Here is a 137,832-nt window from a genome sequence, read left to right on the forward strand (position 1 = left end):
TTGAAGCTCCTCCCTCTGTGCTGGGAGCAGCAACTCATTTGCATTTAAAGGGACACACACGAAACAACACTTTTTTTATTTATATTTTGTATTTTGAGCTAAAACTTCACATACATGTACACACTCTGGGGACAACAGAGACTTATTTTACATTTTGTAAAAGGGGCATTATACCACCCCTTTAAAATGGATTTATTGGTGACCTGCTAAAAAGTGTGTGGACATAATACAAAGTGGACACTACTTATTTTGGACTATACTACTCAACACACATACAACACAGTCACAATATATTAAAGTGAAATGTAAACCTACAACCAACTAAAAGAAATGCCCATCTAAAACAGTTTCACCCATACATTTCTAGTCTCTGATTTGACCCCAACGGCAAAGCATGCTGGGTCACCAGCAGTGCCACAATACTTTCTATCTCTGTCTTTAAGACACCATCATACAGACTGGTGAATAGGACGAAAAGTTGAGTCAAAGCTTGAATTTAAAAGAAAGCCCCTGAAGTAAGCATGAGACAGTCACATGGCCAAACAAAACAAAAATTATCTAAACTAAACAGACATGAGCCTTTTCTTCAGTTTTTGACACTAAATCGCGATTCAGATTTTATTTCCCTTTAATCAAAGAAGATCATTCAATCACTATTAGGCTATATAAAACTTTGGACACAAGTTATCCAAAAGTCTCCCTTCACCTAATATACAACCTTTTATAATAACCCTGAATAAATAGTCTATCGAAAACCATAAAAAGGTCGATTGCTAATGCAGTTGACCACATTATTCCACAAAATTTCCTAACATGGCTGCTGCGGACTGCACAGAAAGGGTATCATTGCCAAGAAAAGGAAACGCATCACTACGTCCAGAAAAATATTGCTGCCCACCCTTATATTATCTTCTGCCCTCTCCATTCCAAAGCCTGACCTCTGCACCTTTCGAGCGGCATGTTGTTTTTACACGCCGCTGCCATAAAAACACATGCCAACGATGCTCCCGCTCCTCTGTAATGTTGAGAACAATCAGAAATGGCCAGCGAATAGAAAAACAAGGCTTTTAGAGTCTGAAATAACCCAGGGAGTGAAAAACAAACAGGGTGCTATTCATCAGCCTCGTGCTTCATGACCTTTTGCTAAGAGGTTTTGGTTTTGTTTTGGTTTTAGCTTTCATCGATGAGATGATGAAAACATTAGGGTTATTATGAGCAACACTTCCACAAAAAGTACCGTGCTGGTATATGATACAGTATCAGAAATCAACACCATGCTACTTTGAAACATACAAATTCATGAACCACAGGGTTTGATAATAAACTGTTAAAAAGACCATTTCTCTAACTAAAATCATAATAAAAACAGCTTAACGTATTGATAAATGATTGCCCTATTAAACTACTTAATAAATGTTTACATAAATAATACAATATAGGATACACACACGCCAAAGAAATCAACTGAAACTGTCTGCACCACAATATAAACAAAAGCTAAATAGAATTATAGAGACAATTACTTTTATATTTTCAATCAACGCTGTATGATTTCTGACAATCTGTGCGTTGTCAAAATGAACTGGGGCGTCTCAACAACATAAATCAACAGTTTGTGTTCTGTATGTGTATAGGAAAAGGTCAATCTAAAAATCACCAAGATAATTAATAAGAGAAAAACTAAAACTACACTGAAACTAAATAAAAACTCAAGAGTAACATAAAATAACTAAAGATTAAACATTTGAATTTATCGCACCATTTACATGGCACTCCCACTGTACAAAAAAAATATCCCACTGTATTTACATGTCCAAAAAAGACATTGTTAATGGACAAAATTGCTCATTTGTCTTTTCCTCAGTTAGCAGAATGATTTAACCTCCTCCCTCCCCCCTTTTCCAATCCATTCACCTTGGTAACTTTCCTCCCAGCAGAGCGATCCTCATCCGCCCTCAGCGGGCACCATGGCATGAGCTCCTCAAAGACACACACAAGCCACAACTAACTCCCAGCATGCACTCAATGATGCAGATGCAAATCCTCGTCTTGGCTGACGTCAGCTCGCCTGATAACAGACTCCCTTGTCTGGAAACTGAAGGCACGGTAGTAAAATATGAATTTGGATGGGTTTGTTTGAGATTTATGGACCCATGCGAGTTTGCATCTCATTGCTGGTTTGACTGATGTTCCCTTGTTGCGTGTCTTGTAGCTGGTGGGTGAAGTTTAAACCAATCAGCATCTCAGAACATTCACAAGATTCCCAAAATACATTAAGAACTAGTTTTGCCTTCAATCTGGCATTTTCAAACAAGCAACCTTTAAAAACCCACATTTTAAAGGCTCGAATACTGTCAGTCGTTACATTACCTAGAAATACACATCATCATTCTGCACATTACAGTTTATTCTCAATCTTCATCCCTTTATCTCATCTTAATCAGCCATCTGCTGTCATGTGATCGGTCCAAAGCTGTGAATTGGTGATCGTGTGATTGGTGATCATGAAAAAAAATAAAAATAAATCATGGAGTCATGGATTGGAATGACTAATATATCAGCTGATGTTGTTTGTTGAAATTTCATCCTTCGCCTAATGACTATCAAAATGTCTATATATAACTCTCAAAAACACCAGCAAGATCTTCTTTGGTCCTCTGGTGGTTTCCAGGAGTCCTATATTTTCCACTCTGACACTGCCGATGGACTTTCTGAATTGTCCTGGTAAATTTGCATCAGGAAGGAATCTACACTATTGCAGTACATTTATTGTATTTTGATCAAACAAATGTAGCCTTGGTGAGCATAAGAGACCGTCAAAAACATTTAAAAGACCCCATACTTCTGAAGTGTGATGTTCCGCATCTTCCTTCCACAAATTGACAATCACTCAGCCATGATTAAGGACACAAAAAACTCAATGAAAGATTTACTCATATTATCATGTGGGTTGATTATGACAACTTCTTGATTTAGCCTACTATTAATAACTATATTTTGACTTGAATCATGTAATTGTTCTGGGAAAAATCCTCAGCTCAGACCCATTTAGAATAATAATTACTGTAATAAGCACATTTATTCTCAAATCATAAACACCTCACATATCGGTAAGCTCATTTTCAATTTTCCTGCTTTTTCCTCACTTTTTCAGACACAATCACAGCTATCAATTTGAGGAGTGTGTGAAGGCGTCTGCCATGCAGACTGATGGGAGAATATGAGCATAGATGAGCATAGATGTCCCAAAACCCTGTGTGTACACAAGGGCTGTGCGAATCCTGTCGGCCACACCTCGAACGCCACAAACATCCTGTAATTTACTGCTGATGCCTCTGCCATGCTGTCCAAGCCTGCATTAACACAAGACTCAACAGGAGGACGGGAGAGGAGGGGTTTCCACACAGCTGATGCTGGCAGCAATTGTCGGCTACGCTCAGCCCCCACCCGAAAATTACCATCTGTAAGCCGGCACAGAGAGCTGGGATCATGCAGAGGATACTTTAAGTTTCCAATGCCCATTTTCTCATTTAAATGAGAAGTGTGTGGTAAATACCAAAACCGAAACTGTATCTTTCATATGCAAAAATCATCTCACCAGACATGAATGGGGCCACGCCTCTAATTTCGTATCATAATTCACATCCATTAGGATCGAAACACATCAAACACCAATAATCATACACACATCACACACACAGATCTGTTGCTTTAGAAACTAACTCCCAGTGTTTAGAGGTGCGATTCAACATCTTTACCAACTCCAAGTGCTATAAAACCATTATTTTACATAGTAGAAACTAAAATGGAAACTTACAGTGCATCTTTACAGGCTGTAAAATGCTGTTCTGTCTTTGGATTTTCTGTATCAGAAGCTTCCTTATTGTCTGACTCCAAAATGATGGCCGCTTCCTTACGCCCTACAACTGTGCATGTAGCACATTCATTTTCAAACAGAGCTTTCCACTCCTCTGTAACCACACCCTCAATGGCTATGGCAAGCCATTTTAACTTTTATTAATTAATTCCAGGATATGAATTCTTGATATCAACAATTCAATGTTCACTAGTTCAAATTATCGTTATTGATGTCAGGAATTAGATTTATACTAGTAACAATGCCAATTTTTGATATCAGAAATTACATTTTTTACTAATTAAAATGCTCATTCTAGTATCAAGAATTGAATTTCAACTAGTAAAAACTATAATTCTTGATATCTGTAATTGTATTTTCACTAGTGAAATGTCACCATAGGCTGCCATTCAAAATCAATTGTTGATATCAAGAATTGATTTCTTACTAGTCGAAATTCCGAATACACATATCAGCTTTGTATTTCTTACTAGTAGAAATATAATTTTTGATATCAATAATTACATTGTTACTAGTAAAAATGTGAATTCCTGATATCAAGAATTACGTGGTTACTAGTAAAAATGTCTATTCCAGTATCAACAATTGAATTGCTACTAGTAAAAATGTACATTTTTGACATCTGAAAATGTATTTCTGATATCAATATAATTTCAGATGTCTAAAATGGCTTTCTTACTAGTAGCAATCACATTCATGATATCAGAAATTAACATTGTTACTAGTAGCCATTCAATTGTTGATATCAAGAATAGACATTTCAACTAGTGACAATTGAATTCTTGATATCAAAAATAAAGGTTTCTACTAGTAAGAAATACAAAGCTGATATGTGTATTCGGAATTTCGACTAGTAAGAAATCAATTCTTGATATCAACAATTGATTTTGAATGGCAGCCTATCGTGACATTGTAAAAAATGATCGTAATTTGAACGGTAAAAGACTGTAAAAATGCTACAGTGAAAAACTGCTAATTGGTTAACAGAAAGTTTCCGTACTATATACGGTAAATAACTGTGATAGATCTAACGGTACATTTAATGTAATTTTACTGTAACATACGTTAAATTTACAGTTTTTGAAAGTGAATTAAAAAAAGTGAAAAAAAAAACATAAATTGACATTCCCACAATTCCATGTGACACTTCACATTTGATGTATTTTTGTTGAAATAACTATGTTTGTTTCTTCATAGTTTTCTTCGTTTTTTCTAATCAGTTATGTACATTAGGGGTTTATGTTACATTTAATGTTGTTAAATTAATGTTTATTGCATTTTTAAAATTTCATGTGTTACCATGATGGTGTTTAATGTTTGTGTGAATGAAACTGTGCAGCTTCTATATATATTAGTATTAACTTTCTTGTGGAAGAACTGCTTGTGTTGAGCTTTGATTGATCATGTGACTCTCATCACTGCTGTGATTGGTAGTTATCAGTGTACAAAACAGATATTAATACTTCAATAGGACGGTAAATTAACATTATATCATATTACTGAAATCCAATGTTAAATATACAGTTTTTTTCCGTAAAAACAACGGGAAGAAATGACCATTTTTGTACAGTATTTTTCCGTTTTTTAACAGAAATTTTCTGGCGCCCCTGCTGCCAGAAAATTGCCGTTTTTTTACGGGTTTTTTTTTTACAGTGTAGTGAAAATACAATTACAGATATCAAGAATTATAGTTTTTACTAGTTGAAATTCAATTCTTGATATCTAGAATGAGCATTTTAACTATAGTAAAAATGTAATTGTTGATATCAAGAATTAGCATTGTTACTAGTGGAAATGTAATTTCTAATATCAAAAATTGCCATTGTTACTAGTATAAATCTAATTCCTGATATCAATAACTATAATTTGAACTAGTGAAAATTGAATTGTTGATATCAAGAATTCATATCCTGGAAATAAATAAAAGTTAAAACGGCTTGCCATACTACGGCACCATTACCACTACGGTATCCTCAACCCCCCCTTCCTCAAAAAACACTCCTCGTACTCTGATTGGCTGAAATCTCTCACACCACAAGACTCATCCCTCATATATGGACATACCAGCCCACTGAAGGCAAGGGGGAGGGGCTATAACACACACGCCACTCTCACACATACAAACCAATGCAGAAGCTATGAGGTTACCACAGTGCAACTTTGAGTATGATACATCAGCTTACAAAAGCCAGAACAGCTGCACTGACATCATTTTACAAACACAAAGCCCACAAACACACATCTGTCCCATTAACATGCTGCCATAATAATGCCAATATTGTGCTGCTGAGCATCTGCATACGTGGATCTGCAAGAGTGCTTGAGCTTTCTGCTCCAATTTACCGTCTTTATCGCATGAGCACACACACAAGTGCAGCTGACCTGCTAAAGCTCATCTCATCTAACCAAAGAAACCAAAACCCAAATTATATGGAACGACTTGCAAGAAAAAGTCGGTTAAAATGAGCTGTTCTTGTAGCCTACGTGACAAAAATTAAAGCACTACACGAATGTGTATATGCTGTGTAAGTCTAGTAGGGGTTAAAAAAGGAACAGAATTATGTAAGAATAAACCTGAAGCTACCTTTGACAAATTTAGTTGCCAACAATCACAAATGACTTTGAATACCTCAAAAGGTATGCGACTGACAGCTTGTTCCTGTATTTCTGGTTTGTTTCTTTAAAGCTAATGAGTTGTAGGATGCCATTTCTGTGAAGGAAGTAAAAAAAGTGAGGTTCTGCCATTGACATATAAACTGGAATCTCTTTGTAGTAGGGAAACTTTGGTAATTTCAGAGATGATCTGCTTCAATTACATTTTTATTAATCAAGGATGCATTAAATGGATCAAAAGTGTTCATTACTGTATTCTTTATCAAATATATGCGCCCTTGGTGAGCATAAGAGACTTAGAGACGGTAGTATCACCTCACTGTGAAAAGATAATAAATACACGTGAAGATAAGCCTTCTGACCCCAAAGGTTAGTGCAAGTCTAGCACAGGCATGTCGAAACTACACAAATATCCCTAGTTCTACATCTTAACTTTAGAACTACTAACCAGGGAAGCAATGTTTTCTTTAGAAATGTCTCAGAGTTTTATGGTCATGAATGTAATTTGGCAGTAAAAAAGAAATAAATTACAGAACGATATGCACAAAACTACAGAGACGTTCTTGCGAGTTCTTGAGTTAGGTTCTTGTGAAAAAGAGCAATCTTTTGATAATGTCAAGGTAGGGTCCTTTTAAAGGAACACTCCACCGTTTTTTGAAATAGGGCTTATTCACCTTCTTTCCTACATTTAGATAGGTGGGCAAATGCATTTTTGTCTCGGTGCATGCATTGTTTTAGTTTGACAGGGTCGGCGCTAGCTTAGCTTAGCATAATGAATGGAATCCTTTGTTGCCAGCTAGCATGTCCTGAGTAAAAGTGATATAAAAAATAGAAAAAACTCACCTAATTACTTCTTGTGGCCTGCGTATTCACAACGAGTACAAATAGTGATGCAGATTAACACTAGGCGATTTCCTAGGCAGATATTGACTTATATATTAAGGACTATATTAGGGGGAAGCACAGGCGAAGCACTGCTACTTGGGCGTGATATCTCTGCGCCCAAGTAGCAGTGCTTCGCCTGTGCTTCCCCCTAATATAGTCCCAAGTCAATATCTGAATAGGAAATCGCCTAGTGTTAATCTGCATCACTATTTGTACCTGTTGTGAATACGCAGGCAACAAGAAGTAATTAGGTGGGTTTTTTTATTTTTTATATTACTTTTACTCAGGACATGCTAGCTGGCAACAAAGGATTACATTCATTATGCTAAGCTAAGCTAGCGCCGACCCTGTCAAACTAAAACAATGCATGCACAGAGACAAAAATGCATTTGCCCACCTATCTAAATGTAGGAAAGAAGGTGAATAAGCCCTATTTCAAAAAACGGTGGAGTGTTCCTTTAACACAGTGACTCAAAGTCAACTCAAAACAGGTCACTAATATAGACTAAGTTGCCAACAATCACAAATGACTTTGAATACCTCAAAAAGTATGCGACTGACAGCTTGTTCCTGTATTTCCGGTTTGTTTCTTTAAAGCTAATGAGTTGTAGGATGCCATTTCTATGAAGGAAGAAAAAAAAAGTGAGGTTCTGCCATTGACATATAAACTGGAATATATACTGCCCGGCCAAAAAAAAAAAGCCGCTGTTTGGATTTAAATAGATAAATGCTTAAGAGTTTATGATTGGATTATTATTGCAGTGATTATCATGTTTCTAGCATGTTATATGTTGGGCAACAGTTCCTCTAACCCTAATTGATGGAGCGTGTATAGCTTTTCATTTCTTAAACAATCATGTAGGAAGACGTATCATCGTCATATTCCAGGATGACAATGTCAAGATTCAGGCTCAAACTGTGAAAGAATGATTGGGAGGGAGCATGAAGAATCATTTTCACACATTAATTGGCACTTCTGAGTCCAGACCTTAAATTCATTGAAAGTCTATGGGATGTGCTGGAGTAGACTTTACAGAGTGCTTGACTCTTGCATTGTCAATACAAGATCTTGACCAACAATTGAAGCACCTCTTGATGGAAATAACATCACAAAATGTTATAACATGCTATAAACATAATCACTGCAATAATGATCCAATCATTGACTCTTAAAGGGTAACTCTCGCCAAATTGCAACCTAGGCTATTTTTGTTAATCTACCCGAGTCAAACATTCGTGTAAAAGCATTGAATCTCCGAATGCAATGTGACATGAGGAGAGTAAAGATGGAAAGATCTTTACTCTCCTCGTGTTACGTTGCATTTGAGATCGACTACTTTTGACTGACAAAATCCTGGCGGCCGGAAACACTAACTGATAAAGTGAGTCGTACAAAAACTTTCTTTTTAGTAAACTTTGTCAAGTCAAGTCAAGTATATTTGTATAGCGCTTTTCACAATACAGATTGTATCAAAGCAGCTTCACATAATAATACAACAAGGTTTGTTTCTAGTGGAATTTATTGATTGATAAAATTAAATATCCCCAAAATATCCCCAACTGAGCAAGCCAAAGGCAACAGTGGCAAGGAACCGAAAAACTCCATCAAGTGACCTAATGGTGACCTGAAACTCCATCAGGTGACCTAATGGAGAAAAAAAAACCTTGGGAGAACCCAGGCTCAGTCGGGGGCCAGTTCTCCTCTGGCGTTTATGAACTAGAGACAGGATTTAACTGTAAGATTAAAATATTATATGAATGCCTGGCTGAAGAGATGCGTCTTTAATCTAGTTTTAAACTGGGTGAGCGAGTCTGAGCAACGAATACTATCAGGAAGGCTATTCCAGAGTTTTGGAGCTAAATGTGAAAATGCTCTCCTTCCTTTGGTGGATCTGGATATCCTAGGTATGACCAAAAGCCTCGAATTTAGTGATCTTAAAGAGCGCAATGGATTATAGGGCGATAGAAGATCCGTTAAATAGACTGGAGCTAGGCCGTTTAGGGCTTTATAAGTCAGTAGCAATACCTTGTAATTAATACAGGACTTTATAGGTAACTTTGTGTACACAAACAATGTAGTCAATGCTCGAGTTCATGTGTAGAGCCCCTGGTGATTCATCAAGCACAGTTTCATGTTGTGTCGAGCCTCCTTAGTGTTTTAAAAATAGATGCTATCATTGTAGTGCCCCTAGCACTCTCATTCAAAAGGCATTTTGACTGAAAACAAAAATACGGTCAATCTTAAAAGTGGCGTTTCCATTCTAATTATGCTTTTACACGAATGTTTGACTTGGGTAGATTAACAAAAATAGCCTAGGTTGCAATTTGGCGAGAGTTACCCTTTAAGAATTTGACTATTTAAATCCAAACAGCAACTTTTTTTTTGGCCGGGCGTATATATCCTTGACATTGTTAAAAGCAGACAGACCTAAACAAACTTGAAGTGTTTCAAAAACGGCATCTGTGGCGAATACTACGGGCCTCTCTACACGACCGGCTTCGAAATGACACCATCAGACTGAGGTGCAAAAATCAACCAACACATATGCTGAATGAACGAACAACTTTTTTTTTCTTTCAAAATGACAGAATTCAACAGCAAGTTCTTAACACATTTCTTTTACACATTTCTACATTGTGCAAGTATAAAAAAAAATAAAAAAAAGGAACTTACAATTAAAGGGCATCACAAACATATGTTAAATTCATTTAGTAGAGACACAAAAAACCTTTACATTTACACTTTTAAAAACCTTTAAAATTCTAAATACATTTTAATGGCTGTTTTAAAATGTAAGTTCCAATAATGGCGCCCAAGAAAACCAGGGCAAACCCGATCAAGGCTGACCTCAAAAACCAAAGGCTTAGCCTTCCTGATGCCAAACGCAAAGCTATCAAACCGCCAAGCCTGGAAAACTATTGTACAAAACTTTCGTGATCCAGTGGCACCCACAGCATTGGACAAATCTCGTCCAAACGTTTGCTAAGGGACTGAGTGAGACGAGTCCTTTTTTGATCACATATGACCTAAAAGTTTTAAAAAGCTTAAAGGTAATGTGAAAACATCTAGCTAGAAAGTCTTAACTTTCAATTAAAGCTACACTGTGTAATATTTTAAGTTGATTTTTAGCAAAAAACACTTTGTTCTTTCAAAATTATACATTCTCATTAATGTGCAATCACTTCAACCAACTAATTAAGTATTCTCGTAAGTGTATAATCTGCAATTTAGAATACATACGAGCGAGTCGCTCGAATGGCGGCAGCCATGTTGCGCATCCATCTTGAAAATACATTAGACAAAGAGGGACATACCTGGAAATTCAAGCTTCGCCTTTCGCGTTTTTACACTCAGTGGCACCGTGACGAATGCGAGGGGGAGATTACTCGCGACAGCCGGCAGATTTGAAATAATACGGCCACCGTAGGAGTTAAAACGCCCTCGGAATGGGAGGGGCTAGAAAGTAATATTCAGTTGGTAGTCATATACAATTTCACTGCTAGATGGGAGAAAATCCTACACAGTGTAGCTTTAAGTACACATTTAATGTGAAGTCATGCCATATCGGTTGATGTAATACAACTTTTTCTTTAAGCCTGAATTTTGGGTCTATATTCCATGACACATTTCCCAGTTTCACTTAGAGGAACAGGACATTTTTCCTTCAGCACACACAAACAGGAAAAGCAGTTTCCTTTGAAACAGGAAAGCACTTTGACATCACTGTCCCTCCATCCAAATTAAGGCACAAGACATTGTCAAATATGTATATTAAAATGGACATTTCTTTCACTAAGGTTACTAAGCAATCCGCTTAATAAAGATCATTTTGTCAATAAATCTGAACCAGCTGTCACTGTTTGAATGTGTTATATACACACATTTCCAAACTGAGTGCTTTCAGACGCTGATAACACTACCGACCATATGGTTTATCATCCAGTGTTTACCAATCTAGAACACATGATGACTATTTCTGTTGACTCATTACAAACCTCCATTTTTGAAATTCTGAATTCTTATACAATATTTGGGCATTTAACTTACACTTGAATGTCTTCCTCAAAATACTGCAATTTCGGGGTATCCAAGTTCCTGAACATGATGAATTATGGGATATGCTTAGCCACAAATGTGGTATTAAGAGATTGTGTGGATTAAGTGTGCATTAAAGGCACTGAGCTTTGGCAATTTTTTGATCTGGGACAGTCTTGCACACTTACTTCCTGTCACATGCACGTGCTCAAGTGGCCAAGACCGCAAGGGTACTGGGACAGGCCCTTTGTCATTGGGAACAATCAAAATCCCCACCACTACTTTGCACTGAGCCATATGAGTCATTCCCTCAAACACCAAGGAAACTACCTGAAGTTCAGCTGGTGAGCTTACGTAAACCCGTCACTCTGAATGCAGTGGGTCTTTTCACTCATAACATTCTAATTCACGGTCTTATCATTTGACTTAAAATCCTGTTAGGTGAGAACTCTTCTCTGGAAGCTTTGCTTACGACGCAAGCATGTCTACCTAGTGTAAATAATTCAGATGTAATCTGAAATGACACATTGACATGATGATGATGCTGATGTTGCTCCACTCCACCATAGCCAGACCATCGACCAGCCAATAATGGCGCGGCTCTGGAATACCATGCGATCACGTGACCGTTGACCGAATATATCCGATCCTTATCGCAGCTTCCCATGCAGGAAAGCATCTGGCGCGAGGAAGGTTACTTACGGTCATCGACATTAATCATCAATGCAGAGTGTGTACAAATATATCGATGGTGCTGCTGGTAGGTTTACCAGGCAATAAAAAAAATAGCAGTAATTTTGACTCAGTCATCTTGTTTTTAAAAAGTCGCTGAAAGCTGGATGGTGAAATTTTTTCTTTCATATCTTTATATGGTGCAACAGCTTGCCTCGAAACAAACTGAACCAAGTGGTAATTATTTTTGCTGTTAATCTATACATATTTGGAAGATTTAATTTTGACTAAATTATATGACAAACAGACAAGCACACGTTTGCAGGTTTCACACTTGAGTAACGTTACCTGAGCAACCGGAATGTCTTGTTTGGTAGCTAATTAGCCGGCTATTGTAAACATATGGATCTCACAGATTTAATTGCGTCACTAAAATAACATTCACAGATATATTCTCATAGAGATATGTAATGTTGTACTCACCGTTTGTTTATTATATCAGTACGTCCAAGTGTTGAGGTTGTCACTGACAACGCTTTTGTACAAATTTGAGATTCAAAGATAGATTTGAAGTCAGTTGTAAATCGTGGTGAGAGAGGAAGATAAGGCACGGTGATGTGTCTGTTTCTGTTTCTGTGTGTGTGAGACTGTCATGGAAATCCCACGCCAGTTGACATTATGAAGCTCACGCCTGCTCATAAACTCAAGAGTAGTGAGCGCGCCAATTATCTATAATCACACTTGCGCGCGCCCGCGCTCCCCGTCACTTCCCTCAAAGCTCTCACGCGCCACCTGGCGTTCAGTTGTGCTGCTGCAGAGAATATTGGGATAATTCAAGCATGCTCTTTCCTGACACTGTTGTCTCCTTGGTTACCAGGTAGTGCAGGTACACTAACTAAAACGTTATTAGCGGCAAAATTGTGGTGAAAATGACGGCAAATCTATGAAATAAAATTCATACAATACCCATTAAAACAGTTTATTTCACTCTTTGTTTAGGTCATTATTGGACTTTTCCAATTCTGAATAAAGTATCTGAATAGCGTTAAAACTACATGTCATGGTGCAGCGTTTTTAAGACAATTTTAATTGAGCTTTTATATAACAAAACAGTTGAAATCTGTAAAAAAATTACTAAAATGCAAATAGGCTATTTTTTAGAAAGGCATACTAATTTGATAATTTCTGCCAAAAAATGTGCAGGAGTAGACTGCGAAGAGAGGCGTTTTAAACAAAACTCGTTTGTGCATTTTGTTTATTTCCATACACCATTCACTAAATTAAACATGTAGTGAGGTGATATGACGTCAATGCAGAATAATAGCCTACGGTTTAAAATTATTTCAACATTTATTGTCGAATGTTTAAACTACTTCACATATACAGTACCTGTCAAAAGTCTGGAAACATAATTAAAAAAAAAAAGTTTTTAAAACTCTCTTATGCTCACCAAGACTTCATTTATTTCATCAAAAATATCTGTGATATTGCGAAATATTATTACAAATTAAAATAACTGTTTTCTATTTAAATATATATTTTAAAATGTAATGAAAAGCTGAATTTCCAGCATCATTACTCCAGTCTTCAGTGTCACACGATTCTTCAGAAATCATTCTAATATGCTGATTTGGTGCTCAAGAAACATTATAATTATCACATCCTCATCAATGTTGAAAACAGTTGTGCTGCTTAACCTTTTTGTGTAAATGGTGATACTTTTTTCATTCTTTGATGAATAGAAAGTTCAATGAACAGCATTTATTTGCATTTATTAAATTCAATTACTAATAAAAAATCTTTTATAAATGTCTTCACTGGCACTTTTGATTAATTTAATGCGTCCTTAATGAAGGATAATTAATTTCTCTCTCTTAAATCTTACCACAAAGAGATTCAAGAACAGTTTTTCCCCAGAGCCATAACCATCATGAATTCTAATATGCACTGATCCCACTCTGCCACACACACACACACACTTATTTTTCTATTCTGTTTTAAGTGTTTGAATGTTAATAAATGCAGCCTTTCAAAAACATCTTTCAAAATGTTAATGTTTTCAAACTCTTGACAGGTACAGTGTAGTTTTAAAATAGTTGGCATTATACAGTGGCATGCAGTTCGCTTGTATCTCCTCCCGATGAGGATACGTGTATTTGTTTTACGGTGATATACTGCCACTAAGCGGTGATTGTGGGGAATTGGGCTTGAAATTGATCTGCTGACATCATAGACAGTTCTAATGAAATAACGTAGTAACCATTTAAGTTTTAACGTTTATATATTGTACTACAATTTACAGAGATGAACTGTTTAGATATCACATTGTAAATGTATTACTTGTTTTATAATAGGTAATGTATAGACTAGCCAATCCTTGCATTCGTTTTGTTTTTTCAGCTGTAATTTGGCAACCCACGCGGAAAGACATGAAACCAAAGAACCTGGCCATTTTATCATGTTTATATAGGCGTTAGCGCGGTAAAGTGACCGGTTTTTGGCGGAGAAAAGAAGAGCCGAGGCGCGTTAGTGCGCCGCTCGCCGCGGGAACCGAACATCAACCGCCCGAGACGAGAGAGACTCGAAGCCGAAGTAGAATGAGTTAGGAGGGGCTCGAGGTTGGCTCCTCCCCCTCGCGCTTTTTAGCCCTTGACGTATGAAGAGGACGGTAGCAACAGTTGCCTCGAGACCCCCGCTCGCCATAGTGACTGTAGTCGTGGAGACAGTTACTTACCAACGGGAGCAACACTCAGCAACAGCAGCAGCAGCAGCAACTGGAGGAGAGAGAGAGGGAAAAGAACAGTAAAGCCAGGGCAGATCTAAGCAAAAGTCTGAGGTGAATATCTTTTTACTGCCTAGAGAGATCGAAATGAATTGAATGTAAATTTAACGGATCCTGGAGGTTGAGTAATGTACATCTCGACGTGTTTTCACGCCCTGATCTCCTTCGCTGTCTATTAGAGTCACATTAGCACGCTAGTTGGTTAGCTCATCTGCTTTGCCAACTTCAGTCAGTTTGTTTGGGGATCGGTTAAACTAATAGCGGAGAAATCCAAGTGAGCTGTTTGTACTTTGAATGCCATACATGTGGGTTATTACGTCTGTAAGATTAATATGCTTTATATACGGGTAATTCACGAGCTAACCGGCTAACCAATTACCCAACTAGGTAAACTTTCTTTAAAAGCTGGAAGTGTTTTAATAACAGCTAACGTTAGGTCTGTTACTGGAGCAACTTAACCGCTTTGTTCCGCCGTTGCTTTTCTTCAAGAATCGCTTAAATTCTCGTAGAAGTGCGTGAGTTGATTCGAAGAGACTGACGTGGACCTGCCTGGTTCCGTGTGATGAACGAGTCCAGGTTAAATGTCTTTAGTTTGAACAGAAACCTCGCAAAAATATGATACATGCCGTTTTTAGACCTGTCATGTTTCTTTGGGGCTTGAAGCTTCAGGTTCGGACGCATCAACAGGTTGCTAAAGTCAGGATAGCGGTGCCCGATGAAAGTGATGCATTATAATACGAGCGTCATCGGCTATATTTACTATACAAAGTATTCAAGTGTTATGTTTGTTTAGATTATTGAATGCAAATATATTTACATCATTTTGAAGGGAAATGTCATCGCTCAAATCGTATTCTCTTACCTGAGCTAAAATGTTTTGCAGGCTGTTGAAAAAGGGTCAATGATGTTTTTTGTCATTAAAGTGAAGTGAAGTATTTTTATTTTTTATTTTTATTTTATTATTACTAAGATTTTAAAACTTTTATCCACTAAATCAACCCACTTTTGACCACAAAATTGGTGTGGTTAGGGTAGTCAGCGTGCAGGAAGTCATTGTATTGTGTTGTCATGACTCATCATGAGACAAGAAAATCATAAATCATAGAGGACTCCTTTAGACCCTTATGACCTTTGCAAAGATCATTACATAATTTTTTTTTTTAAATAAACATTTTGTCCAGGCAAAAGCAGAGGTTCGGTCAAATACAGTAACACTATGAAAACCTCTTGATGTTCATGAAAATTCATGATTTTTTTTTTTTTTTTTTTTTTACCATAAAAATATGTTTGAAAAATGAATCTTTATTTCATTCAGGGTGCAAAAAGGGGTTTTAATGGTTAGAAAACTTGACATGTTTGAAATCTTTCACACAAAACTTTTTAATTAATTAATTTATTTATTTATTTTGAAATCTATGAAAATAAAATTAATACAAAATTGAATTTGGCAAATGTTTTTCAACATTTCATTGTATTTTTTTTTTCCTTTTTGTATAATGTTGGAGAGTCTTTGCCATTGACCCAACAACCAATCTGCAGATCATATATTAAACAGCATAAATTTATATAAATAATAATATAATATAATAATAATAAAATAGGTTTTATTCTATATCTTTATTTCCCATGTTTTATATTCTCACATTGTTATATTAAAAAATCACAGTTTTAATTGCCATTTGCAAGTATATTCAAAATTAGTCGGAAACCTCAAATTCTAAACTTTTATTGCATTTAGGAATAATAGATATGCATATGTTCCCCACCTTTCTAAACTTTGTTGTAACTAAGTGGAGCTGTGTCAGTGATTTGGAATGCCATACTGTACTAATTGTGAGCAAATGAGATATGTATTTGCATTGTCGTCATAATGAGATCAGGTCTGCCTGACTCTAACATTTTGACAACAGCTTGACTGTGCTCATCCAAAGCTGCTGTCATTTTTCTGGAGTTGCATCGTGTCGCCGTGGCGATGTTACACCTGCTCAGCAGAGAGCCTGGTAATGAGCCCTCTTCATGACAATAGCGTGTGGTCCAGGTGTCGCCCCTCATTGGGCCGTGCTTCTCTATTGATCTCTCTTTAGCTGAGAGTGTCAGTGCCACTGAAAGCGCAGCTGATAATGAGGGTAATTGGCATAGAGAGAGAGAGGCAGATCCTGAAGCAACACACAAATCATGTTGGCCGACCCGTTCTTCACTATCTACAACACCATGCTTGGATAGTTTCGATTATTTCACCCTTTCTGCAGCACCGGTTCAAGGATGTTTGAGATGAGGCGTTACTGCCTGTCAGAGTGGGAGTGTGTTTGTCGCTGTGTGTGACGGGTCCCTCCTGAGCTCAGCCGAAGCTGCCGACGTGTCTGTCAGGTGCTTCACTGAGCTCTGAAATCCTCCTCAAACGCATCTTCACCACGCAACATCTCCAAAGCCCTAAGATCTGGTTTCTGTAATGAAATCTGTTGTTACAGGTGCATGTTCAGGCTGGAGGAGAAATGAATGATTCATGTAATTGAAGTTAATTATTGATGAGGCCAGTCGCTGTTTCCTGGGCTGTGTGATGTCCAGTTAGCTAGTTTTTGCGAGGTTTGGTTTGCACACTAAGCTCTCTTTAGCTCAGACCTCCCCCTGTCTGAGTCTAGGACGGTACACTACACTCTGTTCTCGACATGACTGACTCCACACCAATTATAATCAAAGAATTTCAGTGTTTAAATGTAAATTTACATAGGCTTCTTTTGCACATGCTTTAACCCAGTGGGCAAATTTGGATGCAGCCAAGGGTCCTGAGCACTAGGGGGCCCCGGTAACAGGAGGTGTTTAATTCCTGTGCCTCCAAATGGAATTTAAATAAAATAAAATGATGATTTCCATACAGGTTTCCCAAACACTCCTTTTGCCGTCCACCTGTTATTTTTCAGGTAAACAAGTTTCCCGACCCAAACTAATTCATTGGTTCAGCCATACACTACAATTTAAAAGTATGTGTCTATAAGATTTTTGAAAAATAAATGAATACTATTGTTCGACAAACATCTAAGACAATGTTACAAACTATTTCTGTGTCAGATGTGTTCTTTTGAACTTTCTCTTCATCAAAAAAATCCTGGGGGAAAAAAACGGTTTCCACAAAAATGTAAGCAACACAACTATTTTAAACATTGATAATAAGAAGAAATGTTTCTTGAGCTGCAAATCAGCATAATAGAATGATTTCTGAAGGATCATGTGGCGTCATGAGATCATGAAGACTGGAGTAATGGCCGATAAAAATGTATTTTTGCCATCACAGGAATACATTACGTAATAAAAAATATTAAAATAGAAAAGCCAAACCCCAAACTTTCGAATGCAGTGTAAGTTGACATTATTAAAGCTTCAGTTGATGGCTTCATTGCACATATTATTTGAGATCTGTGCTTTCTAGAAGAGCAGGAATAAGGCATCTTGATAGTGTGTGAGTGACACTGAAATTATTTTAGATCACTGCTTAACTGTTTCTATGGTAGTAATGTGAATGCATGATAAATTTAACCTCACTAAAGTGGGCTATTTTTTCATGCAATCTTTGTGTAGCCTATATTATGTGCTTTCATGGCTTCACATATTCATATATGGCATTTTTGTCACTTGTGATTCTCCTGTGTCTTTTGACAGCTCTTTCATCACAGCTAGTATGGTTTAACTGTTGAAAAAGACAAGTAGTTGAATTTGAAAAGATTAGCTCTTGAATATTAAGTAGTTCACGTTAATGCCGCTTAGTCTTCGTTGTGCTCTTCGTCACGTGATATAATTAATATAAAGTCAAACGTCAACTGCGGGGCGGTTTGACTGTGCAAAATCAAAATCTTATCATGCTGAAATCAATATTTGGCAAAGTTTCACCTCAAAACACCACAGATGTGTAGGTAATTATATATCCGTTAGATTTGTATTGCACACGTGAGGAACAGATTAGCTCTAAACCTGTGGGCAAATTCAAAACCATTCGTTCACTTGTTTTGACAAAGCCCCGTAATGCAGTGAAGTCCAAATCAAGCTTTTAATTTGGTTACACACCCACCACAAAGAAAAATAAAGGAATGGGAATGGAATTCCGTGCAACCCAGATCCAAGCAGCTGTTATGTTTACATGGCAACTTGATACACAAATACAGCCAGGGTTATGGAAAGAGAGGGGCTGGGCGGGGGGTGCTGTGTTATTCTTTCAAAAGTCAATGGTTTTTAATCAGCTCTCTTCAATCTCAGTTTGTGGTGATGGACGTGCACAGTCTCGGTTTGCAAAGCAGGTTATAGCGAAAGGAGAACAAAGAGGAAATGCTGGTACAGTATGGTACCGTATTTAGCCAGGTGAGGTGACTCACATAAACGACCATGATTTTACACATCCGCTTCCTTTTGAAGTGTCAGTACTGTTCTGGCTGGTGTTTGTGAACTAAAGTTTATCATCTATAGACGATCTCTAAAAAATGACCTGTATGACTGACCTTCTTCTGTGAATCATACAAATATATAATTTGAAAAATGTCTCATTTCATTGTATGGACAAAAATGGTTGAAACATTCTTCAAAATATCTTCTTTTATGCTCCACAGAAGAAAGTTGTAAGAAGTAAATGGTGAACTTTCCCTTTAAATCATTCAAGGAAAGCATAACAGGAAGTGATAGGAACATTTGCATAACAGGAAGTGATGGTGTGATATTAAATACCTAAATCTGTACATGCAAGTGCATTATTCACCTCATTAGGTCACGTTCATCAATCAGTGCCCATGTTTGGGTCCTGTTCCCAGGTCAGAGTTCAGCTGCAGTCATTCGCCATCATGGAGACTTTATGATTGTTGTAGCAGCGTCTACTGTAACCTTAAACCACGCTGAGCTTTTAATGGACTATAGTAGAGCGCAGCTCTCAAGGAGACAGCTGCAGCGGTCCGTTTTGAAAAGTATTTGTACGTGTGCACCGATGCACCATGGGGGGGAAGGGTGTCAGAGCGAGTGGCAGATGACAAGATACAGCTCTCCCGTGTGTGTATGCTGTATTTAGCCTGTGTGGAAGAAGCCCGGCCCGGAGCAGATCGCTGCTGTACCCACCTGGCAGCTGCGCTTGTGCTGTAAGGGGTCATAATACTTGGACTACAAGCATTAAAGGGATAGTTCACCCAAAAATGAAAATTAGCCCATGATTTACTCACCCTCAAGTCATCCTTGGTGTATATGGCATTCATCTTTTAGACGAATACGGAGTTATATTAAAAATTGTCCGGGCTCTTCCAAGCTTTATAATGGCAGTGAATGGCCGTTTCCGTTTATATTTTTCTTACACAAACGCTTCGCTTCAGAAGGCCTTTATTAACCCCCCAGAGCCGTGTGGAGTTCGTTTATGATGCAGGGTTTTTCCTGCATGGAGAATTACAAGGCGGCCGCCTCCGTCAAATTTCGTGCCACCTCCAGCTCTCGACAAAACTCGGACAGACAGTCACAAGCTCAGATACACTTTCTCCAACGTGACGGTTCTGTTATGGGTTCCCGGCATGTGTCCATTGACCGTATAGTTTGCCGATAGTGCTGCGCGGATCATAATCCTCGGGTCGGGCGGGCCACGTAACAAAAACATAACTTTCCAATTAACCGAGGGTGGATGACAGATAAATCATTATAATGTGTTGAGTTTAATAAAGACACGGAACTCTTATCATGGTAAAACGCCATGAACGTACGTCACTCTTTTACTTTCAACAATGTAATTCTCTTCAGGCAAAACCAATCAAGGAAAACATATCAGGGCTCGACATTAACGCTTGTCTAGGACATGTGTTTTTTTTTTTATAAGTGAGAGAGAACTTGTACTTGCCCAACCGGACAAATGCCCTGATTAAAACGCCAATTTCCAAAAAATAAAATAACAAATAACAAGGGAATCACCGAAACCGCGAGGATGATTCTGATTTTATTTAATTTTATGTAAGTGGTGATTGATAGCCTATAGTTGATAATAATATTAATGTCTTACCGTGTTTCCCAACGTTTTGATTGTTAACAGCCTATAGTGTCTGATTATTCTAATTGAATGTATTGATCAAATTGAAGAATTTGAAATGAAAGATGGAGCATACATTTAATAAAATAGGGGAAAAAATGCCCTTTTATAAAGGTAAAAAAAATTATTCTGATAAGAGTGTTTTCCAACAGTGGAAAACCGGACCCGGACCAGGAAAAACCCTGTGATGGATAGATGCAGTTTTATGGACTTCAAAACAGAAATGGCCATTCACTGCCATTATAAAGCTTGGAAGAGCCAGGACATTTTTTTTATATAACTCCCATTTTTTTTTAGTAAATCATGGGCTAATTTTCATTTTTGGATGACCTATCCCTTTAATAAATTACACAAAACAAACCCAATTAAGTGGTCTGAGTTGAAATACACATAAGCTGTTTTGGCACTGACAAAAGCACATTTAGAAATCAAGCATTAGGCCGTCCTGGCAGCGTGAGCAGCACTGCTGATGATTGAACTTTTTCATGTCTCCATAGATGTTATTATCATGTTTTGTTATTGTGTTCATGGCTGTAAGTATCTCTTTATCTTATCTCTCACTCTAACGTTGCTGAAATAGCTTCCTCCTGTAACTTTATACAGAATTGACAGGTTGAAATGCAGCCAAGAAGATTCAGCCTGATAATTGCGTACAAATAGTTATTTTAGCTCTGTTGTTATCGCTCATGATTAGGGATTTGAACAAGCTCCCAACCATTAGTATTACACTTGATGCACAACTCACCCCATATTATTTGTGCTACAAACATGAATGAAGACTCAAATTATGTGGCTTGTTGAGGAGATTTTATACTACTTTTTCAAGGAATCACACTTTTTAATAAAAGGAGGGACACAAGCTAGCCTATATCTATCTATTCTAGCCTGTCCTTCAACTCTGTTTTAGTATGTAGTCTTTGTAGCACTTTTCATCCCAAGGAGGCAGTAACATGAATCGTTTAAGTTGCTTTGGATAAAAGGCTCGTTTACACTTTATTTAGAGGGTTTTATTACATTTTACTACTGACTATAAGTAACTTTGCAACTACATGCCGACTTATTCTACTAACCTGAACCCTAACACTCAACCTAACATTATACTACAGTCTACTAATACTTAAATGAGAGTTAGTTGACATGTACGTTGCAAAGTTACTACAAAGTTAGTAGAGTGTCTAAATTGGACAAAAACAAAATAAAACGAAACCAAAGGCTCTGGAAAAATGAATAAATAGTATCTAGGGATCTCAATTAGTGCTTTAAAAATAGTATAGTGTTTGCCCTTCTATTATTAGACATTATGGAGAATGGGAGCTCCTGTCTGTTTGCACTGTCCATTTTCTTAGTGCTGTCAAAAATAAATGTCCCGTTTATGACACTTGTCAGTCAAACAGAAAAAGTTATCAGAACTCAGATGGACAGGGTAGAGATGGTCTTATTGAATTTCGTTCAGTTTTGTTCGAGTTCTGCGACAATCAAGTACTGTTTGTGGATACCATAGAAATGAATGAGAAGTGCCATAAACGGAATCATACCTGTCGCACAATTGTCCGTGACTTCTCTTATAAAACATGACGTGTAAAAAATAGATCAATCCAATATGAATGTTTAAGAGCAAACATGTTTAAGATTAGCAGATGGGCTGTCGTTTCATTAAAAGATAGGCTAATTTATGCAGCGAAATACTTTAATATACTGTTGATATTCATAAAATATGCATTTATACCGTATTATGTCTTTTAAGTCTTTGAATATCTAGCCTATTAAACCATAATTTCCACAAAACATAGCAAACTTCAGACTTTGCAATTGTGTCATTTACTATCTTTAAATGAAACAATGTGATGTGATATAGTGTGATATGATATATATCGGCCATTGGTGTCACTAACTATGTTATGCCCAGCCGGTCCATGATGAAATGATGAGTAAAGGCAATGGAAGTGCTCTGATCCTTGTTTTCTTTGTGGGAAAAAAAGGAAACGGGTGACTTGGTTGAGATGTCTGAGCTGCAGGCTGAGACTTGTCTGAGACTGAAATGTGTTGCTCGCAAGAACCTCTCCCTCAGCGTTCAAACCCCCCCGAATTCGTCTCAAGCCGCTCCTCGTCTGAGCGTTCTTTACATTCCACCTGCTTTGTATCGTAGCTCCACAACTGCTAATTAAATTTCCTGCACTGGCCTGTGACATTTGCATCACAATGGCCTCCTCTCTCTCGCCTTAGTCTGGAGAGATGGACATTCCCTCTAATGTCCCCTCTTTTTACTGTTGCATAATATACGACTAGTGTTTTCCTGTCCATTTTCCAGTTTTCTTAATGTTAACCTCAAGTCATTGACGTTCTTTTTACAGCGTCTGGTGATTTAGGACAACATCTTGAAACTAAATATTTACTTTCTTTAGTTTAAGTTGAAAAAGTCCAGATTTATAATGTACTCAATTTCTGTCTTCTGTTATGTTTAATATCCATCACTATGAGGTTTGGCACACTTTATAGCGTCAGACTCCATCCATCCTCTCATTCATCCTGGAGAAGTTCACTCCGGTACACTCGGACCCTCAGGAAAAAAAAAAAAGAGCATTTATTCAAGACTTTTCTTCCGCCAAGGCTGACATCTCTGTAGTTATGCATTGCTCCAGCCATGCCTGTGTGCAGATTTGCACTTCAGCTTCCCATTCATACCTCTTTATGCACCTGAATAGACACCAGACGAGAGCTTGTTGATTCTGTGAGGGCTGAACCTTGTGTGACTCCTTCATTGCCCTCTTTGCTATCAGTCTATTGTATGCAGAACTTTTCAAACAGTCGTTCTGCCCCCCCAGCAGCCCAGAGCGCTCCCTTGGGGGGGGATTGAATCAACTTCCAACAGATCCAGGTTGTTCCTTTTTGTGTATTAAAAAAATTACGCAGGTTACAACCAGTTAAAATTTCTCGTAAATTTCAAATCAGGGCAACAATCGTTTAAAGGACTATAATGAATATAGTTTACCACATACTCACAATAGATGTTATTCAATTCTCCTAATATTTATTATAACCGGTATTTCACCTGTAATGGCATGACTGAATCATTCAGATGACTCAGTCATGTGATATCTTGACTTGAAATGCCACTATATTTCTATATCACGATATCACTTTTATCAGTAATGCCCATAAACAGAACACACCTTTGTTCGGTATATCATTGTTTGGTAACCCAGTGTGAATCAGATAGATGCTTGTAAACACATAGATATCTATCTTGAAAATGGGTGTATGGAAATGTGGATAAGCAGCAATAGGACCTTTACATATTAGAATATTTTCATGACTGAAACTTGTATACTTGTTTAACAAATCTTAAGGTGGAGTTTTCTTTCTATTTTGTTGTTGTTGTTGTTGTTGCCACAGTGATAACTAAATGATTATACTGCAACAATAAACATTATGCATAAATTAATATTTTATTAATTGCAATTATTGTTAATGAGAAAATTAACTGAAAAAAAGTGTAATGTTTCTAAACATTTGAAATTTTGTGAGCCATTTAAATGGTAATCTGCACGATCGGGAGTTTCACGGGAGTTTAAGTTGGTCTTGTGAATTTGCCACACTGACCATCAGAAAGCTGCTTGGTTTGAAAGTGACATCTCTGCGAGTGATGCTTCATGCATCACTACACCATTGACGGTAGATTATGGACCTTTTTTGTCTGCAAAATTACACTGAAATTACAGTAATGTGACTGCACCTTAAGTAGAAAATCTGTGAATATCTGTAAAACAATATTGGTCAAACTGATTATTGCTCTATCTCTCTTATGTAATGTCCTTTATCTTGGAATATTTGGCACACACAATCCAGAGAAACACCCATTTGATTGACCATAGCTGCCGTTGACGTGACTGGATTGGATTACGTAATGTGATGCAAGATGCTTGATGAGCTGGACAGAATTTGTCATGTGTTGAACCGTGCTGACAGATCAAAATCACATTTCCCTGTTTGGTGGTAATGGGCGACTATTAGTCAGCAAGTTTAAATAAATACCAATGACACATATAGAAGCTTTTTACGTACAGTGGTAGAGATCACCACACTGTGTCATAACAACAACATCTTTTAGGGTGTGTGATAATCCAGTTGTTGTTGAGATGAAATCAAATCAGTCATAGAAGGTATGGAGTAAAGGCTATGGTGCTCTTGTGGATTATCAAAAGAATGATTACTCAGCCTACGTGACTCTGAAATCCGAGTGTCGAGGTGTAGACGTAATGCGGAGACGATGTGGCATGACAGAATCACTTTAGGAAGTTTCTGTCGTCCTTCCTTCTTGACTATATTGGCTACCGCTGGCGCTGACCTGATGCCATTTGGCATTTAAGCATTGATAGTCTGGGAATCTTCCACTCACTGTCTTCAGAAGAGGGTTTTCAAAGAGAAATGGCACTTATTTTATTACATATATAATATAAAAAATATATAAATGCATATTTTACTTGTGCACGTAATAGTGCTTTTGTTTTAATCTAGCTTCTTATTTGCCAGCCAGAACTTGTTGCACTGTTGCAATATAAAGCTTGCAGCAGTAACTTGTCTGACTGGAATCCATCACGTTTCTGAAAAACTCTTTCCTGCATGTGTCACTTGCTGTAGTTACCAGAACGTATATTTCCGCACCCCAAACAGACACCTGCTCTAAGAGACTCCTTTTCACAGCTCAGTCCTCTGTTTTTGTATCACTATGGGCAACAAGGTGGTGTGACGACAAAAACTGAAGTTCCACCGGTTTGTTATCACCATAAAAAAAAGAAACCTGAAGGAAAAGGCAGTTATCTCTGTGGAACCAGACACATTTAACAGTGTTGTCATTAACCTTCTTGCAAATGTTGCAAAGGTAAGCTTTCTCTTTTACAACACTTTATTTCCCAGTTTTTGGACTCATCCTCAGCTCAGGGTTGGGGGTGGTGCGGAAATCTGGAAAGGGTTACCGGAGGAGGAGGAGGAGGAGGAGGAGGAGGAGGAGGGTGAGGGGTTGTGGAGTTGTAAGTGTGAACAAACGGTCTCTATGGCAACGCTCAACCGATTCTCCCTGGCTGCAGAGCCCTTTGCTTTTGGTGTGCTGGCGACGGATGGGCTAGGGTTGTGACAGCAATTGAAGATTGAGGGTTTGGAGATGTGCCTATTTTGGGGGATTTGTTTTGAGGGGCTCACATGAGGACCCAGCTGACCACTTTAAACTGTCCTCTTCCTCAGCCCAACCTTGCCATCTGCAGACCTTAATCTCAGTGGATCAGTCATTACGCTATTGAAATAGATATGAAGAACTGCCTTTGTCAGAGAAATCTCTTACCTGGCCTCAGATCTTTAAATTTGTGTATGCAAATACAGTATATAAAAGTTATGAATCACACACACCACCATTACTGTTAGTTTGGATGGATGGTCTATCTATATCATAAGTGGTAGGAGCATTTTGTGTGTTTTGAAAGGCGCGTATCTGCGGAACATCAGCCCAGCTTGTTGGACACAGATGTCCAGTATAGACGGCCCTTTAATGGCAACAAGTGTCTCTGGTTTATTGCACGGCTGTTCGTAGCTTCCGGCGTGTCGTAAAAGCAATCAGAGTTTATTTCCAAACTGCAAATCTGTCATGAACGTCTGGATTATTTAGTTGGAAAAGTAATTTGAGGCTTCGTTTACAAAGTGATTGTTGTGTTTGGAGTGTTGCGGTGCAAGCATGACTTGTTGCGGCTTTTCTTTTCTTCTCTTTTCTTTACTTTTTTTGTGTCTTTCTGATGGCTTTAACAGTCCCTGTCAGCGTCTCATACCAGAGAAAGTTGTAAGTCCTGAAGTACGGCTTTCTGTAGATATTTCTCTATAACCGCATGCCTCCCCCCCCCCTCCCGAGTCCCTGCCTCCGCTCCAGAGGGTCAGAGTAATAGCTTATGTATTTATTGTTCTAAGTTTCTGGTTAATGTGAGATAGAAGGATCACTTGGGGGATGGCATTGTTTGGTTTGGGAAGTATTCTGTTGGTTGCATAGCAACAGGCTCCTGGAAACGGGAGTGGACGGTGTTGCCACTAGCAACCGTTGTTGCTCTGCAAACAATGTGGGCCAGTGCAAACAAGAGCCAAGACTGTGGGCTCCTGTTTTTAATTGAACATCTGCATGTGCTTTGCTCTGATCGAGTGTTGTTTAAGTTCAATCTGTCTATGACAGATGTGTCTAAACCCTCTTCTCAACAATAACCTCAATCACAGGTATTACTTTGTGTTTTTTTGGTCATTTAGGCCTGGTTTATTGCCAGCATACTTCCAGGAGAGGATTTCGCTTCCCATCTCTTCGCACTCAGGTTAATGAGAACAGAAGGAAATGGCCACAATGTTGTGGTGGTCTTTAATAGCTCATTTGTGTTGAGCAGAGGTGAGCGCTTGTATCGTGCGGCGGGGAGTCTCTGCTCTACTGTAATAAACCAGAAGCCTATTCGGGACGGGCCCCTCACGCTCTTCACACCAAAGTGCCGGGGGGCCTCCTGCTGTTTTCTGCCTTTGTGCGGCCCATAGCTGCTGGTGGGGAATTTGTGTGGATTCTAACCTTTTCTTGGAGCTCAGACAAGAGTGACGTGCACATCTAACGACTCCAATATACTTCAAGCGAAATCGAAGAACAACTGCTCGCGATCTTAATCCTGCATTTCTACGATTCTGCCAATGATATTCAACGAGATAACGCGCTAGGGGTGGAACGGATCGCACTAGATTCAGTTCGGCACGCATGTGATTCGCGGATTAACTGCTAAATTTAACCGAGAGAGAGACAGCGCTCGAACGGACACATAAACACAAAATTGTCAAAATACCGGTCTAAATGACCGTCTCGTCAAGTATTCTCTCGTTTATGTCAGCTGTGAACAGCTGAGAAAGAAACGGATATTTGTAAGTTCTTTCCGGTCCGTGCTGTCTTAAAGTGACAGCACACACTTAATATTATATACTGTTTTCTGTGTCATTGATATAAATAAAACATTAAAAACCAGCTTTAACAAAGATTAAACTATATCTTTATCAGTTAGGCTAGTAGTTTTTAATGTAGAAGCTATCGAAAAAAGTAATAAATGAAAAGCAAAGTTATTATAAACTTATCTCAGTTAAACACTTACCTTAAACTACAGTATGAGATGGTTAAAAACAAAACTGCTCAATCACAAAGTACCAGCGGCCAGACGAAACAAACGTCTATAAAAGCAACGCCATTCAACGCAACACCATACCCAAAAATGTATAATGTTTCTTGCTAAGAATCTTTAATAGGTCTAGCCTGGCGTAATACCTGTGAATGTTTTCAATGTTTAATTGTCATTTTTTTATTTATTTAAATATTACATTCTTTTTGTTTAAAGGAATTTATATTAATAAACATGATGCGACCTCAGAGGAATGGCAGATTGCAGAGCTTGTGCAAACATGTCAATGTGGCTATGATCAGATGCTTTCTTAACTGCTGTTTTCTCACCACTGTGCTTTTCGTTGTTTATTTTGTCATTGAGAGGAAAGTGCGCAGCACATTTTTATATCTTCATCTAATGCATCTCCCAGCAGTGCTAGTATTTTTTGGGAAAGGTATCACAAACTTAATCTATACGTATATCAGGGCCTTAACTAACCTACTTTACTCTTTCTCTATTTTATTGAAAGAAGCTCCTCTAGATGAGTGGTTATGGTAAGTTATGAAAAGTGCATGTAAATGGGAGTGAGGAGTTTTGCTTGTGTCATGTAAGCATCTTACTGCGATTAAGTCCTTGCTTGAAAAATCGCTCAATGCAAGTTAATGCAAATTTTGGACCTTGAAAAAGCTGGTTGAGAACCGCTGTTCAGTACTCAGACTGACAGGCTGAAGTTTGATTTCACACCGAAGCGAGCGATCTCTCCCATTCTCTGCGAATAATAGCAGTAGGCAGGAATCAGCTCTAAAGATAACTGGAGCAGGGACAGCCCAGGACATATTTATAACCAATGCAGCACCCCTCAGGCAAATTCCTTTCTTTTAAAAGATCTAAGCACACTCTACTACTCAACTATTTACCCTCTGAGTTTTGATGAAGCTTGTTGACGTTCTGACTTGTGTTTCCAGTCTGGTTCAGGTGAGCGTTAGACAAAGTCTCTGGGATTTGAACCAAATAACTCCGGTTGACTGATCCTGCAAGTCCACTTGGAAAGCATGACTGTGACCATGTACACGCTTCTAACTGGTGTAAACAAATTGGAAGACTTCCAGCCTGGTGATGACTGAGTGATTACACCCACACATATTCTGTGCCCGCAAATCCACAGATTTCCACAGAACTGGAACCCACGTCATTCATAAAATTCTACCAGCCACCACTCCTTGAGTTTTTGTTGATTTTAAATATACAGCTAATTTGATTATGCCTTTAGCTACTGATAAGAGTTCCCGCTTGACACGTGTTTGAATCTATTTGAATTCCTTTTAAAATCAACACATCTGGGCCTGCTGATGTCCAATTTCAACACTGAATCTTCACTGAATCGTCCTCACCGTCTTGGAAATTAGTGATGCATTGAAATTGAAAGTTTTCATTTGGCCAAAAACCGAAAGGGAAAGTTTTTGTAATCCGTTAATTAATCAAATTTATTTAACATTCAGCGCTCATATATAAATTAAGTTACCTCACGTAAAGGCAGTTTTACATAAACCTTTTCATTATTTAATTATCAATTGGTTGTTGAAATATGAATATTTAAACATTTGTTAACATGACAGATTTATTCAAAAATACATTAAATTATGAAGACAACAAATTATAAAATAAATAAAAATAAAAATGTAATGTGGTGCATATATTTATCAAAATGCTCTTCTCTAGAGTTATTTTTTTGTTGCTTATTAAGTTCATTGAATAGCTTAGCTGAGGTAAATGCAGCGTTACGTGATATGTTTACAAGCTGTTTTATTGACATCTTTCCGCAGTTGAAAAACAATGATTGATCGATAACATGAGACTTGATACATTTCAGTAAGTACTGTTACTTTCAACATTTCATGCTATAACTTGTAGTAAAGAGGAAGCGCTACTGCTTGAACTGAGGAGGCTACAGCGCAGGGATGGAAATTAGCACCCGCCACCAGCCAAATGCGGGTGATTTTGTGTTGTGGCGGGTAAACTCGCTTCACCTACCGGCCACCGCGGCGGGTAAATAAAAATATACTGTTTCACACAGACGGCGGACACTTTTAGAGGACATAAGTGTACGCTGAAATAAAGTCTTTCACCTCAGAAAAACGGACTTTCTTGTCCTGTCACGTCAGCCGTTATCCTGTTCTCGTAGCGAACACTCTTCAATTGCACGCGCAAATGTGGCGGCGCGCGCTGTGTATCGCCTCACTGTATATAAAGTGCAAAATAAACTACGAGCATGCAACGCCGTTACGTTGTAAATTACACAAAATAAAAGTAATGCAGGGATGATTTTCATACTATTCACCAGGAGCAGTTTCCATGGTTCATTAACAGTTATTGTTAATATTGTGTATTCACCATGGTAACTGTCGTTTCCATATTAACCCCAAAATGCCACTTTATTTTTCTTTGTGTTATTTTTTATATTTTTAAATGACTCTAGTGGCTCATACCAACATTGTATTAACAAAAACTAGTTTGGGACTGCTATTTAATAGCTTTCGCATAGGCCTAATGTTTATTTATTAGTACTAGTCTTTACTATTAGTCATATTCTTACAATTTATGTTACGTAAAGGGGGACAGTACTTGTGTGTGTGGAAATAGCCGGTTTCAATAAAACTACTTGTGACATGTCATATTTGGCTTTGACTTTGACTGAACATTTGCTCTCACTTTGCGGAAAAAATATTGGGATATATATCGTATATCGATATTCAGCCTAAATAATCGGGATATGACTTTTGGTCCATATCGCCCAGCCCTAGTTTCATTGTTGGGACTAAAAACCTAAAACTGGAAGCCATAAAATCATTCAAATGCCACATCCAGGTAAAAAAGTATATTATAATATTATATATATACTATAAGAGAGAAAGAGAAAATGTCAGTATTTCATTGAGACTTGAGATTAAATAAACTGCTTAAGTATTGTAGATCTTGTAGTATTAATTTTCACATGCAGTTACACATTGTCGATTAAAAACAAGAAAGTGGCTGGTAAAAACATTGAGTGGCTGGTAGATTTTGAAATCACAAAATTTTCATCCCTGCTACAGCGATCTGTCACGCCACATTAAAGAGCATAAAACATTTTTTGGACAGAATTTGAAAGCTGAGACTTTATCACATCAAAAGTAACAAAGCTAATAAGCGCTAATTAAACGTCACCTTTTCAGTCAAATGATTTTGGCCTTCCAAAACTCTTTCAGCCGAAACCGGAAATTAATTTCCGGTCTGAATATTTCGCATCACTAATGGAATTTTTTTTCTTGTAATACGCTGCTCTAAAACATTTGTTGACTACAAATTTCTGAACAATCTCTATAAAATAAAAAACATAAAAAGTCAGTCCTCAAGACGGACTCGAAAGGTATTGGAACACGCTGTGAAATGTTGGTTTAAAAACCATGGATTTGAATGGATTTACACAGGATTGCTGTTTTGGTTTTTAAAAGCACATTTGTAGTGTTCTTTCTGCAGTATATTATACATCCAGAGGGCATCTGAGTTCATGCATTTTTTACTGAACTGATTCATCCTTTGTCTTCATTACAATTAATTTATTTTCTGAAAACGAGGACAGTTAGGTTTTTCTCCAATTAATTTACCTTTGAATAGAGCTTCACACTTGAGAATTCATTATTTCTATTTTACTAATCTCAGAAAACACAATTAGCTTTTACTCTTTATTCTCTACTCCCAGTGGAAAACCTTAAGTGCCTGTAATTAGCATCCATTTTTCCTGCAGAAATCAAGCGTATTGCTTGCCTTTTGCTCTGTTTTAAACTTTAACAGCAAGCTGTCAGTCAAGGGGTCTCTTGAAGCTCTCAGATCAGTCTCCGGCAGGATCAGTGCAGGCACACGTCGTAAACGCAGTTCTGGGACCTGTTGAGCACACTGGTGGGAATGATAAATGCACCGTCGGACTGGTTAAGAGCTTATTTAGATGTACAGAGATCGGCTGCCCCCCTGTAACTCGTTCCCCGTCTTTGAGTCTGTCTGTCTCTCCAGCACTCCAAAGTTCCTGTGTGTGTGTGAGCTTAAAAAAGAATAGCACAAGGGGAAGGGGGGTGGTAGAGTTAGGGATGGTTGCCATGGATCCCTCACCATAGCAACCGACAAACGTTTACAAAGCATTGAGGAATTTCCTCATATCAGCTGTATTATTGGAGCCCCTAGAGACGGACTCTCATTCCAAACAACCACTGGAGATCATCAGTGTCCTGGTGGGGGGGACCAGCCTCATTGCCATTTTAGTTTTTTACCTCCTTTTTCTTTTCATGGTTGGTTGGGGGGGGGGGGGGGGGGGGGGGGGGGGTTTCTGCCCTTGCACTTTTTCCAAAATCCCCCTGCTCTCACCTCCTATTCTATCTTTTTTCCGTGGGAGGCTGTCTGGTCTGTATTTGTCACTCTCTTCTTCTCTTTCCCGTTGTTGTGTGCGCCCATAAGAGTTTGGAGAGTTGCGTCAGGATCTCGACGACAGCGACAAACTCAATTCCCTTTCGACTGAACCGCGCTGCGGTTGTGATGGGATTGTTAATGTCTCCTTTGTTCTTTCCTCCATAATAGAGTTCAGAGGTGAGCGGCCTGCTGCGGATGCGTGTGACTCAGCCTGACTTGGCTAGGTTGAGCTCCTCGTCCTTTCGGAAAAGACGGTGTGAAAAGCCGCTTTGTATCACACTTTTCCTGGCACATGCGCAGAGTTTTATTTCAGTGGGCCGCTCTTATCCTCTCTTGCAACCTGTTGGGGCTTAGTTTGATTGCATTGTTTCTTTAGATGTGGCGGAATCAGCAGGGACCTGATGACATTTTAGTCATGACATGATCCTGACATTCTTTATTCTTAGTGTTTAAGCATAAACAGTGATATATTGTCATCTTTTACTCGTTTCTCAGTCATCTGCATTGGTTTTTGGTGCTTTGCGCAATTATATTCTTAGCTTGTACTGATTTTGTTCAAATAAAAATTGACTGTGTGGTACTAATGATAATCTACTTTTTCAAATAAAAACTTTAAAATATTAATTGTTGGCATGAGTGAATTCTTACAGTATTAATATTAACACATACTAATACTACATGCTGTAACTATCTACTAGGAGGAACCATGCAGCGGTCAGAGGGCAGCTCAGAGTCGGCGTCCACTGTAGCGCTGAGAACGTCCACTTCAGCCCAGGCGCCGGTGGTTCAGCCCGTTCCTGCCTCGCAACAGGTAAGCAGGCTCAGAGGTGATGCACAAAATTAGCATAATTATTATTATTAAGGAAGCTCCTCCCACACAAGCGGTTTAATATGAAGATCTGAGCTGCTTTCGCTCTTCTGTCATCGTTCTGAATCTCTCTAAAGATGCTTTTCAATATGCACTGGATCCATCTGAAGCGATGAAAGATTTCTGCTCACCCACACCCTTCATCTGTCACTGAGACACTTTAAATGATTAGCAGCGACTTTGCGTGGTGCTGCTGTGGGAGATGTTGGGTTTGGATCAACCTCACATCCAAAGAAACCAGTATTTATGTAATTTCGGTTAATATTCTGAGTAGAGCATCACATTTCCCTGGACAGCTGTAGAGGATTAGACGAAAACCAGCGATGAAGGAAATATAGACTTTCTGTACGTAACATTTGTGGTGCTAGCAGTCTGGATCAAAGACGACACTTGTATATACGAAACTTTCCAGTGATCTTTCTCAGGATCCTGAGGTCCTTTTTTTTTTTAAATGTGTGTTTTTTGGTTTAACAAACCGCCCTTCCACCCACCTTCCATTTATTTAGACAAACAGGTAGTCCCAACCCAAGCTCACACCATTTGTTGAGCCAGAAGTTTTGGAAATGCCACAGTTGCATTGTCACGAAAATGGCTTACTTTAGTTGTCTCTACAAAATAAAAGTAACTTCCCGTCCTTCTTGCACCGACATCTTTTCTTTTCTCTGATGACGTGTTTAATGACAACCTGTCACTCACATGAGATCACAGCAATAGCAAATGACAAGGATCCCACGATCCAATCAATTCCCAGTGGACAAAATCAAGTCCCCCTTTTTTTGTTTCATTCAAGAAGTACGTCTCAATAGCGAAGAAAAGACTCGCAACATCCGTTTCATGACGACTTTAAACTTGGATCATTGCATTCTAACATCGGAACGATTCCGCACCTCACCTTTTAAAGAGAAAAGGGTCTAATTTTTTACATTTGTGTGTGTGTGTGTCCCTCACCTGCAGCGTGTGTTAGTTCAGGCCACCGGCTCTTCCCAGAAGGGAGCTCAGGTGCAGCAGTTGCCAGTGCCTAGAGTGCAACAGGTCCCTCAGCAGGTACACACACACACACACACACACACACACACAGTACAGTCAATCAAACCCTGCACGCTCACTGCACATCCTGAGGACCCACAACACCTCTGGCTTATCTTTTGCCTCTCTACATATCTTTTTCTCTCTCTTGTGACTATCTTTGTCTTTCCATCAAGCTCTTTATCTCCCAGTATACTGTCAGAACCCAGAAATGCAGGCATGCTTTACTTTTCACACGTCACGCTTGGGTTGTTGCGACTAATATGTTAATAAGTAGTTCCCCGGTTCGACAGGGCGTCTCTGATTGTTGAGGCGAAGCTTTGTGCTCACTGCCCCCTACTGCCTGCAGCCTGCATACAGCTGTGCATCCCATTTCCCTTACAGAATCTGCATTAACACATCTCAGAACTCCTGCGGTGGTTATTTAGCTCCAGTCTGATATCTCTCTCTCTCTCTCTCTCTCTCTCTCTCTCTCTCTCTCTCTCTCTCTCTCTCTCTCTCTCTCTCTCTCTCTCTCGGTGAAGGTTCAACAGGTTCAGCATGTGTACCAATCCCAGGTGCAGTACGTGGAGGGGGCAGAGGCCGTCTACCCCAATGGCACAATGTAAGCATCTATCAATCTGTCAATCAAAGCTGTGTTCAGTTCATCATTTTGTGTACAGAGGCTGATTTTTGTAACACTCAATAAAAAAATGTCAGACACAAATTTTTAATATATAACATAATTTATAATATTGGACCCTATTTCATGGCAGAAAGACAAATGAATGACTTTAATTGGCTGCTTGATCATAATAAAAAAGGAAATTAGTCAATTTTTCGGGAGCCTTTTAAGTGTTTCAGGCCCTATTCTTCAGGCTTTTTTATGGAAAGTGTTTCTTTTGGGGGAGATTAATAATGGCTGACTGTGTGTTTTAATATCTGGTCAGAAAACCCTAGCAGCTTTCGGTCTGTTTTTCTTCATGGTCACTGTGTAGTTAATTAGCTAATATAATTGCTCAAACATTTTAAAATATGTGCCCTTTAATTGGTCATTAAAGATGCTCATTCAGACATAGATGGAGTCCAGAATCAGATCAAAACTTCTTTTAAAGTCCCCCTGTAGTCAATAATTTTATCCCTTAAAAATAATCTTTGATCACCAAAATGACATATTAAACGTTTTTTTCCTTGAAAAAAAATTATTCATGCCTTAAAATTAGAGATGCACCGATTATAATTTTCTTTCCGATTTACAATTTTTCATTGAGTTTGACCTGCCGATACCAATTTTAACCGATTCCGATTTCATTTTTTCTAACCACTTTACAGCACACACAAATATTTATTTTCTATCTTTTCTTTAATAGAACATTTTGCATAGAACATAGACATTTGTTTTAACAGATAATCGCTATAAAATGGAACTACATAAATTACTTCTGGTGTGGGAAATTAAAAGTTAATTAAAATTAAACTAAAAGAAAGCTTATACTGTATATTCTGACTAGTTTACTCATTTTTTTACATTTTTTTATAAAACACCATATAGTACTTTTACCCAAACTGAATAATAAAAACAAGTTTAAATGGGTACATTTTCTATAAATATTATTTTCTGACATAGCCTACTCCAGTTCTTGTTAAAACACACTAGACATGCAAATTATGTGCATTTTGGGCACTTTTTGTGTGAAATAATACTTATTTTGTCCATCAAAAGTGTGCTTTCACTTTAAAGGCAGGGAAGGCAGGATTTTTCTAAAAAACTTTTTCCCAAATTTGTTTAAACTGTCTTTATATACCAATACATAATTAAAATGTAAGTACTCTGAAAAAGAGAGTATAAAAATCGAGTGTCTGTAGTCCTCTCAGGACTGCAATAAACACAGCTACTTATTTCCATTCGGAACGAATGATTGGCTGGGAGACTGTCACTCTCCCTCGCTACCATGGCTACCACCCCTGCCGCTACAGGAGCTGCCCACATGCGCGCACCCGTTTGACTCGAGGAGGGGAAGAGGCACGGAGAGAGGCACGGATGCTAGGAAGAATCACAATTATGGCAGAGAAAGAGCAGTCAAAATTCCCAGTATCTGCATATACAGTCAGCGAAGGCAAAAAAAGGAACTAGTAAGGTAGCAAGGTAGGTACTTGTCACCGGAGTGTAACGTTAGTCCTCATCAGAGCCAACAGTGCTTTCATCGTGGAAGCTCTTACATGCAAAACACTGTATATGTTATGAATCTTACACGAAATTCACCTTCATCACAGTGTAACTGATGGTAATGGGAAAACGTGTATCAGTGCAACCTGTTTTTAGCTTATGTTACTAGTTCGTTACCGAATCAAACTCAATATATTTTAAACTTTACCAGTATCGATATGCTAGCTTGATAGTGAGTACTGACAGCCATGTTAGTTGTTTATATTCTTAATGATAAAGTTAGGTATTTTATTACATGTGATTCTGACATGATGTCACTACATGCACTGAGCTCCTCTCCGCTCGGCGCTGGCAAACGCGTCCTCCTCCAAGCTGAGCGGTCGGCATCGCGCGTTCATGTGTTTTGGGGGCGTGGCTTTGGAAGGAGCCCAGAAGGGAGGGGGTGGGAGTGAATGGAAAAAGTAGCTGTGTTTTTTGCAGCCCTGAGAGGACTAGAGACACTCGATTTTTATACTCTCTTTTTCAGAGTACTTACATTTTAATTATGTATTGGTATATAAAGACAGTTTAAACAAATTTGGGAAAAAGTTTTTTAGAAAAATCCTGCCTACCCTGCCTTTAATTGAGTGTGAGCAGCAGCAAAAATAGACTCGGCACCGAAACCCGCGCTTCACTGCTGCTCACGCGACACTCCTGCTTGCTCACGCGCTGCTCCTGCTCGCGGTGTGAATGCACTCATTGATTAACATGCACGCCGGGAAAAATACGCGCTGCTCATGTGCCGCTCACGCTTGCGGTGTGAAACGGCCGTAATTCACGAGGTTTCCTATTGCGTTCCGTTTGCACGTGTGATGCTGATGTTGCGCGATGTCAATCATGCGGCACCCGGGTGCATTTGACCGGCATAAAATCGACATATGTCAGACTAACCGGCCGGTCACCGGTCATGGCCGATCACGTGAAAATCGGCCAATTCCGGTCACCAGCTGATCAATCGGTGCATCTCTACTTAAAATAGCTTGAATGTAACTCTACACCCTTGCCTCATTTAGTATACCCTGTTCTATGAATATGCAAATTACCCCGCCTCCACTCACTCACACCAGCTCAGAGATCCACTCCTTGATGATCACACTAACATGATTGGTTACATGGTAGTTTGTGACGTCAGAAACACCAGCGATTTCAAACCGCGTTTTTGAGACTGTTCACTGCAGTTTTAAGGAGAGACATGAATTTACACATAATTTTTCTTAAAGCATATTAAAAACACCACATAGACATATAAACAACATTCAACGTTAGATTTTCACCACAGGGGGATTTTAAAGACTGTTGAAAATTTGAAGTCAAAAGATGTGCTTTGAAAGTTGAGGTTACATTAAACCCTAATCATTACTGTCATTCTCCGTTCCTTCAGTCGTACTGCATACTCATACAACCCTGAGTCCCAGCTGTATGGACAGGGCAGCGGAAGCAACTACTTCGACTCTCAAGCGGGGGGAGCTCAGGTTACCACTGTTGTCTCGTCTGCTGGTGGAGTGCCTACCCACAGCATGGTGGGAATCGCCATGGACGTGGGCGGCAGTCAGATAATTTCCAGCGGCAGTGCTTACCTGATTCACGGCGGGATGGAGAGCGGCCGCCACCACACCTCTCACTCTTCACGCTCCTCATCTGCAATGGTACGGTCCGCTGTGCTGAAATCCCTCAAGACTGTTCCACTAGTGACATGGGAGGGGAGTTTTTAGTCTTAGTTACTTTGAGATCATAGAAAGTTATGGTTAGACTATTATATAGTCTAGATAAGATGTGACAGGAATGTTACGCTGGGTTACGCTTATGATCATGTATTTTAACAAATTTCAAGGTTATAAAATCCAACAAAAATTGGTTACAGTACAAGGAAAGTCTGTGGGGCACTGGACTGCAGTGGAATAAGCATATAAATACATATATTTTAAGTATAGCTTCAAAACCTAAACATTATTAATATGAGAATAGTTTTATAAAATCACTCACTAACTTGTTTTTGCAATGACCATATAGCCCATAAACTCAATATCTTTTGCATGAGATGTGCAAGGATACCAGAAAGAGGCTCTTTACCTTAAGAATCAAGTCAGTAAAGCATAACTAGTAGATTACCTACCTAGAAAAGTAGCTAAATTGAAATAAAATATCTAAATCTAAATCAGAAATGTAGGCAACTTTATAACTGGCTGCATTTCTGCTTACAGGGGTCATGACATGAATTTTTTATTTTTTTTATTTTAATGTTTCTTGAGGTTCACACTTATAATGTTAATAAAGTTTTTGCACAAAAAACAAATATATATGCAGAAAAATTATCATTTTCAGCCCTCATTTTGACCCTCTGTCTGAAATTATCCATTTTTTTAAAGGGCCATTTCTTTAAGGCTTGTCAGTAAATGGCCACTGTTATGATTGGCTAACGTCATTTGCATAGAAAAGAGTATCAAAACTTTCAGGATGTTTTATTGGTACAAAGACCTCGTATATGTCAAAAGATCAAGGGAAATTTGATTTCTCATGTCATGACCCCTTTAAATCTCCCACAGAGTTATTATTAAAAAAAATTTCAAACTGAAGGATGAGTCAAAATCACTTTCTGTGATAATCGGCAGCATGTCAAAAGACAAAATGACAAAAGTGTTTTGCAATTCTGTGCATTTCTCAAAAAGTAACATCGTAGATTTATCATGCAAACCCGTTTCTCCATTACCAATACACCATAGAGGAGAGATGACACACACTGTCATCAGAGTGTAGCTTTCTTTCCACAGTGTGCTAGTTTATGAGGTGGGCTGGAAACAGGGACAGGGCTTAAGGAGGCGACTGCCTTGTTTTAGCAGTTTTCACAGCCACTTGAGTGGCCTCCGAAACAAAGCAACCCCTGGGGCTCATTACCATTTGGCCAAGAGCCCTCGGGAGCCTTTTAAAGACTTGGAAGGATGCCTGTTTTTTTTGTTTTGTTTCACCCTGTGTCTCTCTTTCTCTTTATAAGTTTTGCCACTCTGCCAAAACTCACTCTCTCTCTCCACCTCTTTATATCTTTCTCTCCCTCTCTTTATATCTTTTCTTCCTAATCTCTTTTCAGGCCTTATTCTCTTTATTCCAACTTTTGAAATAGTATATATTTTTTTCTTCATACCCACTATGAAAGAAACAAGTCCGGTTCATAAATGCAATAACAGAAACTTATAGGAACCCCGGCTAATACCTGCAGAAAAACATGTTTATTCGAGTCAAATTAAATCTGCTTTTTCAGCATCACGCATCAAACGCGACCGTGTCTTCACAGAGGTCACGACCCCGCTAACTGTGTGATTTCAGACGTGGCTAGAGAGTTTGTCTCATGTGTTTGAGAGTAGCCTGACCTCACGCCCTGTGTGTGCAGCTCATTAGCATATATGAGGCAGAGACAGGAAGAGTGGCGTAACCCTCCGAGTTCCTCACATTTGCATGCTTTTTGTCCACCCATAATGAATGTGGCTGCAAACACTGACAGACTGTAATGGAAATGCTCAAAGTCCGGCTGCAGCTAACAGACTGATTTCCTTTTTCTTTTTTTGTGTGTCTTTTTTCCCTCTCTGTTGTCCCCCCCCCCCCCCCAACATTCCACCCCCTCCATTTTTTTTTTTCCCTTCTCTTCCCCCGTTTCATGTCTTGCATGCTCCTACTTTTCCTCAGCTTGAAATGGCGATTGAAAACCTCCAAAAGTCAGAAGGGATTGCCACTCACAAAAGCAGCCTGCTCAACAGCCATGTAAGTCAAACTGGGAAAAAAACTTTCTTGAAACTGGAACAAATCCTGAAAAAAAGGCTTAGTTCATCCTGCCTGCCTCTTCGCTTTGCTTTTCACTGCTGCTCTGAGCATGCATTTTCCAGAACAGCCCCTCGCTCTGTGTATTTTGGGTTTAAAGCGCCTCGGACCCCCTGCATTACACCACTGATTCATTCAACATCCCAGGGATCATTATATATATATATATATATGTGTGTGAGATTTACCCCTGAAGGACTTAATATTTTAAGAATTAATTTTATTTGTATTTTAGACTGACTCCTCAGCTCTAGGCAGTGAATATTTTATATTCTTTTCTTGGGTGAGCCCTGAGATGAGATTGATATAACAATGACATCAGTGTGTCAGTGGAGGGGCTTATTTGATCCTCACTGATTGGCAATTATTACTCCCTCAAAGTCTGTAGACTTGAGAGTGTTTAAAACTCCCTCTCCCATGCTGTGGAGGCCTTCACAGATTCTGCACCCACAGAGTTTGAATGCCGCTCATTCACAAAGTTCTACACACCCCTCACCCCTGACATGTTTATGAAATATTTGGCTAATTTGATCATTCTTTTAACTAACTTTTTTAAGAAAAGGTTCACCTAAGAGTGGAAATTTTGTCATTTACTCATCTTCATGATGTTGTTATTGTTAACTGAAACTATTAAAAATGGTTTAATGTAGCCTTGGCAAGCAACTAACTAATATAAAATAAGTTCTAAAATTACTACAGCTAAAACTGAAATAATAAATAATAATAAATGAAAGCTAAATAGAAATGTAAAACTGACAAAAGCACATAACAAAATTACTAAAACAAAAGAAAATGAAAAAGAAAATAAAAGCTAATTCAATATATTAATAAATATTATAAAAGTTTATAAATAAACTAAAATAACACTGTTTCAAACTTGTGTGACTTAGTTTCTTTTGTAGAAAACAAGGAAAAATGTGAAGAATGTACAATACAATAGCTTTGTGTGAGGAACAGAAAAAATAATGTATTTATGGAATTTCTTGATGTCTGCCCTAGCTCTCATTAGCTCTCCTAGCACATTCACAAATCATTGTTTGAGTCCCTTTGAACCTTTTCAGAGAATCCGATTTATCCCGCGCACAAAACCCGCCTAAATTAATTCACAAATAAAACTGATCGGATTCTGAAGTTCAAGTCACTGTCACTGGAAAATAAATGACCAGTACATTCTTCAAAATGTCTTTGTTTTTCCTCAGAAGAAAGTCAGATGCGTTTGAAATGACATGAGGGTGAATTAATGATGACAGATTTTTTTTTTTTTTTTTTGTGGGTGAACTATCCCTTTAAATCAACAGATTTCCACATATTTTCTTTACTCTCTGTGCAATAAAATGTGAAAGTGTGCAGATCCCATGACGGTCTTTTTATCAGTCAAATTAATTTGGTAATGAAAATGAACATGCAGAAGTGTTCTGTTATGTGTGGTTTTGTTTTCTGCTATAGTTTTGCATTTAAGCTTTCTTGAATATATACTGTTTTATTCATTGGTTGTTCGTGTGTGTGCAGTTGCAGTGGTTGCTGGATAATTATGAGACGGCTGAGGGAGTGAGTCTGCCGCGGAGCTCTCTGTATAACCACTACCTGAGACACTGTCAGGAGCAAAAACTGGATCCGGTTAATGCCGCCTCTTTTGGCAAACTCATCCGCTCTGTCTTCATGGGCCTTCGCACACGCCGACTTGGCACCAGGTCAGACTATATAGAATTACCTTTGTGTCTTTTTTTTATGCAATCAAACAAAATGGGTTTTGAGAGCCAAAATAATTATATTCTAACTAAAAAATAAAAGATTGCAAACAAAAATGCTTCTTAAGACTTCTAATTGCAAAAATAAAGTAACCGATAACAAAACTCTTTGCAGTGCGAGTAAATCTTTGTTTTTCTTCGTGCAGTTTTCATCACGCGCACGCACAAATTTACTCTCTGCTCTGCTGTCATATTTCAAAGGAAATAACGAGACATGCATATTCAATCGTGTCTGCTCCGTTTTCTTTGTGATTGCACTAAACAATGTCTATTAGGGCTTTTAGTCCAAAAGTGTGCACATTTGAAAAAAAAAAAATTTGATGGATTGGATTCCCATGTTTACTTCATATTTCTTTAGAAAGAACTAAATTATGAGATCTGATGCGCTCACTCACTGGCTCTGCCTCTGTTCTGGGTCAAATGACTCAGACAGATGATTCGCTACTGATCTGTCACTCATATTACGTGGTCATAACTCGCACCCTTCTATGACGAAAATCCTGTACATTTCCGCATTCTGTCTCTGTACATAACAGATAGAAATAGATGTTTATACAGATGAAACATGAAGATAATAAATAGACGATTACAACATTATATTGTTTTGAGGTGTTTTTCAATTAATTTGCAGTATTTTTATGAGAATAAAGAATTATGTGAGAAATGCTGAAGGTGTGGTGTATTTCTGCTTATTTTATTATAAATCCACTTTACATCACAATAATTTTGTACAAAGACTCTTAGGTGTTTTAAAGTGAGTTTTGAGGTTTGTCATGTAGATTGGTGCTAATGTTAACTATAATGCACCTGTTAGCAGGTGCGATAATATGACATGATGAATTTTGACAAAAATAATTTACATTAGGTCATAAATGTTTTGTTTTCTAGAAAGACATTTGATAATGTGGGCAAATGTATATTAGGATCAAAAGGACATGGCTGAGAAAGTCTGCGCCGACTGGGCAGAAATTGCAATAGAGCAGCTGATTAGAGTTCAAGAGTTCATAAAACAGGTTGGTAGAGTGAAATATAATAAAACTTTGGATTCCATTAGTCATCATCAGCCATTGTCATATTTAATGCTCTCTTGAAAGACTGCTCTGAAATGACTTGGCTTATTCAGCTGCATTATTTTAAGTTACATAAATGGTCCATAACATTTTTACTGTAAATAATGATCAAAATTGATATTTTGTTAGGGCATTACAATGTGTATCTCACGGTGGGACCAGGCAGTGGGTGTGGCCAAAATACTGTGCCAAACGCGAATGACCAATAGCAACAGGTCTTTCATTCTGGTGCTTAGATGCCGCCCACTGAGACGCAGGTTCACTTGAATTCAAAACTTTTCAACACGCAAGCAAACAGTGACGGCAGAACAGAGAGCAAATTTGTACATGCGTGATGAAAACTGCACAAAGAAAAACAAATAGGTACTTGCACTTTAAAGAGTTTTCTTATCAATGACTTTATTTTTATAATTAAAACAGCTTTTTATTTGCAAACTTTTGTTTTTTACTTGCAATATATTTTTGTTCTCAAACAAATAAAAATACACATAGGAAACTCTATAAGACTACACCCCACAAATACAGCTAATCTATAAACTATAAATCTATAAGCTGTAAACTACTTTTACAGCTTATCCACTCTCAAAAGAAAAGCACAATCCAGTCTCGAAACCACAGCAGCACAGAGAAGAACATTTGCTGAGTGGATTTGCTGCAGACACTCATCTAATACCTAAAGAATGATCATGAGATGATGGTCTGAAATAAATGACGTTCAGTCTCAAATTGTGGTGTGTTGTTGCTGGGGGAAAAAAAATGTGATCGCTCATTTTGTCTATGTGCATGTGTGTCTCAGGGGGAACTCAAAATACCATTATTATGGCATTCGTCTGAAGCCTGACTCGCCTCTCAACCGCTTGCAGGAGGACACGCAGTACATGGCAATGAGACAACAACCTGTCCATCAGAAACAGAGGTGAAATGAACATCCCCTCTCTCTCCTGTCCCAGACTTCTTTGCCATCAGGATCACACATATCCTGTGTTTGTGTGCATGTCTTACTCAATTGTTCAGATCCTGCTAGAGCTCTGGATTCTTCCCCCCTCTATGATTCATTAAATCCATGTCTAATTCTGTCCCACACTGGCTGAATAGATGGACACGCAGACCGAGTTTTATCTCAGACACAGAAAACACAGCGTGGGTTTTGCGAACTTATTTAAACATTACAAATTAATTAATTAATAAATAAATTATTAAAAAATCATGTATGCCACAGCTAGCTGCAATTAATGCAGTTGTGAGAAATTTATAGGGAATAAATTATATTGATATTATTTATAATAATAATTCTTATTGATCAAATCACGCATGATTTTTCTAAATAAAATACATTTTAATGTCCTTTTATTCAATTATTTTTTTCTTTTTAAAACATTATGCCGACATCCGGCTTATGACGCGATTCAGGTTCAAAACTATCCGAATTTTTTGCCATTGGAAATGCACAGAACACCTTCAGATTGGACACTGGCTCTGCAGCCTGATGGAAAATGATCTTCTCTTTCTTGCTTAGTCATATCATCTGTAATCCCCAGTAGTGAATTCAACATTTAGTCATTCTGTTGGTATTTCCTGTGTCCAGGTTTAAGCCCTTTCACAAGATGGATGGGATGGGTGACAGTCTGAACAGCGGCTCCCAGCACTCGTCCAGCACCCCTGAGCAAAGCGTGGCGGCCCAGAGCCAGCATCACCAGCAGTATATTGGTAAACCTCCATGACTTTTTATACATTAATATATGATTTAATACATTAGTACTAGGGCTGCTCGATTATGGTAAAAATCATAATCACGATTATTTTTGGTCAATGTAATCCTTTTATTTTAAATATTTGGCATGTTTGTGTGCTGCTGTACGTGCATCCTTGTGTGTACATTAGCAGAGTGTACGCGTGTTGTGGACCCGCCTATAGGCGCACAAGACTAACGCGTTCTTTAAATAACAAAAAAAAATATTGCGCCATTGACTTAAGACCAGGTTTCAGTTGGTCAATGGCGCAGTCTATTTCTGTTGCCTCAAAATAGCAACGTGCCAACAATGCGCCAGAGCACCAGACCAGCACGCCCATGGGCGCACAAATGGGTGCAAATGCATTTGCTATTTAAATAACGTGGCGCAGGACGTGAAAATTATTACTGCGTCGGACTGAAACTAGCAAAAAACACTTGCATCGCGCTTGCCGCTGCATTGCGCCGGGTGTAAGATAGGGCCCTAAAGCTACTTAAGTAATTTTTGTTTGATTATTGTTAATGACAGACTGCAGCAGATATACAGTATTAGGCTGCTGTCACTTTAAAAGCTAATGCACGGATCCAATATACCGTTACACATGCATTTTCTTCCTTACCTGTGTATGTTTACTGAAGACATAACCCACTGTGTTTATTTGAATACTCTCCAAAAAGGCATTTTGACATTTTTGTGTGTACACATTTAGGCGCATATCTGAAGCCCATTTGCTTATCGGCATTCAGATCCGACTCGGAGCGCGCTCACAGAAAGCGGGGGAACAGTGTCTCTTTTGCGGCTTAAAGGGATGGTTCGGAGTAAAATCAACCTAGGGTTCTTTGCACCATGACCTCGAGCTCGAGCCTTTTTTCCCTTGGTCGAACATTATTAAAGTTAGAGCTTATTTAGAGATATCAGCCGAATGGCTTAGTGCAGGCGCTAATGGAACCTAGATTGTATCTTGTAAATTACTCCACTAATAATGCCCGGAATGGTACCAAACTTCTACAGTAGTACAAATAGGTTCTGTACTCATAAAACGAGGCATTGGAAAGTTTACACTACATCCTTATGCATCGCTTTATGCCAAGATTTTTACGCGCTTTTCCCAAACCCCTAGAGTGACGTCGACGTCCGGGTTAGCGGTAGCATTAGCCATCAGGCAAGTGTTACTTAAATAAACTCCTGATGTACTTACAAACTTTCCAATGCCTCATTTTATGAGTACAGAACCTATTTGTACTACTGTACAAGTTTGGTACCATTCCGGGCATTATTAGTGGGATAATTTACGAGATACAATCTAGGTTCCATTAGCGCCTGCACTAAGCCATTCGGCTGATATCTCTAAATAAGCTCTAATTTGAATAATGTTCGACCAAGGGAAAAAAGGCTTCTGGGGGGGGGTGTGTGTTTGGCTCGAGGTCATGGTGAAAAGGACCCTAGGTTGATTTTACTCCGAACCATCCCTATAATGCGCTTTTAATAACACTGTTTAATATCAAACACGTCTCGCGGTTTAGCAACAGTAGACTGCATTTTACAACACTTACTTATTTGTCTGGTTTGGATGTTAAATTTGGGCTTTTAGAGAGGAACGAAAGTGTAGGAAGGAAAGGAAAGGGCGTTGGAAGGATTGCAATGAACATTTTACTTTGATTTTCTCATTTTACCTCCAATGTTTTCATAATCGTTGGAAGCCAAAATTGAAATAAAAAATCAGCTACGATTAATCGCAAAGCCCTAATTAGTGCAGGCTTTTTCTATGTTATACATTTTTCTACATTTAATAGAATTTAATAGAATTTACCTACTAGCACATCAAAAACATCTGAATGCATACACAACCAGCTTCAAGTCTTACTTCTCGCTCTTGGTAACACTGCGTGTTTTTGCAGATGTGTCTCACGTCCTTCCCCCCTTCCCTTCACCTGATCTGGGTTCGTGTCCTCTGCCCGAGCCAATCAGCATGAACGATGTTAAAAATCTACAGAGCAACTACAGGATTCACTGTGAGGTACTACACTTTTTTTTTTTTTGGTTTTTGTTGTTGTTTTTTTCCACATTTTTCCAAATTGAGCAAATTTGCAAATAGAGGTTGCACGATATATCGGCCACCATATCGGCATTGGCCGATATATGTTAATTTTTAATCCTATAGTTATTGACCGTCACCCAATAAAAAATGTGCCTGATATATTAAAGCCGATAAATAATGTCTTATTTCCTTCAGCTGAGACACTTCAGATGCGCACTGTTCATCATGATGGTTTTAAATTGCTTGAAATATGATTGGAATCACTTCAAAAAAGGAAAGTACAGTTAAGTGCAACATGTGCAGTGCAAGTCTGTCATATAGGCTACATAAAATTATAATGAGACCATTATTATAATTGTGTGCTTGGGACATGGATTTTAATGGTGAGACTTTTGTTTTTGTAATCAGGTTTTCAAAAATTACACACAAAACTTGGATCTAGATTTATCAGCCAGTATATCGGTTATCGGCTTTCAAATATATAGAATTTTTCTTGTATCCGTGCATTCCTACTTCCTTTTATAATGAGAGCACCCAGTGGAGGAAACAGTTTCACAGGGTCCGTGGAAAGGAAGCAACTTCTTAACAGCTATCTTTAGAAAATCTTTAGATATTTTATGCTTATTACAACAACTTTAAATCATTTAACAATTCAAAAATATAAAGTAAAATGTAAAATATGTAAATGAAGGAATCAGAATGTGAGTACATATCAAGTACATAAAAATGTATGATCATGGAATAATGAGAATGTTAAAGAAATACAATAATGAATGAAATGTACCACAGCAAATAGTTACACTAATCTACCCAAGGCTGTTTTCTTGCAACAATATATCAACATGTTTTCCATCATGAATGTGAGCCTTGTTATTACGGGCAGCTAGAATAAGGAAAACCAAGCACCTGCAACATCTCAGAGAATGACCTTGTGTGAACAATGTTCTTTCACAACCTGTGAATATTTGTCACACAGTCTCTGTTGAATTTAATGTGTTAACTGCATCAGATTTAATTACACATTTTATAATTGTTTAATTCTGTTCTGTGATTTCTGAGGATTTTGAAAACCGAACAGCCTGAGAGTTTCCTTGAACCCCAGTATGGCTGTCCATGCTTAATACACGCACACAGACACATCACTTACTTCTTTGATTATAATTTTCAATTACTCACACTACCATTCAAAAGTGACAGTCAAGACATTTACAATGTAAATATTTCTATTTCAAATCAATCTTGTGCTTTCGAACTTTCTATTCATCAAAGAATCCTGAATAAAAGTGTATTCTGGTTTCCACAAAAATATTAAGCGATAGCGTTTCCACTTAAGAAATGTATCTTGTGCACCAAATAAGCATTTCTGAAGGATCATGTGACCCTGAAGACTGGCGTAATGATGCTGAAAATTCAGCTTTGCCATCACAGGAATACACAACTGTTTTCTATCTTAATGTATTTTTAAATTGCAAAAATATTTCACATTGTTAGTTTTCACAAATAAATGCAGCCTTGGTGAGCATTAGAGACTTCTTTCAAAAACATTACAAAAAAACGGTAGTTGTATAATTATACAACTTTGAATGGTTTGAACGGTAGTTGTATAATTATAATAATAATTTGACTTAACATTTTCTAAATCAAATGTTGTAATAAGAATAGTGCATTGCAAAGAATGGTGCTTTAAAAAAAAAACATTTCTGTTCTGTGTCTGTTATCTCCAGAAGTTGGTTGAGAAGGAGTTGCTTCCAATACTAAATTCACTCTATTTCATGTGTGCTGGAAAAGCGAGTGTTTTGAGATTTGTTCTTTGGAGTAGATTAGATGTCTTCTCTTCCCATGTTTTGCTTCATCGAATTAGAAAATGTACTTTAAACAAAAGAAAGCAAATATTATAATCGATTTAAATTCGGAAACCTTGTATAGAACAATTTTAATTGCAACACCCTCTTTTTACTTTCAGGTTTTACTTTCAGTTTCAATGTGTTTTAATGGAAGAATAAACGGCACTTAATTTCTTTGCTAAGTATTCCTTCTCCCTACTTTCTGCTGACGGAGTTTGTAGTTTGAAGTATTCTTGAGTTTTACTTTCAGAATGTGGCTGGTCTCATTACAGTCGGAGTGAAGCACTGCTCTCAGTATTCTGACAGATTAACTCGACCCATATTCATTTCCTAGCACTCACTTTTAATGACATTTCTGCCATGTTCAAGCGCTCTTTCTCTCCATCTCTCTTTCTGTCCCTCCCCGTCCACTGCACACCTTTTTGTTCCAGGGCTTATTTCATCCCTCAGACTAGGAGTTTTCAGTCTTCCCAATCAACCTTTCATCCAGCAGGATCTTTGCCATCCGTCTGTGCCCATCTGTGGGTCTTTCCCTACTCCTCATTACTAAAATATAAGTTAATTTGTTGCTGGGAAAGCATAAAAGTCAAGTGTGTGATTTCTGCAACACCAAACTAGAGTCTTATTGCAACATGAACAGGTTCATTCAGTCCTCTCCCATTCAAATGGAAATGATTTTGCATTCTGAATATCTTTCATACTCACTCTCTTAATATTGTTATAAACGGGTCCAGTGACATGCTTTGTGCAACACTACACAATCACAAGCAGTCAAAACATATTTGATGTAGTGCTGTCAAATCAATTAATCATGATTAATCGCATCTAAAATAAAAAGTTTGTAAATGTATAATATATGTGTGTGACACACATATTATATACACTCACCTAAAGGATTATTAGGAACACCATACTAATACTGTGTTTGACCCCCTTTCGCCTTCAGAACTGCCTTAATTCTACGTGGCATTGATTCAACAAGGTGCTGAAAGCATTCTTTAGAAATGTTGGCCCATATTGATAGGATAGCATCTTGCAGTTGATGGAGATTTGTGGGATGCACATCCAGGGCACGAAGCTCCCGTTCCACCACATCCCAAAGATGCTCTATTGGGATGAGATCTGGTGACACTGGGGGCCATTTTAGTACAGTGAACTCATTGTCATGTTCAAGAAACCAATTTGAAATGATTAGAGCTTTATGACATGGTGCATTATCCTGCTGGAAGTAGCCATCAGAGGATGGGTACATGGTGGTCATAAAGGGATGGACATGGTCAGAAACAATGCTCAGGTAGGCCTTGGCATTTAAACGATGCCCAATTGGCACTAAGGGGCCTAAAGTGTGCCAAGAAAACATCCCCCACACCATTACACCACCACCACCAGCCTGCACAGTGGTAACAAGGAAATTGTACGTGCAAATTGTAGCCTCTTTTTCCTATTTGTAGTGGAGATGAGTTGTACCCGGTGGGGTCTTCTGCTGTTGTAGCCCGTCCGCCTCAAGGTTGTGCATGAACAGGTTCACTCAGACCTCTCCCATTCAAATGGAAATGCTCCGTTTTGCTCCCAGAAAAGAAATGCTTCGCTGCATACCTCGGTTGTAACGAGTGGTTATTTCAATCAAAGTTGCTCTTCTATCAGCTTGAATCAGTCGGCCCATTCTCCTCTGACCTCTAGCATCAACAAGGCATTTTCGCCCACAGGACTGCCGCATACTGGATGTTTTTTCCTTTTCACACCATTCTTTGTAAACCCTAGAAATGGTTGTGCGTGAAAATCCCAGTAACTGAGCAGATTGTGAAATACTCAGACCGGCCCGTCTGGCACCAACAACCATGCCACGCTCAAAATTGCTTAAATCACCTTCTTTCCCATTCTGACATTCAGTTTGGAGTTCAGGAGATTGTCTTGACCAGGACCACACCCCTAAATGCATTGAAGCAACTGCCATGTGATTGGTTGATTAGATAATTGCATTAATGAGAAATTCATAATAATAATAATCCTTTAGGTGAGTGTACTTACAAACTTTTATTTTCGATGCGAGTGTGTATCAGGGGCATTTCCTCCCATGAAGGGGCATGCATGTGTATAGTATCAGTATATTGGATCCGTGCATTGTATCTTAAAGTGACAGCAGCCTAATTTTCCTTATGCTGTCTGTTTTTGTTAATCAAACAACAAATCTTGTTCTTATTTTCTTGATTTTTATTTGACAGAACTACTTTTGTTCCCTTAACATCGCAAATACCGAAACGTGACCCTAAAACCGTGATAAAAACCGAACCGCAAGTAATTTGAATCGTTACACCTTTAATATATTTGTATATACACACACACACAAACACACACGTATATGTATGTGTGTACAATATATTTACAAAATTTTATGTTGCGATTAATTAAAGATGCGATTAATCGCGATTATTGATTTCACAGTGAACAGGGGTAAAAATAGAACCAAAGCGAACACCAAAATTTCCTGTCACTCTTCATTTTTTGCACTAGCGCTAAAGTTTCCAGTGCTTTTCAGGCAGTGGAAAAGAGAGAAAGATATGAAGTTGCCCAACACATCCATTTTCATTTGACCAAAATCACTTAAACGTGTTAAATTATGCTCTTCGAACTCGTAAGTAGGTGTAGAGTGCTGATACACTTCAGGAAGTCAGAGCTCTACACTTTTAGTGCTGCCTGAGATAGGATGTGAGTTTATAAAACAGAATTTTTCAGTTCACACAAGTGCAGTACCCTTAAAAAATCATCGACTTGTCCTCTAGATGCAAGACTATAGTGCTTTTCCTCTCTTTCGACTAAGGTACGAAAGCTTGTTTGTCCAGGAAAGAGAATTTTCTCTTTTTTTGTTTTGGAGTGCTGTGTTTAAACTGTTGCCGGGGCAACGGTAAACAAGGTTGCCATGGTGACCTGGCTGCCAAAACATAGCATGTGACCGGCAAGGGCTGGAGTGGGGGGGGGGGGGGCCCGTGTAACTGGATACAAGAGTGTGTCCTCATCGAGGAGAATCTGAGAGCTGAGTGTGAATCACTCTGAGACAAACACAGTGAACTCACCACACTTTCACTTCTGCTCTCCAGTAAAGCACCAACACCTACTTTTATTTCTTCACGTCACGGTTCGCTGAAATACCATCCCCACCACACCGACTAAAGTTCCTTTTTTTGGACATAAACCAGAATATAAGATGTAGTTGAAAGTTTCTGTATATGGATTGTGTTGTGTAACTATTAAACTGTTTATATAAGAAGGTGGATTGCTCTCAAGATGGGTGCTTCTGAATGAGCACTGGCTGTTTTCATAATTTAAATTGCGAGATGGACGGTGATGTCGTGAGTGGGCCGCACTTCAGATGATCTCGTCGTCTGATATGCCAACAGGAAAGACAGGCGCTCAGAATAAAGGAGCACACTCATCTCACAAATGAGATCACAACTCGCATAGGAGCTTCTCAAGATATTCTTACAGCCCCAAAATCGACATCACACATTAGTGTTTTTGCTCCAAAACATATAGTGGCATATAACATCAGACCTGTGTTTGAAATATCAGGAGGAACCGGTTTGCTGTTTTGAGTGTTTTAATTCATGGAAGCTTGTTTAAACATTGCTTATAACCCTGATTTATTTCTGTCAGGCGACTCTGGACGTAGTGATGAACTTGCAGTTCCATCTCATAGAGAAGCTATGGCAGACCTTTTGGTATTCAACAGCGCCATCTAGTGACGGAGCCACTACCATTAACAGGTGCTATATCCATACAAACCTTTATACAATGTTCTCACAGTCAAATCTGCATAGAAAGTGCATAGAAATCTTTAAATTGTGATTTTCATTTTGAGCAAAATTCATCAAAGAAAGTCAAGGACATTCCTGTAGTGTATTAGTATTGTGTGTGTGTGTGTGTGTGTGTGTGTGTGTGTATATATTTATATATATATATATATATATATATATATATATATATATATATATATATATATATATATATATATATATATATATATATATATTATTTTTCATCTGTTCAAAAGTTTAAGATTTTGTCTTTTTGAAAGAAGTCTCTTGTGCTCACCAAGGCTCCATTTATTAGATCAAAAATACAGTGAGAACAGTAATATTGTGCAATATTATTACAATTTAAATGAACTGTTTTGTATTTTAATATATTTTAAAATGTAATCTTGCAATGTTTCAGCATCATTACTCCAGTCTTCAGTGTCACATGATCCTTCAGAAATCAATCTAATGCTAGTTTGGTGCTCAAGAAACATTTCTTATTATTATCAATGTTAAAAAAAGTTGTGTTGCTTAATATTTTTGTGGAAACATGATATATTTTCTTAAGGATTCTTTGATTCTTTAAAAACAGAACCAACAAATATTTTGTAACATCAATATCTTTACTGTCACTTTTGATCAATTTAAGTGTCCTTGGCTGAGCAAAAGTATTATTTTCTTCATAAAAAAATAAAAATAAATCTTACTGACCCCAGATTTTTGAACTGTAGAGTAGGTATTGCGCTCTCTGAGTGAAACTTTGAGGCCTTTTTATACATTTTTGTACAATAAGTTAATCTATTATTTTAAAAGATGCAACCTGTTCATATATTTTTACTTGCAATAAAGTAAAGTAAGTTTTGCTGTTTATCTTAATACACTTGAAACGATGGGATTTCTGTCTGAACGAACATGTGTTGGTATATTGTGCAGTGAAGAGGATGTGGAGGACATCCCAGGATTCCCCAGAGAGAAGCTGATCGCTCTGTGTAAATATGAACCAATCAAACAGTGGATGAGGAGCTGTGATCACATCTTGTATCAGGCACTGGTGGAGATTCTCATCCCTGATGTACTGCGACCTGTTCCCAGTTAGTATTTCTTCTACTTCACACACTTACTGTGACCTGTTCCAGGGTCAGTGTTGCTGCTGTATTGTGGGCTGAATGTTTGAGTGCATGACTGATGGGAAATGTGATCCTTGCAGGCACTCTCACTCAAGCTATCAGAAACTTCGCTAAGAGTCTAGAGGGGTGGCTGACCTCAGCCATGACTGACTTCCCACAGGAGATTGTCCGCACTAAGGTATGTGTGTGTGTGTGTGTGTGTGTGTGTGTGTGTGTGTGTGTGTGTGTGTGTGTTTCTGACCTTAACTTAAAGGAGAAATTTGCTGAAAATGTTCTCAGAAGCTGACTAAAGCAGACACAATTCCAAGAAGAAGAAATTCTAAAAACCCTAATAAATAAATAAAAATTAAATGAATGTATTAAAAATGAAATTATAATGTATATTATTAATGTAAGAAATTCTAAAATGCCACAAAAAAATAAAATAAATGCTGTAATATTCTATAATAATGATACTCAAAAACTACTGTTTACTATTACTGTTTAAAAGTGTGGGGTCAGTAAGATTTTATGTTTTTGAAACAAGTACCTTATGATCACAAAAGCAGTAAAAATACAGTAAAAACACTAATATTGTGAAATAATTTATATTATCGATTTCAAATAACTGTTTCTATTTTAATACATTTTCAAATGTAATTTATTCCTGGGATGGCATTTTTTGGTAACACTTTACAGTAAGGTTTCATTAGCTAACATTAGTTGACTACTTTAGCTAACATTAACTAATAATTAACAATACATCTACAGCATTTATTAATCTTAGTTAATGTTCAATTCAACATTTACTAATACATTATTAAAATCAAAGGTTCTATTAGTTAATGATTTATGAACTGACATAAACAATGAACAGCTGGTAAAGATCAATAAATATGGCAACAAATGTATTTCTCATTGTTAGGTCATGTTAGTTATTACATTAACTAATGTTAACAAATTAAACATTGTAAAGTGTTACCCATGATCCTACAGAAATCATTCTAATTTCCTGATTTGGTGCTCAAGAAACATTTAGTATTATTATCAATGTTGAAATTGGGTCTTCTGCTTAATACTTTGATTCTTTTTATTTTATTTCAAAATAGCTTTTTTTGTTCAAAATCTTTGGTTATACTTTACGTTGTTACAGTGTAATAATACATTTAAGTACTGAGTAATAATAGTTAACAACAACATGTACTTACTATTGAGTTAGATGTTGCACTTTATTTTACAGTATGTACACTTACATGTACTTACAGTGTATTTACCTTAAAAAGTACTGTGTAATATAAGGTATCTACATGGGTTAAGGTTAGGTTTAGGTGTAGGTTCAGGGTTAGTACCTAGATATTATCTAGTTACTGCACTTTCTATAATAATTACACAGTATGTATAATGGGGAACAGGACTGTAAAATAAAGTTTTACCAGGTTTGGTTTAGGGCTAGTTGCATGTAACTATGCATCATTTGTTATTACTACAGTAAGTACATGTAACGTAAAGCATTTTTGCTGAATAAAAGTATTAATTCCAAAAGAAAATCTAGCTGACCCCAAACATTTGAAGGGTTGTGTTAAAAACATAGCTAGGTTAACGTGTATGCTAGTGGATTGTGCCTCGGTGACTGACCTTACAGGATGTGAGGATTAGGTATTTTTGTGTTGATGCTCACAAGGTTTTGTCATCTGCGCAGGCTGCAGTAGTGAGTGCGTTTGCGCAGACCCTGCGCCGTTACACCTCTCTGAATCATCTGGCCCAGGCGGCTCGAGCCGTCCTGCAGAACACCTCGCAGATCAACCAGATGCTCAGCGACCTCAACAGAGTGGACTTCGCTAACGTGCAGGTCTGTCTTCTGCCGGAACATCAGAAACACTTCAGGTTCATGGAGGTTATAAGGAGGTGTGAGTGTTCGTTCTCTGCTCACTCTGAGTGTGTGTGTTTGTCACAGGAGCAGGCGTCCTGGGTGTGCCAGTGTGATGAGAGTGTGGTCCAGCGTTTAGAGCAAGACTTTAAGGTGACCCTGCAGCAGCAGAGCTCTCTGGATCAGTGGGCCGCCTGGCTGGATAACGTGGTCAACCAGGTGCTGAAACCCTACGACGGCAGTCCCAGCTTCCCTCGCGCCGCGCGCCAGTTCCTGCTCAAGTGGTCCTTTTACAGGTACAAGGCTCCCTAGAAAAACCCTCGGTGGGCTCTTTCTTCTCAACTACGTTTATTTCACTTCCCATACCTGTAAGCTTATCGCTTTCCGGCGATATTCGCCGTTTTGAAACAAAATATGTCATTTATTTGAATCGTGTAGATCCGATGAGTGAAATTGCGTGTACAATAAAAATTGGAAATTGGCTAATTTCATATAGACTGGAGTGAGACCATAGACGTCTCTCGAGCTGTCACGATCTTTATCTGCGCTCTGTGGCGTGACAGATCGCTGTAGAAACATACTGAGGTAAAAAGTAAAAATGTTTAGTTTTTTTATCTATAATATATGATATAGTGAAGTAACATAACACAACTAAGGGAGCTGTTCTACTCAACATTATCACTTTTGCAAATGTTACATTGAATAATTGAATAAACAAGTAGCCTAGGTAATAAGTAGTCACTTAAAATTTAGATGCAATATTGATTGTTTTTGTTCTATTTCAACGACGAAAATAGTTACAAAAGAAAAGCAACACTCGCAGTGTTTTGTGATTGAATGATTCAGCATTTTGAACGAATCGGTTAATGAATAACTCGATTCATTTATTAAGACGGTCACTAGCCGTCTTAATAAATGGTTTAGTTTCATGTTTGAAAGTATCATTGATTTTTTTTTTTTTTTACACATTTGTTTAAACATCAATCTCATAAAATTATTTATTACAGTTGTCATTTTGCAGTGTAAATTATTTAATTGGATTGATAACAGCCCTTATTATTAAAACTGAATATGATCAAATGTAAGAATTTGACATATTTTTGCATATATTATATTGCATATATTTAGTAAGGTTTCGAAAATTGTGCTTTATAAAGGTAAATAACGCCCTGGGGTAAAAATCACAAATATGCAGATTTAAGTATGTAAAAGCTGATGAGAATATTGTTTCAGAATAAATTATATTTACTTGTGACAGCCACCGTTAAATGTTTTTATATATATAATATATATAAAGTGTAGAAACATAATTATGTCATTCAAAATGTATTATAACGTTATTATAAAACCTTCCTTATGTGTGATTTAAATGTAAGTAGCCTACAAATAAATAATTTTTAATCTTTAATATTAGAATGATGTACCAACTGGGGTTCCTTAAGGTTTATATCATTAGTTGAGAGAGAATTTTTTTCTTTTAAGAAATTTGCTATGTACTGTACCTGATAGGCCCCAACTTAATCAAAAATGCTTTTTGTTTTTTTTTACTTGAAGCAAATGTCTTGAAGCAAAATGTTTCTTGCCAGAATGCTTCATTTACATGTTAACATCAAAAAAATTGTCTCGTGGGGGACGATGCCCCAGACCCCCCCCCACAACAAATGACTTCGTAAACGTCACCTTTTTCACCGCTTGTGAGTCTGCAGGTCTGACTTCCATTTCATCAGGCCTCTTAACAGACACACAGCTTTACAACAACTGATCTTCTGAAGAGGGCAGATTGAAAGCAGCGCTTTAATCTGTGGCGGGTGTTGTGGTTTTGTTGTGGTAGTTTGTAATGAAACTCTCTGTTGCCCTGGTTACAGCTCCATGGTGATCAGAGATCTGACTCTGCGCTCGGCCGCAAGCTTTGGCTCCTTCCACCTCATCCGTCTGCTCTATGATGAATACATGTTCTATTTGGTGGAACACCGTGTCGCCCATGCAACCGGAGAGACGCCCATCGCTGTCATGGGGGAGGTGAGGAGATCTGGCTGCTCCATAGTTTCATATTTCAGACCTTCGTGCATTAATCCAACCGCTTGTATTAAGCGTTGAGCACATGCAGGCGTTTCTTTTGGCCCTGTCGACTAAGAAAATAAACTCCCTGAATACACACTTTTCACGCCTGCAGTAGTTTATTTAAATAACAATGTCCAAGAGCAATAGAGCATATATGCGCGCCATCAGAGTATTGCTATTTTTCTCCATTCCATCACAATTCAAACGATGTATTGTGTTTAATAATATTCCGTGGCGGAAGTGACATTTTAAATTTTTTTGAGGGATATGGTTGAATAGTAAATACACAGAATTACACATTTATAATATATCTATCTGTCTGTCTGTCTGTCTGCACATTCATATGAATGCTATTCATATTATAATTCTATCTACACATTCATATAAATAATTTTAATGATTGCATAATTCTGTCTGTACATTCACATTAATAATAATACTGATATAATTCTATATCTACACATAAATATAATTATTATTAATATTAATATTATATAATAAATATGTAGATAGAGATATAATGAATTATTATTTAAATTATTCATAAAAATATTCTGCTCATATTTATCTTATACTTTTGTCGCACTGGTTATTACACTAACATTTGGTAAATTGAACATTTGTTTGTGGTGGAAATGACTAAATATAAACAATTTGTTTAAGCAAATACTTTTCACATAATAAATATTTCTTTTTGTTTAGATCAATGTTATTTATAGGTTTTAAAATGTAATACAATATGCAAATCCATCATGAAAATGTATGTTTTTTTTAACATTTTCAGTTCAGTGACCTCAGTTCAATGATGCCATCACTCATGGAGAAAGGTAATGGATTTTGATGCCAACCCAAAAAAGAAAGTTTCGAAAGTTCCTCTGCTCTGTATTCCAACATCCTTCTCTTTTCCTCTCCCAGATGCCTCATTCTCAGACGACATGGCCAGTGATGGAGACATGTCGAGGATGAGCGAGAGGAGTATGGGCGAGCCGGCGGTGAAGAGAGAGAGAATCGAGAGCAGTCACTCCCTGCAGGAGATCTAAGAGCGGGGCGTCAGGCTCACCCCAGACCACATTCTTACGGCTGCCGGTGGCCAAGCTAACACTTTTCTTTATCTTGAGGGTACGGAGGTCTGTTTAGGGTCAGTGTGTGTGTCTCTCTCTCTCTCTCTCTCTCTCTCTCTCTCTCTCTCCCCCGCCTTTAGGTTTTCTCCGACTGTGAAACAAGAACGTGCTGGTTTTGTGATGTGTTTTTTTCATGTGCCATAGTCTTCTTTCAGTGCCTTAGATGAGAAAAGAAACACTAGAGCAGAACTGTCTCTCTCTCTTTCTCTTTGACCTTCTCTCGTTCTGTCGTTTCCTCGGCCGTGCCTCTAACCGCAGAATGAATGTATCGTCTCAGAACCTCAGATGTGTCTAAAGCACCTTTTAAAGATGGTCACATTTTTAGACTTTCTGCCTCGGCCGTTTCCTCGCGGTTCCTCAGGCGTAGATGCAACCTGCTGACCCCAAAGCTGCATCGCAGCGTCCACCCAAACCTGCTGCACATGCAAAGCCTTTCCACGACGAAATGGATGGAGAACACTCCGTTCCAGACGTTTTGTAGATGAACCCCTGGCCATATGAGATGCCTAGTCTATACCTCAACAGTTTTTAGTTCTAATGAGTTAATGTCTAACTTTTTAATACGTTTTATAAAAATCACTATGAGAGATTATTCGACTGTTTGCTCCGATCGGTTGCCCTGAAAGCACCCCGTTCTCGTTCGAAAGCTTCAGGATGTACATACGCCTACTGTGTTGATGGTTTACCGCTCTGCTCTTGAACCCAAGCAAAGCAGTTTCCACCAAATATGGTTTGTGAAATTTTTTTGGTCTAGTTTTGTAGTTATTTGATGAGTTCTTAGTTGTTTGCAGTGGTTAAAAAGAGCCTCGGTGATTTGTCGATATATTGAACGTACCTGTGCGTGAGCGTGCATCTGTACACAAGGCCTTCTGAAGTAACTGGAAGTGAGTCTGCACTCAGCAGGTTATGACTAGTTCTGTGTTATTTTTATTACAATCTTTTTTTTTGTTACTTTTTTTTTTTTTATTAAGATTTTTTTTATTTTTTTTAACAACATATTTAAGTAGATATTGTGTATATGTAATAGCAAAAAAACGTAAACGCTACGTAATAGCTAAACATTTCTATAAAACGCCACATCTCAGAAAGCCTTTTCTAGAAGACGTAGAAAACCCAAAAATAGACACGTCTAGTAACAGAATATGCAGATTCTTGCAAATATGCCTCATTACCTGGTGCTGTACATCTGATGTTTTAGTTTTCACGCTTTTAATAAAAACAACGTGCCCACTTAGCTGAAGTAAAGCTGGAAACATTTTCAGGAGATCTATCGTTTTCAGGATACATCATTTGTTTTTGAAGATGTTGTGCTGAACCCGGTTGGGATCTTTACCGGTGCCTGGTAGCGGCCCGTAACGGGCACCCTACATGTCCCTCTCTGCTATTTACAAAGATGAACTTTATTTCTACTAGCTGTTTTGTGTTTGTTTCTGAGAAGTGATTGGCGGATGTTTTCTCACTGTGGTTGGTTGTGAGTGTCAGGCTCTGTACTTTAACGCCTGTCATGGTTCTTTGCCTGTTGTGTGCTTTTGGGAAAGATTTTTTTTTTTTTTTTAATGCTGTTTTAAAGCTTCTGGCTAAGGATTATTTTTATGGAGGTAGCTGCAATTCTTCTCACTACTATATTGATACCTTATTTTTGTGTCTTTAAAATATCTTTATTTAGCCTCAACTGCTTAGTTCGACTGTATTTTGTACTGGTAAAAAGTGTAATAAATTTGTGTAAACCACTTTTTGTCTCTTTTGCTTGCTTTGTAATGGGATAGTTCCTAAATTCAGTCTGTTCATCATATAAAGCGATCGAGTCTCTTCAGAAAATTTTGACTAAACCACTCAATTCATATGGATTAGTTTTACGATCTATGTATGAATTTTTGGTAGTTGCGTGGACTGCAATCGGAGGGACAGAAATTGTTCGGATTTCATTAAAAATATCTTCCTTTGTGTTCCGAAGATAAACAAAAGTCTTACGGGTTTGGAACGACATGAATCCTAACCCTTTAAAGAAAAAAAAACAAGTCTTTTTGTGTGATTTTTATTTTTATCTTTAAGTAAACCTTTCTTGAATACTCAACATGAGACCATTTTTTCAATAAATGTCAGAATTTATATATTCATTATACATATTCATACTTACTCATTCACAAATTTGCACTAAAAATGAAAGGAAATGTACATCCAGTTCTTCAAACTTTAAATAAATGTGTGGTTTGCACACTGAACAAACAATTCTATACAGATAAAAGAGTAGAGGCTGGTTGTGGTCCCTAATCCCAGTGCATACTTATTCTAAAGCAATGCATCATGGGTATTATCTATTTCCTACACATCACATTCTATATACAATGAGATCTCTTCTGTTTAGGCCTTTAGCACATGGACAGTTCCACCAGCCCAGGTAGGTTTAAAAAGTGCAAACGTTGTGCCTCGGCGGTACCGGAGCGGCACCATCACCTCTCACAAAGAACAGCCGGCCATATATTTTCCTGTAAAACGATACAGATGAACATTATTACTACATTTGACAATGAGTGCATCATCTGTTTCAAGAAAACACTGCAAAAACTATTAATTAATAACCAAGCACCAATTAAACTCACTTAAGAAGCACAATTGTTTTCAGAGATTATACCTTGAATATTGTACTTTATATTAAAAAGCACAAAGGACTGTTCAAGTTTTGCAAAACGTGGTGATGGTTATAATTAGGTGAACATCAAGATATACAGTCGTGTTTTAAAAAAGGATCACTTGTTAGAAACCGGTAATTTATACATACTGCATTTAAATGGTTAAAATATTCACAGTCATGCATTCGGCAGACGCCTTTCTTTAAAGCGACACTGCATTCAATGTAACTGTGACCATGGTGTTGCTGGGGTTAATGATAAACAAGTTATGCAAGTAGATTTCACCATAAATACCTATTATGGAAATGCTCAGCTTTTGGAGGAGAGGTGTGCTATGGTGCCAAGCAATTGGTCAACAAATCTAAACTTAAGCGTGCAGGAGGGACCTGAGCATCTATGCACTGCTAGAATATCATAGAGACTTCATAAGCGTCCCCCTAGAGACCACCCAAAACAATCAGCAACCACCTGGCAACAATATATCCTACTAAATAAACAATTATGAACTGAAGGGAGCTGCTTATGAGGGACATAAAGTAGGTCTGGCTCCCACCTGTGGCAAACCTCTTCTTCACCAGGGACATGCGGTACCGGCTGCCCACCAGCTCCACGTTAATGCCTGACAGAGAAGCCCCGGATCCCACAAACTGCACAGCCAGGCTCGGGGGAGGCCCGCGGGGAACCTCCAGGCACTGCCAACTGGCGCACAATGTGCCAGACCCTGAGACCCATAAACACACACACACAGAGAGAGAGAGTCAGCAGCTGCTCTTAGGTTTACATCACAGACCTTGTTAAGATATGTGCAAGAGCCTTTAGAAATAAAAGATCATCTTAAAATATCCTAATGGTGCCCATATTTGAATAAACATGCAGTTGCTTCCAAAACGTTCACAAGCCTCCCTTCATGCTCTTGTCGGTCTCCCTCTGATCTTATGTATTCAGAAGTTTGTTTCTTGGCCTCTCGCTCTTCTGCCCACTTCCACTGAAAACATCTTGTCAGTGCAGCGCTTTAAACTCCGCTAAGATGTACCAGCGCTAAACTATATATAGTGCAGTTTTTTTCTTCAAGGAAATCAATATTCGTTAGCTATTCTTTAGTTCTTCCATTTTATGACTGATATTTATCATTTTAGAACCTTTCACTCACATTAACGTTATTTCAAAGGAGAATTTTAAATAATCCCGGTATATTCCATATGATGCCAGAACAGTGACCAGTTTGTAGATCAAAACTCTCAAATCAAATGATTCAATTATAACCCAGTACGCTGACATTAACTCAAATATGGTACAGGTTAGACTTCATGATGTCAAACAAGAATCAAAAATCATTAATTGTTTAATTTGGGAGTGAGTGAGGACTTAAATTTAGGTCTGTTCGTCACAAACACATACACTATATGGCTTCTGAAGTCTTTTTTATTGGTTTTGTTAACTAAAACTACAAACAAATTTTGTGAAAGTGATCACAAATGCTGGCACTGGCTGGGAACATTTTTTTTTTTTTTTTTATGCTTGCGCGGAAAGAGTTAAACATGAATCATGAATGAGTGACAGACAAAGAAAGGAGAGGATGAACAGGTGGCAGCAGTGACCTTTGCTGTGATTTGTCGGGGAGAGGTTGGGCAATTTCCATAGGAGTCGTCTTTCCTCTGCACTCCTGTGAAACAGAACAAGTCAGTAACACAGTTCTCTTCATCTATCACTTCTCTCATCACATATTCACTTCATTTTCTCTTTTCTTTCCATCTCTATAAGCAACCACCCAAACCTCAATGTTCTTTTCTCGGAAACTGCGTATATGTTGTTATGAATGTGCTTCCAGTTCTCACCAGGATGCGGGCGGCTGGCACTGCAGGTCTGTGGCCGTGTGATCGAGGGGCAGCAGCACTTGTACAGTGGTCAGCTGGGTGGAGGGGGCGGTTGCGGGGCAGCAGTGGTAATCCAGAGACACACGGGTCACTGTGCCACTGCGCTGACACTCGGCGGACAACAGGAGGGGAGCACGACCCGGATCCTGAGATGACGCCTACAAGAGAGTTCAATAAAAAAAAAAACACTCACATTAACATTTCAAATAGTTTTATGATAGATTATAAACATTTTCAAAGATGTTAACCTTTAAAGGAATATTCCGGGTTCAATGCAAGTAATAATGCTGATTAACACAAAAAAGGTTCAAATCAAGATTTATGGAAGTAAAAATTAATGAAAGTTAATAGGGCCAATTTTGGGAGGGATTTAAAAGCAGAAATGTGAAGCTTATAATTTTATAAACACACTTAAACTGTTTTACACTTTGGGATTGGTAAAATGATTTATTGTTTTTGAAAGAAGTCTCTTATCCTCATCCAGACTGTATTTATTTGATTAAACATACAGTAAAAACAATAATTTTGTAGATATTAACAACATTTAAAACAACTATTTTCTATTTTAATATATTTTAAAATGTAATTTATTTTTGTGATGGCAAAGCTGAATTTTCAGCATCATTACTCCAGTCTTCAGAGTCACATGATCCTACAAAAATTATTCTAATGTGCTAATGCTCAATAATAATAAAAAAAAAGATTATAAATTTTGAAAACTGTTGCTGCTTAATATTTTTGAGGAAACTGTGAAAGTGTTTTCAGGATTCTTTGATGAATAGAAAGTTCAAAAGAACAGCATTTATTTGAGGTTTTTGTAATAATGTAAAAGTCTTTGTGACTTTTGATGAATTTAATGCATCTTTGCTGGATAAAAGTATTAATTTCTTCAAACTTTTGAACAGTAGTGTCGTTTTGACACAAACATTGATGAATTACGACACAAATGTTGATGCTGAGCTTAACTTGAACTGACTGAGGAATATCCCTTTAGGTTTCAAGCACTCATTAGGTTTGTGATGACTGACCTGGTATTTTAGCAGAGCCACATTGTAATAGGAGGCCTGAGGGTTAAGCTCCGCCTCTCTCTGCAGGTGGAGCGTTAAGGCCGGCATGTTGAACCAGAAATCCTTGGTGTCCGGGTCACTCTGTGACGGGTCGCTGCAGGTACAAAGACCACAGATGCAGTCCACAGAGCTTGTATTAAACCCAGAACAAGCCAGTTGTGTGTGTGGCATCATACCTATAGAGTAACTTCTGGTTGGGTAAGAAGTGGTCCACTCGAGATATGTTCACCAATCGGAAGCTTAAAACTGGTGCGTTGGGGTTGGCAGTGAAAATGCGGATGATGCCGGCGGGAAACGACATAGTGAGGTCGCCGGTGATCTTAACCAGACAGCTGAAACCCAAACACACACAAACGGTTGGACAGCAAATCACTTTCAGTTGGAGCTACAAAGTGATAAAAGACTTTGTCCTCCAGATGGAGGGAAAGAACCTCAGACGGACCGGTTGTGTTCTCCTCCTTTGAAGTAGGCGTTGATGTATTCCGTGATGGCTGTGGCTACAGGCCAAGACTCCTGGGTACTCAGAGATATGGGACTGGGTCCTCGCGACAAACCTGCAGGGTCACATTACATAACATTGATAACTTCATCTGCCACAGTCGGTCCCTGGATTTTGTCGGAGGATGGATAAATAAATGGATCAGCAGTTGAATACGAAATAAGATTTGGGAGATGCCTCATCAGCCATGAGGACAGCAGTAATGTGCATATGTCTACATTAGATTAGCATAATTCAATTACAGTAAAGCTCTTGAGGATGTCTCTCAGAGTAATATATGATTAAGTTTTGTGATAATGCGAGTGTTTAGGGAAATAGGAGTGTGCCTCGGGTCACCTCGGGCTGGGCTGGGGACGCGGTTCTGCATCCCCCATTCACTGGGGCTGGAGGAGGATGAGGAGGTGAGGGGAGGACTGGGCTCAGGCAGCGGAGACGAGCACAGAGACCTAGACTGAGACACACCACAGAAAAGTCTTATTTTATAATTATATATTATTATTATTATAATTTATAGTAAATGAATAATTAAAATAAATTTAAATGTATTTAAAATATTTCATCTTTTTTTTTTTTTTTTATAATTATACATGCCACTTTTATGAGCTCATATTAAAGGGTTAGTTCACCAAAAAAATTGAATTCTGTCATCATTTACAAAGCCTCATGTTGTTCCAAAGACTTTTGTTCATCTTCAGAACACAAATACAGATATTTTATTGAAATCTGAGAGATTTCTGTCTCTCCATTGACAGCTACGCAACTGACACTTTGACGCTTCAAAACGTTCATGAAGAGATTGTAAAACTAATCCATATGAATTGAGTGGTTTAGTCAACATTTTCTGAAGAGACACGATCGCTTTATATGATGAACAGATTGAACTTGGGCTTTCATTCATATATAAACGTACATCAACTCGCACATCAGTTGTGGTAAACGGAAACTCAAGCATGTTCGCTTGACGTGCGAGAACCAATGAGGTTCGTTCTCGTGTTCCGCAGCTCGTTTGAGCTTCAGCGAGAGGTTTGTTCTGGTGTCAAGCAGGTTCGGTCGAGCTTCTGTTTATGTTTGCTGATCGATGTATATATGTGAATAAAAGCCTAAAATAAAACTGTTTATCATATAAAGTGATCGAGTCTCTTCTGAAAATTTGGACTAAACCGCTAAATTCATATGGAGGAGTGTGAGTAAATGACGACAGAATTTCCATTTTTTGGTGAACTAACCCTTTTAATTAGGAGACATGGAATATATATATATATATATATATTTTTTTTTTTATCCATTTTTCACACCGCAGGACTTAAGTGAATAGATAATAAAAGCTAAATAAAAAAGCATACAAATTATTCAATATAGTGAAAAAAAGACAAAGACCAGAATAAAAATATACAGTGTCCGTTATTTTAAACAAAAATATCGATGTTGAAAAAAGTTTATGTCCATGTTATCTGTCAACTCCCCATTTATTTTCTCCTTTTACTGTGTGTGGATTGAAAAGAGTGTTTTGGGGCTGAACAAATTACCAGAGGCTTGTTTCTGTGTCCTGTAATATTATTTGTTACCTCCCAGTATAAAGCAATTAAAAGCCTGAAGTGGAATCTCAGTAGTTGTGTTAATTAAGAGCTAAAGTCAAGGGAGCAATTTGAAGAACCACATGAGAGAAACCACATCTCATAAAACAAGAGAAAAGCGAAAGAGGCTGCAGCAGAGCCCTATTAAGGGATTTGTTTATATGGTTTTAAAAAAGCTTAAGTGTGCTGGTTGGATAGATGGTGTAATGAGGTCTGTGGAACATTTACCCGCTCACAGCCACTGAGTCTGCCTGAGGAACGCTTGGACCGAACCGACCGAGGGGGAGCCAATGCCAGACGTTCAGTGCTGTCCTGCCTGAAACCATGCTGGGAGACTGAAAGAGAAAAAAAAAAGGATTATTTACTCACCCTCATGTCATTCCAACCCCACGTGACTTTATTCCATGGATCTTTGGAATTCTGAAATGGTTTTGGAATTTTGAATAACACCCTGCCACACTTTCCAACCTCAAAAGTGGTCCATATGACTTGTGTGCTATATTCCAAGTCTTCTTAAAACCATACGAAAGCTTTGTTCCCGGAACATACAGAAAATTCACTGAAAATCTTGTTCATGAGATGTATTGTAGGAATGTTTGATTCATGAATGAGTGTTTTTCTGAGTCTGAAACAAATTATTTAACCACTCTGAATGATTCTTTCATTAATCGGATTCTCAGATTCTTCATGTTTCTTGAGCACCAAATCAGCATAGAATGATTTCTGAAGGATCATGTGACACTGAAGACTGGAGTAATGATGCTCTGGAATAAACAACATTATTTCACAACATTTCTGTGTTTCTGTATTTTTAAATGCAGCCTTTGTGTGCATAAAAATCTTAGACAACCCCAAACTTTAGAACATAAGCGTAAATTAAACTTTTTGTTATCATTAAATTGTATTATACAATGGATCCAAAAAAATGAAAAAAGACACTTACTGTAAGTGACTGAATATTATTGCATTAGATATAAAATATTTTGATATTTCACGAGTTCACATGTTAATGAAATGTAATATTAAAATGCGTATTTGGCTTGCTGTCTGGGGGGAGGGCTCCGAGCTCGGAATTCAGCCCGACCCCAGAGTACTCCCCCCTATAAATGTATAGATCATAGGTATCTATGAGCAGACCCAGCCGAATGTGAGGTGATGGGGTGGTGGCGGGATGCTGAGAAATTAGTCATGAGACAGGAGGTAAGGGAAGGCTTTATTTATACTGGCTATTTCTTGCGCTGATTGGATGATTACCTGAACATGCTCCTCCCGAACTTTGTTACATAAAACTTCATAAAATATTAAATTAAGTGGCATCTGCAATCAAATGCTGCAGAACTAACTTCACATTGCATAGATATTTTGCAATTATCTATGTGTTCTCGCAGAGTAACCACAGGTGTAGTTCATCATATTAACTATGAATGTGTTTCCCCAATGTTTGACAACCAGAAAGGGTTTTGTCTCTATTTGTTGTCTCTATTTTGAGCAATACATTTATTGTTTTATCATTTTAAACCTAAAAAGCTTCTTTTTGAGAAATGTTTTACTTAAAAAGTGTGAATGTTTTACTTGAAAAGTGTGCTTGTGCTGCATTTCTTTATAATAAATGCCACTTTTTAAATGAGGGTTAATTGTTTATACACTTTTTGGGGCCATTGCATATTGCAATTATATCATCCACTTTGCTCTCTAAATATCAGTATCAGAATCAACCATTAAAACACCATATCAGACATTCACTAATCTGCAATACCTGGTTGTGTGTTAATATCCAGGAAGTTCTGGTCCTTGTCTGTAGAGAAGCAAAGGTCCTCCTGCGGCCCAGAATGCCGTGTGAGCGGTGGTCCGTTCCTGCGAGGCTCGTCGTTAAATGATCTCTGTTTTCTGGTCGGCTCTTGCGTGACAGTGTTATTCGTAGTGCCCTCACTAAAGGGGTTATGCACCGAGTTCCAATGCACCAGCTCTTTCTTCGGCTGAGAATTGGGGGCGGAGTTAGGACTGGGTGTCGGCCTATTACTACCAGCTCTGCTTTGTGCAGCTGCCTGCGCCGCCAGTGCCGATTGGTGCGTTGGACTCCCTATCATAGTAATAGCGAAAGGATCATCCGGAGACTCTGGAGGCGGGACGCTACGATCTCTTTTCCTGTCTCGCTCCTTGCGGGAGGAGGATGGGGGAGGGAGGGTTTTAGTGTCATTCAGAGAGACGGAAAAGGGATCGGTGCGGGTTTCCACAGCCCTGCTATCCCTGGTGGGCCGAGGGGGAGTCGGGACCCAGGCATCAGGTGGAGGCAGGTTGTCTTTGGGGGCGGAGCGTTCAAACACAGCCAGGAAGGGGTCTTCTGGAGGGATGTGTTTACAGCTCCACACACAGGGCTCCAGTTCTGAAGACGCCAGGCTGTGGGAGAAGGCCGGGAAGCTGAAGGTGGTGGGCTCGACGTTGGGTGGGGCACGTGGAGAACGTAGATTGGAAGGCCAGGCATTGGTGGGTTCGTCCTGTGGGAGGGGAGACCGACCGGGCGAGGGGTCGCGGAATGCGGCCAGGAATGGGTCAGAGGATCGGCTCAGGTTTACAGAGTCTTTAGATTGAGTTTGAGTAGACGGCCAGGCTGCCCAAACGTTGGGTTCAGGGGACACATCAAGGGGCTGATGGGAAGGCGAATCCAGTCCAGAATCCTCCACATTCTCAGGAGAGGATGAATCCGAAGAGAATGCGGCATCTGTCAAACATGGAGAAAAGTCTATTACTGATCAGAAAGGAAATTTCTTAACAGATAGGATAAGGAAAAGATTGACTGCAGAAACATAATTCACATTCCACTTTTGTCCATAATTGAATAATTGATGCTTTAATGCCTACACAAGCAGTTCTGCTAAAGCGAGTCAATTAATTCTTAGAATATTGGAACGCACACTTTGGCACACATTAGGCTAGTTTAAAGCTTTTAATTCTCCGTTATTTTAAAACGCTGTAAGAGAATAGCTCGTCCAGTCGATTCTCATCTATCACAGTGATGAGGCCGGGGGTGGTGTGTGTGCTGCTGGAGATTTACATTTAGATGCAGCAAAGGCGTTCTGGAGCTGCTCTCTGCCAGTAAAGCTGTGGGATTTAAAGGCCGACTCCAGAGGAGGTCCAAACAGGGCGTCCGGACCAGATGCTGTGGAACTCAACCTGAAGAGATGAGAGGGGAAGAAAAGAATCTTTAAAAGAATGATTGAAATAATATCAATATAAAAAGTTTGGGAAATTAATACTTTTATTGAGAAAGAATGCATTAAATTGTTCAAATGTGACAGTATAGACTTGATGTTACAAAAGATTTCGTACGAAAACTTTCTATTCATCTAAGAATCCTGAAAAAAAAGTTATCACTGTTTCCACAAATACATTAAGCAGAACAAAAGTTTTCAACATTGATGATAATAATAAATTCTATTAATAATAAATAAATTCTTGAGCAGCAAATCAGCATATTAGAATGATTTCTGAAGAATCATGTGACTGAAGACTGGAGTAAGGATGCAGACATTTCACATGAATAAATTACTGTTCACAATCACAATATTACTGTTTTTACTGTACAATAAATTTACTGCCAAATAAAATGCAGTCTTGGTGAGCATATGAATCTTCTTTCAAAAATGTACCAACCCCAAAATTTTGAACACTGTATATAATCAAAATAAAAAAATCTTTACAATATTCAAATCTATATTTATATAATTTAAATAAATCAATTTAATCAATTACATTTTAAATATCTTTTTATTTATTTAATAAACTGCCTTTTCGTTCAGATTGTCCTCTTCTTGCTCTTATGGTATGAGTTTGGGGCACACATTCTTATTCAGCATTTAGCATTTCTGCATTAAATGCCACAAAAATTACATCTTTCACCATTTTTGCATATTAAAGCATTCAGTAATTATGCTGTATGGGAAATCTCTCTGTACCTGCTGTGATCTGGGCTGGATGTGGATCTACGCAGACTCTCCTGTTCTCCCTCTGTACAACAACAAAAACATTACTTTACTGCACAATGTAACAGTATAATAATAAAATAAAAAAGTTAAGTTAGGGATCATTTAGAAGATCCTTTTATCCAAAGTGACTTACAGTCCACATATTATAGGGAGTCTCCCTGGAAAAATATTAGATTAAGTGCTTTTCTCACGGTTACATTGATGATTGTTTATGGATCATCCCTTTTAGGTTCACATTTTAGTAACCAGCCTAGATCTTTAACCATTACACCACACCACACCCATAAAACATAATGTGCAGCACAATTACTGAGTAATAAATATAACAAATTTTAATCATAAAGTTGTTCAAACCACGTACTATCAAAATAGTACCATTCCTCTACATGACTAATCTCTGCAAATAAGTTTGAGTAATAGCCAGCCTGGGAGGAAGACAGCCTTAAACCTTTTTCTTCAAACCACACACCAAATTGTTTCCAGCTATTATTGTCAAAACCCACGATACAAAAATAGAGCTCATTCTGAGGCAGTAATTACAGCAATTCAGCTGACCAGAGATCAGTCGGTCAATATAAGACAATAATGACAGTGCTGTTATGATGCATGCCGCTGACCCCAAGGTCAGCTGGATTGCAGATTGCTGTGATTAAGGTGTCAGATTGAGCTGTTTGTGAGATAACGACATCTATTAATGTAGACACAGGAGGTGGGACATGTCTGTGTCATTGTGGCCATTTGAGATGGCTGGCTGAAATCACAGGAACATTCACAGGAACATTGCATGAGCAATGAAAAATTAATGATCATAACTCTGGCTGTAAGAGCACAGAAGTTGACGTCTGAGAAGTGTGACCGACCTCTCTGGGGAACACTTTCCCCTTCCCCTTCAGATCGACCTGCTGAACTGGAGTTCCCTGTAACAGAGGAAGAGGACACGTGAGAAATATCCACACTAACATACATACACAAATATTGTCTGAGATATAAAGAGCAATATAAGTGAACTTACTTGAGAGCTGCTTCTTTACTGACACCTACAGGATGGGATGAATGAAATAAAGTGTCATTACTACTATTTAGTCAATGTTTTGCTCCATATTTTTCATGATTTGCGGTCTCATTTATTTTCCTAAACAAATTATATGACACACTGGACTTTCCTCTCTTGCCATTTTTGATGCATCATTTTGCTTTAACGTGTGTCTAGGTGTAGGTTTTCTGAAAAAACTATATAGAAAAACAACACTAGACATAAATATATATTAATATAAAATCAATATTTTTCAAAGATTTGATTCTACTAAAACTCACAACCGTGGACAAATACAGTGACTGATTGTCTCAAAGAGCTAATTTTAGATCATTTTATAGACATGACTGGCAAACTAGTAAAATCTTGTGCACCCTGACTAACAGAAGTTGTATAAAGCCAGCCAATCATATTAAAGCAGTTTAGTTTGCCATTTTTGAGTGAAAAATACATCATATGTTTTGTGAGTGTATTTGTCACCTATGATTAAGTTATTGAGAAACTAAAATGTCAGATAGCAGGGGAGATTACCAAGACAATGTGAGTATTATTCGGCTAGTCTTTTGATCTCAACTTGTAGAATAAACAGCTTTATATATCTTTTATATAGTATATGTAAAAATAAATAAATAATATAAAACACACTTACACACACACACACACATATATATATATATATATACAGATAGATAGATTTATCACATCTAACAAAAAGTTTGTAAATATGTACACACACACACAGGTTTAAGTATAATGACTCTCTATAAAAGTCTATCATAAGTCTCATGTCAGCTATCAAAGATTAAATACCCCCATCTCTTACCGCTCTGTTAGGGGGCAGGGTCAACGCCCCCACTGTGGCCTTCAGCTCCAGTTCATTGGCTGCTGAGTTGCTACGGTTACTGCTGGCAACCGGTCGGATCTGGATGTGAAATTTTTTGGGTTCTTCATCATCGAAATCCGAGTCGCTGGAGTAAAAATTTCCCTCCTTCTCCTCAGCAGAACAACGTAGAGAGCAATGCTGTTAAGGAGCAAATCCAGACACCATACAGGATACACATGTACTCACACACAGGTACAAAGAAGGACCAGAAAACACACACGGACACAAATAGACATGAGTGCAAATGTACAAACACAGCTGTTCTGAATAAATAAACTGCACAAATGAACAACATATTTCGGGACACTACTGAGTTTCATATCCTTAAACACCCCTCACAATGAACTTAACTTCTCAGGAATCTAAGAGTAACACCAGACCCTCATTATGGTCCAAAAGTCTGAAGCCATAATGAAAACAAGTGCCGTACAAGATGCTCTTTTGATCATTTTTTTCAATCGTTATCATGTTTTAAAACTTGTGAAGTTAATGCAGATTGAGTGCTTCTTCATTTAGAACAAAAGAGGAACAAACTGAATACTAAGACATCTTCAAATTCAAGTCAATTTCTTCATGTCAACAGCTGATAGTATAAATGTATTAAACTGAATTTAAGCATTTTTACTAGTGGTCTCAAACTTATGGAAACACACATACACACTTCTGCACACGCACACTGTACACTCTCACTGCATCCATGCCTGATGGTTTATTCTGAAGGATATCATTCTGGTTGACGTCTGCACGTATGACAAAGCCCTCGTCGTCCACTTCGAGGGGTGAGTTCTACACACAAGCACAAACAGACAGCACAAGCTCACAATAAGAAACAACATTTAAAGGCAGAGGACATCAGCTGACAGAGTGATGAATCTTTGCAGGTCTGTAGCGTGCATGTGGTCTGTCTTTCCCTCATAAACATACAAATGCTGTTGCCATGGATCACATTAAAACAGCCCTAATGTTTTAAGAGAGTCTGACTGAAGCTGAAGTCTTACATAACAGCCCGTAACAAGTGTGTGTTTATGTAGGATCTCTGGCAGTCAGTGGGGTATTAGGCATTCATTAAACACCCTCAGTATTGACAAGGTTAAATATAGCTTAATGAGGTAACCAGACCATGCCAGACACGTCACTCTCTCATACACACTGAGGTCTGTGTAGAAAAAGAGTCTTCAGTTTTCCAAACACACATGTGAACTTACATTCAAACAGTGGACAGTATGTCTGTGTGTGTTTGTGGAGAAGGGTTTATCTGTCCTTAGAAGGTAGCTAAATCTGACAAAATCAATCATACAGCATAATGATGTAGATTCACCAACAAATGACTCTTGTGAGCAGTTTCTTTTTAGTGCATAAAACATATACATCATAAGCAGTGTAATTTGATTAACTAACAAATGATTATTTAAGTTCTCCTAATGAATGATTCAAAAAGACTCAGAAGGTTAGGATTTATGGGTTTGAATCAGTCTGACCTATCCTTCACTGAATGCAACATTGCAACAGTATATTTAATCAACATCTGACTCACTCACTGAATTATTACAGTCTTTCAGAGGTCCTTATATCAGTCTTTGAGAGGTCCTCACTAATACAACATCTATGGTCTGTGTATGCGTATTAATAAACTAACAACTGTTTGAGATGAGACTTTTTCAGGTGCTCTAAGAAGAGTTGCAGAAGTTTAACCAAGAACAGCTGATAATACATGACTAGTAACCTGAACCTGTTCTGTAAGTGTAAAATCAATAGTGTGTGTGTGTGTACACAGGTTTGGCTATACTTATGATGGTCAAATGTCCTCACTTATATAGTGAAATATTATGACAGCATTTTTCTGGTCCTCACTAGTTGAAAGGACTTATAAATAGACCATAAACATGTTTTTATTTAAATCTAATGTTTCTGTGATGGGTAGGTTTACGGGTATGATTGGGTTAACGGTAACCTAATATAAAATCAATGGAAATCTATGCAATGTGATGTCCTCACTAATATTGTGAAACAAACATGTGTTTGTGTGTGTGTTATGAGAACTCACAAGAGCATCTGCCACAGCTGAATCCCTAGAGGACAAAAGAGGTATGAAAAGTTCTTCGTTATTCAGTATATAAGAATCTAGAAGAATTGGTCACTGAAAAACTCATTTTGATCAACCGCTGTTGTGAATTATTGTGGGTGTTACTCTGAAAGTCTATGTTGGTCACGGCCTTGATCTATAACATTTAAATGTATTGCGTTTCATATGAATGCATGACTCACGTTGAATCGGGTTCCTTGTCTCTCTTTCCTAAGCCGGGGATCCTGAAGGCTTTAGCCCGACTCTTTTTACTGTTCTCAGATACCAGGGAGGACAGATACTCCTCAAACCCTACTGGACCTAATCCACACACATACAACACAGTATTTAACGAAAGTTTGGGGCACAGCATTACATTCTGAAAGTCACTATATGGCAAAATCTGAAATTTGCAGATGAATGATTTTCAATGCATTATTATCCAGTAAAACAGAAATGCAATATAAAAGTCAATCAATCAAATGTGCTGAATATTTTATTAGACATTTCTAATTTCTTCTGGGGCGAGTTTTTACACATAAATTCAGCCTGGTCCTAGAGCATACTGAAAAATCCATTTTCATCTTTGGCCGGCCTTTATCTATGTCTGAGAAACCAGAAAGTTTATCTGGAATGATAGATGTAACCGAAAAGTGTTTTATACGTCTGTGACTCACCGGGTCTCTCCTTTCCTGTTCCCTTCTGCTCTGTAAACTTCTGAATGAGGTTCTCAATACCAATGTTCTCCACGTTCTGCTTGAATTCCTCATGGACCTAAAGGTGATAGAACAAGATTTCATCAAGCACAGCTAATCGAGACCATGCTGACTAGAACAACTGAGCCTCAGAGCCTATTCGTCTGAACAGTTTTCAGCACAATATCAGTAATCAAACAGAATATAGGAGTAGGTAAAATCTCAAGAGTGAATGCGAGCCATACCTGCCCAACCTGTACGTGTGTGTCTTCAATGGAGTGCGAATACGCTTTGATCAGTAGTTTCATCTGCCGTAAATGAGCCTCCTCAATGTCCTGAAATTTCTGCAGATGTGGAAGGATAAATGTAAAGAGTCGGTAAAGTTTTTAAAACGTAGAATAGTAAAATTGTGATTCAATATTAAAAATTGAATTCTACTTTAATATACTTTATTTCTGAGCCAGTCTTCAGTGTCACATGATCTTTCATAAATCATTCTGATATGCTGATTTGGTGATCAAGAAACATTTCTTATTATTATCAATATTGAAAATGGTTATTCTTAATCATTTTTGTGGAAACCAGGAAACATTTTAATCAGGATTGGATGAATAGAAAGCACAAAATAACAGAATTTATGAATTAGAAAAGTTTGATAACAATGTAAAAAATCTTTCTTGTTTGATCAATTTAATTCTTCCTAGCTGAATAAAAGTATCAATTTCTTAAAAATAAAAATCGTATTAACCCCAAACAGTAGTATTGTGAATCTTCACAATATAGCACAATCTCCTTACTGCTTTAAAGCGGTTAACAAAACAATATAACTTTTTGTCATTACCGTCATATATTAATTATATAAATCTTCTCAAGGTCTTGCTTCAATATTTGATCCTTTTTTTTTGGAAATGTTTAGATTTTGCTTGAGTAACAGAAGTGGTCAGCCTCTATAATTTTAAGATTATTGTTGATGCCCTAATTAAGGGGATCCCATGACTCCAGTGCTCTCAGAGTGAGGTCAGGACTTCTCTTGCATTTTACAGATTCATCCTTCGCTCTCAAATTATTCATGCAGGTCAACATCAGGCAGAAATAGACTGAAGGCATGTAATCATTTTGTCAAACAGACTGCTTTAATGGCCCTCGTAGTCATGGTAACTTCACATGGCTTTATTGAGCTCATTGAAATTGCTCCGAAGGTCTTGATTATGATAACTTTCGAGCTAACCTGGCTTATTATCTGCTTTAATGAAGTTTCACATACGCGACAAATGCGCTCAGCAGGGATGGGAAAAAACCCTCAACTGTCAAATCACCAACCTGTGCTGATTCACTCATTTTCTGTTCAAAGTCTCCTCCAGCACGGTTAAACTTCTCTATAGACCCTGTAAATGACTCAGCTGCCTTTTTCGATTTCAGCTCAGCCTGAGAACAGAGAAACAGGCAGATGAAAAAAATATATTGCAAGAAGGCTACCAGCTTAAAGGATTAGTTCAACCAAAAAATTAACAAGCTGCAGTCAAGTCAATCCAAACTTTAACTCATAGACTTTCGTTCTTCAGTGGAACACAAGAATCATGAAGAATTGTGCACCTGCTCGCTTTTTTCATGCTTTTAAACTTCAATTCAAAGTTTAAGTCATTACTTTGAGAGAATCTTGACATCTGCCAAAAGTAGTAATGGCAGCGTCGTTAACAAATTGTGCTTTTTCAATGAATCAGTTGACATGGTTCACAAAACTGCTTCATAAATCAAACTGACCCGGGTCTCAAGTCCAACAAATCTGTGAATAACTTAAATTTGAACTTCTTTGGACTCTCTCAAACATAAGCACCTTTTCCAGCTCTTTCTGAGGCACTCCCTCTTTGCGTAGTCTCTCCAGCTCTACACACTTGCTGTGGTAGCCTTCTCTGGCCTTCTGCAGGTGGGCGTTCTGCACCTGAAGAGACTGCACTGACTCCAGAGTACCAATCACTTCCTCTTTCGTCTACACAAGACACAACATGGTTAAATATAGGGTACAACGGGGCTAAAGGCTCACCTTAAGAAAAATGTGCTTTTGACTTCTCCCATAGTGTTTGATTGCAAAAAAAAAAAAAAAAAAAATTGGATTGAACATTGATGGAGCAACAGATTTTGCGTGAAAATAAATCATAAAAGTGGTTTATTTTGTTTAAAAATCGTATAAACATATGAGGTGGCAAGAGCCTTTTACCCTACACACGGGGCAAAAGGCACACATTATTTATGCAAATACTTTAACTAAAAAGTTAATACTTGTTCAAAACAACCACTTTAGCAAAGTGTGTACTATTTTCTGTTTATTTTGATAAATAAAATAATTCAGTTTTGTCCAATAAATATACTTTAATTACAATTTGTTAATATAAAAATATATTTAAAAAATACAGAAACAAAACATTATTTTTAAAAGTAAAGATTCTGAAAGCAGATTCCATAATCATTAAATATAGATTTACAGTAACAATACATTATATTTTATTATATGATATGATTGATAGATATCATATTTATAAATATGATGGTTTCATTATAAATATGGTTGACACACCCAACTTACCATCTGAATCTAACCATGTCATGTCAACAAATGGAAAAGTCAGCAGGCTGTTTATAATAATTTTAATTATTGTGCCTTTCGGTGCCTTTTACCCTACCCCCAAATACCATACTTTTACATATTCTTCCGTTATTTAATTAGCTTGAACAAAATTGAAAATCCTTAATAAGACCTCTAAATAATTTTAGCGATTCTCGTTTGCTACTTAAATTTACAAAATATTAAAACACCAAATATTAGATCAAATTACAGCAGAATCAACTTTGCGCTGCTGCCCACGATCAGACAAATTTCCACGTGCATCTTGAAAAGCAGATGTTTTGTAAAGTGCTGCGGAAAGTTTTTGTGCCGGTTTAGAGGAAAAGAAAATCAAAGGCACTTTTACCCCGGTGCGAGTTTAACCCCGTTGTACCTTACAATCAAGACTTTAAGCGCAACATTAGAACTCAATGCACTCGTTCACATCAGACTGAAGTACTGCAGGGGATCGGAAATATTGCGGTGGACACTTAATGAAAAACAAACCAGCGATGAACAATTGTGGGTACTGGCCAGTTATTTATCAAAGGCATGTGAAAAGATTCTATCCATTTAAAAAGCAATTTATTTACCTTGCGGTGAATTTTGACCTGCTCCTCGCTGTACTTGCTGATGTCACGGATGAGGTCATTCATCTTCCTCATGAGCTCCAGGTGGCAGAGGGCCACTTTGTCCGAGGACACACGAAACACGTCCCACATGGGGGCAAACGTGCTGGAAAATTGAAGCAGGTGGTTAGATGCTAATGAATAAGCCACTCAGTTTTTTTTTTTTTACAGCACAGCAGTATTAGAAAAACAACAGGTTTCCATGTCTTTGTAAGTCTACCTCTTTTCAAACATAAAAATTATATAAAATCTGCATGGCCAAATAAAAAGTTTACATTTCTATTAGCTTTGTATTTATGCTCGTAATTCTTTACGAATTTGACTCTATGCTAACTTCGCATCTTTGCAAAGTCAGTTTTTACATTGTTAGAGCACTGCGTGATTGTTTTGACAACTACTCTAGCACATGCTTGTGCAGACAGGAAGTGAGGTGAAGGAAGCAGAGGAAAGAGCTAACCATAGCAATGACTTTTCGTCCAGTTACACACAGCAACATGTACTCATGCACAAAATCAAAATACTTGCATGCAATTCACTTGAATCTCCCTGCTGATAAGTATCTGTAAGCCAGCAGCAGGACTCTTTTCAAGAGAAATCTTTTCAATGTTTTGTTCATCTCCAGGTGACATAAATCCGAAGGTAATGGTGATTTTCAACACATAATACTCTCATAATAACAGCAATGAAATCACTCACCCAAGAGGGCTTCCATTGCTAGCAATCTTGGCGAGTTTGCTCATGGATTTCGAGTAAGTCTCCTCAATGGCTGCCCTTAAATGCAAACACAAATACACACAAAGTGTCAGCAGGTAATCGCTTCGCAAAAATACTTTCACACTAAAGTGATTAAGCACCAACATTAATGCTTCAAAGTTCACAAACAATTCTTCAGTGCTGGGTGCTAAGTGTTTATATTCGCAATGGTACACATCAGGACTAAAACTGATGCAAGATAACATTAAAAACATAGCAGTTCATAGTTGCCACAGCTGAAAACACCAAATATTTCTTATCAACCACTGTGTGATCTGCCTTCTCAATAAGCCAAGCTTTTTTGTTGTGGAAAAGGATGCTGTCATTATTATGACATTGCCATGGGCTATATTGTTGGCCTTATCATCTTATTTGATTCTTATAAGTGAAATTTTGCTTTCTGTAGGGACGGTCAAGTCAGATTCTTCAAGGAACAGAGACACTTTGAGGCACAATGTCCTGAGTAGATACAAAATGGCCTTTTGGAAAATTGATTTATGTAATTTATTGCACAAGCTATGCTTTTATCAGGGACGCATTTGTCTCTCTCAGTTTCTCAGCACTCTCCTCCAGGGCTTTCCTGGACAGATTTCTAACACACACACAAAAAAATACAATTTAGTCCTCTAGTCCATGACGGAGGGTGCCTGCATCCAACTCTATTATAACGGATAGAGGAGACTATGAAAGTTGGCAGTGGGCTTGGCGGAGCTCTAAATAGTCTCTGTTCTCTCTGAAGAATGAGAGAGTCATTATGGAGTTTTCATTTTAATTATTGCAATTAGCTCCAACTCAAGTGTCTACTACAGACCAAAAGAAATGCTCACACGTCCCACATATGCTGTCAGTGGAAGGGTGAAACGATAGATCTTTCTTCATCTGTTTCATCCACTGCATACACAAAGCATTTCTGACTTCTGCACTGCCTTGCATTTGTGGATGTGTATGGGTGGACAGTGAGCACTTTGTTGACTGCTCTGCTCCTCTCAGGTTAGTGTGTTTTGACACTCCGGTGTTGTGTGCTGAAAGACAGCACTGTGGTGTGGAGAAAGCAAGTAATGGAACAGAGAGAGTAATTCGAGCAAAAAAGCAAAAGATAATATGTCATATGAAAAAAGATTACATACAGGCCCGGTTTCACAGACAGGGCTTAGATTAAGCCAGGATTAGGCCTTAGTTCAATCAGGACATTCAAGAAGCTTTTTTAAATATGCCTTAAAACACATTACTGGTGTACATCTTGAGACAAAACAATGGCACTTACATATTTTAAGATTATGTCAGTGCAAGTTGCTTTCAGTTAAAACAGCTCAAACATGAATATTAGTCTGGGACTAAGCTTAAACCTTGTCTGTGAAACTGGGCAAAAATGATATCAGCCATAGCATTACATTATGCTACGCTACACTGAAAAAAATTTAAAAAGCTAGGCAACTTTTTCCACTCAGAAAATGCTAGTAAATTTACAAAGCTTTGCCAAGTAAAAACCTAAACATATTTATCAGTAGCTTTAATTAGAAATCTTTAAGTAAAATTTACTTGGAATATGGAATTAAGTAAACTTTACTTAACCTAGTTAAGTGAACGTAACAAAGAAAATAAGTAACTTTAACTTGGCTAGTAAAAGGTTGATTAATATCGATTTAGTTGAAACTTCCTTTGCATTACATTTCACTCAAACAATAATATTGAATTATATCAGTCATTTATAGTATGTGCTTTACTTAGATTATCTAAGTAATTTATACTATAGCATGTCAGATGTTAAGCATCATGTGAATGCAAAGATTTCAATACTTGGTAGACAATACACAATGACGGTAACATTTGATGGATCGTTTTTGTGTTTGAATGTGTCATTTTGAGCAGAAAATGTACTCCAAATGTCACAAAATGGCAAGTTACTAATCCTAACAACAAAAGCAATGATAAAACAGTGTAAATACAGCTGGAAACCAGTGAAAAATTAACCTCATTAATTATTCAAGGTCCAGTGCATGATGGGAACCCCAGTATCAGAAAAGTTGAGTAATTTTTACTTAATTTTATTGAGTTGATATTTACGCTTTAATTTCTACTCGCTTGAATTAAGTACTGATATGGAATTTACTTCGTTTTGTAAATTCTTGCCTGAACTAACTTTTTCATGGAAATTACATTGTTTTTTTTCAGTAGTATTTACTTCACCAAAAAATCTTTTTTTACAGTGTATGTTGCGTTGTTACTGTAATGTAATATTAGGCTACACTTTATTTTAAGGTACCCTTGTTACAGTATTTTTTTACATTTTAAGTACTGAGTAATATTCATAACAACATGTACTTACTATATAATTAGGGTTTGGTTTAAGGTTTGTTGCTTGTAATTATGCATAATTTGCTGTTATTACTAATAAGACAAAATATTAGAGTAGCATAACTTAATGTAACATTAAATAATAATAAGACAAAACAGCACAACATAGCAAAATGTAATGTAACATCACATGATCAGTTCAAATAAGACTATAACATAATATTATGTAGCATAATGTAACATTATATGAGATAATATCAAATAAGAAAACATTCCAGTAATGTAATGTAGCATAACATAATATAACATTATACTGTATAAGACAAAACATTACACCAAAAATGTAACAGCAAAGGAAAACATCATGTAACATCATATAAGACAAAACATCACAATAATGTGATGTAACAACATAAGGTAATGTAACAATATGTAAGATACAATAAATCAAATAAGATAAAACACATTAATGTAACATAATGTAGCATAATGTAATGTAACAATAAGACAAAAAAAAACACTAACACAAAATAAAGTCGATAAATGTAATCTAACATCACATAAGATCAAATACGACAAAACATCTCTTTTAACAAAACGCAGAATAACGTAATATGATCAGATAATACATGTCATGCACCCCAGCATGTCATGTCACATTAAATGAGATGTAATGTAATTTAACGTAAGAGTGTAACATTACTTTCTAAGATACAATAAAATCACATACGACAGTAACAACGTACAGTACAATACAGCATAACGTAAGACATTATCAAAATATTATAACATGAATATTCCACTTTGATGTAACTTATCAAAAATACAACAGCTACAGCTGAGTTACAAACACACGAAGTGAGGAGTAGAAAACAAATTCCATGCCACATTCCTGTCAGTACCAGTTACACCATATCCCCCCTCCTACCCATCACCATGACAACTCCTCCCAAAACAACACCTCACCTCTCGCGCACGAACTCAGCCAACTCTTTGGTGGCGATCTGTCCATGCTTCATGTTGTGGTAGAGAACGTCAAAGCCTGCGTTCTTCTCTCCCTGTGAACAAACAAAAACACCAGCATAAGGCACATTCATGTAGTGTGTGCAAAATCAATCATCATTAGAATGTGTCAAAATAAAAATAGCAAGAGGAACTTGGAAGGCTGGGGTGTCGATTGTGAGCCATAGCAGGAACAAAATATGTGCAGTATTTCTACAAACTTCTTATAATTTTCAGAACACTTAAGAGGGAGAACTACAATAAACCAAGAGAAGGAACAAATAAAAATCTGCTGACTGGACAGGTTCCAAAATTGACTTTTTTCCAATTGAAAAATGCAACGAAAAGTAAATAAAAGTTAAACCATATTACTCTTATGTTACTCATGTTACTGTACATGTTACCTCTATTTTAGGAAATGCAATGTAAGAATGACCGTCTGACTCTGTGTTTTTTTGTTTTGTTTTTGGCATAAAAGACACTGAATCAAATCAAAGACAAACAAAAACAAACCAAGCGTTTTTCTTTTATTGTCCACCGATGTGGAAAAATTCCATTCAGAGAATAACCTGCCAAACCCTCATCCCTCTGGTTGTGAAATACACAGCTGAAAATCTCGACAGTCATTTACAGAAATACATCTTTTTAAGGAAATAATACTTTTATCATACTTAATTTGTATGATTAAAAAAGAATCATACAAATAATATAATACAATATAGCGCGCTAACTTCCGGAAATGAGTTTCTGTAGGGTGGGATGTCTGGTGTAATGAAAACACAACAACAAAAGAATAGCACAGCAGTGTGTGCAAAACATGCAACGTGAGCAAGGAGCACAACACTTCTCCCCAGACTTCCCTCAAAGGCCAAGGCCCAGTAGGGGAGATCCTCAGATGATAACCTTTGGAACAAAGTAACAGCACATCCTGCGGTCAAAGTTAGCAAGTATAAAAATAGCCCCCTTTCTTTTAGCAGACAGAGAAATGTCAACAAAGGAGAGAGAGAAAGAAATTACAGAACCTGAGAAGTCAGTGGCCATAAATATCTCCAAACCACAGAAAGAACTTCCCAGGTATAAGACGGACTGACAAAATTCCCACTGTCCAAAGATAGAAACTGGACAGGGCCAACTAAACAAAACCTGATTCCAACAATCTACTGCAAAGGTGTGAATTCTATACAAATTTTAAGGGGAACCATTATGTTGATGTCAAGTACGAGTATTGCAGATAAAGACTTTTGTGCACTTTTTCTCTTAAAAACTGTCACTTACTTAAAGTCCTCCTGTAATCAACTATTTTAGCCCTTTTAACTCATCTTTGATCATCAAAATGACATTCAAATGTTTTTTCCTTGAAAAAAAATGATTGTCTTAAAATAGCTTGAATGTAACTCTACACCCTTGCTTCATTTAGTATATGCGGTTCTATGAATATGTAAATTACCCCGCCTCCACTCACTCGCACCAGCTCAGAGATCCACTCGTTGACGATCACACGTTGACATGTTTGGTTATAAGGCAGTTTGTGACGTCAGAAACACCAGCGATTTCAAACCGCGTTTTTGAGACTGTCTTTGGTTCACTGCAGTTTTAAAGAGAAAATACTCAGCAGTGGTGTTGACTTGTGAATTTGCACATGGTTTGTTTTAAAGGGGTCATATAATGCCATTTTTGTAAAAGCTAATATGATTCTTTAGGGTCTAAATTAAAAGTTTGTAATATACTTTAAAGGGGTCATATAATGGTACATGCACTTTTACAAGTTGATTGCACTGAAATGTCTGTTGGCAGTGCCTGTACACAACCATCCTATCATGATAAAAATCCATCCAGTGGTTTTGTTTTAATCTCCTTATATGTTTGACCATCTATGAAATCAAGCCGTTCGATATTGTGACGTCATAAGATCGTACGCCCCTCCCGCTATTGTGATTGACAGCCGTGTTTCAACACAAGACCCGCCCTGAGCAAGCTGTGACAGTAGTCCGCCATTGTTGATATGCTGGAGTAGAATGGCGTCTAAGCGATTGTGGTGTTCTGTTCTTAGATGTAATAAGGAACACAGCAGTCATTTGGATGTTCCTAAATCCGAGCCGTTGAAGAAGCAGTGGCTGAGTTTTGTTTTTGAAGCATATGCCCAAAGGATTGACGCGGGGATTCCCTCACGGGGATTCCCCATGATTGTCTGTGCTTTCATGTTTGCGCGAATCATTTCACACCAGACAGCTTCACAAACGAGAAAAAACGGATCGGTACCAACGTGTTCCTGCTGAACCTCCAGAAGATGTGAGTGTAATGTTTTATTAACCTTTATATTAGTATTTATATTAATCTTTGCGAAATTTGCAAACCTTGCTGCAGGCTTCACGATGAATGCATGTAAGGTTTACACTCAGGGTACATTACAGCATGTTTTCTATGTACGACGTTCTCAATATAATTCATAATCCCACGTTTATAACGAATAACACGTGGTTATTGTGTTAGATACGGTCAGAGAATAGGCTTGTTTGAGATGAGCAAAATCTGCGCAGAATCGATCACCGGTGATCACCGCGAGATGCATGCCGGTTAGAAATGTGTCCGAGTGCGGTCCGCCTTGCTCTGATGTCATGCTGACGTACGTCAAAAATCTCTCGCGAGCGCAAGGCGCACGTGCCGGATTCTGCAGTCGGGCGCAGTTGCTCTCCACCGACTGCGCTGATCAAAAGCATGATGGGAAACGACTTACTGACGACACAGCTTAATGCTCATTGGTTTAAACAACTGCGATGTATTGTTGTCTTTTAAAATGTTTGATTTTAAAACTCTAATATCATGTTTTATGTGTATAGCCTATGTTATGTGTGAATATTCCCAAACTATCTGACAGTGCGATCTCTTTGGGTTATGCAATTTATTTTTTTATAAAAAAAAAAACAATAAAAAAAAAAAAACACGTCTGTATTAAAGAAAAAAATATTGATAAACATGTATTTGGAATGGAATTAAATAACAAGTACTTTGGGTGTCTTGTTCATTTTATTTATTTTCATATAGAAGCAACAGAACTTAAATTCCATCCAGTTTATTGGCAACACTGTGCACGAGCGTGAATCCCGTGAATCCCGCGATATCCATCTTTGATCTCACAGGTGTCAGATCCACTGCGTGAAGAGAGAACTGTCCGGCTTGCCTGCTCTTTTTTCACTCCTCCTCTCACTGCAGCCGCCTACTCTCGCATACATTTCAGGCGAGGCAAGGCGCATCTCAAACAAGCCTAATGTCTAATACGGTGTACCCACAGAACAGAGGGGCGGGGTGAGCAAAGCTCATTATCATTTAAAGACACATACACTTAAACGGCGTGCTGAAAACAGAGCTGTTTTTGACCAGGTAAAATTAGTGTTTTCTTATAATACTAATGAGAATTTTTAATTAAAGTATATTACAAACTTTTAATTTAGACCCTAAAGAATCATATTAGCTTGTACAAAAATGGCATTATATGACCCCTTTAATTAAAAATTCTCATTAGTATTGTAAGAAAACTCTAATTTTACCTGGTCAAAAACAGCTCTGTTTTCAGCACGCCGTTTAAGTGTATGTGTCTTTAAATGATAATGAGTTTTGCTCACCCCGCCCCTCTGTTCTGTGCGTACACCGTTTGTAACACAATAACACAATAACCATATATCAGGCATCAACATGACTGCTGTGTTCCTTATTACACCCAAGAACAGAACACCACAATCTCTTAGACGCCATTCTGCTCATAGACAGTGCTCCAGCGTATCAACAATGACGCGCGGACTATGATGACAGACAGCTCGCTCACGAGCGAGGGCGGGTCTGTGTTGAAACGCTGCTGTCAATCAACAATCGTGGGAGGGGCATCCGACCGTGTGACGTCACTAGGTCGAACGGCTTGATTTGAGAGATTGGAAAACATATAAGGAGATTTAAAAAAAAAACACTGGATGGATTTTTATCATTTTATGATGGTTGTGTACAGGCACTGCCAACACACATTTCAGTACAATCAACTTGTAAAAGTGCACGTACCATTATATGACCCCTTTAAAGCATATTAAAAACACCACATAGACATATAAACAACATTAAAAGCTTGATTTTGAAGAACTGAATCTTTTTAGATCTTTTTAGAAAAAAACTGCAGATCATACAAAAAAGCAGGTCAGATGTCAAGCTTTTGTGTCCCACAAGGAAAAGTAGAGGTTATCCAAATAGATATGGGCCAATCAGAGAGCTGCGACAATTCTATAGTGAGGTGAAGTGCCAAAAGAGACCTGAACCAAATAAATCAATCATATACTTTTGCTTTGAATCAAATGTTGTGGTTCGTTAAGTTTAAGATTTTATTGAAAAATTATTTAAAATCCCTATATGAAAAAAAAAAAAAAAATGGTTACTGAAAATGTGGGGATCACTTTATGCTTTATGTTCCTGTGGCACTATAGTCAAATCCAGACTAGGTATCAGTTACCCATGGACCCTTCTGGTGTTCAGTTTCAGCCTTTTATGCTGTACTTGTTCACAGTATAGTGCTGTTTAAAGAACCCTGGTCACAAAACAACAGTTGGACCAAATGGACCAGTTGCAACCAACATGTAATTTCAATGTTAGAACGAAATGAAAAACAACAGCTGATGTTTGTTGTGTAGCCAGTATGCTTGTTGAAACCTGACCCCTTTGGAAAGCTGATCTCCCATGATTCTCTCCGCTCTGCCCACACAGCACAGGTACAACAGCACCCCTTCTAAAGCCGTCTTTCCTTCTCTCACTCTATTCTGCCTCTTTCTCTCACTTCCCTCTTTCTTTTTATATACAGGACGGTAAACAACAATCAGGCAGGCTTAAACAGACTGGATTTTCCCCTGGATTCCTCAGTCAGAATTCAGTGCTGAAAGCATGTGGAATGATGGCCCATGTGATGACAGTCTGTTCTTTCATAGCTTCATTCCCTGAAGTTCATTTGCAAAGCATACAGCAGTATCTGCCATTCACCTTTTCTAACGTGATGCCGCCACAGAGGACGCTTTATGTTTGAAGCATGACAGACAGGGAGCGAGAAACAAAGCATAAGCTTGGCTGCGATGACATTAAGCAGAGCTGCAGGTGTTGAAAGAGGAACTCCAATCCGCTCGGTATTAACGTGTCTCTACCAAGATAGCAGTTGCTAAAGCGACAGGGTTCCCCTGGAAACTGTGAGAGAGCGGGAGACACATGACAGCTCATTCCATAAGGTGAGGGGCATACGATACGTGTGTGTCGGTGCTGAAGTATTCTGTCTTGTTCATCACAAGTCCCAGGACTGTTAAAAATCAGTTTGACCTCTCCTCTAAGGAAGTGGAGAAAAGTTTTGATATATATTTTATATTATACAATTATTATAAATACTATAAATAAATAAAATATTGTAATAAGAAATGCATTAACTCTAATGTATGAAATATTTGCATAGCACCTTTCACACAAGAAAAGCAGCTTAAAGTGCTTTACAAGCATTACAATAAGCACCAACATGAAAACAAATAAAAAACATAATAATATAAGGTTAAAAATGAAATCCACTTTATAATGATAATAAACGACGACAAAATTAGTACACATAAAATGCATTGTGACACGAGATGTAAATATGCTAACTAGCCCCGCCTCCACTCACGCCACCAGCTCAGAGATTCACTCGGCCAACTTCCTGAGGTAAATGCTGATGTCGGACACATAACAGAAATTAATATGATTAGCCTTTTGCTTGAATACGTTATCAAACAGCTAATAATGTATTGCTAATGTTACACAAACCATGTTCCTGTCCAGCTTCTCGGAGTCAGGCATATAGTTCATCATAACTTCGTAATATCCATCATACACTTGCTATTGCTAAATCTACCCGATTTTTCATATCAACAGAAAAATATGATTAGCCTTTTGCTTGAATACGTTATCAAACAGCTAATAATGTATTGCTAATGTTACACAAACCATGTTCCTGTCCAGCATCTCGGAGTCAGGCATATAGTTCATCATAACTTCGTAATATCCATCATACACTTGCTATTGCTAAATCTACCCGATTTTTCATATCAACAGAAAAATATGATTAGCCTTTTGCTTGAATACGTTATCAAACAGCTAATAATGTATTGCTAATGTTACACAAACCATGTTCCTGTCCAGCATCTCGGAGTCAGGCATATAGTTCATCATAACTTCGTAATATCCATCATACACTTGCTATTGCTAAATCTACCCGATTTTTCATATCAACAGAAAAATATACTGGGATAACCTGGCTTCTTTCACGATTCCCCTGCTAGTTCGCTGTTAATGATATGCTAAAGCCCGTCGGCACTTTGACGTGATTGGTTACAAAGTAGTTTGTGACGTCACAGACCACCAGCGATTTCTCACCGCGTTTTTCAGACTGTCTTTGGTTCACCGTAGATTTAAAGAGAAAATACTCAGCAATGGTGTTGACTTATGAATTTGCACATGGTCTTAAAGCTTATTAAAAACACCACATAGACATAAACAACATTAAAAGCTTGATTTTCACCACAGGGGGTTTTAAGTTTTAAGAGAGCTGGATTCCCTAACATCTGTTTGTAATGTGTTAAGTCATTAGTGTTGAGAGCTATATTCTGAAAGGTGTTTATAAATCTATTCAAGAATCATTTCAACTTAAAACTTTCCCATCATGCCATGTCTATGTGTTTCTCTTTTGAAAGTCAGTCTGAGCATGAGGCTGAACATCCAACAGCACCACTTCACAATGATAACCTGTGTTAGCCTGCAGAACTAACCAGTCTCACTTGATTTTAATTAACCCTATGCTGTAAACACACAAGCAGCATGTAAGAAGGTCTAATATGGAGTTTGATGAATAAGCCATGTCTCATGGAAGTTGTAATTAGAAGATTGCAGGACATTCCAGTGTCATGATGCTCGGGGCAATGAGGCAATCATGTGAGACCCAATAAACACAAAGGACAAGCAACAGAACAGAACACTGTAGTCCCTCAAAAAAACTTTTCACATTCAAGTGTCAGTGCAGGTCGATGAGTTCACCATGGCTCGAGAAGGAGAAGGACTGCGCTGATTTTTTTTCTTGCTCAACATCAATTCTTAAAGTCCCAAGATCTATCTTTTATAGACCTCTAGTTTGGCTGTGAGAAAACTTGTATGTACAGATTCCTGAAACAAATGGCTCTTATGAGTTGATTCTTTTATGAAAGAAAACAGATTTGAATCCATTTGAAATACTGCTCTGTATAAATTAGAGCATTACAAGAGAGAGGATGTTTTTCCCTGAAAATGTAAGCACACTTTACACTATAACTGAAATAGAATGAATCTAAATTGAATCAAATAAAGTCACAATTTTCAGAACTGAATCAAAATAATTCTCAGTGAATTTTTCTTTTTCATCATCATTTGTATCTTCATCAGAATCTCGGATGAGATTGTTCATAACAATGTGTATGTTGGATATTTGATTATTTGCTCATTTCCCAGAATTCCCTCCAAAGGGGCTGTAATGGTCTTACTGCTGACTGTGCATTATGGGTAAAACACACACACACACACACACATGGCCCAGTCCTGTCACCTGTGATGAATAACTGCATTAGCTTTTAGGTGAGAAAGAGGGAAATCATTGACTGACCTAAAGTATTTCATCCTCCTCTCTTTTACCTTTATCTAGACGAGTCTTGATTAAATCACACGAATGGGACAATAAGACAGATACAGTGTATCAGTGATGTTTATCTTGAATTGGAGATGGAGACAGGGCTATACATTAACTAGAGGAATTCTCTGACTTCTGTTCTTTGTTCTTCTGTTGTTTTTTTAATGAAATGCTATTCGTTGATTACATGCACAAGACAAAAAAGCCTCTCTATGACAGTGGAACTGATGGATCATGACCCAAAACCCAACTGAACGGACAAATAATGATTTGCTCAGTAAACATAATTTATATGCTGAAAGGAAGACACTGTTAAGTGTGTTCTAATCAGGTAACTAATCAACAAATTCTACTATTATAAAGGCATGGCTTATGTTTTGAATAATAAATATTCATGAACCTTATTTTTGAATTCTTAATTATACTGTTACTTGTTTGGACACTCTCAGAGGGTTACTAATCCATGACCAAATTAAAGATGCAATTAACATTCACACACTATACATTACTTTCCACATTCAAACATTAATTATAAAAGCACAACACTATGAGAACGATGGACAGAAACGTCCATGCATGTGTCCATAAATGAATTTAAAAAAACGTTCTCATTTGGATGGAAAATAGTCTGGATGGTCTTAGTGTGAAAGGTAATCTGCGTATAATGTTTGTTTTTTCTGATGGTACTAGATAAGTTCATGAGGTTTAGGTGGCATATTTCACACGCACTGGTGTGGCCAAAGTAATTTTCACTAGCAAATGCGAGAAAATGCATGCTTTGTAGAGCTATTAAAGTATGATGACCGCATTTAACAACTTTCTAGATCTAATAAACCCTCATCTTCCAAAGCTTAACGAATACTTTAATGTGAGACTGAAAAATCTACATCCAAGCTCGCAAAATTGAAAAAGAACAGTAAGAGTGAAACTAAATGAACTGATTAGGCTGCTAAATGAGCTCTCTGTTGTGAGACAACATCTGACAGCCTGCTGAACGCCCTGTTTTCCATCTGAGGAGAAAACAGATTGAAGACAGTTGTAAGGATGAAGACGTATGAGCTAAATAAGGAATGTGCTTAATCACTGCGATTGTGAATTCCCTCTCAGAGACTTAATTAATCATGCATTTTCAGTAATTACCCAAATGTGTCATTTCAGTCTTTTCACACAGGTGTTTTTATTCAGTGCTGAAGAAACAGTCAGAGCAGGACGAACACACACAACAAGACAAACACACACAATTATGATCATATTACACGCAAACACACACACACACACACTAGAATGACAATTAATTTCTTTAAAGGGGTCATATAATGCCATTTTTGTACAAGCTAATATGATTCTTTAGGGTCTAAATTAAAAGTTTGTAATATACTTTAATTAAAAATTCTCATTAGTATTGTAAGAAAACACTCATTTTACCTGGTCAAAAACAGCTCTGTTTTCAGCACGGCGTTTAAGTGCATGTGTCTTTAAATGATAATGAGCTTTGCTCACCCCGCCCCTCTGTTCTGTGCGTACACCGTTTGTAACACAATAACACAATAACCATAACGCGTTGTTCATTATAAACGTGGGATTATGAATTATATTGAGAACGTCGTACATAGAAAACATGCCGTAATGTACCCTGAGTGTACACAGCCGCATTCATCGTGAAGCGTGCAGCAAGCGATTTGCGAAGATTAATATAAATATTAATATAAAGGTTAATAAAACGTTACACTGACTTCTTCTTCTGGAGGTGCAGCAGGAACACGAATAGTTGGTACCGATCCTTTTTTCAGGAGCAGTTTCTTAGCAAAACCAGCTTTATACTGACCTCGTTTGGTGTGTGAAATGATTCGCGCAAACATGAAAGCATTGACGTTGATCGTGGGGAATATTCCCTTCGAAAACAAACTCAGCCACTGCGTCTTCAGCGGTTCGGATTTAGGAACATCAAAATGACTGCTGTGTTCCTTATTGCACCCAAGAACAGAACACCACAATCGCTTAGACGCCATTCAGCTCATAGACAGTGCTCCAGCGTATCAACAATGACCGCGCCGGTCCGCGCGGACTATGATTGACAGCTCGCTCACGAGCGAGGGCGGGTCTGTGTTGAAACGCTGCTGTCAATCAACAATCGTGGGAGGGGCGTCGGCTTGATTTGAGACAGGGGAAAAACATATAAGAAGATTAAAAAAAAAACACTGGATGGATTTTTTTCATTTTATGATGGTTGTGTACAGGCACTGCCAACACACATTTCAGTACAATCAACTTGTAAAAGTGCATGTACCATTATATGACCCCTTTAAAGGTAACATTAATCAGTATTTGTAATGTGTTCTATAATCTTTCTAAGCATTTGTATATATATATATATATAAAAAAAAAGAGACATTTACCCATCAGGAATTGATTACATTGTCACTACTCTCCTTCTGAAACACTGCCGGCACTCATTGGTTGAAATTTAGGCAGCCTCGATTCAATCAACCAAAAAAGAAACTCATTTTATAAAACAAAAAATGACTTTAAAATGAATTAACTGATTAATCTGATGAATTAATGACAGTTCTTCGGTACAACATGCATTGATGAATCATGCACAAAAAGACCAAAAATGTGTAATCAATTCAATTAACAAGATAGAGGTATATATACACACACAGCAGACTCACTTATGCTTCCTCCCCTCTGACAGCACGCCAAATACGCATAACCTTTACTCTATTTATAATATGTAAGTGTGAACTCGTGAAAGGCCAAGTTGATTTTATGTTGACTTTAAAAACTGCTTTTCGGAATAACAGGAAAAAGTGCAGGCCAGAGCGTCTGCATACATCTGCACGAGCGATGGGAGGGGGTCGAGAGTGAATAATAGTTCTGCATGGATGCTTGGGAGTTTTGGGGGGTGTTTTACACCAGCTTTGTTTAGGAGCACAACACAATAGAGGAGGTCTCTGCATCTACCACAGTCCTGCGACACAAAGCCAGACAATCACATGACCTGGCCCAAACTGGTCAGCAGACCATAGGCTGCAACCAGACAGAACACAGTAGAGGAACTCAAAAATAAAACTCCAGTCAAGACTACAAATGAGAGAAGGGCTGTTCAGCTTAAAAAGGAGGGAACCAATCACTGTATGATGTTTATTTTAACATGACATTTAAATGCCACTTTACTACTTCTCAAGCAAAACTAATTTGACGGCACAGATGTTGTAAGCTTCTCTAACATATGGAGGTCTTTATCTGGTAAGAAGCCTTCTGTACTGGTGTGATGTGGCCTTCATTCAGTAGCAGCAGTTCCTGAATGCTCTGGCTTGATTTTCCTCCCTTCTTCCTCGTTCTTTGAGAGGGGCAGGCTAGGTATTAAAGTAGGTTGCACCTGAAATAGCCCTGCCAGGTGTGTGGAAAATGCAGAACACGGCTGTCCTCATGGGAAAGCTGACAAAGCCCTGGCCCTCTGCTTTTGTTCTTACAACTTTTTTCTCTCTTTGTTCTTTCCTTTTGCTATCCTTCCTTCATACTTTCAATGATGTGACAGAAACAGTCAGCATATGAATCCCAAACTGCTTACAAGGCAACTGTATAAAACATACGCTGAGTAAACATTGCTCTTACTGTACAAAGCTAGAACATAAAGAACACAATGCATAAGAAATGTGACAGACTTACCCAAAAATTGTTCTTGAAATACGCCATCTCCATTTAGAGGGTTCCTAGAGAGTTCTGAAAGAGAGAAGAAGGTGTTTATGCCCCCAGATATAATTTAGAGGTGTTTTTTTTTTTCAAAACTGATTTTTAGGAAAACAAAATTGTGAATTAAATTAATTTTCAAATAGTAAAATGTTTTCCTTTTATCTCAGTTTAATATTCAGAGAAATATAACTAATCATTTTCATATGTAAAGCCAATAACTAATAAATAGCTGTTTTAAAGTTCTATACTATTTGTCCAAACACTCAAATTAAAATGAATCATTTTAAATTGCCACATTATAATGTACAGTATGAAAATATGATATTTTGGATTTTGAGATTTGCTAAAGATTACATTTAAAAGTATTATTAAATTATTAGTAATTAAAAGATGAACTAAGTGAGCGTTAAATAACAGAAATGGAAAAAAATGTACAATTATGTATTTATAAAATGTTTTATGATGTTCTATAATGGAAACCCAGCTAATGACTAATTCAATATCTTTAAAACAAGATGGGGCCGTCTTTCTCTGTGCATTATCAACTGATGATAATAGATGTGCCTAAGTGAACCTGTTAAATGGATGCAATTCAGAGAACCGTCAGTGGAAGAAACAAGGTACACAATCAAAAACAAGGTTAACCAGTAGAGCAGACTGACAGATAGTGCTGATGAAAGCAGGCTCCTGCAGGGGCTAGTGGCAAGAACTCAAGGCAATTTTAATTAGACCAAACCCACGCTGAGGTGCACACACAAACACACTCGTTTCAATGTTTCAGTGCTCTAGCGGAGCAGATGACACTGAGATGACTGCGGAAGTTTCTCTTTGTGAATGTAAATGTCAGCCAACTCAGAAATATAAAACCATCACCTCAGCTAATAGCCTGAGCATCCCACTGAATTCTTTTCACTGTTCAGTGAAATCAAATGTAACATTCACAACGTCAGGGGCTAAACAAAACACGAAAAAGCTTTTGAAAGTTAAGATGTCAGATCAGTGGAACGGAGTATTGTTTCAGAATGCATCTCTTCTGCAGCTGTGTATACGATGGTTGAACATCTCTCTGAGGTAAGACAACAGGTGCAAAGAGCTGAGTCACTACAGAATGCTTTCCCGTAATACAGCCTCTCTCATTGCACACACACACACACACACACACACATTACCATCCTTTTCTCTATCCTCTTCATTCCTCACTCTCTTTCATAAACACATCCTGGCTGGCAGTGACTGCTGGCTCTCAAAATGTGATGGGCATTTCCAGTCCAGTGTCACTATTTTGGCAGGTTTGCGTTCCTGCTTTCTGACCAGCAGCCTATACCGCACAACACCTGGGGCTCATAATGAGGATCCTTCCTGACAGCAGTCAGGTTAAATCCTTTAAGTGCCTGACAGGACAGTGGAGGTAGATGGGAAAGTAGATGGAGGGAGAAGGGAATGGGATCAGGACACATGCTACTGTACATTCAAACCCACATCGCCATGAGAATAACAGTTCTCTATTTCTGTGTGATGAGGACTACTTACTTGGACACTGCTTTAATTAGCACACTTTCTGACATTATGATGTCACAAACATCAAGGTGAAATCCCGAATACATCGCATCGGAGGACGCAATCCATGTTTATTTTTGGAGCATTTGACAGCAGCTACATCGCAAACCGTAAGTAAACAATTTGATAACGCTTTGTCAGCAAATTACGGTTTTACACAGATGTTTTTAAAACAATTAATCGCGTGCAATAGTGGGGGCGTTTACACTTTTCCCTATACAATGACATAAGCCAATCATAACAGTGGCCCATTACTGACAAGCCTCAAAGGATCAGCCCCCTTAAAGGTGCTCTAAGCGATGTCACGCGTTTTTTAGGCTGAAACATTTTTTGTCACATACAGCAAACATCTCCTCACTATCCGCTAGCTGCCTGTCCCCTGAACACACTGTAAAAAAACGCGGTCTCTGTAGACAGCCCAGGCTCCACAAACGGCAACAAAAACAAACTGGGCCAACCTGCACCACGAAACATAACAAACAGTGACCAGCCAATAACCGACAAGAATGATTTGGGGGTGGGGGTTAGTGCGCGTGCACATGAAGGGGGGTGTGGGGAGTGGAGGAGAGAGAAGCATGAAGAGGGAAGTTAGCTAGAGGAGTGATGTCCTAGACAATGACAACGACTAACGTTAGAATTATATTCTCTTGAGTTTTGATATGGCCGACACACAAGCAAAGAGACGACGTTCGGATGAACAAATAGCAAAGAAGAGGGAAAAGGAGAAGGAACGTGTGAAGTCCCGAATTTGCATCGGAAAAGCCTGTTTCAGGAAGCACAGAAGGGAGGGGGAGGGGGAGGGGGAGGGGGAGGGGATGGGATGAGGAGGAGGGAGTGTCGAGCTAGCCTCCGTTTTGTTTGACAATACTTCGAACGTCAACAAGAAGTGACATCACCCAGCATCGCTTAGAGCACCTTTAAAAACTGATCATTTCAGTTAAAAATATTTTTTGCATACATATTTGTTTTTTGTGCAAAAAAGCTTTATTAAAGCTGCAGTCTGCAGTTTTTCCTCTTTGTCGCCATCTCTGTTCGATCTGCAATCAACTTTACGTGCGTTGTGCCTCGGCATGGCACAGCGCGGATGAATCCAATGTTTTGAGGAGAATGTGCGGCTGTCAATCACCGCGCGGGTGGTGTGGTCATTCGCAATCACAGATTCTACTTTTTGGAAGTATGACCAATATATCCAGAAAATGTCGTCTGAACAAGTAAGTAACATCTTCTTTTGTTCTGACCAACTAAGGGGAAAAAAGCATTGCAGTAAATCGCGCCAATTAAATCTAACGATTGCTAATCATATCAAATTATACTTTGTCCTCAAATTGTTAATGTTAACAACATCAGCATTGCGTGACTACATTTAATGCCCTTCCGATATTTGTCCTTGTTTTCGCATGGGCCCGGTTGCAGTCTCTTTTTTCTCCGAAATCCGAAATCTTTCGCATTTTACAACGGGTGAATCTCCAGTTGTCACTGGTGAATGTCGTTTGAACCTTTCTGGATCCGCCATCAAATTGATAAGTTTAATCATATCAAGGCTATAAATCTCCACCTCCAACATCCTCACACGCAATATAGCCTACTAGCCAAGACCCCTTCTTTATGTGTACAGATGTGACGTAATGACGCAAAGACATGCTCGAATTTCCCGCGGAAATCCACCAGTACCACTGGAATTAAAAACATTATTACAAGCTTACCATTTCGAATTGAGCTACGGCAAGCAGATAGTTTTGAACACTGGCTGGTTATGTACTTGCTCAAAAATTTATTTTGGATAATTTTTAACCCAAAAAAGCTACGGACTGCAGCTTTAACATTAAGCAAACCTCAAGGAACATATTAAAAGAATAAAACAATCATGACCCCTTACAATAATATAATATTATTTCACAATATTATTGGTTTGACTGTATTTTTAATAAAATAAATGTAGCTTTGGTGAGCATAAAAGACCAGCCCCAAACTTTTGAATGATAGTGTATGGTTTATGAATTTTATACACAAATTTTCAGAACTTTTCTGCTGATAAATGACTGACAAAGATCAGCCGGGCTGACCTAATACTAATTTGAAAGTAAATCTTTGGTCTACAGAGTATGGTCTTTAAAAACATGTTTTATAGAGATTAGCAGTGATGCAACTGCCAAAATTACAGCACTGTCCTTGAGTAGATGTGTTTGTGGGTGCTAGGCGTGAGCCCAGCAGAGAGCCGGTTGGAGGTGTGATTCCTGTTATGTTTCTGAGAGCTGGATGCCGGCAGGATCTACAGCCCACGGAGTGCTGACCACAGGGCTTTTCTCTGGCCGGCCGGGCCTCTCTTGGCACTGTTGACGACCATCAGCCGGTGCACAGCACAACCTCTCATGGACAGGGAAATACTCATGCTTACGCCTTACTCCCTCTATCCTTCTCTCACACCCCTTTAATTATCTCGACCCGGCAAACCTTAGGGGTGTATGGATGACACAAGCTTGGCAGCATGGCTCATTCCAAAAATAAGACTCAGCCGCCAGTTCAGAGGTCTCCAAACAGACATCAGGGCGTAATGTGGCAGAGAAAGAATACGATCCAACTGGGACTAGAAGGAATTTCTAAAGATTGGCTTCTTCTCATTCCCTGTAATTAGGTCTATGTCAACCATGCATCTCTGTAGACATAATAAAGCGATACTAAAATCTTATAACCATTAAAATATCTATTTAACACGTGCTTGTAACTATCAACTAATGGCATATACACAAATAAATGAGATGTTCTGGTAAAATAACAAGCTATAACTACATTCCAGACATTTGGGATCATGGCAAATCTACCCTTTGGGTTTGGCATTGGCACCAAAACACAGTGAATATGCGGCCGAATTTTCCATTGAAGACTATAAGCCTCCTAGCTGATTCGGTGGTCACTGTGGAGCGAGTTCTGGAGGATCCATCTGGTGCTCAGTGAATCTTTCAGGATTACGTACTATATTACGTTCAGGAAGACGTCTATACCAATTAGGGGTGTAACAATATATCGTTTCACAATATATCGCAATACAAATATACAACAATATGTATCGTGGATAGTGACAATATGTATCGTAGATGGTTCACCCAAAATGAAAAATTACTGTGTGATAAAATTTAAGTTTACAGAGTTTTCGTGTCAGTACTACATTAAACTACTAGATATAATGTTGAATATAATGTATAATGATGCTATGGGGGAATGTTTGTGGGTCCTGATAATGCCAAATGTCTGATGTTACCAGTAAAAAGTGGCCTACATTATTTAAAATATATCTAGTCAGTGAAAGAATGCAAGCATTTTCATCTAAAATAATTCAGTATTTTCAGCTTCAGAATCATTAATATTTTTATTCTGGTGTCTTTATTGTCCTGTGCATTGGGTATCCAGCACCAAGTCCTAGTCCAAGTTCTATTCATTTACACACCCAATGTAATACCAAATTTAGCATTTTAATCAACGGTTAATTTTTTGTTAACCTTTAAAACATATATTTTGGAGTACCGCAATAATATCTAATCGTGAGTTCGTATCGTGATATGTATCGAATCGTGACATGAGGGTATCGTTACACCCCTAATACCAATCCATCCATTAGCATTCGCATTCATCTCATTTGCACTTGCTTAGCCAGCACAGGAGTCAGGACCCCAACACCCCCCCCAACAAATCTTCCATCCTTGCTCATGCCATGTCACATTAATTCATTTAATCAATAAGTACAAAAAAGCAGGCGCTTTTCAGAATGAAAAAACAGATAGGGTGCCAGGAAAAATTAGGAGCTTAAAAGTAAAGCACACAACCACTAAGTGATCCTCATTACTCTCTGGCAGAATTTAAATGACAACGCTCAGCATCATTTCAATCTCTCTCTCTTTCTCACTTTGCTGTGGCTGAGAGGATTGTTAGAGCATTATTGGCAGATGCAGATGCAGCTCAGAAGGGAGAAGACGCTGATCTCTATTCTCTCTCTTTCAATCCGAAGCTTCATAAGGTGCAGTGTATAAACAGAAGCAGCGTATCAACCCTCAGCTGACCTCACACCAGGAGTGAAGCCTGGCTCCAGAGCCAAGAATCAACAGTAGACATCCTGCTCGGCTACTAAAGCCCCATCTGTCAAAGTCAGAGAGTGATTTTATGAGTGTGACACTAAGTGTGTGTGAGGGGAGTGAAACTCAAAATGAGGAAGAGGGCATGCTTTGAAATAAAATTTTCTTATTACTTCAGGACCAAGGGCTCCATTAGTAAGTGGAGTTAACCAACCGACAGTGGCCTGAAATACATTTATAAGAAATGATATGACTTAAATCGAAATCCCTGATGAACAAGAAGGATGAACATGAGCTATGGCTGTTTGGTGAATTCAGCTTCTAATACGTATTATCGTGTGGATAAGTGTGAATCAGAGAGTGTATCTGTGCGTCCTTCCTCACCTGCGTTGGCAAAGAAAATGAGCTGAGAACATTTCCTGTCAGAGATTTTGCAGCAAGCTTCAGCAGTGCAGTGCCAAATCCCCCACCCACCTATAACAAGCCTGTCTGTATCTCTGCATCAGAGCTTCATCAAAATGCCCAGAACTTGATTTGGTGTGATTACAAATACATTTGGGGGGATTTTTTATGGACATTCTGGGGCTTTGCTTCTGCTATTTCCTCATTATCAAAAAGTCCCTAAAAAATGTCAGATGTAAAATTTAATTGACACAAAATAATTTGTTATTATATCATATAGACCATGTTACTGAATGATTACCACATTCATATACTAAGGTATTAAATAATATAATAGAAATAAACATGATAATTAAGCAATATCATTCGAGCAAGAGTGTTGTTGCTCTGAATATCAGCATTATTATTAACAACAGCAGCACAATTGAGAGTGTGTGATATTGCTTATATAGAACAGTTCATTGAATAAGTTAATTCAGTAACTTACATTTTAGACACAATACCAGTTTGTCAATTGTTGCTCCTCCTTCAAATATATTTGCAAACAAAGCCAAAACAATTCCTACCTCAATGTATTAGCCTAGTGTTTTTGTTTTAATTGAGTGAATGATTCAATGACTCACTCATAAAGACTTACTAATTTCTGCCATAAAAAGTATGCAAATTCAGCCGGTCAATTCTGTCGTTATTGAATGAATAGTTTGAATCAATGACTCGTAAAGTCAGCGGATGAATGTGGAATAGCATAACTAACATACTAACTTATTTCTGCCATATCTTTAACTGCAGAAAAAGTAAGAGTAGTATTCTAGAATGCTATTCTGAATTTAGCCGGTCACTTCTATTGTTCCGAATGAATCAGTGTTTTAAACAAATCAGCTGAACGAATGAGTGACTCACTCATAAAGACAGTCAGTTGATGCCACCTACTGGCGGATTGATAAAATATGCAGGAAGAATCGCTGAAAAATCCACAACACTAATCATTCAAAAGTGCCATAGATGTTAGACCACCGCTCGACCAACCCGATTCAAAGACCAGAACTAAATGTTGTAAATAAAGTTGTTTATTCCCAGCTGAAAATACATCATGATTAAAGATTTGGACTGGTAAAGATTAAAGGTTCAAAGTATTAAAGCAGTGATGATCAATAAACTATCACCAAGGTGACAAGATCAAAGTCTTAAACCCCAGGTTTCCCTTTTCTTTGGGTCGCTTTGGATAATAAATGATCTGCTAAAAGACTAATTAGCAGTTAGACAACACTTAATGTCACCTCATTGAATCTTACAGGCGAATGGTACCATGAACGGCACCATGTGGACAACAGCCATACATCCTTCCACACCAACAGAGTTCAGCTTGTTCCTCTGTTCAGAGCCCAGCAGAATGAAACCACAGTCTCTGCTGGCTTTTGTGCTGTGCTGAATGCTGTTGTTGTTGCCAGTAGTGCTCGAGCACAGTTTATGACAGCAGTCCAGAGCTCACCTCCACCCGGTGCATCACCCAGCAGCGTAAGCCATGCAAGCACATGCAGAATCAACAATTGCACACAATGCATCAATTAAGTCAGATCATTAAACCATGTTTAACAGCACATTTAAATGACAGCACACTAGAAGACACTGACGGATGTGCATTACAAATTATGAACACAGTCCTATTCTCTGCCATCACTTGCTGTTGCTTTCTCAGTTTTTTGGGGTCAGTGTGCGCCACATAAACGACCTAGATAGCAAATTTGATTAGGGTCTCCTGAATTTGAGGACAGTTGCATCTCAATGCCGCAAATACTGCACTGAGATTTCTGTAAACTATCTTTTCTTATCATGCTACACAGAATGTCGTCGTTAGGTCTGTATTCAGCAGATAATTTTACTGAAACACAGATAAAACATTGAAAATAACAACTGAAACTTTATACTCAAAGCAGTAAAATGGCTCTTTAATTTGTTTGCCTTTTCATATGACCATAAGTCACCGTTTTTCTGAACTTTCAAGTCAAGCAAATTTTAAATCTCTGGACCCAGTGGCCTACTAATCTATTTTCCATCAACTTTTTATTTAGCCAACATTTTATAGGCTATTTAGCCAATATATTTAATGATCATTATACAGTAAAGCTCCAAAAAGGACAAAAATTCGACATAAGACGATACAACTTATACCTACTCCAAGTCTTTTGAACAGGTTTATTTTACTAAAGTTAAAACCATAAAAAACACTTTAAAAAAAACAAACCTGTAAAAATACAACAGTAAAAGCTTAAAAGTTACCTTATATATGGTGAAAAATTGTAAATGTTCAACATCACATTATATGTAGGCCTATATTTTACTACAATGCAAGTACATATTTTACAGTAAAATAATGTAGGGTTTTTGGAGGTATATTTTGTGGTGAAAAGAAAACAGTAAAATGACATTCAAATCCCCATGTGTGACAGATCACATGACTATATTTTATTTAAATAGTTTTGTTTCTTATTTTTGTTAACGATAATGTACATTAGGGTGTTTTTGTTACATTTTATGTTATTTAGTAATTGTTTATTGCATTATTTTAATGTCATCTGTATTACCCTGATGGTGTTGTTTTGTTCTTGTCTGTGTGTATCCGCCATCTATCTATGAGTATTGGTCATTTTTTAAGGACAGGCACCTATTGTATATGTGGCTTTCTACTGTACCACCTATATTATCATGGGTGGTTATCAGTTCAGTTTATAAAGCAGATTTTTGTATTCAAGTAGATTGTTATTTAAAAAGTATATACTTAGATGAAATATGGCAATCATAAGTTACTGTAGTATTATTATTATTATTATTATTTACTGTGAATTATTGACAGCAAACAACATTGAGAACTACAGCACAGATCATCAGTAAATTTGAGAATTCCTAAGGAAGGAACTCAGCCATTCTCCCGAACATCTCCTTTTGTGTTTCATGGAATGAAATCATATGAGTTGAGGGTGAACAAAAAAAAAAAAAAAAGTTCATTTTTGTGTGAACTATAAACCATTTAATTAAAACATGTTGAAATAAATGGATGCTTACTGAAAAATCCCACATCCAATTCATGTAACAATGACCCACAATCCGGCTAGGCTCAGAGCCACGTTCCCTTCTCCAGGCTTCTGTGCGCCTCTAGACAGCCCAACAGACAGAAATCCTCCATCTGCCACGGGCTGCCAAGCTTTGCCCACAGGCACTGTCCTGCTTGGCAGGGATCTAGGTGAGCCAGCAGCACTGACACAAAACTACAAATCTTCCAATGCTGCTACTAACAACCACTACAGCAGATGATAAAACAAGAGACAGGAGGACTGGATCAGATTCCTTGAAACTTTAGGATTAACAATACTACAATAAACTTCTCTCTATAATTGTGATGTTCTCTCACTCTGCTAATGAGGGAGTCCATGCTAATGCTGCAGCTTCACTCTAATTAAGTCTAATCAACAGGACCAATTCAAATTTAAATGGAACATACTGTGCATCCCCCACCTCCCTCTCTCTCTCCATCCTTCTCTGCAGGTCTTCAGAGTCAGGGGGTGTCCTTAGATGATCCCTCTAATCTCAAACTGCACCGGCTTTCATGTGTCTCAGCTCTTTCAGGTCTGATAATGAATCAACCTTGACTTTAAAAGTGACAGACCGACTTTAATTCAACAGGATTGTGTGGCGTCAAAATATCTCCTGTTAACTTGAATGACCTCCAGTATAAAGCATAGGGATGAGATGTACAGCCCTTTTTATCCAGATGCTTACAGAGGTCAGAGCTCTAATCAGTCTTTTATTTCAAATGAGACAGGTTAGAGCACTAAAGTAGCCTCCAAAATCCAAATTCAGTATTGAAACTTTTAACAGAGATAGAAAAGCTTACTCCACAAAAAAAAAAAAAACCAACAACAATGCATTCTGCGTGCATAGCACTGGCAAGCCATGCAGCACTGAAGAGCAGTGTGGTGTATATATCTCTGTCTGGGCACACAGAGGAAATGCAGCACTTACAGTAATCAGCAACAGCCTTCAGTCCTGGCACAAATATATTAAAGTGTGACTCAGATGTCATTACATACTACTCAGAAAACCAGATAATAAGGCAGTTTAATTTAGTCTCTACACCTACTAAATGCATGTTGTCCCTTTAAGTGCATGCTCATCATTAAAGTGCAGCCAGTACTGATAATCAAATACTGATATTTGAATTCTTAACTGCCTTTATTTGTTTTATTCTGAGATAAGTGCAATGCTATAAGTGGTAAAAGCTTGCAACTTTGGAAATGACGAGAAACTATGAAGGACATCATTAGCATTCATTGGTACACGAATGCTACCCTAGTGAAAAATAAAAATACAAAAATGTATTTGAAATGCTAAGTATACAATTCATTACATATTTATGTACTTAATATAAATATCCTGCAATTGGTATACTAAACTGATAGGCTATACTTTAAGTCTGCTAAATTGGTACAACTTTTGTACTTAATGCACTTTATTTATCCGGAAGTTGTCCTGAGGTCCAACTAAAGATATATAAAGGTATATTTGATTGTGCTAAAGTGGAACTATTGCAAGTATACTTTAGGTACACTTTAAATATCTTGCATTTAAAGACTGATATTATACAGAGATCGTACTAAATCCTTACTATTAGTGATATTAATAGACATTTTAGGCTTAATATTAAGAAATGCTAGTACTAACTACACGTTTGCATTGAAATCTTAGCATGGCATTAGGACAGTATTCAACTTTTTCAGGATACGAACATCTAGAAGACAATTTATTTATTTATTTTTACTAGACATTCAACTCGAGAACCACTTGGAATTCTTCACGCACCACAAGAAGAATCAGATGCTTCAATGGTTTGTTAATTTGTTTTTAAAAGCACTCCAGCATTCTTTCCTATCTTAGCCACATCTCAGTGCTCTCAAGTGCATCTTAAAATTGTCTTAAGAACGTTATGTTTGTGTACTGTAGATACGCAGACTTTTGTGAATCTCTCTGGGTTCCTTTAAGGATAGACTAAACAAGAACAAGAATCAAGACACACACGCAAAGGACAATCTGCATCTGCATCACAAGACTCTTATCATGAGGTTGCAATACCATGACGTGCATTTACAACACACGCTGCAAGAGATCCCACAGAGAAGTCACAAAGTGGAGTACAGTGTATTATGAGCCCCGGGATCTGTGTTGCGCAATAACTCAGCTTTGCACACTCTTTTGACTATGTGGGAATACGAAAAACTAACCTTCAGCCATTCTCCGCAAATCTGCAACCACATGCCTCAGGATGTGACATACGGTGGTGCAAGTGTTTCTAGAAATAACCAGCCACTCTTCTGAACAGGCGACTGGCTACTTCTAGAGATATTTCTCCTTATCCACTTCATCAAGAATGACAGGGACATTATTCATCCACACAATTTGCAAAACAAATGATTTGTCTTTCAAGGCATGAAATTCAATAGTCCAAATAGAGCTGCTATTAGAATATTGATGAAATCTAATCTGAAGAAGCTTTTCTAAAATGTATTACTTAAAACTAACCAGTAATTTGTTTTACTTGCTAGAAAGTAATCCAAAAGTAGGCCTATTTGGATTTTAGTACGTATCCATTACACACTAGGACTTATTATTATAGTGACATAGTTATTAATAATTAATAATAATAGTTATTATTATTGTATTGTAACAAATTGCACATGAAGATTTCTACACTGTAATTATACATTTGAGTACTGAGTAATATTAAGTAACTACATGTACTATAGGGTTTGGATTAGGGTTTGATATGGTTTAGGGTTAGTTCGTTGCAATTATGGATAATTTATAGTTATTACTTTAGTAACTACATATAACATATACATATTCAACATTGGCACTGTAAAAAAAGTGTTAGCGAAAAATTAGGTTACACTTTATTTTAAGGTGATGTAGTTACATTGTACTTACTCAAATAAGTACTTAGTAATATTAATTAACATGTACTTTAGGGTTAGGGTTTGGTTTAGTTACTTGTAATTATGCATAATTTACTATCATTACTATAGTGTACATAACGTGTAACTATGTCACCTTAAAATAAAGTGTTACCAAAAACCAGCAAAAAATGTAATACATAATATTCAGAGATGAATATTTGATTTTGAACCACAGAATTCAATTGGATAACACTTTATTTTACAGTGTTACACATGTTAAATGTAGTTACTGTATTAATAACTATACATTACGCATAATTACATGCAATTAACCCTAAGCCAAACCCTCATCCTAATCCTAACCATATAGTAAGTACATGTAGTTAATTATTATTACTCAGTACTTAAATGTATAATTAAACTGTAATACTGACACCTTAAAATAAAGTGTAACCAATTTTTACTGAATTTGTAACTGAAATAGTTAATTACACTATTATGATGGTGACTAATAGCAATTAAATGAAGTATAGTATGTAAAAAGTACCAGTGACTTGATACTAGTCACTACTAGCATTAATACTGTATTAGTATCTCTAAATTAATAGTTGCTAGTTAAATTGAAAAAGATACTAGTCACTATAGTGGATTATTTACCAATACTTAAAAAGCATTAGTGACATAAATGCAGATGCAACTTTTAAAATACACTTAAGAGACACAAATTCTTCACTACTTTGCCCATCACTATTCTGATCTGGCAACTTCCTTCCACAAAGCACCGTGTCTGTCTTTGTTCTAGACAGAGGAAATGTGTATGCACTGAACTGATGAGGAACAGCACCACACACACATGCTGTGCGCTGCAGCCCAAACTAAAACTGACCTTGTAGCAAATGATCACGCTTTTGCTCCACAATGCTGACACACTGAAACAGAGATGCTCCGCTGGGGAAAGCCTCACTGTCAGTGTCACGTACAATAAACTGCCTAGTGCTGGACGCCTATTATGTTGCATTCCCGGGAAAACGTTTCAGCAGCATAACCAATAACTTCACTTACTGTGAAAAGAGACGTAAAAAGTATGTTACCTTGTTGTGGTTTCAGTAAAAACAGTGAGGCTCATTTTCATCGCCGGTAGTTGATCCGACCGTGGCGCGTTCAATGTGTAACAAGGTTTGAACGAACAGTTGACAGTGTTAGAAAAGCCCCGCCTCTTTGTGTTCCTATTGGTTCACGTTTCCTGTCACTCAAGCGTCACCGGAGCAAAGCTGTGTAGGCATGGCAACTGCATTACCGATACCGCTTTTGTTAGCCAATAGAGTATGGTTCAATTTCAAGACGCAACGCCCACTTCTCATGGACAAGAGTCATTGGATAAAGTGTTTGTCAATCAAAGTAAGGCTTTACTAAAGGCGGGAACCCTTGAGTTCGATTATTATAATGTATGCAAATGTATTTCTTCACCGAAATGCATCATGACAAACCACTGTTCAAATCTCCACAAAAATGCAAAATCGTCTATGTGTGCATCACATTTTTTCCAGACAACTATGATTTATGCATGTGTATAGGGGTGGAAAAGAAAGAAAGAAAAAAAATATATAAAAAGTAGTACAGAATAGTACTGTAATAGTAGATCATTTTTAAAAGTAGTACAGAATTTCAACACAAAAGCATAAATATCAAGTTTTGTTGATAAAAAAAAATAAAAAATGTCACATTCAGTTCTATTTGATGCCCTACTTATTTTTTTTTTACTAAATCAACTCCAACATACAATAACCTGATTAACAATGACCTGATTATGCTGATTTAGGTCATTTTACAGAAGTCCAGCCTCTGCATGATTAAAAAACAATATCTACTTGCATGTTAAAAATCACCAAAATCAGAATTAACACCACAGATAGACCACATGGCAATTACTCAGTTTGTTTATAGAAGCCAATCAGTCCCACAGTAAAGTTTGCTCAAGTTCAAGGATGCACAAATGGTACAATATTTAGTCAAAACACGGCATTACAAATGTTATTCTACAGAAATGTGATTCTTAGAAACAGAAGGGGAAGATCTGCGCTGCCCAGAGGGATGCGGGACTGGGTCAGAAGGAGGAAGGAGAAGCTCAGGAGTGGGTGTATTGTAGTCTGGGTGGCTCTTGCTTCGGTGAGCTGTGACATTGTCTCTCTTTTCAAAGCGACGACCGCAGATCTCACAGGGGAACTGATAGGTGCTCTCAGCATTATGCTTCCGCATATGCCAATTCAGAGAGGCTTTCTGTCGACAGGTAAAGCCACACACCTCACACCTGAGAAAGAGAGAAGGGGTGAGTTATATTCGGAGCTGAAAACTGTAGTAGCAAAGCCTTGAGCAGTTGTTGTGCTAAATATTGATGGAATGTTCATGCAAAAATTAGTTTGGGAGGTACGCAAGCTTTGGTATAAACAAAGGGCCTGGTGCACGTGTGTGTGGTGAAACTCATACTGCAGTGGTTTCTCTCCGGTGTGTATCCTGCGGTGGATGATCAGGTTACTGCTGGTTCGGAACGCCCGGGCACAGAACTCACAGATATAGTCTCTCTGATCTCACAGGCACAAAGAATCATATAGAGAGAACCATGTTACTAACCACAACATGAAAAACATCACTCATCCTTAATGCTTACTGTACTTGTCCAGTGGTTCTTAAGTGGGTTTGCTTCTGGACATAGATTTAACATTGGAAAACAATATTTTTTAGCATACAAAGTAAACAAAACTTTCACTATAATTACACTAAAATGTATTATTATTCATTTTACATTGATTAAATATCATACGGTATGAAAGTAATTTCAGCATCCAATAATTCAAAGCACACACAATGTGGTTGACACAAACCATGTTTATACTCACTCCAAGTTACTTCGGCTGTCTGGATTGAATTTTCTTTAACTTTCTGTAATTGTTCATGGTTTTAAAGTGTCTTAAACTACTATGTACTAACCTTTAAAATAATAATTTGATACAATGCACTTATTGTATACATACACGGTTTTACATTGTATATATTTAAATGATACCTGCATGTAATTACTTTTTGTAATTGCATTTACAAGTTCATGTTGACCCAACTCCTACCCCTTAAACCCAAACATGCCACCAAACCTGTCCCTACCCTTACCCGTGTTCCATCTCAATAGCAGTAAACATGAATTATTTGATACAATGTACTTATTGTGTTCCAATAAGTATATTGTACCAAATAATTAATTTTTGACATAAGTACATAATAGCATATATAATAGACAGACACAATAAAAAGTGGGAACTTTTTTTTCAAGGATTTTTTTAACCTTGTCCATTTTTGCATCTACTTAATTTGGATTCTACATGACTTCAATGAAATGTAGATGAATTTGCACCAAAATACAGTAGACTAGACTTTGATAAGACACCCAGCATTTGACATCAACAATGAAAGATTTGGGAAGGTTTTTCTTCTTTTAAAAGTTGATAAACCTATTTTATTCCATTCCTACCAATGCACAACTATATTGTTACTTGCACAGCTTTATGGTTATTTGCATTTAGCATTGTTGTTTACCTGCTGTCAAAACAGACCTGCAACCCACAAGCCAATAACCACTGAATTAGAATAATCTAATTACCATGCTATTTATATACAGTATACATATATACATACACACACACACATTATATATATATATATATATATATATATATATATATATATATATATATATATATATATATATATATATATATATATATATACACACAGTGCAATGCATAAGTTAATACACCCATGCTAAAGTTGACTAAAAAGAGGAATAAAAAATCATATTTTGGAAATTGAACTTAATGCCTTAATTAAAATTTTTTGGAAGAATCCAACCTTTAAAGACACCAATTTTCTTTGTGAATGAATAATGTATCGTAAATAAATAAATGTTCTTCCTTAAAATACATGGTGCATAAGTGAGTACACCCCTATGTTAAATTCCCATAGAGGCAGGCAGATTTTTATTTTTAAGTATTTAAAAAAAAATTTTTTTAGGATACTATGCATCCTGATAAAGTTCCCTTGGCCTTTGGAATTAAAATAGCCCCACATCATCACATAGCCTTCACCATACCTAGAGATTGGCATGGGGTACTTTCCATAAGATCATCTCTCAATGCAAATCAAACCAGCTATTAGGCTAACTGAAATAAAACCATGCCAATCTCTAGGTATGGTGAATGCTATGTGATGATGTGGGGCTATTTTAATTCCAAAGGCCAAGGGAACTTTATCAGGATGCATAGTATCCTAAAAAATAAATTAAAAAAATACTTGAAAATATAAATCTGCCTGCCTCTATGGGAATTTAACATAGGGGTGTACACACTTATGCACCATGTATTTTAAGGAAGAACATTTATTTATTTACGATACATTATTCATTCACAAAGAAAATTGGTGTCCTTAAAGGTTGGATTTTTCCTAATTTTTTAAATTAAGGCATTAAGTTCAATTTCCAAAATATGATTTTTTATTCCTCTTTTTAGTCAACTTTAGCATGGGTGTATTAACTTATGCATTGCACTGTATATATATATATATATATATATGAAGAGTTCAGATGCAAAAGCCTCTAAGTGCCATCTGAAATTTTCTTCTAGAATGATCATTTTTATCAAGCTTGCATATTTATGTTCAGTTATTTTACTTAAATGGCAATGAGAATTACCTATGAATTGTCATTAAAGTGAAATTACTGAGCTTAAATATACAAGCTTGATAAAAATGATCATTTTAGAAGAAAATTTCAGATGGCATTTAGAGGCTTTTGCATCTGAAGTCTTCATATATATATACATATATATAATATACTGTATTTAAATAACATGGTAATTAGATTCTTCTAATCCAGTGGTAATCCACATACATACATACATACATACATATACACATACACATACACATACACATACACATACATACATGTATATAGTGTATACATATGTATATAGTGCCTGTACAAAACTACACTGGATTACATCTATCACATAAATCATTCAAATGGACTGAATACTCACTACTGTGCAACTTCTCATGTTCCTTCAGATGCTTCTTGAAGTTGAATGACTTGCTGCAGGGGGGGTGCGAGCAGGTGAAGGTCTTCTGCTGGAGATGCTGGTACTTGACATGATGCTGAGGAGAGGAACAGATTGTGAGATGCTTTGCCATTCTGTCTCAGTGTTGATGCTTTTCCATAAAACCTTGCAATCAACGTAATTCTGTTTTAAATAAAGTTTATTTTCTAGCAGTCAGATCATTGCAGAACAATGGGAAATGTTTTAGTCTAGTAAAGACTAATGAATGTGTCATGGACAGTCAATACTGACTCAGCACTCACATTGAGATATTGTCGACTAGAGAAAATCTTATCGCAGCCTTGAAACTCACAAGGCAAAATCACTTTGGATGTTGATTTTCTGTAAACACAGAGATCAGTATCATGTAATTTGATGTCAACATATAATACAATAGGACATCATAAGGCATTCAAAATAAAACCATGAAAATATCACCAAATAAATAAATAACTGTTCTAATATTTCATACTTATATAACTATACATCACTTTTATAGAAATGTAAAATACTGTAAATATTTTATAAACAATATTTACATTGGTAAAATGAAAAAACAAACCGTTTTCTCTTGCCACCAATCTGGGACACATCATCTTTCAAAGACTGTGGACTGGAGAGAAAATGGTAAAGAACTTTTAAGATTTTATTCAACTTGTTAGAAATCCTAAAATATGAAAATATTAAAAATATGTGCAGTTAGAAAAAATCACCTGTTATTTTTAAGTGTTCCTGCCTTTTTGTTGGTGGTGTGTTTCTCAGTAGGATCTGCTCTACTCTGGATCCCTCTGTTGGTTAAATTCAGCACTGCAACTTCCCCATTGCTAGGAGACAGAGACTTGGCTTAACGTATGTCTAATTGATTCATTAAAAGAGTAGATGAATAGAGGAAATACCGATCAGGAGGGCTTTGGTTTTCAATGCAGACCCTGGCAGGATCATCTTCAGTCATCTCATCACTGTCTGCTGAAGACCTGACAATCAGAAAAAGATTGAGGAGACATTATTAAACTAAATATTATAAAACCAGCTAAACATTCAAATATGCAAAAATATATACCTATGTTCTGAATGCGAAAAGTCAGCTGCCACATTATTTCCTTTCTGCGTCTCAGAAGTCTCAGTCACTGTAACACCTTAACACATGGTTCTAGTTATTTCTTAAAAAACTAAAACAGCATCTTTATTTGAGAAAAATCCTTAAAAACAAAGTCACCTGCATTCTTGTTGTCTCCGAACGTTTGAGACCTTGTATTGTTTTTCTGTTCAGTGTCATTTGTGGTAACTTCAGCGTTTTCTCGTAGTTGCCGTCTGGTTTTTAATCTAGTCATTATCACCTCTTGTCTTTCTATCTCTGCGTCAGGATCCTTCAGCCACCTCCTGCCTCGTTGTTTGAGTCTCTTTGGGCAGGCTGCAGTTATTTCACCTTCGTTTTTAGATGTCATTGCCTTCTCCATCTTAATAGGAGACCACAAAAAGTGATGTCCGTCTTCACAGGTGTACTTGAGACACACGTCCACCTCACAGTCCTTGGAATCAGTTTCAGCTTCTCTTCTCCCTGTTGCATGAGCACTCTGATCTTGAACTGTTGGTTTTGTGACAGGCCGAGAATGCAGGACAGGGGGGAAAAGGCACATCCGCCCATGGTTGTGGACCAGCAGGATAAGTTCCTGCAAAGATTCCTCGGTAGTTGATAGGGTACTTTTGATCTCTCCTTTCCCATCACCTAAAGAAACCATAGTGACATGTTAAACTAATGTAGACATACATATACATATACATACATATATATATATATATATATATATATATATATATATAGAGAGAGAGAGAGAGAGAGAGAGAGAGAGAGAGAGAGAGAAATAGAAAGAGAGAAACCAAATGCAAAAGTGACAAATAGATTTCATGATTCTCAGATTAACAAGGCCAAAAACATTGCAAAAATTATTTTCTTAAGGCCTGTTCACTCCAAAGTTGATAACTATAAGGATAACTATAAAGTTGTAATTATTTTTCTAATTCTATATGAATAGGGAAGTCCACACCACAGCTATAACGATAACAATATCGTTAAAATCACTTTCAGAGCGATCATTGTGGTAATCTTTAAATTATCTCATAATTATCATTTTGTGGATGAACTATTCCTTTAACTGTGGTTTACCTGAGCACTTGATGCAAACTCTTGAAATGTAGCTGCAAAACAGGAAGCAGACGTCATCATCAGTTACACCACATATTATCTCTAATGCTTCACACCACCAAAAGACTTGACTGTCAGCCAAACTATAATATGTTTCGAACTCCATAAACCACAAGTTCATCTTTGTTTTTCTGCCTATACTTCATTTTAAGCTCACTCATAATTCCTGTCTTTCCCCTGTATGATCTGGAACAGGATCACAACAAATGGAAAAAATGTGAAGTCTTTACAAAGCCAGAATCAACAACTGCAGATGTGATTTAACTGAAATTCTAGAGCGCACATCCAACGAACTGTCATCTAGTGTGGGTCTAAGGGTAACTGTATCTCTCTCACTGTATTATACCTCTGCAGCAGATGCTGAGCGAGCTCTGAGTGAAGAGAAAAGCCCAGTTTCTCTTTGAGATGACTCCAGCTCTGCAGACACGAGCCCAGACGCACGCGAGACTTACTCCTGCGGGCATCCAACTCCCTGCGCCGCTGACTGCGAGGAGTATCGCTAGAGGACGACATCACACGGACAGGTGTCACACAAACACTGGAAAAAAAAAAAGAGAGAAACACTTTCTTCTTTTTTTTTGCTGTTGCTGTACAAAAAAGTGGAATAAAATCATCAGGGGGGGGAAAAATCGTTTTAAAAGTTTCAGTCTAAGTCTAAAATAAGTCTAACGTTATATTCTGTAGGCTACTCTTTTCATGGAAAGTGCCACCAGCAGTTCTCAGGCCTCATTTTAAATATATGCGCATAATATGTCTTACACAGTGTAGGTCTATATTAAGGTACAACAACAAAGTCATAACATAAGTAAACAGACCACTGGAAACCTCTGGCATACCTTAAAAAAGACCCTGCGCGATAGTGTTCTTGGGGCCCACTCGCTCGAACTGTTGCCCTTTTAAGGAGGAACCGCTCAGTCAATCAACAGACTATCGCTTAACTCAGTGTAAAGACAGAGCATGGAATTTATCTCGCGACGAAAGAGATGCTACTTAAAAATAATGAATATCATCTGAATTAATCTGCTTAATACGATTATTTCAAGAATGTCGTCAGTTCTAGAGCATTATGTCAGGCGAGATGCAGAAAGAGAAACCGAATAGGAAGTTTCCTGTCCCAGAATTCTTCACGGCATTGCTAGGATCTATGGGAAATGTAGTCTGAGAATAATCACCGTGATGTTATAATTTTACATGATCAGAACAGTGTTTTATGTGTTAAAAGACTTGGCCTATAAGTAATTTCTACAAAAAAAATAATAATAATTAATAGAATGTTTTTATATGCATAACCACAATGGGTACCAAAGTGCTGTAGCCTACATGAGTTTATTATGTGTACAGTACACTTCTTAAGCAAGTTACCTTGTTATGTATACACTGTGTTTCAAAACTTTGTACACTTTTCATTTTACACATTTACCTTAATTTTTAACCATTGGTAAAACATTTTCAATAATGTTCTAAAACATAGTCTAATTACACTGGTTTTGTAACACCACTACTTTTATTAGGCTACTATATGTATTATACAGCTAATAGCCTACTACTACTAATACAAAATATATATAGGCTACTGTATATATATATTAAAGTAAAATCATCTCACTTTTATGCGGCAACGAGAACACAAAAAGGAAGCAACATAAGTTTCACAAGTGAGACTGAGCTCAACCCACAGCTGCATGTATCAGATCAACCCACCACACATGCTCACTAGGAACACACAACGTGCGCTGCTTACCTCTCATCTCAAGCCCCAGACCACCATGGATGAACTCGGTGAGTTGTTCGACCTTCTGTGCCCTTCTAATACTAAAGTCTTAATCAGCATAGTCTCTATAGATGTACAGATCTGCTGTTTACATTGAATAATATGCAAGATGTTAATCATTTGAACAAAATAAGGATTATAAAAATGGCAAACATTGCAATCCACAAGACAAAACAATAACTGAATTTACACAAATGAACTGAAAAAAATAAAAAAATAACTGAATTTACACAAAAATTACACATTTCAAAAGTTTACCACCTTAATACTGTGTGATGTCGGTGATCATTGACTGTTTTTCTGTGTCCCTATTTTGTCTTGAGCAGTTAAATTGCCCTATGTTCTTCAGAAAAATCCTCAAAGGCCTGCATTCTTTGCTTTTCCAGCATCTTCTGAATCTGCATAATTGAACCCTTTCGAACAGTGACTGTATAATTTTGAGATCCAGTTTTTCACGCTGAGGACGATTGAGGGACTCATAAACAATTATTACAAAAGGTGAAAACATTCACTGATGCTCAAGAAGGAGACACAATGCATTAAGAGCTGGGGATGTACACTTTTGCACAGGATGTTGATGTGTATTTGTATTTTTCTGCCCTTCAGAAGCTACATGTGCATAAGATATTTACATGTTTCCCAGAAGACAAAATAAGTACAATTTACCCTAATCATCCAATTCAAAAAAATGATTTTGCATTGTGTTGCCTCCTTGAGCATCAGTGAATGTTTTCACCTTTTTTTGGAATAGTTGTGTATATTTATATCTATTTAAACCAGGCCATTCTGGGAGAGAGTGAGAAATGTCATTCGGAAAAAAAACCAATATATATGTATACTGTACATAAATATTCTTTACTGGCAGCATTTGGGTATACTGAGGATTTATAATTTAGTGTTCCCTCCCTGTGAGAAGTAATGAGTGTTGTGAAGTCCTGTCATTATTAGGAATACAGTTATGCTCTTGCTTGCATTTTTCTTGGTATTCTTACAGAAGTTAGTCAGACCTCCCATTTCTATAATAAGTGACATTTTCTATGTCAGCAAAAAACTGTTGCAAAAGTTTGAAATTCATGTGGGGTTTTTTTTTAATGTTTTGTGCTCTACATCCGTTGCGATGACAGTGATGTGCCTTTTCACTTCCTCAGGAAATGACACAAATTGCTAACGCTTCACCTTTAGTTTTACACCTAACCATGATTGCTACAGTGCAGTCGTTTTTTTCTCAGTGTGTGAAAGTTTGAGTTCAGTGTCACTGATTTCAGTGTCACTGCATGATTTTCATGTGATTTTGATATTGCAGACATGCTTCTAGAGCAGTTGGCTCAGAACTCCACCCAGACTTCAAATGTTCCTGCACCCATTCCACCCAAAACTCTCTCACTGAAAGCTTCCGTTAAAAGCAACAACACAACTCAGCTTGAACAAGTAATTACATTTCATGAAGACCAATTCATTTTCATTTTCAAGTTGTACTGAAACAAGAATTTTGAAGTTTCGAAAACATTCAAAAACATACATTTAAAAGTTTGGTGTCAGTAAGATTAGTCTCTTATGCTCACCAAGACTACATTTATTTGATCAAAAATACAGTAAAAACAGTAATATTATGAAATATTATTATAAATTTAATTTATTCCTGTGATGGCAAAGCTGAGTTTTCAGCGTCATTTCTTATGTCACGTGATCCTTCAGAAATCATTCTAATATGTTGATGTGGTGCTCAAGTAAGATTTCTTATTATTTTCAATGTTGAAAACAGTTAAATGTAAATGGTTTTTATTTCCCTCAGGATTCTTTGATGAACAGAAAGTTCAATCATTGATCTTTGATCAATTCAATGCATCCTTGCAAAATAAAAGTATGACTATTATTTTGAAATAAAATCTTACTGACCACTAAATTTTAAACAGTATAGTGTAGTTATTTGTCTGCAATAGCTAATAAATATATGAAGAGTTCAGATGCAAAAGCCTGTAGCCTTTTATCAAGAGCTTGATAAAAATGATTATTCTAGAAGAAAATTTCAGATGGCACTTAGAGGCTTTTGCATCTGAACTCTTCATATATTTAGGCCCAAACTGATTCATTCGAATGCTTTTTTCCTATCGTCACAGACTGAATCCTCAGGTCTTGTTGCTGGTCCAGGAAAGACATTTGATAATGCCTACAGGTACATCCATCTTTTTGCAAAATGTGGAGTACAAATATCTGTTGTATGTATCTTATTTGTGAGATCATATTCTGGCATGCATGGTGTCCTTTGAGGTTCAGCTGTTCACTAAGAACAGTAATCTTTTTGTAGCATGCTTCCAGCCCCTGTGGAGGCAGGAGTGATGAGTCCCGGCACAGCTACACGAGAGCTAGACTCCATCATGAATGAGCTGCTAGGACTGGGTCTGGAGGTGAGGGAAACATGAGGCTGACATCAGTTGACATTTTCATGCATCAACTACTTGCATTGTACCGCCATTGCACATAATGAGTAGTACCAGAAGAGGGCAGTATAAGCATATTAACGCTCCTAATTCATGCCTACGGAAATCAATTAAAAACATCATGCTTTGAAATGGACCACATATGCTTTATTTTGTAGGTTTCAGAACCAGTTCCTACATCAAGCCCCCCTCCAGTGGCTCGCAAGTCAGTAAAGGACAAAAAAACTGAGGAAACTAAAGAAAGTGATAGTGGAAGTCAGGAAGAGGATAAGAAACCACATCCTCCACTGTCAAATAAAGTATCCAAGAGTGTGGATGCTATAGACGACTTGCTGGGCTCTCTCAGCTCGGACATGGAGAAAATGGGGGTCCGCACAGCTGCCAAAGGCCATTGTGCTTCTTGTGGCAAGTGTATAGCTGGGAAGGTACTAGCAACAGACAACAGATTTGTTATTATAATGTCTTGTTCTCTGCAAATCACTGGTGAGTTTTCTGAATTAACAAATTTGTCATCGTCTCTCACAATTTTACTGTCTATGTTCTTCTGCCCATGCAGATGATCACAGCTTTGGGCCAGGTGTGGCACCCAGAACACTTTGCGTGTACCACATGCAGGGAAGAACTCGGCACCAGTGGTTTCTTTGAGAGAGACGGCAAGCCATACTGTGAAAAAGACTACCAAAACCTCTTCTCCCCTCGCTGCGCTTACTGCAAGGGTCCTATTATACAGGTGACCTGCCATATCTGTGTGTATTTACCCTATGAATGCTCAGAGTTAGAGTTTTCTCAGGCATTTTAAATGAACATTGCATTTGCATTGCATTCTATAGAGTATTCTCTTTATTTTTGGCTCTAGATTATATACATATATAAATATTATTGCATACTGTATAATACAACTATATATATATATATGTATAACTAATTAGAATTAATTCTTAAATTGTAAATATGAATTAAATACAATTATTATTAAATACGTAAAAATGTAATTTACAAAAAAAATACAAATACAAATATAAAATGTAATATTTAAAATATATCATATAAAATGTAATATATATATATATATATTATAATTATTATATATAGTATACATTTATTTAGATTATATTTTAAATATTACATTTTAAAGTTATGTATATCTATAAATTATATTTTAATTTATTTAAAATTCGTATATACAAATATTTGGATTGACATTTTCAACTCTTTCACTTCACAAACAAATGAACTTATTCCAGCCAATGAAGCAGGTGGTAAATGAGTGTGTTTTGCACAGAACATTCTAACAGCGATGGATCAAACATGGCATCCGGAACATTTTTTCTGCTCCCACTGTGGGGATCTATTTGGACCTGATGGTGAGACAACTGGAAATTCACCAATTTAGCAGACCAGCAGATCTGGTCATCATTTGAAAAATGATCTTTTGTACTTAATAAATTTGTCTTTGTCTGCAGGGTTTATGGAGAGAGATGGTAAACCATTTTGCCCTAGGGATTTCTACCGCCTCTTTGCACCCAAATGCTCCGGCTGTGGAGAGCCAGTGAAGGATAACTATCTGTCCGCAGCCAATGGAACCTGGCACCCCGACTGCTTTGTATGTGCGGTGAGTGAATTAGTGGCGTTGAAGACTGGAATGCAATACAGTCGTGTGACTTACTCCTTATTATTAAGGAATATGGAGTCAGTCAGTCTGTGCTATTGTGGTGAGCTTCATAGGTGAATTCTTCACCTGCTCAATCATTCTTCTTCATTATAGTTATCTTTAATACCCTCTTTCTGCATCTCTCTCCAGGACTGTCTGAAGCCTTTTACAGACGGTTGCTTTCTTGAGTTGAACGGTCGGCCTCTCTGTTCCCTGCACTATCACTCTAGACAGGGCACTCTGTGTGGGACCTGCGGAGAGCCCATCTCAGGTCGCTGCATCTCTGCTCTGGACCGCAAGTTTCACCCCGACCACTTTGTGTGTGCGTTCTGCCTTCGACAGCTGAGTCAGGGGGTGTTTAAGGAGCAGGGAGGGAAGCCATATTGTTCAGTATGCCACACAAAACTCTTTGTGTGAAAGAGGTGACTTTCCTCTAGGAAAATTAAAGTTAAAACTTTTTGACTCTAAGGCCCTCCATTGTCCAACACAAGATTTAAAAAAGTTTTGTATCTTGTATTCTGCTGTATAAAAAAGCTACTTGTTTTTGAACGTTTTTTTTTTTTTTATAAGCACAAACAGGGAGTACTGATATATTAAATTAATTAACCAGGATTCATTTTATTTTTTAATCTAAACGTTTGAAGACCTGTAATTTCTTCAACAATAATTAGTGAGGAAAAAATATGATTTCAGTTGACATTTTACTTTTTAGTCCTAGTTTTTTTAGGATTTAAATTTAGATTATTTTAATAATTTATCAATAATGTATTATTTTAATTACTTTTAAGAGGCCCCCTATCAGGCCCCGGCTCCCTTTTTTTCTATTTTGTTTTAGAATAAACTTTTTAAGTCCTTCAGAAAATGTAAATTGCACTCAGAGTCTTACTTTGCTATTGCTATTGTTTACACTTTGTTTCGAGACATTCAACTAACTATATAGCTTTGAAATAAAGGTTATGTCTATATTTCTAAATAAGCAATTTTGAGTTGTAAAAAATACATTTACTTATTCTCTTTGACATAAAATACAATTTGCCCTTTAAAACCTTAAGCATATGCCCTAAATCACATGACTTGCTAGAAATGACATAATTTCCTTGGAAAGAAAGCAACTCCAAGAACAAAGAAAGAATCAGTCATAAACTTTTCTCGCTGTTCCTAATTTTTAGATGACTTATTTAATAGCGTAAAACATAACATGTCCACCCTGTTGTACTGGATGTATAATATATTTTATATATCTATTAAAATTCTTCCTTAATGTAAATCTTGTGCTAGCATGTTGTTCTGTCCTAGCTAATTAAGGGTTTTAAGCTTTAAAACGTCCTGTTATGGTCCACCCTGTTACACATTGCATTGTATAAATGCCATGTAACAGGGTGGACAAACTTTATACACTGTAAAAAAAGTTTTTAAGTACAGTCAACTTGAATGTTCAAGTCACTTCAACTTAGTGACTTAAATTACATTAAACTGACTTAAAAAATGAGTTGAATCTTGTATAACTGTATTAAAGTTAAAGCAATGTAAAAAAACATATATTGTCATAACTTATTGATCATATCATTTTTTACAGTGTAGAATGTGAATGTGAAATTTAAAATGTTTGGTCAGAATTATTTAGGTTATACTAACCTGAACTTGACCAGTGTGTTTTTATGATAGACAGGCTCTGACAAGGCAAATTTTTTTGCTCAACCCAAAATTCACCAAACTAGGTGAAATAAGTTACTTAAAGTTAGTACAATGTCTAAAGTAGAGCATGGAAATAAAGTGTAACCATATTTTCTAATGAAATGTTCATTATATTATTTAAAATTTTTACTCTTTACTATATTTTCTTATTTAAAAAAACTATTGTGATACAACATCATTATTCAATTTTATCACATCACATCACATCAATCAAGCTATTTTAATACATGTTGAACGAAACAAAAATGATTGTTACAGAGGGTTCATAAAAATTCCTTCTCTCTTCTTCAAGCTGACTATGACATGAATTTAATTTTGCTCTTGTGATTTTCTTAGCCAGTTGAGGAGATTGTAAAGGCTATTAATGTACTATTATTTCATTAAGATTTCAATGACTAAAAAGACTTCGCTTAATAACATACATGTTTTCATAGCCCATGCATTACAGTGACACCATGGGAACATGTTCTGTAAACATTAAAAAGGGTTAGAATAACACCGACCATCATTTTCTTGCTTTAATACACATGGATTGTACAGAAGCCTGTTTATTTTGTTGTGTGCATGGCAAGATCACATGAGGGAACATCCCTATAGATATTGCTCAAGATCCCTTGATTAGTCAGTTCACTGCACTGTTACTCAAGGTTCAGATGGGCAGTAACTTAAGGAACAGCCTTCTCATCTTCAAAGAATGCTCTTTGATGGTAAGAGATGACAGCTGCTTTCTGGGAGGATGGGTCAAAGATCAAGATGTTTATCACACCATAACAGTCACGAACAGTCATGAACTGCAAGAACCTCCCATGGTGAGTGGACAAACACTCGTGGAGCATGTGATGGTGAACTTTAGATTTTAATGTGATGACTTGATCTAACAGTGACTTACCATAAATGGCATGCATTCAGACACTACTGCGATACTATTAACTGACCAACTGGACAAGAAAGCACTCCTCCTCTCATATATGAGAATCCCCTTCCTAAATTATGTATTGATTTTGTATTAAAATATAAAAACAATTCAATTCACACTTTTTGTATAGCATTTAATGATAAATGTCATAAAACTAAATGCATATTTGGTTTTTATTCCTTACCAAATGATTTTATATTTTTTTTTCTATAAAATTTTGAGTGCTGAGGGTTTGATAAAGCCTTGAAGTATCTTTCTCATAAATCGAATGGGAGAGAAAGAGAGAGAGAACGAAGGGAAGAGGAACAGAGCGCAGTGGTTGGGAAGACGTGTATGTGTTGAGTTTATAAATCAAGTTGTCATCACTCCATTAAAGCACTCTCTTTTCTGGTGTAGGAAGACTGAAATTAAATATGTTGCAGTTAGAAAACAACAGAAGCTGATTTTTCTCTTTTTTATTCTCTTTCACTCCCTCTTCTCTGTTTACTGTTCCTTTCCTGAAATGACTGCTAATAAAGAGCTTCCTGAAAAGGGTTTCTGTCTGGAACCATACTGTAAACCCTGACGCTCAATATTTTAATCAATCAAATGAACTTTAATAAATAGTTATAACTTTCTTTTTCTTATGAGTTCACAAAACTGACACAATTTAACCTGTTAACTGTCACCCCCCTTTTTTTGAGTAGACGTTAAAATGCACATTTCAAACGTAAATGGTTGTAATTAAAGAATGCTTTGGAGTATAGACGTACAATTGGTCTTGTTTTAAAGAAGACATTTGGCAGATTTTTGTAGAAGTGAAATAAATTAAGAAAGTGAATCAGGAAAAAAGTTACAGAAGTTTGAGTTTATGGAAATGTACAATGTAAAAAAATTAATTATTCATATTTTATATAAAATATATATTTTTAAAACCTGGGCGACTCTAAAACTGCAAAAAAATCAAAGCCAAAAATCCGAACAAGTTGTGTTTCAAAATTTAGGTTGATATCTCAAAAAATGAGCTTTCAGTAAGATTTTGTTTGGGCGTAGTACCAAACTTTTTCACTAGGTGACAACCAGACTCCATTGCTGCCCATATAAGGGCGCCTCCATTTCCATATGTGGTGATCTGAACCATTATTTCCACAATTTTCATACAATTTATGAAGTGGACATTCTATTCAGAAGTAATATGGGAAGTTTGGCAGATTTTGATATGAATTCAACCTCTAAGAAACACATAAAAATGTTCATTGCTATTTCAAAATAAAGGTCTGAACACGCCTTAGGAATATGAAAATATTCTTGATGCAAATTGATAAATTACGGCTCCTCTGTAATTTATTTTGCAAATCAGTCACCAAATATGAAAACTAGAGATTGTAAGCTTTCAAATGATATATAGTTTGTCAAGATTAGTTTAGGTTTAGTATAGGATATGACTGTTTTAAATATGTAATGGATTTGGGCCCACCGGTGGGCCCGTGACAGTTAACAGGTGTTAAGTAATCTGAATTGTTTCACTGTTTTGTTTTTATGAATTCAACTGAAAGGGATTTCTATTTTATTTTATTTTATTTTATTTCTATTCTATTTTCCAGCATGCTTTGCCATGACACTCAAAACGGAGAGTAGATGCTAAAATTAAGTGTTATATGATGTTTTTTTTTTTTTTTGTGCAAAATGAACTACCATCATGGTGACAAGTGGAGCATGAGCTTGGTTTAAGAACAATTAAATGTTAAATGTTCAGCAATTGCTATGCTATGCTAATATTATCAAAGCATTGTGTTACCAATTAGCAAGTTAGTATTTACTAAAATAGCTAGTTAAAGCTAGCCAAGTTCCCATTACTAAAATATTTAAGTTGAGACTGCATGATAATTTTAAGTTAAAAGTATGAATTAGCTTATTCAAATATTTAAAGTTCAGCAATTACAATGTACAAAATAAAAATAGTAAAAAATTTGATATAACTTGTTATCTCAAATTTCCTCAAGGAATATAGTATCCTCAATATCCTCATATCCTCAAGGAGTTTTCCCAACTTATTTGGGTTTGCAGTGTGGGCATTTTCATGTGGTTGCTAAGATGTTAGTTTTTTAAAAATTGTTGGTACGCAGATGTAAATTTTTACAGATAGAGCTTAAATAGAGTTCAGTATGACATCTGCACATATTGAGTTCATACTGAATCGGTAAATGAACTGCATGCTATAATCAGTTCAGTTGAATTCGCCAAAGAATCATTCAATGCAGTTTGTTAATTCAGTTCGTTGAAAAGAATCAGATCAATAGAATAATTCGGTCGTGAGTTACACATCACTATCGGGTTGCTGAGCAGGTCTCCATTTTCTTTGTGAGTAAGTCATTGAATCATTTATTCAACAAATTCATTAAAAAATGCTGATTCATTCAGAAATAAAACAAGTGATTGTGTTTATAGGCTACTGTAAGTGAGTCATTGATTCATTTACTCAACCAATTCATTTAAAATCTCATTCATTCAGGAATGAAACTGCTTTGTTTGAAACTATTTGAATTTGGCAGACAAAGTAAATGGCAATTTTGTATATAAAATGTAAACTTTTCGATATTAACCTCTTGTATTGAACTGTTGTCTAAAAGCAACAACCATCCAACTTGCATCGAAATGAGCGAATTATTGGGGGCAATGGTGTTTAGTATACTTGTAAAACCATAGGGAATGAAACAGGAGTGCTGAAACTCGTTAAAGCGGCAGGAATAAAAGGCCTGTCAATAAGTGCTGGTGTGGCAGGAGTCAGGTGACATTTACAGCTGTAGGGCTGAAAGAGGCCGGTGGGTGAATTGGTCCGTGGATCCATAGGGGAGGGTAAAAGGAGGGGAGTCGCACTGAAACCCTAGCCTCACCTGAACCAGACCTTGGCCTCTCTATCACCCCACCAATCCACAAAGCCACGGCATGGGTCACAGAGCACTGTAAATACTGACCAACCTGGCAACTCTGAGACCACACTCCCATAATAAACAATGAAGCCAATAAGTGTCCAGTATGTCACTGCCAGACAAGCAACTGAGTGTGTAACCCCACGAACAAAACCGCATTCAGGGGGCTCAGGCTTCCTATAAAGGATTGGTAAGATGAATGTGGACTGCCGGATGCCAAAATGATTAACTGTATGAAATACTTAATAAAACCAATGAAGTCAAATGTAACTTAATCTATTTATGGAGCAAATGTGAAAAGCGGTGTTTTATTGATTTATTTGCCATGTCTTCAATCACCACCAAACTTCTTAACATTTATTTTTATCCAATCCAGATGGCTGCCAGTGCAAATATTAGAGAGGCCACAAAAAAAAAAAAAAAAAAAAAAAAAATATATATATATATATATATATATATATATATATATATTTAGAAATTCCTTAGGCAGTGATGTAATACAATTTTTCTTTTCTTTTTGCTGCCAAACTTTTTTTTTTGCATTCATTAGAAAAACAGAAAATTAATAATGACTACATTGTTATAATTAACATATAGACAGTGACTGAATGGATTAAAAAAAAATCATGTTTCTTGAATTATTTTCAAAAGTTTGTGTCATGAAAAACAAAAACAAAACTATTTTTATTTATTTATTTTGATGTTTATTTAAATGTATGTATTTTTAAATATCTGAGGGGGAATGTGCTTCCTCTTACACCTCATTCAGGAAAAATTCAATGAGAATTATTGACCCCTGACAAAACTGTGAACCTAGTCACTCGTTGAAGCTTTTTCGTTTCCTTGGCAAATCCTGAATTACTACCTCCAAATAATACAATGAAACATACTTTGCACTGAATTTGTAATACTGTTTTTAAATAAAGCAAAACTGTGTATTGATCTGTGTATTGAAGTAACTGCCTCTGACTGAGAGGTTTTTCAATGAAGACAAGAAGTGACAGCTTCAACACCCCCTAATTGCTTCCTGGTGACACAGGGCCCATATATTAATTAGAAAAGCTCATTCAAAGCCAGAGGAAAAGGGCTGCATTCCCCTCACCATTACCTGTATTTGGTTTGGCCCACAGCCAGCCTAGCGCAGGTATCATATCAAATTAATGACTAGCTCCTCTGTACCGATGACTTCCTGTAGTGCTTAGCAGAGGCTCCCCGTGCCAGGCGACTACTTTTTTCGTTTTTATCATTTGATCTGTGGTTTCACGCTCTCTTTCCCTCAGCTTCTGAGTTTTGGCCTCTAATTCCCTCACTCATAGCAAGCAGGGAAGAAGGTTTAAATGGAAAGCAACAAACTCTATGAATTTGAACTCTTCTTTTGCTTCAGTAATTTCTGCTCACTAGCGACACCAGCTGGTACAATGACTTTTTCAAACAGGTTCTCCATTGTTCAGACAATCAGATGGGCCTGCCCTAAACTGACACCATTGGAGTCAGTGTTGCCAGGATGCTCAAGAGAAAATGTTTTACACACTAAACTTTTAAGATAATTCTAAAAGGTGTATAATTTTAGATTTGAGGCTTAAATGGGTGGTATAATGCCCTTTTCACAAGATGTAAAATAAGTCTTTGATGTCCCCAGAGTGTGTATGTGAAGTTTTAGCTCAAAATACCCCACAGATATTTTTATATAGCATGTTAAAATTGTCACTTTTTGAGGGTGAGCAAAACCGCACCGTTTTTGTGTCTGCTCCTTTAAATGCAAACGAGCTGCTGCTCCCGGCACAGAGGGCGGAGCTTCAACAGCTTGTGTCCTTTTACCTCACACAGACATGCATGATGGAGAGACTCAAGAAGAAGCGCCGACATGTAGAAGCAACAGGACATTTCTGAAGGGTTAGCTGATTAATTTATGTAGCTTATGTGTAGTTATCTTCTAGTCATTGATCGTGTGTAGACATCACCCTGGTGATACTTCGAGCACAGTTTTATGTTGTGTGGAGCCTTCATGGTGTTTTAAAAATAGCAATTTTGATGCTATCATAGAAGTGCCCCATGCACTCCCATTCAAAAGGCATTTTGACCTAAAATGAAAATACGGTCAATCTTAAAAGTGGCGTTTCCATTCTAATTATGCCTTTACACGAAAGTTTGACTCGGGTAGATTAACAAAAAGAGCCAAGGTTCAATTTTGGCGAGAGTTACCCTTTAAAAAGCATTTTCTTTAAAAGAAAATATCTCCGTTTGCTTTGAACTTTGTAAATTTGCTTATGCAAAAATGTTGTTTATGCTCAAACAGCAGCATTACACACTAACTAAAGTTAGAAAAGTGAAATCATAATCAACCACCCCTTTAACATTAAAAAAATATATCCCTTTTCTGATTGTGGGCTCTGCGCCAAAGACTTACTAGAGTCGCACGCGTGCAGTAAGTCACCAACAGAACTTGAAAAGAAAAACAAAAACTCTGCCTCATAAACAGAAAAGCAACTATGGAGATGACGGAGATCCGAGGCAACCTGGGAGAGCTTCAAATCAACCTCAGACCGCAATCCTCCCACACACTAAATCCTCCTCTCTCATCTCTCCTCTCATTTCCCTCTCATCTGATACTCCTCCTCCTCCCCTGAACCTGAAAAGTGCAGCAGCAGCGTCATCATCAAGGCCTGATTTACTGTGGTGTAGAGGTTGCTGAGGGCGGTCATTTCCACACACTGTTGACCCCCTGAGAGCTGTGGAAGTGTGAAGGCTGTGACAGAGAGCTCTCCTGGGTGAAACTTGCCTCGCCGCTGATGGGAAAACAAATGCTGACATTCGTCATCTTTACGGCCCAGTCTCACACACTAAATTTGATGCACTCCTCTTGGAGGGCAAAACCGATTTAGAGTTCGTTGTGTAAAAGTATATTGTTCAAATCTAAATTTACTTCCTACAGTTACAACGTCCTACAGTCAAGTATTTAAAATGTTACATTTTTAATAAATAAAATAGCTAAATAAATAGGTTTCAAGCTTATCTTATTTGGTTTATTAAACAAATTAAACTCAGAAGTCCTTTTACGGTAAAAACACAATAAATAAAATTACACAATAACACCATGCACTCAATTATAGGTAGTGAAGGCTTTTTTAAATAAACACTTTTTGTTATACTGGTTACAACTCTCTTCACATCATGATAGCAATCAATAATAGAAGTGGTCTAAATATTAAACCATGTACATATATCTTCTGTGGAAGTCTGAGGACCAAAAAATGTTAGTCCAATCACTGCATTCGGTTCGAATGTCGTAAACATAATTTAGAGACAGCAAACCATGAAGTTCTATTCTGAGCTGTTCACATCCTCAGACTCAGAATTATGTGTTTGTATGCAAACACAATCAACACCGAAATGAATCTGCAGCAGTCAGGTGGTACAAGTAAGCTCTATAAGTTGTTTACGTTACTATTGTAATGTGTGCTTTGAGACATTAGGTAATTTAACACCGTTTCGTGAAGCTTTGCAGACTCATGTCTTTTGGAGGAGGCATGGCTTTGGAGATCGCTCTGATGGGACGGTGGAATCTAATGCTCAAAGCTAGCTTGCTACCGAAATTGCCTACCCATACCTTTAACTCTACTTGGAGGCCAAAATTGATTGTGGCTGTGTTGTGCAAAATTGCAGATTATATATATACAAATGTACTGTACTACCATTAAAAGTTTTGGGATTTAAGATTTTTTAAATAGTACATGAGTACACTTTGATATAGGAAGGATGCATTAAATTGATCAATATTGAGTTGATAATGTTACCAAATATTTGATCTGAACTTTCTTATGAAGATTCTACTTCAAAAAGAACTTTCTAATAATCAAAAATTCTGAAAAAACATCACGGTTTACACAAAAATATTAAGCAGCACAACTGTTTTCAACATTTATGTTGCTTGAGCAGCAAATCAACAAATTAGAATGATTTCTGAAGGATCATGTGACACTGAAGACTGGAGTAATGATGCTGAAAATTCAGTCTTGCCATTGAATAAATTACATTTTAAAATATATTGAAATTGTACTAATATTTAAAAAATATGACTGGCTTTACTTTGATAATTTGCAGCTTTGGCGAGCATAAGATGCTTAAAATCTTACCAACCCCAAACTTTTGAATGGTAGTGTTATATACATTTACTATTTGCTAGTTAAAAGTGTTTTTAGATTAGGCTTAATTATGAAAAAAGGTATGATGCTCCTACACTCTAAAAAAAGATGGTTCTTTAAAGGTTCTTTACATGTAGTAACAGTTCTATTTAGTACCGTATCATCCTGAAGAACCCTTTATAAGCTGAAATGGTTCTTTGTGTTTTAGGTTCTTTATTCCCGCCTTTTTGTGTTTCAAATCTGTAACTGTCAAAGCCTCCTCATTACTGATTTTCTAGAGCTCAGCTACAACTACCCAGACTATCAACATACTCTCAACAGGTAAATGATTTATTTATTAAAATGTCTATAAATTATAACTTTAAAAATTGTAACAAACATTTCCTAACAATCATGTATTTTTCTCTTTTTAGTTTAACAGAACGTTAAGTGTGAGCAGCTCTGTTCAGTTAAGGATACTCATCTTCTCTTCTCCACATAGGCTAACAGAGATATGGAATTTATGATCCATATTGTTTGATTTTTTTAATGATGACTTTATGCCTAAACATACCCAGTCACAAAAAAACATTAATGCTATACCATGACTTTATATCACTTTTTCCTGTTAACATGGTAAACGGCTCATTCTGTCCATTTTTGCTAATTTTGGCCTTCATGACCATAATAGTTTTTACATAATCAAATGAAAGAGACACAATGTATCTCTAAACTCAATTGTGTATAACCTCATCATCTGCAGAGAGAAACTGCCACTCAGAATACACACATAATGAAGGACGTATACAGACATATAGGGGATTGTGAAGGTATATCACTGAAATTTGGTCTTCATTACATCTATATCGTGTTCAATGTCAATTGTTATTTATGAATGTATTCAGCTATCCTCTATTGTTAGAGCACTGTAATTTTTGCTACAGTCTGCTATGTCAATAAAAAATAAAAGTACCTAATTAACACAACATGTTGTTTTAAAAAAAAATGTAAAACCAAAATAGAGGGAACAAGATATAAGACCATGCAGGCAAAAAACAATATTAATAAATCATTTACGGTATCAAAAATAATAGTAATAATAGTCATATTAATAATATGAAGATACTAATATACTAATATTAATGAAAATAAATATAATTGAAAAGGTTATTTATAACACCATTAAAGGTCCTATAGCACTTTTAAAGCATGGTTCTTTATGGAACCTCATAAAAAGGGTTCTATTTAGCACCAAAAAGGGTTCTGCTATTGTTACAAGCCGAAGAACCCTAATTTGGTACAGTTTAGAACCATTTTTCTTAAGAGTGTACTTTACAGTGGTGTCATGTTTTTGCACAAACTGCATTTTTTTGGGAGTGACAGTGCCTTTCGTATGTAAGAGAGTTAAGAATTGAGAGATTTGTCTTTTTGAGGAGTGGTTAACCACATGAGAACTTGGTTGATCAGTCTTTGTGTGTGTGTAGATTTGAAGCAAGGGGCTTACAGATGATAAATCACAGGCTCTGTCGGGAGAGGCTTGGGCCCGGGGGTCTGTCTGGCCCCTGTCATGGAAAACACTGAGAGTCCCTCTCTCTCTCACACACACACATTTATAAACACCCACACAGACAAGCTTATTAATGTGAATAGCAGAGGAATCTGTGCTAATCTAATCTAATTAACCATGTGCAAAATCCCATGAACAAAGCCTCAGCAGACTCTAAGCACTGTTTGAAGGGCAGGTCTGCTCTTTAGCTTTCATAGCTGTTTGGTAATCATACAAAAAAAATCTAACAGAACTGGAAAAGAACAGGAACCTCTGTGATTTCTCATAGAGTTAGGCCTAATTCATCATTTATACTACACGAGTATGCATGGATCTTTTCACAAGTTTCACAAGACAAATTAACGTTAGATTTTTTTAGCGTTACATTGATTAAAGCACTCTACTTTTTAGCTCTCGGTCACCATACTAATTACAGTGCTGCTTTACGTTAACAACACAAATTCATACGTGCAAGAACACAGTTTTTCCTACTTTAATTTACAACATCTAAGGGTCCGTCTGACATTAGCAACCCTTTCCCTCTGCATCAAACATCGGTTCCTTGTTTTATCAGTGTATCACATACCATCAAACTGAGCCAGGATAAACAGGAAAGAAGGGATTATTGCAATTTTTCATCTCCGTCTTTCCTCCTCTTGCATAGTATGTGGTGGTCAGGCTATGAAATTGTTTCCACTTAATATTTTTTTTGTAAAAATGCTGTTGCAGCTCAAGGGGGATTATTTCCCCAATTACATACACCGCGGCTCATTTACTGTCTGAGTCCTGCGTCTTCAAAACAGAAGTTGTGTCTCCAAACACTATATGACGACTAAATGAGAAGCGAACACACTGAAGAAGTTGACTGGGTATCAGATATAGCTCTATATATATGTATATGGCTTCATCGTTTTATGTTTTAGAAGTCATTTATTTATTTGTAACATATTGTCTGAAACAAGTCACCAAAATAGATAAAGTCACTGTAAGATCAACCTTTTTTGTTTCATAAAATTGACTTTGTATGCATTTCTGGCATATAGTGCACAAGCAGTCCTGCATGCTATTAAAAAAAAAGTTTAACTTTGTAATCTTAAAAAAAAAAACTTGCTCTGCTTCCTAAACAACTTTCCTTTCATATAATATTACAAATCTCTCAATCCGCCCCTTAAATCTGGCTCCAATCTAGCATATAACTCCCACTTTTCACAAGCCAATCAATTCCTCATGGATATAATCAAGTGCCGCACTACAAATTTTTCTCATTGAATATCCTGTTTCACTTGGAAATCCATCAAATTATGGAAATAAAATTGAATGGACCAAAAGACCCTCATGAGCATTTTTAGTAAAAACCAAAACTACTTGAATATTTTTACAATTAAATAAAATGCTATGCCTATCTTGTGGCTTTATGGGTAATATAAATATCTGAGTATGGATAAATTCACTTAATCATTTTAAATTTTACAGCATTTATGAAAAATATTCATAGAACTCTCTTCCATTTTTATTGAAAATAGTTTTATCAACTTAACAATGATACATGACGTTTTATCTGTAATCTCATTCAGAATATGAAAGTCAGACTGCAGTACCTGCATGCTTCTCATCCATCCATGCATCATTTAAACCCAACACATGATGATGATGCTCTGATCGGCTGTGGCTTGTCTTGAGGAGGGAGTTCTGCAAACAGAAACACATAAAAGGGTTTCATAACATGTCTCCATGTGGATGAAATCTGTGTTTGACAGTCGAGTGGAAAAAAAGAAAGAAAAACGAAGAGGATGACTGTTGTTTATTATGTCTGAGCATAAGGCACTCATCTCATTGAAATCAAATTGAGGGAAACGCTGCTATATCACGTACAGCATCTGAGATATGATGTAACTCAACACCGGGAAATCTGCAATTTTCTGAGACTGATTTAAAAGGAATCAGGAATCTCATGTTTGATGCCACATGAATCTGGCTGGACCGTGAACGCAGCCATTAATCAAGCTTTCTGCCTTCATACGGGCCTTGCTGTGTTTTTAACCGCCTGTTGAGTGGTGTGTGTTTTAGTTCTTCACCTTTGCCCACACTTAAAACAAACCCCTACAGGCTTTAGTGGAGTCCAGCCCGGAGGAACTGAGTCTAGCTGAGGCTTTAGAACGGCAAGCCCTTGTGGAAAAAGAAGTATAGCATACTTTAAAAAAGTACTCACTATATATGAAAATAATATACTTCTGTCATCATTTACTCACCCTCAAGTTGTTCCAAACCTGTATGAATTTCTTTCTTCTGCTGAACACAAAAGAAGATATTTTGAAGAATGTTGGTAACCAAACGGGCCCCATTGACTTACATGGAAAAAAAATAAACCTTTAAGTGCAAACTGAACACTTACTGCATGTCATTTACAATTAAATTAGAATGTATTGTGTTTTAAATGCATATTAAATGCAGCTGAACTTTGTTTTGTTTTATGACCCGCTTAAATAGTACGTCTTTATACATAATGTCATAATTACTTCTATTGACTTTCAATTATGGTTAATGTACTGCCGAATACAAAAATTTATGGTAAAATAAAATGTTAACGTCACGTTTATCTAAACTTGTCATGTAATTAAATATAATTATTTGTAATTACAGTTTTGTGATTATAAAGTTGCCATTTAAAAAATAACTGTAAAAGTAATATCGAATAACAGTTAAAATTATAAACAAGTATACTATATGTGCTTAAGTAGGCTTTAGTCAACACAACAAAATACACGCGTACCTTCAAGTAAAACTTTTAAGTTGACATTATTATAAAATGCACTTCATTTTAAAAGTGTACACTTATGACCTTTTATTTCATTAATATTATATTATACTTTTAAGATTTGAAGTACTCTACAAGTGCACAAAATATAAGAGTACTTCTTCTAGTAACACTTTGATTGACATGAATAAGAGCAAACTAGATTGACATCCAGCATCAGGACCCGGATCAGCCATTCTAAAGACAATATGACCACCTCATCATCAAAGTTATTGATAATATGATTTTATAATAAATATGATAATGATTTCAACACTACTATTCGTGCCTGGAAATGTGACAAGAATGATTCATTCACATACTTGTATAATTTCTTCCATACAAACATATGTTGTGTGTGAAGTGTGTCTGCACAAACAGGCACGTCAGGCCATGGCCGCTGGCAGGACAATAAGCAAATCAGCATAACGCTAATGTTTCCTTTTCCTAGGCGTACTGTAGATTACAGTAAAAGCTCAGACACATGCTCAGAATCAAGAGAAGCAGAAAATGAGAACTGATCTTTTCCTGGAAGCGGAATGATAATTTAAGGGATGGAGGGTAGGATGCTTCCTAGACTGCATCATGTCCCTACTGACAGCTTCTCTTTGCTTCTGGGTTGAGCCAGAGAGCAACAACTGTTTGTGAGCGGAAATTGAAAACATGTAGCGGAAGAAAAGGCAGGATCTGATCGTGCTGTTTACTGACATGATGAAACCAATGTTGATGAAAATAAACAAAAGCACAATTGTGGTGTCAGAAAGTGCAGAATCCGTCATGGCAACCAAAGGCAGAGCTTTTTTTTTCTCCTGAGAAAAGTACTTGCATTTTTAGCATCCCTGGAGAGCTTTGAGTCATTTAAGACAAATTATCATTGAGGATTATTAAAGACCAAAAATGCTGGACAGGATATCTATTTGAGTTTTATTTATCCAGTGAAGTACTTACAGGACATCATCTCTAGCGCAAAATTACACAGACATGACAAGAACGTGATTATGCCAAGACAAGAAAATGATGTAGTTTGACAGAATTCGTAATGCACTTCTCCAAGCTTTTAAAAATGGCATTGCAATTCTGTCCACTTGACAGACTGGGGAAGCAGTCCACAACTCTCTCCCATGGCCTGCTGGCCTTCTTTGATTTATCTATGATTGCTGAGACAGAAATAATCAGCACAAGCTCAAATCACAGCACGGACACGCAAATATTTAAAGGTGCCAACATGAGAGAGATAACCATCAGTTCAGCCATTTTTGCAGGACTTCAGAGATTCCTTTATACCAACATATGATCTAAAGATGTTCTTTTGTAAAACATGTCAAAAGAGATGTGGAAAAAAAGACATTCCATTACAAGTTATGATCATTTGATAATTTTTTTTTACTTCTTTGAAAAGTTTGAAAGTAACAGATGGAGCTAAATGTTTATTTTCACACCTTTCGTTTTACTTAGTCACATTGAATATTCTTATTTTTTTATGGAATATTACAGTATTTACGACTTGTAACGACTTATCCGTACATATAATGTTTTTAAAGTTAATGTGCCCTTATAATCTTTAATCAAAATATCTTCCCCTCCCTCTTGTAGCGACATGATCTCTTCTCTTCTCTGATGACGTGTTTACTGGAAACCCTCCACCTTCCCCAGCCCCACTATAGGCTATAGATATATATGGGTAATTCATGTACAATATACTTGCTCACAGCAGCGTATTGTGTATGTATTGGCAGTAGCAAGTCCCGGATATGCTCTGCAACAGCAGCAGCATGGCAGATCTATTCCGCCAAGACCAAATATGAACATTGTCATATCCATGATCATGCCAAACACTCCAAGAGAAATGTATTAATAAAAAAATAAAAAAATAAATGTATTCATTATTGATTAAAAAAGACCAGGCTTCTTTTAACCATGTACACACACACACACAACATTTCAAAATCTGACAAGTAATCCAGGTCAAGAAACTAAGATGTTCTTTAAGAACACTGGAAAAACGCTGGATAAACATGGTTAAGATTTCACCACTCATAAAAACCCTACACAGTACGCTGCAGCCAGGAAACTGGCCTCTCCATATTTTCTTAGGCAGCTCTCTGGCCACCCCCCACCCATTTCTGCCTTAAACACACACACATAAGTACATTTTAAACAGGAGATGATATACTACATCTAATGGTGTGTCAGTACATTGTGATTGGCAAATTTATGACAATAAATGTTTGCCTGCTTTGGTCAGATTAAGTGCTCCTTCAAACCCTGTAATTACATGGTCAGAGAACAAATGATTTACACCGGCTTCGGTATGGAGTACCTTTTCCCTATGGGAAATTCTGGATCCCTGTTGCCAGTCTGCTATGTATTAGCATCTCTTGGATAAGCCGATTTGTGGTGAATGTGAATGAACTGCTGCCTGACAATGATGCCTTAGTTGTTATTTCCATAATATTATGATTTCTTTTGTCCAAATCTAGGCTTCCAGGTCTCAGTATATTAAACCACCTCAATCTTTAACCAGCAGTAATTTTGGAGCTCTTTGTACAGTTGCATCATGAATAGATGCAGTTATGCAGTCTATTCAGACTGTAACACTGAGAGACCCCAGTAACAGATGAAGCCATAGCAGGGGTCCCCCACAGATCATCATGCAATTACACACATAATCTCTGATCTAAAAAGAAAGCACTGTTGCATTATGGGAAGCCTTTGTTTGCAAGCTCTTTGATGTGATTGTTCAGTGTTTTCTGAGGTTATGAACACTGTTTTTCCACTCTCTCTCCTACATACATACATACACACACTAACAAGTCCGTTAAGCCTATTCCAACATCAAACAAACAAAGCTAAGCAATTCCATCCACAGTTTCCGATATTCCCTGGAAGCAGCCTTTCAAATTCGATCTGTAAGGATTTCCATCATAGTCTAAAAGAAAGCGAACAACCATCCGTCTGTCGCCTTCCAATCTTATCATCATCTGAATCTCTCCACATCCCCCCTCTCACTTTCACTCTTTCTCTCCATCTCTCTCATACTGATTCATGAGATAGCCCGACAGTCTTTGTCTGCGTGTGAGCACACGCCAGGAAAGCACATAGTTCAAACAGTCGTAAACGGAGTCGTTCTCCTTTATTGTTTTTGTAGTTTGCTACACTTTGCTGTCACAACTACACGAGTTATTCATGTTTTGGCATGAAAACTGTGAAATCTTAAACTTTTTTTCTTCTTCTCTCCTTAGGCTTATTACTAGCTCACTTAACTCAGAGCCTCATGTTTCTTCTAGTGACCCCTAAACGACACTTGCAACCCCCTTCTGTGAGGACCGCTTTGCCCCATACTGTCCTAGGAAATCCAAAATGCTGGAAACCACAACAATACCTCAATATTGACAACAAGGCTGTGTTGTGTTGTTTTTGGTTTGGGGGACAGTTTAACATTTTATTTGAAGGTTACCATTGACTGCAGTATTGTATCATGTTCGGCTACAGAACTGTCAGGATGAGCAGCACGGTCTGGACTAAGTTGTTTTCTTTTTAATTTCTTCATAACCCTCTTGCTGGGAACTTTTCCTTTTGTTTGACTTTGTCTTAGGTTACTGAGAGTAGCACAATGGTCGTTTCTCTTAGTTTGTTCTCACAAACTCTTGCAATATCATGAGTGGGCATTAGAGGGCGCCGTTTTAAAGATCAACAAGTTAAACATATTATAATGGACACAGCAGGTAAGGCACCAAAAAGAGATCAAAATTAGCACAGGCTCCCAAATGAACAAAAAAGACCTTCAAACATAAATGAAGACATTTGTTCTCGACTTAATCATGATTCATGAGCTCATTCGGGGGAGAGCTGTGAAACGTCAAAGCGTCAGTTCTCGGCCTCAGAAACACGAAAACAAGCGCCTTGAGGAACCTTGAGGTGAAAGACATTACCCACTCCATCATAAAAAGCAGCTTGACGGCATATGAGAGCGCAGACTGGTCTGTCAGCGTGTTTGTTTGGTTGAACGTCCAGTTGAAGGGTTGAGTTTGACGATGAGGTGAATGAATGCAGATACGAACTATGACAGCGCTGTGACCATAAAAAACACACATGCTCTTAGGTTTATGCTTCCCAAGGCATCCATTAAAGAAACAACCAGAACATTAACATTTAACTGTTTTATTTCCACTATCCTAGTGCACAATAAATGTGCTTCAAGCTCTGGAGCAGATCCAGGAATATTCGGCACTTGCCAGCCAAGAATGTGAAAATCACCCTCAGACCCTGAGCTCTTCCCAGGCGCCGTTTCAACAGGTAAATGCTTCAGCAGGTGGCCACAGGTGATACAGAAGACATGTACGAAGAGAAAAGATCTCAATAACAGAACACACAATAAGGGAAGGCAGATGTGGGCTCACATTGACATTCACCATGAGAGTAACAGTCAAATAAACCCGCTAAACGGCACATACGGTCAATGGGCCGTAGAAAAACACAATTAAACGGGATTATCTATCATTCAGACTGAAAACTGATTCTCACTGAAGCTCTTACCGTAACTAGAGCACATGGGGTAAACTGCGAGGAATATTTTAGCTAAAGCCATTCATTAGCTACATCACTGTAGCCAGATATATATAATTTAATCGTTCATCAACGCTTGTGATTGAAACATGCTGCTTTAAAACTTACTGATACTGCAGATCATCAAGGCCTGGTTGAGCAGGCTCGCACTCACATAAACAAATATAAGGTTGTAATCAGTGTGGTGTAATCACTGAGCCGACAGAAAATATACAGTAGGTAAGAGCAAGTACGCCAGCGTTGGAGCCCCATACGGACCTGTGGAGAGTCTGGAGAATGAGACGTGATGGAAACACAAAGGGGCTCTTGTGTCGACCCTTTCTGCTGTCACCAGCGGAGCTCTATGTAGCACTTGTTTTGAAGGATCCGTATGATTAATTGCCCACTA

The 137,832-nt window shown here is 37.4% G+C and overlaps 5 protein-coding genes across 7 annotated transcripts in view; 2 read left to right on the forward strand and 3 right to left on the reverse strand.

Moving 5' to 3' along the window:
* The window catches only part of acsbg2 (acyl-CoA synthetase bubblegum family member 2), a 20,418-nt gene extending 16,472 nt beyond the window's left edge, over positions 1 to 3,946 (reverse strand). Inside the window, exon 1 of the mRNA XM_084390285.1 lies at positions 3,818 to 3,946. Within this exon, the coding sequence (XP_084246411.1) occupies positions 3,818 to 3,824 (7 nt within the window). The 5' untranslated portion in view covers positions 3,825 to 3,946. The remainder of the gene's footprint in view (positions 1 to 3,817) is intronic.
* Positions 3,947 to 14,623: 10,677 nt separating this feature from the next.
* rfx2 (regulatory factor X, 2 (influences HLA class II expression)) lies at positions 14,624 to 60,483 on the forward strand. Of its 3 annotated transcripts, XM_084390209.1 has the most exons (18): positions 14,624 to 14,919; positions 33,186 to 33,298; positions 34,310 to 34,399; positions 34,906 to 34,985; positions 37,948 to 38,212; positions 40,242 to 40,316; positions 41,883 to 42,064; positions 43,988 to 44,107; positions 44,777 to 44,898; positions 46,820 to 46,938; positions 52,455 to 52,564; positions 53,531 to 53,688; positions 53,805 to 53,902; positions 55,403 to 55,552; positions 55,658 to 55,866; positions 57,436 to 57,589; positions 58,416 to 58,458; positions 58,547 to 60,483. In XM_084390209.1, exons 2-18 carry the CDS (start codon positions 33,194 to 33,196, stop codon positions 58,669 to 58,671), a joined length of 2,205 nt encoding a protein of 734 aa, XP_084246335.1. In that variant the 5' UTR covers positions 14,624 to 14,919; positions 33,186 to 33,193; the 3' UTR covers positions 58,672 to 60,483. The 3 variants fall into 3 exon arrangements, with proteins under 3 accessions (XP_084246335.1, XP_084246337.1, XP_084246336.1); XM_084390211.1 differs by lacking the exon at positions 34,310 to 34,399 and having other exon boundaries at positions 14,735 to 14,919; XM_084390210.1 differs by lacking the exon at positions 40,242 to 40,316 and having other exon boundaries at positions 14,787 to 14,919.
* A 318-nt stretch (positions 60,484 to 60,801) lies between these two features.
* On the reverse strand, positions 60,802 to 106,881 carry fcho1 (FCH and mu domain containing endocytic adaptor 1). The gene is made up of 27 exons (XM_084390205.1): positions 106,785 to 106,881; positions 93,702 to 93,755; positions 82,295 to 82,386; positions 78,977 to 79,051; positions 78,245 to 78,386; positions 76,887 to 77,039; positions 76,373 to 76,477; positions 75,298 to 75,396; positions 75,035 to 75,131; positions 74,561 to 74,678; positions 74,340 to 74,364; positions 73,021 to 73,081; positions 72,236 to 72,420; positions 71,392 to 71,416; positions 71,240 to 71,296; positions 70,350 to 70,401; positions 69,449 to 69,567; positions 68,153 to 69,115; positions 66,625 to 66,731; positions 65,159 to 65,273; positions 64,766 to 64,877; positions 64,500 to 64,655; positions 64,285 to 64,417; positions 63,218 to 63,414; positions 62,981 to 63,045; positions 61,936 to 62,103; positions 60,802 to 61,238 (listed from the first exon to the last, which is right to left on the reverse strand). Exons 2-27 carry the CDS (start codon positions 93,732 to 93,734, stop codon positions 61,210 to 61,212), a joined length of 3,483 nt encoding a protein of 1,160 aa, XP_084246331.1. The 5' UTR covers positions 93,735 to 93,755; positions 106,785 to 106,881; the 3' UTR covers positions 60,802 to 61,209.
* Positions 106,882 to 107,087: 206 nt separating this feature from the next.
* znf692 (zinc finger protein 692) lies at positions 107,088 to 114,174 on the reverse strand. Its single transcript, XM_084390217.1, has 12 exons — positions 113,874 to 114,174; positions 113,384 to 113,575; positions 112,999 to 113,030; positions 112,051 to 112,560; positions 111,895 to 111,970; positions 111,731 to 111,808; positions 111,548 to 111,658; positions 111,397 to 111,447; positions 111,098 to 111,176; positions 110,778 to 110,892; positions 108,178 to 108,277; positions 107,088 to 108,001 (listed from the first exon to the last, which is right to left on the reverse strand). The coding sequence occupies exons 2-12, from the start codon at positions 113,548 to 113,550 to the stop codon at positions 107,725 to 107,727; spliced, it is 1,596 nt and encodes a 531-aa protein (XP_084246343.1). The 5' UTR covers positions 113,551 to 113,575; positions 113,874 to 114,174; the 3' UTR covers positions 107,088 to 107,724.
* Positions 114,175 to 114,660: 486 nt separating this feature from the next.
* On the forward strand, positions 114,661 to 119,458 carry lpxn (leupaxin). Its single transcript, XM_084390224.1, has 9 exons — positions 114,661 to 114,816; positions 116,112 to 116,236; positions 116,926 to 116,981; positions 117,114 to 117,213; positions 117,405 to 117,671; positions 117,803 to 117,976; positions 118,529 to 118,610; positions 118,710 to 118,858; positions 119,048 to 119,458. Exons 1-9 carry the CDS (start codon positions 114,720 to 114,722, stop codon positions 119,312 to 119,314), a joined length of 1,317 nt encoding a protein of 438 aa, XP_084246350.1. The 5' UTR covers positions 114,661 to 114,719; the 3' UTR covers positions 119,315 to 119,458.
* The last annotated feature ends 18,374 nt before the right edge of the window (positions 119,459 to 137,832 follow it).

This window comes from Rutilus rutilus (assembly GCF_951802725.1).
Source record: "Rutilus rutilus genome assembly, chromosome: 19".
NCBI lineage: Eukaryota > Metazoa > Chordata > Actinopteri > Cypriniformes > Leuciscidae > Rutilus > Rutilus rutilus.

Bases quoted from the DNA above. Each gene is read 5' to 3' on its own strand.
- rfx2 (XM_084390209.1), top strand. From the start codon at position 33,194: ATGCAGCGGTCAGAGGGCAGCTCAGAGTCGGCGTCCACTGTAGCGCTG. The intron at 33,299-34,309 runs GTAAGCAGGCTC...CCTCACCTGCAG, and splicing joins CCGTTCCTGCCTCGCAACAG to CGTGTGTTAGTTCAGGCCAC. The intron at 46,939-52,454 runs GTACTACACTTT...TATTTCTGTCAG, and splicing joins ACTACAGGATTCACTGTGAG to GCGACTCTGGACGTAGTGAT.
- fcho1 (XM_084390205.1), bottom strand. From the start codon at position 93,734: ATGGAGATGGCGTATTTCAAGAACAATTTTTGG. The intron at 75,397-76,372 runs GTTGGTGATTTG...CCACATCTGCAG, and splicing joins AAATGAGTGAATCAGCACAG to AAATTTCAGGACATTGAGGA. The intron at 65,274-66,624 runs GTAAATGTTCCA...GGTGTGTCTCAG, and splicing joins GACTCAGTGGCTGTGAGCGG to TCTAGGTCTCTGTGCTCGTC.
- znf692 (XM_084390217.1), bottom strand. From the start codon at position 113,550: ATGTCGTCCTCTAGCGATACTCCTCGCAGTCAGCGGCGCAGGGAGTTG. The intron at 111,809-111,894 runs GTATATATTTTT...TCTGATTGTCAG, and splicing joins TTTTCGCATTCAGAACATAG to GTCTTCAGCAGACAGTGATG. The intron at 111,659-111,730 runs GTATTTCCTCTA...TCTGTCTCCTAG, and splicing joins AACCAAAGCCCTCCTGATCG to CAATGGGGAAGTTGCAGTGC.
- lpxn (XM_084390224.1), top strand. From the start codon at position 114,720: ATGTATCAGATCAACCCACCACACATGCTCACTAGGAACACACAACGT. The intron at 116,982-117,113 runs GTACATCCATCT...ATCTTTTTGTAG, and splicing joins ACATTTGATAATGCCTACAG to CATGCTTCCAGCCCCTGTGG. The intron at 117,977-118,528 runs GTGACCTGCCAT...TGTTTTGCACAG, and splicing joins GCAAGGGTCCTATTATACAG to AACATTCTAACAGCGATGGA.